The 144,179-nt window shown below is 37.1% G+C and overlaps 5 protein-coding genes across 16 annotated transcripts; 2 read left to right on the top strand and 3 right to left on the bottom strand.

Moving 5' to 3' along the window:
- Window positions 1–18,857: 18,857 nt before the first annotated feature.
- On the bottom strand, window positions 18,858–32,252 carry LOC114355107 (glycoprotein-N-acetylgalactosamine 3-beta-galactosyltransferase 1-like). Its single transcript, XM_028307785.1, has 6 exons — window positions 31,792–32,252; window positions 31,189–31,327; window positions 23,312–23,408; window positions 22,698–22,824; window positions 22,082–22,236; window positions 18,858–21,550 (listed from the first exon to the last, which is right to left on the bottom strand). Exons 1-6 carry the CDS (start codon window positions 31,886–31,888, stop codon window positions 21,380–21,382), a joined length of 786 nt encoding a protein of 261 aa, XP_028163586.1. The 5' UTR covers window positions 31,889–32,252; the 3' UTR covers window positions 18,858–21,379.
- LOC114355105 (glycoprotein-N-acetylgalactosamine 3-beta-galactosyltransferase 1-like) lies at window positions 26,447–45,027 on the bottom strand. Of its 3 annotated transcripts, none has more exons than XM_028307779.1 (8): window positions 44,800–45,027; window positions 39,952–40,082; window positions 34,414–34,646; window positions 33,811–33,949; window positions 29,018–29,114; window positions 28,173–28,299; window positions 27,553–27,707; window positions 26,447–26,645 (listed from the first exon to the last, which is right to left on the bottom strand). In XM_028307779.1, the coding sequence occupies exons 1-8, from the start codon at window positions 44,803–44,805 to the stop codon at window positions 26,475–26,477; spliced, it is 1,059 nt and encodes a 352-aa protein (XP_028163580.1). In that variant the 5' UTR covers window positions 44,806–45,027; the 3' UTR covers window positions 26,447–26,474. The 3 variants fall into 3 exon arrangements, with proteins under 3 accessions (XP_028163580.1, XP_028163581.1, XP_028163579.1); XM_028307780.1 differs by lacking the exon at window positions 44,800–45,027 and adding an exon at window positions 44,556–44,790; XM_028307778.1 differs by lacking the exon at window positions 44,800–45,027 and having other exon boundaries at window positions 39,952–41,614.
- A 1,423-nt stretch (window positions 45,028–46,450) lies between these two features.
- LOC114355104 (uncharacterized) lies at window positions 46,451–53,243 on the top strand. Its single transcript, XM_028307777.1, has 7 exons — window positions 46,451–46,776; window positions 47,352–47,559; window positions 47,730–47,963; window positions 48,125–48,339; window positions 48,635–48,764; window positions 49,730–49,861; window positions 51,016–53,243. The coding sequence occupies exons 1-7, from the start codon at window positions 46,648–46,650 to the stop codon at window positions 51,591–51,593; spliced, it is 1,626 nt and encodes a 541-aa protein (XP_028163578.1). The 5' UTR covers window positions 46,451–46,647; the 3' UTR covers window positions 51,594–53,243.
- Window positions 53,244–53,598: 355 nt separating this feature from the next.
- On the bottom strand, window positions 53,599–64,510 carry Pex14 (peroxisomal biogenesis factor 14). 3 transcript variants are annotated; one of them, XM_028307782.1, is made up of 6 exons: window positions 64,311–64,510; window positions 63,550–63,813; window positions 61,636–61,850; window positions 59,663–59,782; window positions 58,963–59,049; window positions 53,599–56,126 (listed from the first exon to the last, which is right to left on the bottom strand). In XM_028307782.1, exons 1-6 carry the CDS (start codon window positions 64,359–64,361, stop codon window positions 55,877–55,879), a joined length of 987 nt encoding a protein of 328 aa, XP_028163583.1. In that variant the 5' UTR covers window positions 64,362–64,510; the 3' UTR covers window positions 53,599–55,876. The 3 variants fall into 3 exon arrangements, with proteins under 3 accessions (XP_028163583.1, XP_028163584.1, XP_028163585.1); XM_028307783.1 differs by lacking the exon at window positions 53,599–56,126 and adding an exon at window positions 57,449–58,080; XM_028307784.1 differs by lacking the exon at window positions 53,599–56,126 and having other exon boundaries at window positions 58,959–59,049.
- A 2,063-nt stretch (window positions 64,511–66,573) lies between these two features.
- Window positions 66,574–89,629, top strand: LOC114355102 (calpain-7). Of its 8 annotated transcripts, none has more exons than XM_028307773.1 (14): window positions 66,574–66,904; window positions 67,924–68,066; window positions 68,512–68,638; window positions 69,546–69,871; window positions 71,797–71,973; window positions 72,213–72,359; window positions 72,811–73,038; window positions 83,680–83,924; window positions 84,598–84,800; window positions 85,452–85,549; window positions 86,078–86,185; window positions 87,139–87,255; window positions 87,451–87,566; window positions 88,259–89,629. In XM_028307773.1, exons 1-14 carry the CDS (start codon window positions 66,694–66,696, stop codon window positions 88,401–88,403), a joined length of 2,391 nt encoding a protein of 796 aa, XP_028163574.1. In that variant the 5' UTR covers window positions 66,574–66,693; the 3' UTR covers window positions 88,404–89,629. The 8 variants fall into 8 exon arrangements, with proteins under 8 accessions (XP_028163574.1, XP_028163572.1, XP_028163575.1 ...); XM_028307771.1 differs by lacking the exons at window positions 83,680–83,924; window positions 84,598–84,800; window positions 85,452–85,549; window positions 86,078–86,185 and adding exons at window positions 78,302–78,546; window positions 79,006–79,208; window positions 80,267–80,364; window positions 80,913–81,020 and having other exon boundaries at window positions 66,575–66,904; XM_028307769.1 differs by lacking the exons at window positions 83,680–83,924; window positions 84,598–84,800; window positions 85,452–85,549; ... (2 more) ...; window positions 87,451–87,566; window positions 88,259–89,629 and adding exons at window positions 78,302–78,546; window positions 79,006–79,208; window positions 80,267–80,364; ... (2 more) ...; window positions 82,388–82,539; window positions 83,271–83,606 and having other exon boundaries at window positions 66,577–66,904.
- The last annotated feature ends 54,550 nt before the right edge of the window (window positions 89,630–144,179 follow it).

Genomic DNA, 144,179 nt, shown 5'->3' on the forward strand with positions numbered 1-144,179 from the left:
AATGTAACAATCTTACGAATACAGGTAAAATGTACTATGTTTGGTTCGTGAAATGGTGGGTGACACTGATAATAGAAAATTTCATAGAGCGGCTCGTTGTTCTGTTACAAATACTCTAGCTATAGTCTGGTCCGTGAGCACGTAGAATTTTATCCAATGACCTCTAGCTACCCATCCTTATTGCTCGCGCGTAATTATGTTACTATCGCGCTCGCACATTCACTGCGGGTGCCAGTCGCGACAACAATATAATTACGCGCGAGCGATAAGGATGGGTAGCTAGGGGTCATTGGACAAAATTCTACGTGCTCACGGCCGGGCTTTAGTCTATACTCACCTTATGTGTGATTTTGAATTTCATTAGCCAAGTTTAAAGATCTGTACTTAATTACTATAGTTATTTTGAAAGAAAGAAAGAAAGAAAAAACATTTATTTGGTACCAAAAAATTAAACAATAAGTACAATCAACTTAAAAAGCAGAATACATTGTACCAAATTGGTCTCTGCTCAGTATGAGGTCATAACGTACTGAAGAGCACGTTACGGCCACTGGTATTCTGCAGAAACCATGAAAGAGGGGTGCGTGGCCCACAGCGAACGTTACAACTTACTACAAAATTTGACAAATAGAAGAAAATAAGTAAGTGTGCATTAATTTGTGCTATTGAGCATATTTCGTTTTGTTTATTTAATTAAACATTATTTAGTTGATAAGATTGTAGTAGCTATCTTTATTTTATTGTTATGTAACAAGTGTTTCACCAATCGGATGATATTTGAGTAAATTGACTAACGAAATGAACTTGCGTGTTTTAATGCTTAAAACATGATGCAAGAATTTATTTTTATCAATAGACACTTAATACCACCGAGATTAAGAAGGAAGGATAGTTGACACCATTAGCACATTATGCACTACATTTCTGAAAACACAAATCTATACTTTTTTTTACATTAAATTAGAGGTTTGTCACACTTTGAAAGCATGTCAGTTGAAAAGTGGTGTCAATTACAAATAAATAAGAATTAACTCCATTACCAAATANTGTCACACTGGATGCGGTCTGTGATCAGGGGTCGTAGTTTACGTCAAACGCATTCGATATCGAATATATGAAGATTTTAGTTCTTGCAAGGTTCTAAGTGCGCTGTACAATCCGTCATACATTCAATGTCACTTTTTACGCAATCGACATCGAATGCGTTTGACGTAAATTCACACTACGCCCCCAGGTCAAATGGACGCTCTTATTCAGCTTACCAAATTTCAATTTTACTACCCTTGAAAATTTTACGAAGCTATTTGGCACAGATGTTTACGCACAGTTAGAAAAGCACAAGACATACACAACATTGAGGTGCGTATGTAAGCCGAATACATTGACCTCTGGTGCTCTTACAAGGGAGAATAAATGTCCTAATTGTGTAATTTCAAAGATGCAGTTTCAGAATGTCAGTTGCATGAAGTCACAAACGCAGAATATTAGAAACGCAAAAAGATAGAAGTCAAGGCTCTCGCAAGGATTTCTTATAATAATTACTCCTATTTTTCTAGTAATAAGAGAGCTGAAATCTAATCTGAAAATTTTGGGATCAATACCTCATTCATTATTAGAATTCAGAAATGTTTACTTATGGATATCAACGTTCGTTCGTTCAATCATTCTTATTTAGATTTTCTAAATGTTTAATTGATTTATTTGATTGCACCTTTATCCTAAAATCTGAACCGTTCTCTGGTATAAATTGATATTAATTAAAAATTTTCGTTTTACAGTATATCGAGGAAGAAGAGAAACTATTTCCAGTGACATTGAGTAAGTTAACATTAAATAGATATTATAACTAATTTACGTGTTACTAATGTTAGAATTAATTTTCTTTTGGTTCAATCGGAACAGTTAAGTTAACCATTATATTTTTGTAGGTATATAACTTTGTATATTACATTACAACTTACACATACATTAAAAACAAATTTAATTTCTATAATTAATTACATACAGGAGAATGTCACTTTGGCACAAGTTTTGTTTTACAAAAGAAGGAATATCTTGTCCATGGCACATCCTGTTTATTATGTGTGTAAAGTTACTTAATTTATTAGTATATTGGATACAATAGGGCATAGTTAATACTCATTTAATTTTGCACTTTTCATTTTTCAAAATCAGTTGCAACTTTTGCCCTATAAATAACAAGCATTGTTGCACATCAGTTAATTAACACATTGTTCAACAATTCTTCTGAACTGTTGTGCATCAATAGTTGCGCGACATTTGTTTAAAAGGGAGTATAGACTACAGCATTTCTATGTAATGTAACAATCTTACGAATGATGGTACAATAGATACAGGTAAAATGTATGTTTGGTTCGTGAAATGGTGGGTGACACTGATAATAGAAAATTTCATAGAGCGGCTCGTTGTTCTGTTACAAATACTCTAGCTAGTCTATACTCACCTTATGTGTGATTTTGACTTTTTTTTCATTAGCCAAGTTTAAAGATCTGTACTTAATTACTATAGTTATTTCGTTTTGTTTATTTAATTAAACATTATTTAGTAGATTAAGATTCTTGTATCTTTATTTTATTGTTATGTAACAAGTGTTTCACCAATCGGATGATATTTGAGTAAATTGACTAACGAAATAAACTTGCGTGTTTTAATGCTTAAAACGTGATGCAAGAATTTATTTTTATCAATAGACACTTAATACCACCGAGATTAAGAAGGAAGGATAGTTGACATCATTAGCACATTATTGCATTACATTTATGAAAACACAAATCTATACTTTTTTTTACATTAAATTGGATTTATGTCGGTTGAAAAGTGGTGTCAATCACCTGATTATAATAAGTACTATAACTAAAGTCTATCACCAAATAAAATTGCAGCTACATTTTACATTATTATTACAAGTAACTAACACTTGTTTTTGCAGAGCCGAATGCTACTTTAAAAAATTCGTTTAAATATATGATAGCTAGGAGGTCCGTTACAGTGACGTCATATCGCCGCCTACGACGATGAATTGAACATAAAATAAAAACATATTATTTAGGGTTGTCGCACACCTATTGACACGGACATGCATGCCTTGTCTCTTTGCTGTCATGCATGAAGCGAAAAAGCGCTAAGACTTTTCGAGACGTCACGCTTTTCGAGGTTTCAGTCTTATAAAAAAACCGGTATAGCCGAAACGGTAATATGACGTCGAGTTAATATGTGTGAGATAACCCTTAAACAGTGCTCAGCACTTGAATTCGCTGGAAAGAGATGACATTCTGCAAGGATGTCCTCTCTTTCAACCATTCGCTTACTAAAATGCTAAGCACTACTTGTTAATATAAATTCAGTGGACGTCCTATGGCTGTAATTATGATGATGATGAGAATTTTATAACTGTTTTAAAAACTACATTGTTAAATAGTTAAAATATTGTTCCTAAAGCAATAAAACCAGCAATAAAACATTGATAATTTAAGTACTTTTTTTTTTTAAAGTATTCGAATATTCGAATAATATTCGAATATCACTGAAAAAATATTCGAATATTCGAAATAGAAATCTATCGAATATTTGCAATCTCTAGTCATTATACATATAATATCGAAATTAATTGTCAACTGATAGCCTTAACTAAAATAGTAAGACACGGGTCTTAACGCGACGTTTATTAATGAGTTACATTATGTACTCACGGCTTGACGTTTCATTAAAATCTTATATTAAACTAGCGGCCGCCCGCGACTTCGTACGCATGGATCCCGTTTTACCTCCCTTAGGGGTGGAGTTTCGTAAAATCCTTTCTTAGCGGATGCCTACGTCATAACATCTACCTGCATGCCAAATTTGAGCCCGATCCGTCCAGTGGTTTGGGCTGTGCGTTGATAGATCACTATGTCAGTCAGTCAGTGACCTTTGAGCTATACCTACTAATCTATATCTATACTTCTACTATACTAATATTATAAATGCGAAAGTAACTCTGTCTGTCTGTCTGTCTCGCTTTCACGCCTAAACCACTGAACCGATTTTGATGAAAGGCATAAGAGATAGTTTTTATCCCGGCTTTTGAAACAGTTAAAGTTTTTCAGTGACAGACAAAATTCCATGCGGGCGAAGCCGCGGGCGGAAAGCTAGTTTTATATATTTAGATGATAGCCATACCTTTTAATTAAGGCGTGCTTAATAACTTAATTTCCTAACCACAAAATCGCTAGGTGCATCACCATCAAATGGAAAGCCATCGAGCGCGGCGCATTTGGCCAAATCCTATTTCCTGATAGAATTTAGATTTTATTGGCGTAGATATGGCCTTTAATGGCCCATTCCGATGGCAAGTCTCATAATCGGGACGCGGATGATATTGTATACGTTGGCGGAATATATTTGGTGGTTTTGGTTGTTTTCATAGGAATGAGGTGGGCTGACAACGTGAAATTGGACATAATGGATTCAGGTGGGCTGAATTGGCGTTCTTAGAAAGAAGTGTTTGGCAAATTCATTTGTTTTATTTTTGTTCTTAGCCGAATATTAATATCAAACCCACAAGGTGCTCCGAAGAATTGATCCCTGCCGCCTATTTTCGCTATCTTTCTACGCGACAGCATTTGCATCCTTTAGATGGTTGGCAGTCTACAACTGTGCGTTCAAAAACTTCCTGTCTCGCACAATCTGTGGAATGGACTGTCGTATTTCAGCCACTGGACATCCACTGCTGAACATAGTCTTTCCTCAATGATTAGCTAATAGAAATGAGATATTTTGCACAATGTAGGTACATGCAATTAGATACTTCCAAAGGTGAATTAAATTATTCCTAAACCGCTTCACATCACAGTTTCGCTTCTACTTTGTTTGCAGCTGTATAAATGTGCCTCCAAAGTTTGTGTCTCGCACTGGGTAATACCCGGGCTTTATCAGATTCAGGTATCAGGTATAGGGGAATAGCATAGAGGCGGACCGACGACCTCATAAAGGTAGCAGGAAGGCGCTGGATGCAGGCCGCTACTAACCGGGTGATATGGAAATCATTGGGGGAGGCCTATGTTCAACAGTGGACGTCATGTGGCTGAAAGCATGATGATGATGAAGAGCATAGAAGTTTTAACTACTGTTGTAATTTACTTTGGTATATTGCACGAGATAATCTGGTTCAGTGATGAAAAAGAAACATAGTAGGTATATTTTTTTATTTAAAAAAAGGGATTATTTCCACCTCTCGTTCTCACCACTCCAACTTTTTTGTGTGGCCAGGATCTAAGCCTGACCGCCAATAAAAACTCAACCAGTGAAAGTCAAAACGTTCAGGGGATAAATTAATCTGTCATTGGACCCGCAACGAACGAAACGAAACGAAAATTATTTTTCTGAAAAATATAGGTACTATTACAATATACATAGCATTTAAGGGTATTTCTTCGGAGGCAAAATTTTCGATGTCTTTGGGTATAGTTCTGTAACCAACTAACAAAATGGCATGCAATATTTTTTTTCGTATAGCTTAGCTTTATCTCTATCTGGCGCAAATTACATTTTTGAAATAATTGCTGTCTTTATACAAAATAAAAATATTTGAAGTGTGATTCTCTGATTCATATGGTGTGTCCGTTAGCCATTTTCCGGAACAAAATGGTTGATGTAGAATTTTCCTTTTGATATATCAATATAAATTAAAATTATTTCGAAAGCCAATGAGTTGTCCTCCTATAAAAAAAATGTGTCATAATTTTAATTAAGTTAGTGCGTTCGCAAAAAAATAAATAAGCAGTGTCCGGCGTAAAATACTGATTCATATGGCGTGAGCTGTTCTTGACCATAACTGGTCAGGTTTTAATCATGAGAGTCTGGTTTCTGGCGTGGAGGCAAGCCCATCTTGCAACAGATGAACTAGAAGGCAGACGTGGAGCTGGTTGGCTTAGAACCCGGTGTGACGAAGGCAAATACTTGATTCATCTGTGCTTGGTTCAGGTAGCATGCTGATTACAATGCCTACTTTATAAAATTATATTATTGCATTAAAAATCTAATCTGTCTTTCATGTGATGCTTTTGGGTTACAGATTCATGTAGAAAAATAACAACACTGTAGTCTGTATGTATAACGAGTTTTGCTCGATTTTAGGCAAAAAACTGATTCATCTGTGCGTGATTCATATGGTTAGGGCCCTATATGAATCATAAAATAAATTAGTTTTTGATCTATCAAGCACCAAAAAAGTGTTTCTTAACTGAAAATATCATCCCAGACTGCATCTCACTTAAGACTAGGTGCGATTTCGGTCTTGTTATGAATAAAAAAAATCATCACCATCAACTATGAATAATGTATGTGCAGTGAATAAGTGGTATATTGTTAAGCTAGCAACCATAATACAAGCATATTTGTTGCTTATTATGTGACTAAATGGCGCTGTATGAAATTTCCCAACGATTATTTATTTTTATTCTTATTTTAGCTACACTTATGGCGTCCATAGCACATAATAATATACTGTTGAGCATAAGCCTCCAATGATTTCGAGATTAACTAACTAATTGCCATTGCCACAACCTCTATAAGCTCATCTCACCTTCTTCACCTTGTGGGTGGACGTCTTAACAACGATAGCTTGGATAAGTGATACAGCTGGGTAGAGTCATCTAAAATACCTTAGTGCCATAAGATGAAAGTCTACATCCAGTGTGTGTTATCAGTGATGACATATTGTACTGAAAAGCGGCCTCTCACTATAGGCTTACGAACCACAAAGTTGCATGGACTATGCTTGGTTTTTTTTATTCAATCGAATCTGAAATGAGGAGATCTTTGAACGATTAAAGTTTCATAGTGGCATAGTCCGATGTTTGTCCGAAGCTGAAGTGACAATGGACAGGACTCATAGTATGCAGAACTGATGGCCGATGGGATAGCAAGTTTCTGGAGTAGGAGCCACGTGCCGGAAAGCTCAGTGTACGTCCACCCACAGGAAGGCGCTGAATGCAGGGCGCTACCAACCGGTCATTATGGAAATCATTGGGGGAGGCTTATGTTCAGTAGTGGATCCTATGGTTGAAAAGATTATGATGATGACAAAATATTATGGATGTATACTAAAGTTTCAAAAAAATGTTTTTTACGAATTATTGTGATATTCGTTGCATTTTTTCTCGTAATATTTTTGATAACTGATATTGTTTTCATAATAACAGATCATTGTTTTTGTTATAATATGATTATTTTCTTAATATAGAGCTAATTGTACTTAAAGATTTTAAATTTTATTTCTATTTTTGATTAATATGTAACAAATTCTGATTCATATGGGCACCAAATATTTGAACGTCGATATCTTGAAAACTAATTTACAAAAACGAGTCCCTCGTCCAAATATATGTTAATTGGGTGTACCTATTTTCATATGAGTCTATGTTACAGACCTAAAATTGAATTTGAAATTTGTCCATATGAATCAGCCGAAGAATGCAATTTCGAAGAAGTGCCCTTAAATTACAAATGAAAATCTCGATTCTTGGTCCAGGGTGTGTCGCCAGTGTAACTAAAACTTTAATTCCCTAAAAATTTTAATTCATCCCAATTTAGGGTAAAATTCCAAGTGATAAACGGTAAGTTCGCACATTTCAAAACTCCCACTAGTTTTCCCTGCAACTTGCATAGCCCGGATCTGTAACTTGACCGCTAATACCCGACTGTAGCGAGTGAAAGCTAGCTGGTCCCGGGGGAAATTTAACTGAACGTGTGTACAGTTTACATTTTGGCTAGTCTAGTTATTGTTTTTTCAATGCACTCTTTGTTTAAGGGTACAATCCTAGTGGGTTAATTTAATTGTTATTTCTGGGGTTGCTTAGTATCAATTGAATAACTAATAAGTATTGTTTATCCGCGACTTTGTTGCCCGCGTGAAATTCTTTTTGTCAGAGTCAAAATTCTTATATTAAGGCTGAATTGCACCACCTAACTTTGACCGTAACTAAACGATAACCGGTGTTTTTTGTATGGATTTTGACAGATTTTTGACGTTTGTCAAAGTTAAAGTAAAATGGTGCAACCCAGCCTAAATGTTCATTAGCTTAGGTATGAAAGTACTCTTAATAAAAATCTCACAAACTTTTACATTAAATTGGTAGGATCAGTGAGAAGAAGGATAGGGTAGGACAGTAGGATGATCTATTTTTACCCTACTGCCCCAGAAGGAGAGTTATGTTTTTTAAACATGTTTTTTATTTTTTTATTTTATTTATTTATATGGCATCTTATGATTAACATTTATGAACATAACATTTCTGATATATACAGGGTGGAAACGTTAAGTGATCTCACTCGATTACTTCTAAACTATACAAGATATCGAAAAACTGATTACTGATTCAGAAAGTGCTTCACAAGCTCTTTCAAACGGTACCGATAATAGGTTACATAATAAACTGGATCTATCCGAAAATTAAATGTTTCCAGCTTCCATACATTTAGTAAAACCACATAATATTAAAAACTAAACAAGATATTCAAAAACTGGTTACTGATCCTAAAAGTGCTTCACGAGCTCTATCCAACGATACTAATAATAGGTTACAAAATTAACTGGATCTATCCTAAAATTCAATGTTTTCAGCTTCCATACATTTAGTATAGCCACAGTCATGGCATTCGTGTCTTGATAATATTATAACAAGTAAAGCCTAAAACCAATGTTTTCCATGAATAATTTTAAATAAGAATGCAATTTACGAGTTCATTTTAAGTGTTTATTGTTTAATTATAAAAAAAATACTTCTAATTTTGTTTGGCTGGCATACATTTAGTATGGAGGCTGAGAACATTTAATTTTTGGATAGATCCAGTTAATTCTGTAAGCTATTATTGGTACCGTTGGATAGAGCTCATGAAGCACTTTCAGGATCAGTAACCAGTTTTTCGATATCTTGTATAGTTTAGAAATAATCGAATGAGATCACTTATCGTTTCCACCCTGTATGTCACTTAAGGGTAAGCACAACATTCAGACGGAGATTTAAAAAGAATACAAAAGCGACTCGCTAAACCAAAAAAAAAAACTAATACTTAATAACAAGAAAAAAAGCGTGCCCTACATCGCAGAACTTAAGTGCTTATGCAATTTATCTTTAAATTTAGGGTGCTTATCGTAAAATACATCTAAATCCCGAACCTTGCTCTGTAGTGTCACAATGTGTTGTAGTCATTAAGGAGTCTGTACATAGGAAATGTTCTTCACGGTTTTGGACAAGCTTCTTCTACGCTTTTTTATTACGCAAGTTTCCTCGAAAACTGGAACAGATGTGCATTTTAGACAATTCCTGGATTGTGTACTGTAATATTACGTAGCTTTTACCAAATCTCATATCTCTCCTTCTATGGCTTTACTAGGTATTCAATACTGCTTGTGCCCGCGACTTCGTACGCCTGAAAATATTTTTTTAGCATGACAAGGCAGGTATTTGACCGCAATCGCACCTGGTATTAAGTGAGATTCTGTGAGATGCAGTCTAGGATGGTACATAATAATAACTGCCTTTTAAGTGCATATCCACTCTCACCTTGAAAAGGCCCGGATTATACTGTTCAGGAAAGACAGCAGCAGGCAGCGAATTTACAGAGTTTGAATAAAATTTCCCGTTTTTGCAACATTTTCGTCACTGCTCCGCCCCTGTTGGCTGTAGGGTGACGTTACATAGCCTAAAGCCTTCCTCGATAAATGGACTATCCATCACAAAAAGATTTTTGCAAATCAGACCGGTAGTCCCTGAGATTAGCGCGTACAAACAAACAACTCTTCAGATTCATAATACTTTATTACTTGCGGCCGCCCGCGACTTCATGCGCGTGGATCCCGTTTTACCCGCTTAGGGGTTGAGTTTCGTAAAATCCCGTCTTAGTGAGCGCCTACCTCAGGCACCTACGTTCTAGAAGGAACCCCCATGCAAAATTTGAGACTCCTCGCACTTGTAGTTTCTGAGATTTCGTGATGAGTGAATGAATCAGTCAGTCAGTGACGTTTCGCTTTTCTAAATATAGACAAGTAGATTAGTATTTTAGTATAGATTGTGGTATAAACAAGAAATACAGCTAATTGTGTTTGATTTTCATCCGCTTCCTAAGAATCGTTATTTGAAATGTATTCTGAAAGGGATCTAGTACCCTTTTCCAGGATTCCATTCGGAAATACAAATGGATAACTCAATTTACTAGCTTTACCACGGAGTGGCATTTGCTTGTTTAATTTTTGACTTGTTTTAACCTGGGACTTCTTCTGGATGGAAATTAATAGTTTTGGTGTCAAAATTACAATGTTGAGTTGTGTAACTTCTTTGTAAAAAAGGAAAACTATCGTAAGATTGGCTGGATTTAGTTGATTTCTGAAAAATCTTAGTTTAAACACGCTTATCTATGTTCATACGATCGCGACAGTCCAGTTTTGCGGGTTCCTGCATTACTGGATCCCACAAAACTACTTATCATCATTTACATTATCATTACAGCCACAGGACGTCCACTGCTGAAAATAGGCCTACAATGGTTTCCACATCGCCCGGTTGGTAGCGGCCTGCATCCATCCTACCTACTCATCATAGATCTAAATGTGTCACTTGCTTCATCATCATCATCATCATCATTTCAGCCATAGGACCTCCACTGCTGAACATAGGCCTCCCCCAATGATTTCCACATCGCACGGCTGGTAGTGGCCTGCATCCAGCGCCTTCCTGCTACCTTTATCAGGTCGTCGGTCACCTTGTGGGTGGACGTCCCACGCCGCGTTTTCCGGTACGCGGCCTCCACTCCAGAACCTTGCTACCCATCGGCCGTCAGTTCTGCGTATTATGTTCCCTGCCCATTACCACTTCAGCTTGCTAATCACTAGCTTACTGTATTTTTTTTATGCAAGACAAGGCAGGTATTTGACCGCAATCGCACCTGAGATGCAGAAATAACTTTTCCTACGGTTTCTATTTGACCAAATTCGTCGATAAATTTCCATACAATTCAATGGCATGCCTCTCTATTCTTCCCAATCCGTCAGCCGTTTCAATCCTTTAAAATATTTCAATTCTACGAAAATCAAGAGCGTCGCACCGCGTTAAAACGTTATTAATCAAAAAGTGTCGTTTCTCGGCGTTTTGGCGAAATAATTGAATTCCCACGAAATTAGGTCGAGGTTTCGTCGGATTAAAATTATTCACTTTATAAAACAACCCCGTATTTTCGATATGGACACATTTTTCGTACGCGTTCGGCGTATTTTCATTAAAGACACATTTGTTTCGTACGCATACGGCGTTTTCGACTAAGTGTCCAGAGGTTGGTAGAGTTATACTTAGTTAAAAATTAATGTTAACGAGTTAATTCAATAATAACTGTGGCGCGAAATAAGTGCACATTATTATTATTTTTGTAAAAAAAAACAGGGATGTTGTAGAGACAGGGATGTTGTGGTGAGGCATGGAAGAAAAAAGTTAATGTTAAAACAGTAAATAAAATATTGAATAAGTAGGGTGATATTATAATTATTACCCATAAGGCAGACCGACGACCTCATAATGGTAGCAGGAAGGCGCTGGATGCAGACAGCTACCAATCGTTCAATATGGAAATCATTGGGGGAGGCCTATGTTCAGCAGTGGACGTCCTACGGCTGAAATGATGATGATGATGAAAGTTTCATCAACGGTGGCAATATCAACAAAATACTTGTAAATAAGGAAAAATAATAATAATATTTAGGAAGTAAATCATGACTCATGTTGTTATGGCATACTTTAGACATGTTTTACAATATATTTCGTTGTTAGGACACGTAGAGGTCGTTAACATGGAATAGACTAGGAGACAGAACTGTATCTTTTTTTTCGACAATTTTTAGAGTATGACAGTGACGCATTTCGGTATACTAAATTATTCTTCTTCTTGTCGTGTCTACAACAAACCTACACAGTGTCAGCCCAAAACTCCGCTACAAGAGTGGCGTTGTCAACCTTCATTAAATTTTCCTGCGTGTAGTTGTTTGGGCACGGTGGGCACGACATCATATGCTTCATCGACTGTATTATTACATTTTTATATCTGTATTGACCAGGTTAAATTACATAAACAAAGTAGGTATGTGAAGAAATTGATTGAAAGATGAATATTTGTTACTTCTTGGTGTTAAATTAATTAACTAAGCAAATTAAAGCTAAGCGTCCACTTGTCGGTACCTATCGTACGCATCGGACGTATCGCACGCAACGGATCTCATTAGGAAACTCATATAAGTGCGTCCATCTGTCCGCATCGTACGCATCGCACATCGACAATGCCGACACCTATGCTCCGAGAGGCAACTTTTGCGATGCCTGCCGATGACGTCATCTGTTAATTTAATACTAACTTAAAAAAAAATCAATTGCCTACCAATTTTGTGAACAAACTCGGCTTAACACAATGTTCACCTTTATTTGTTGGATTAGACTTTCTTAATCCAAATTAGATTTTCACGTCTAGGTAAACTAAACTTTTCTAGATAGGCTTTGAAATAGTAATCAGATGATTACTTAAACAAAATAGAGGTGAAATTCGTTTTGTGGCGATTCATAAATTATTCTAACTTAATTGTAATAGTCTATTTAGTATCCTGTTAGACCTAAATAGTGCTACTTAGTTATTAATTTATTAGAACTTAGAGAAGAATACAAGTTGGGAGACTGTACACAAATAAATTACAGCATGTATCAAAAATAGAATAGGCGTTGAACTTGAATAATATTTTTAATCATCATCTGAAAATGTGTTAATTTTCATTAAAAAAATAGATGGAATAAAATGTACTTGTCTACCAGTAAGTAGAACAAAAATAGTTAAAAATACTTGTAATTTCATGTGATTGATGAACAATTCTAAATTACATCTAGTCAGAAATTTAGATTAAACAAATAAAACAAGCAATAAAATACCATTTTAATTCAATCAACAAAATTTTAAGCCGAACAATTTATTTAATTTAGCAGAATCGAACATACTAGTGAATAGCGTTCAAATATTCGCATACAAAGTGTAATTTAATTAACAAAACCTCAAATACTCGTAGTTTGAACAGAAGAGAGTTAAATCAATTGCACAACTTTTCAAAACAAATGTAGCAAAAAAAAGAGAAAACCAAATCGAAATATTTCATTATTGTAAATAATACTAAAGGCGGATTTTTTCTGACGTGATAAGACATTCGTGACGCATTAGAACGGTTTCATACATTAGTGTGCGATATGTCAGAAGGTATCATGACAATAATTATTACATCACTCTAGTTTAAACGTTACCATACTTAGGCTGGGTTGCACCATCTTACTTAAGCTTTGACAAACGTCAAAATTCTGTCAAAATCCATACAAAAAGCACCGGATATCATTATAGTTACCGTTAAAGTAAGGTGGTGCAACTCAGCCTAAATGTATGTAACCGTTTCTGTTCTGATGCGTCACGACACGATACGTCAGACAAATATAAATGGCCCTTAATACCGCGCTGTAACAGCACATACACTAATCTGTACCTACGACTAATTAAAATTAAGTAAACAATGAAATCCAATGTCATTAGATACTGAAAATGTATTCATAAATTCGTGTTGATGGTTTTAAGTCAAAATGTAATTTAAATTAATGAACTTAACCTTTTTACTTGCGTTGGATGTTTTAAGTAACTTCTTGACATAATGAAACTTAAAACTATTACTTGTTAATTTCGCCTACTCATCCTTCTCGAAGTTTTGTCTAATAACGTACAGCCTGAAGAAAAGTAGCTGATATAAAGCTGTTAATAGCTTTTAAAAGGTTTTGTTTGGTAAAAACCCGTCTGGCTAGTGTGAGGAGAGTGGCCCAAATCACAAAATATAACAGAAGGTAAACTCATGTATGTACTTCGCTTTGCATACCTGCGCTCGGCCGTCGCGCTAGGGTTGTCTTGTCATGTGTTGCGTTTATTTCGTTATGATAGAAAAATGAAACTTAATACTATGGAAGAAAGACAATAACAGATATCCACATTATCCACGTACTGTAATTATGTAGTTATGTTTAGTACGTTATTATTATAGTAATAGTTTGCAAACAAATACACGAGAAGGAAGTAGTATCACGTAGTAGGTATGTAGTAGGGTGGTTGACACTATTATCCAATAATTCCTAAAACCTCTTTAAAACACTTTGATATTCTTAATAATTGAGTTGGATTTCAATTTGTCAACGTTAAACGAACTATTGATATACAAATAATAAATACCTTACTTACCTCCCGGAATCAACTGGTAGTTTAGAAAACGAATATTTAGTTTTTAATGTTGAGTGTAAGCAACCATCTACCTACTCATTTTCGCACAAACAAAATAATTTCACAAACGCGTGAGCAGCGTCACTCAAGCGAACGCAGTCGCGCCTCGCATTCGTCCAAGACAGTCTTGATAACGCGTAGGTGAGCGGTGTCTATGTGTGCGTGGCTCGAGCGCGCTTAGTATGGAGTTTACCTCCTGTTATATTTTATGCCCAAATCCTCTAAGTGCCTGGTAAATTAGAGGGTTGTGCTCTTGCAGTGGAGACTAAATGGCCTGATGAAGAGGTATGCTCCAAGGTTGATAATGCTCATTGAGCGACTAAACAACTCACAAGGTAGAACACGTTATATCTATAGGTATCAATAAAAGCGAAAGGTTGATTGACTGACTCACTCATCAGGAAATCTCAGAAACTACAAGTGCTAGGAGTCTCAAATTTGGGGGTTCTTTTTAGAACGTAGGTGCTCACTGAGACGCGATTTTGTAAAATTAAATCCCTAAGGGGGTAATTTAATAGGTAACGGGATCCACGCGTACGAAGTCGCAGGCAGCCGCTAGTGTTCTTATAAAACTCCCACAATAACTGATACATTATAACTAGCCATCATTTTCTATCAGAGCTTCCGCGTGAAAAAAATGCGACAAAAAATTATATTGCATCTGTCTCCTGACTACGAAACCAATGTCGCAATATGCTCGGTGTTTTTCTTATTTTTTTTCTTATGTAATTTTATTTAAGCACCCTGTCCCCTAAACTACCCCTAGAATTTATACCGTTAGATGTCGATATCAGACTTGTGCACCGTAAATCCTGACGGTACAAAGCGAATATTCAGCTGACATTTTTGCGAGCCTTACACCTCGTTTCGCTGGGAATGCTTTTTTGCCAAAAGTCCGATATAAACTGCTTTTTATTAGACTTTAAAAACATTTTTTTGCATTTATAAAGCTCTTTAATAAGCTTTTATGGATTTATTGGAATTAAACGTTTAAATAGAATAGAATTATCCTTCTGTCTGATTAATAGATGTACTTTAATAACTGTCTTTAAGTTATTAATCCTACTAATATTACTCGTATAAATGTGAAAGTTTGTATGGGTGTCTGGATGTTTGTTACTCTTTCACGCAAAAACTACTGAACGGATTTTGATGAAACTGTACAGTATTATTGTTTATAACCCAGAATAGCATAATATAGGCTATAATTTATGACTATCTGTGGCAAACTGAATTTCACGCGGGTGAAGCCGCGGGCAACAGCTAGTTCCTAAATAAAATTAGTTTAGGCCAAAAAGTTCGTAGCACGTCTATGTTACATTACAATTGGAATAAGGTTGTTTTGTCAACTTTTTGACTACATTCGGTGTCACGAACTATAAATTGGCGCTGACTACGTCATAACTGGTGGATTTTTTGTTAAATGTACAGAACAAATTTTAATTCTGATATTATTAATGTGACGCGCCCCGCGACGCATCGACAGCCCTAGCACCGAGCACGGAGATTTTGACAACCCTACGGCTGCGCGGCCGCACGCCGCACGGACCGAGCTAATATATGAGACGGCGGCGACCGCGGGCGCCTAGCATTCGCTCGGGAGCCATTGCAACAGCCAGACGTTCGCGCGCGCGTCTATCGTTCCCTCGGCTGCATTGCACAGAGTCCCTAGCGAATAGCTATCCTCATTGTTCCCACTAACCCTAACTGTTCGACTCTGGCTTGATTCGGTATCTCGATAACTCGGTCGGTGATCTAATTGTCGATTCGAGACGTTTTACCGTTGATAGCCTACCGGTTCTAATCCTTACCGAGTAGTGCATGAGATACTCATCCCCGACCTGCGGTAGCAATCCTGCTGCCACCCTTCCTGAACTTCACACCCCCTCGCCACGTAGGTCCAACGCCTTTCCCCTGTGGTCGCGCTCACCTGAGGGCTTCGGCCTCTGGCTCGAGCTAATTGGGCCACATCCTACCCCCCTAGTTATAAGTATCCAGACTAACACTCGCTAAANCCCATTATAGACTAGCGGTCCCATATGGTACCACTTTTTTGTGTGTTTTAATTTGGCTCTATACATTAACACGTGAAAAGATGCAGTGCTCTGATTGATGCAAGTCGTAGCCAATAGATATGGTCTATGCTACCAGGAATAAAAATTGACAGTTATTCTTTTCAGTTGTGTGTAATTGATGATTGAAGTGAGCGCATCAAAATTTTCTCTTAAAAATTGACGCGCCATTGAAGTAAGTGATCATATTTTTTTTGTGTGATAGTGAAATACTGATTTTGTTACAATCTTGTATTCTCCATAAGTGCTCTTATTGTGAAATGGTGTAAAATTACGTCGATAGGTATTATTAATGGGAAATATTGTATGTCAAAATTACTGGTACCGTACGGTACCGCTAGCCGCTTACCGTGTCTTTTTAATAATTTTATGATTTTTAGTTTTTACTGTATTTATTGGGAAGTATGTGATATATTCAATGGTATATAAGGTATACAGGAAGATAAAGTAAAATAGTTTCCTATACTTTACAAAACCATGAGTTTTTATTTATTTTAGATGTAACTTACATGAAACATTGGCAGTTTTGGAGGACGATGAAGGTCCCAAGACGATGCAGATATTTATAGAACGAACTCAAGATAATTGCAACTCTCGAACAATATTAGAGTATAGAAAATGTAACGTGGGGCTATGTGCAGCGTGCAATGCCAAGCTCCATTCCAAAATTTTGAATATTCAAAGATAAAAATTAATATTGCTGACCCAATATACAGTTTTTTTTACATTTAATGTTACTCCTGTTATTTGCTTGTTTATTAATGCATATAATAATAATAATAAAATATATAATTTACCCTATTTTTATAAAGTCTATGATAAAGTTATATTTTAACCGACTGACACGGTAAGCGGCTAGCGGTACCATATGGTACCAGCATTTTTTTTCTAGATTACAGGTCGAATCATTTTTTTAATGCTTGAATAGCATTAAGTAGACCATAATTATGAACATATTTCATAAATACAAAAATCTGACACTTTAAGAAAACTCAGTCTATAATGGGTTAATATAAATTTTGCACTGTGAAATATTTTCTAGAGTATTTTGATTAGCTTTTCACTTTATTTCCATGTATACGTTCTGCGCAATATTCTTTGTTTGTTTGTATAATGTAGGAATATTGCGCGATATTTACTGTACAGGTGTGGGTTACTGTCAGAACTGTTGTATTTTTTCATATTATTAACATGACAATAAAAGCAAAAAAGATTTGTGTGTTTGCTTGCTAGTTATTGTTATTTTGTATGTTATTGTATATTTTACATAGACACGATTTAGTACAGATATTCCATAGCTTACTTTATAGGTACAGTAAGCGTCAAATAGTTGGTGACACCCAAAGTGGCCAATAAGTTCGCAACACGTCTTTGTTACATTGGAATAAGGTTGTGTTGTCAACTTTTTGGCCTCTATGGGTGTCAAGAACTAAAGCCCGGTCTGTGAGCACGTAAAATGTTGTCCAATGACCTCTAGCTACCCATCCTTATCGCTCGCGCGTAATTATATTGCTGTCGCGACTGTGCGACTGGCACCCGCAGTGAGTGTGCGAACGCGATAGCAACATAATTACGCGCGAGCGACAAGGATGGGTAGCTAGGGGTCATTGGACAAAATTCTACGTGCTCACAGACCAGCCTATATTTGACGCTGACTATATGATTATGATAATGTATGTAATAATGTTATCATTACATCCGGTATTAGGGGGACCAATGTTAACAATTTGTAGGCTAGCTTTCTACTATAAAATTATAAATATTTCTAAAGTTTTTCGTACAAGAATTTCATTAAGTACCTTTGTGCACTTCGTGGCACTGTTTATAATATAAATATACCTACATCACACACCTAGTCACGGACTAGTAGTTTAGTTTAATCACTAACCAGTGAGTTTATTTTTGTACCTTAGTAATTTGACTTTGTAAAATGAAATAAAATCATGTAACTGATTATATCTTTGTGTATGTTATTATTTTAATATCGATAAAATTGCCCTTAGCCGTGTCCCGAGTAGGCGATCTTTGAATGGCTCTCCCAATATCTTTGATGGAATATCTACTGTGCATAGTTATAGCGCGTATTTTACGCTATTATAAAATTATATTAAAAAGGTTGAGTACACAAAAATAAAACAATTTTCATCATGATCTTTTATTCGACTAAAACAAAATATAAATTGAGCAAATAAAATAAATAACAGATTTGAAAACATCACAGGTTTCGTGATATGATCTTATAAATTACACATTACAATATCTTTAGTAAATACAAACTGTTACGGCTCATATTTGAACGGATTTTCATAAGGAACACGTACAAAAAGTCTATGAAACTGAAAGTTATTCTGCAGGCTAATTTAGATCTTCGCGTGATTAAATACTGCTCTCGCCAATATCCGAGAATTATACTACTTCCAAGTGCACTTATTGATATATTCTGTTTTGTAAAATAAATATTTTTTCTAATAAATAAATAAATGCTTTCTTAGCATACTCGAGATTCATAAGTTACTAAAAGATCCATAAAAAAAACTCGATCGGCTTATTCCACTATTTCCTATTGACAATCCCCGTCAACGGGGATTAGTGAACTTTTTGTTCACTATTCCCCGTTAACGCCAATTGGAACTTATAAAATCAAAATAAAATCCTATTATAACGGGGATTAATGAACTTTTTGTTCACTGAAAAGGTAGAATTTGGAGCGTTTCTATTATTAAGCCATGTATCTGCTATTGTTTACCTAAATTCACATTCACAATAAAGTTCATTTCATTTCGTTGACGGGGTTTGTCAACGGGGAATAGTGAAATAAGCCCATCGATCTACAAAGTAAATTTTCAAAATATGCTTAATTTTAGATAAAAACTAATAGACTCCAGTTGGAATATTGCTTACTTATATCTAATTATTGTTGCATCACGAAAACCTTATTTTCTTTGACTAAATCTTCTATGGTAAGAAATTATATTTTTTCACTGGGCTTCTTGATGATTTTGTTAAGGTTTTAATATTTAGAATCTTCTTTTATAAATATAATATTCTGATAAATATATTTATACATTTAATTTACACCTTAAAAATATGATTCTTTGGTAATGCGATGAAATAATTAATAATTATTATCTTAACGACTAGTTACGTGACATTATATCTAATGAAATGACTAAAAGCATATAAAAATCGAATCTTCCAACTTTTTACACACTTCTTCACATATTGCTGAATCTCGTGTTTTTTATTCATTCCTAATATTTAACATTCTGTGACACAAAGTTAGATCACTGCATACTAAAAAATATGTTGGCTATAAAGTGATAGAAATTAATTAAAAGCAATTGATAATTCAAAATAAATGCTCAAAATGACCCTGACATTATTAATGGTATATCTATCTATGTTTAACACTATTTATTATCCCTATTATGCTATGACACTAAACTACATTATGGCAAGAGAACCTACAATATACGCATCAACGACTAAACAAAGGAACTACAGTTAAAATCACAATAATTTGCAAAAAAATATTGTTAGAACCAAAGAAATTTCACCGAGGCCTTTTCTCGACTAAAAACACCAAAATTATCATGAACTAAATTGATGATCATAGCAGTAAGATCTTTTTATACTTATTATTTACAGACACGTTTGCTATTGCCCGACTAAAGTAGGCTAATATCTCCCAAAATATACATATTGATTTCCAATCTGACAAATCACTTCTATTACTTATGTTACGTTATAATATTATACAATATAAAAACGCCTTGTAATATACAAAAAATAGAAGTCAGAAGTTTGAAGACGATGGCATTCGACAAAAGCATGGTAAGGTAAGGTAAGGTAATTAGCCAATGCAATATGCATCGTATTGTCATCGTGACAGTATGTCCCTCCATAGATAAAGTACTACGTTGTCTCTCTTTTTCTCTTTATAAAAGTGTAAAAGAGAAAGATACACTGTCACTGTAACAAAGTCACCCGTGCGCCCATAGCCTTAAAGCTCTTTCACATTTAGACGATTTAGCAGCGCGACAAACGCGCGACAGACGCGCTGCCGAAAATTTCATACTATGTGACAGCGGATACATGCCTTCACATTATAAAAACGCCGCTGTCTCGCTGCAGTCGCGCTACTAAGGCCCTAATGTGATAGCGCTCTTATACTCAAAAACTTGCACGTTATTCTGCCACTTCGAGCCGACGAAGAATGCACCTTATACCCATGTCATTTGAATCATAATTGCTTGCATACAGATACTACAAGTTAGCGTGCTTTTGCTGTCTGCCGTCGTCTTCAAATTCTTACTTTAAGCCTCTAAAAGCACATTTTAAATGCTCAGTACGAAATAAGTAACATTGATTTATTTAACGACTTTAAATGACTGTTGAGAACATCAGTTAGGCCGTATTAATGTTTCGTAAAGCCAAGAATTGGTACTTGGACAACAGTAAAAATAAATAATAGTTTGCCAAGGTTTCATAAGTTTTAGATTTCTCGTCTGGATTATAAAAACCGAAACGAGAGCTACGATGATGGGGCATTGTATTGACGTCATACAAAAAGCTACCTTATCTAGTTTATTTCAATGGCCTGTTCGGCAACCTTTACTAAAGGATCAACGTGTGTACGGTTTATGTACGACCTGCAACCATAGTCGACCATGTTGCGACAATGTTTATTTTTTTTACAATATAGGGCCACAATATGGTTAGCTTTTTAAATTATTTGACTGTTGCCGTAATGCTGATATGTTGCCAAGGCTCGAAACCGTTTTGAAAAATACCGTTATCATTATGTTCTTTAACGGTTTTTGCATAAATTTCTTTTCGAGCGAAACAAATATTCAATATTCATTTCGTTCTTTAACCGAAAAAAACCGGTTTACGCCGGTTTAGCCGCGCACCTACGTCTCTTAAGGTTTTTCAATGCCTACTTATTTACATATTTGTTACCTACACTTATCGTTCTAGTGAACCTCTGTATCTTTGGTGTCGTTTCTTAGTATACGGGGTAGGTCGCCGCCGCCGAAGCGAATGCCGTACGGCCTTAAGTGGTATACGAGGTAGTCTAATACATACATCTGTTGTGGACCTACGTAGTGGAAGGATATTGCGTGGTCCGAACAGCAGTCTAGGCCCTGTGAAAAGGAAAAAAGCATTACAAATGTTGGTTGGTTGTTACAAACGATTGTTTATAATAGGCAACATTATTATAAACAGGTTATGAAGATTTTCGTTCAGCCGAAAAGCGTCCACTGCTGGACAAAGGCCTCCCCCAAGGATTTCCACAAAGACCGGTCCTGCGCCGCTTGCATCCAGGCACCTCCCGCGAGCTTCACGAGATCGTCGGTCCACCTAGAGGGAGGCCTGCCCACGCTACGTCTTCCGGCTCGTGGTCGCCACTCAAGAACTTTCCTGCCCCAGCCGCCATCAGCTCTACGAGCTATATGCCCCGCCCACTGCCACTTGATTTTAGCGATTCTGCGGGCTATGTCAGTCACTTTGGTTCTCCTAGGGATCTCCTCATTTCTGATTCGATCACGCATGGAAACTCCTAGCATAACACGAAATAACGTACTAAACGTGCTTAAAGCAGTCAAACTTTGGTTGATGCAGAAAGTTTAGTAAAGGCGACAGTCGATGGCATAATAATTATAATGAATTCTTACCTCATCAGAAGGGTAGAAGATATACTGCCAGTACCAGAAGCGTTTGTCTTTGTTCGGGAACAGATGGTCCTGCGGGACGAACGGGAAAAACCGGCCGCGGTGCAGCGAGTCCCGGGAATCCATCGCTTTCACGCCCACCTTGTCTAGGCATTTGCCTGTAAATGCCATACAAAAACCTGTTGTATTTGTTTTTTTACATGCTGTATAGATTATTTATTTTATTGTACAGTCCCGACGTGTATTCTACACAGCGTACTGTAAAAATACATAAGTGATACATATTACACATATTTGGTACAGCTTTAGTTATGTTATGACGTAGCAGGCTTAAATCAACCTGTCTGAAACAGAAATAAATTACCAATAGTCTTATTGAAGTATTTTCCCGTCTTATCCACTGGCAAAACCTCTATTTTAGGTACGGAACAATTCCCACCTCTCGTTTCCACCGCTGCAACTCCTGTGTAGCCAGGATCTACAGCTTGACCGTCATTAAAAGCCCAACCAGTGAGAGTCAAGTTTGTCCCGGGAGAAAGTTAAACTGTCATTGGACCCGCAACGAAATTAATCAGAAGGACATAGGGTAGGTTAGTGGGAATACAGCAAATATGTTTACCAATTTCAACGTCTTCTGCGCCTCCGTCGCTCGCCTTGCAGAGGTGTGGCGAAGGCAGCGCCTTGTTCACGAACCGGTTTAGCGCCTCCCGGCTAAGCACGTAACCAGCGCCGCCGCTCATGTAACCCTGGAAATATTACTAGCTTTTTACCCGTAACTTTGTTGCCGTTTTAAGGCTCTTTCAAATTAGACGTATTGAGATGGACGGTTGTCGTCAGTTTGTAGGACCGCAGACGGAAAATTGTATGATAATGGCGTTTGAATAAAACTGACAAGTACCGGACTTGCGTACACACGACAACCGTCCGGTTTAAAAAGTCTAATTTGAAAGAGCTGTTAGATTTCTCATAGAAAGACTCCCCATTGGCAAACGTGGTCCACCTTTAGATCTCTCACTTAATGACTTTCCTCCCTTTTCAACAACCAGGATAAAAACTACCCTGTTTCCTCTGGAAATCAAACTAGAGTGTGAGTGTCTTTTAACATAGAATTGCTAAATTTTGATTGGTACACTTTTAATATTTAAACTTAAAAGAACATAATCTAAACTTAAAATTGTACGAGTTTCCAGCTTCGTTTTCCAGAATCATATTGTAAAGTAGAAAGTATCATACCTGTGGGGTATACGGCTTGAATCGGCACCCGAAGTATATTGGCTCGTTGGTGTCATAGTCGGCCAGCATGTATCTCAAGTTCTCCATTATAACATACCTGGAACAATAAAAATACATATTATTGAGTTAAAAACACAATTTATTAGTTACTACCTAAGCTTAAGGCACACCGAAGACTACAGACATTCGGTCGATAGTTGGGTTGGTTCGGCTTTCAATTTGTATGAGGAATCGGCCGATACCAAATCGGTGTAATGTGCGCACCGCCATACATGCCCATACTAATTAACTGTCCGACTAAACTATCGGCCGACAAAGTCTGTAGTCTATGGGACCGGACGCTAAGAGGCTATTCTGCTGTCTTATTATAATCGCTATTTAACTATGTTTTTTGGTTGGAAACTTGGATCACGGTTTAACACGTTATTCTTATTTAACAGTTAGAATCCTTGTCTTTTTATTTTATTTGTTTGAAAATTGCCTTCACGGTTTATCTATGAATTTTAATTTGTTTTCATTTCCAACAATACAAGCAGATTCACCGTGAAATTCCCCCTCACGACCGTTTATAAACTACATTATCTGCATTTCATATGTAAATACTATTTAGCAATCGGTAATAAGGAATGCAAAAATGTCCTTCAGTATTGTTCAACATACATAAACCATAACAACATTTTCTTCGAAGTTAGAATTACTGGAAATTCAAAATAAAACATTTAGGGTGATTGCTNAGTCTAATATTTTCTAATTATCTGTCTGACGGACTAAATAGAATTTCGATTTCATTACCCAGTCATCATCCCTATTGGAACGCATTAGTACCTAGTATTGTCTATGGCCTAAAAAAGCAAATGTTTCTGCTTTTGTCTATTGTCATTCTCTCTGTGTCACTTATGAAGAATGCCTTGCCTTTTAAGCATGCCTTGACGTCATGTGCCTCATCTTCTGAACTTTGGTGCGCTTCATCTCTTTAAATTTTCATAAGTTTAAAAATGTGAAAAATACATTTAGAGTTTGTTTTTGGTAAGTTCACCGACGGACTAATTCAAACTCTTGCTACTTTCTTGCTTTATCCACGAAACATCCCTATTCTTCGAAATTATTACGATCTACAAACGGAAAATTTCTGCTACTACGCCGCAGTAAATTCCCCATCATAAATAAAAAGATTTTTTTTAAAACAAGCTCTTGTATGCTAATAATTTAGGTTTCATGACATGCTCCTTTTTTTTTTTTTTTATTAGGTCTGCAAAACTGGTTTTACAAAGTTACATACATAAAATAAACTTAACTTAGTTGGCATTAATAATGTAAAACCTCCTAGATTAAAATTCATCACCTTATAAGAGGATTTCAGTTATTATCTGCGAAACTTTTTAATAATATAGGTAGGTACGTTTCATGGTTTGGTAANTGGGCAGGGCACATAGTACGCAGAACTGACGGACCATAGTCCAATTTTATTAATGATTAGAAGGGAGTTGAGATGTCGTTTTTCATTGCTAAGACCAAGTACGGCAAGTGCTAAAATTGTTTTAGAACATGTTATGGTTAATAATTATTTGCAGTGGGACAAAAAGTGATGTTGAAAGACATGAGAAAATCATTGGTCTTTTCCAATCATGTACTTTGAGCTTTGTAGCAGGTTATGGCGCTTTTAAACGCTTTGTTTAAAGTCTCAATTAAAACCTTTATCTGATTCCGATATTACGATATTGGGTCGCTCAATATCGGAATTGTAATATCGGATCTTGTCTTCCGAGATTCCGATATTACGAGATTCCGAGATTCCGATATTCATGCCCTAGTAGGGGGGTCTAGATGATGATTACGTCATCGTTAGTTATTTACGTTTTTTCGGGGATTCCCGCAAATAATACATATGCGTAGGCACTCGCCTTGAGAACTGATTAGGGGAATTACCGTACATTAGGGAAATTACCGTGCGCTATTCACTTGTCTAATAATTAACTCTCGTGCCGACATTGCCCATTGAAATTTGAGAGTCGTAGTCCGCATAAAATATTATTATACGTAAAAAATGGTAAGAAATCTGCTTACGTAATAGGTACTTGAACGGCCCCTATGTGACAGCGGATGCATGCCTTCACATTATAAAAACGCCGCTGCCTCGCTGCAGTCGCGCTACTAAGGCCCTAATGTGATAGCGCTCTTAGACTCAAAAACTTGCATGTTATTCTGTCACTTCGAGCCGACGAAGAATGCACCTTATGCCCATGTCATTTGGATCATACTTGCTTGCATACAGATATTACAAGTTAGCGTGCTTTTGCTGTCTGCCGTCGTCTTCAAATTCTTACTTTAAGCCTCTAAAAGCACATTTTAAATGCTCAGTACGAAATAAGTAACATTGATTTATTTAACGACTTTAAATGACTGTTGAGAACATCAGTTAGGCCGTATTAATGTCTCGTAAGCCAAGAATTGGTACTTGGACAACAGTAAAAATAAATAATAGTTTGCCAAGGTTTCATAAGTTTTAAATTTCTCGTCTGGATTATAAAAACCGAAACGAGCTACAATGATTGGGCATTGTATTGACGTCATACAAAAAGCTACCTTATCTAGTTTATTTCAATGACCTATTCGGCAACCTTTTATAAAAGATCAACGTGTGTACGGTTTATGTACGACCTGCAACCATAGTCGACCATGTTGCGACAATATGTTTATTTTTTTTACAATATATGTCATGTTGATGATATGTTGCCAAGGCTCGAAACCGTTTTGAAAAATACCGTTATCATTATGTTCTTTAACGGTTTTTGCATAAATTTCTTTTCGATCGAAACCAATATTCAATATTCATTTCGTTCTTCAACCGAAAAAAAACCGGTTTAAGCCGCGCACCTACGGTTGTCTAAGGCCCAGTTTTTTGATTCTTAGTTAAAATAACTAATTGTTAAATTTTGCTACTAATGGTTAAATATTAACAAAATGTAAACAAATAGTTAAAAAATGTACTAAAAGTCAAGCTAACCATTGTTCGAAAAACATTTTTCTCTGATATTTAACCACTTGTCATTTGACATCTGTCAAATTTGACCATTGGTTATTTTAACTATGAATCAAAAAACCGGGCCTTAGGTTTTTCAATGCCTACTTATTTACATATTTGTTTCCTAGTACACTTATCGTTCTAGTGAACCTCTGTATCTTTGGTGTCGTTTCTTAGTATACGGGGTAGGTCGCCGCCGCCGAAGCGAATGCCGTACGGCCTTAAGTGGTATACGAGGTAATCTAATACATACATCTGTTGAGGACCTACGTAGTGGAAGGATATTGCGTGGTCCGAACAGCAGTCTAGGCCCTGTGAAAAGGAAAAAGGTATTACATGTTGGTTGGTGTTACAATTTACATTATTTATTTATTATGGTTAAATTGCAGGATATTATAAAAAATGGCAATGCCAGATTTTGTATGGAAGGTGGCGTCTTTTTTTTAGCGCGGCCATCGACCAAACTTTTTTGGTTTATTACACTATTTTGTAATCAAAAAACAAGGTTTGGCCGATGGCCGCGCGAAAAAAAAAAGACGCCAATTTCCGGCATTGTCTTTTAGTGCGAAAATAATCTGTGCAAATCAAAACATATTAATCTTCAGTGTTTATTCGATAAGAAGAATCAAATCAAATAGGAAATGATTATGTGAACACAAATGAACAATAATTTTAGGTGTTAGAAATTATAGAACTAAAACTTCTTTAGGTCCAAAAAATCCTACCCAAGAATCGATGCTACTATAAATTCGAGAAGGTCTAATTTATCTCTATTCTATAATTCATCAAAATTGGTTCAGTAGTTCAATCGTGAAAATGTGACAGACAAAGTCACTTTCGCATTTATGTATAACTAGCTGACCCGGCGAACTTTGTTCCGCCTTAATGGCAATAAATAAGCAGACTTTTTTTTAATTTCGAACGGGATAAAAAGTATCCTATGTCCTTCTCCTGGCTCTAAACTACCTCCCTGACAATTTTCAGCTAAATCGGTTCAGCCGTTCTTGAGTTATAAGCGAAGTAACTAACACGACTTTCTTTTATATATATAGATATAGATATTTAGAAGAAGCTCAAAAAATATCCTTTGTCGTAGTGTAGTGTCGAAGTAAAGTCATATCGATATTCAGTAGTGTCGGAGTAACAACGTAATGTCGAAGTAACATTTGTCGAAGTTTATTTAGGTAGCCATTAGTATAGATAAATAATGAGTTCTTACCTCATCAGAAGGGTAAAAGATATACTGCCAGTACCAGAAGCGTTTGTCTTTGTTCGGGAACAGATGGTCCTGCGGCACGAACGGGAAAAACCGGCCGCGGTGCAGCGAGTCCCGGGAGTCCATCGCTTTCACGCCCACCTTGTCTAGGCATTTGCCTGTAATTGCCATACAAAAACCTGTTGTATTTGTTTTTTTACATGCTGTATAGATTATTTATTTTATTGTACAGTCCCGACGTGTATTCTACACAGCGTACTGTAAAAATACATAAGTGATACATATTACACATATTTGGTACAGCTTTAGTTATGTTATGACGTAGCACTCAGGCTTAAATCAACCTGTCTGAAACAGAAATAAATTACCAATAGTCTTATTGAAGTATTTTCCCGTCTTATCCACTGGCAAAACCTCTATTTTAGGTACGGAACAATTCCCACCTCTCGTTTCCACCGCTGCAACTCCTGTGTAGCCAGGATCTACAGCTTGACCGTCATTAAAAGCCCAACCAGTGAGAGTCAAGTTTGTCCCGGGGGAAAGTTAAACTGTCATTGGACCCGCAACGAAATTAATCAGAAGGACATAGGGTAGGTTAGTGGGAATACAGCAAATGTGTTTACCAATCTCAACGTCTTCTGCGCCTCCGTCGCTCGCCTTGCAGAGGTGTGGCGAAGGCAGCGCTTTGTTCACGAACCGATTCAGCGCCTCCCGGCTAAGCACGTAACCAGCACCGCCGCTCATATAGCCCTAGAATTATATTATTAACTTTTACCCGTGGAAAAGTTCTCGGGTGGCGACTGAGATCCGGAAAACGTAGCGTGGGCACATAGTTGGACCTAAGATCTGGCGAAGGTCGCGGGTTGTAGGGTAAACTGTCAGTCATTGGACACTTAAGAAAGTTATTGGACAGTTATTTACTGAATTAAAAATAGCATTTCTATTTCAACAACTGAGAGATTCCGACTGATGGAGATAAAAGGGCGTTTTTTTTAAGGAATATTCATTGTATTTGAAGGAATATTCATTTTAGGAAAATTTAAGGGTTGTTTGTCCAATGACTGGCAGCGTCCAATGACTGTCGGTTTACCCTATCTGGATGCGGGCAGCGCAGTAAAGGTCGTTATGAAAATCCTTGGAGAGGCCTTTGTCCAGCAGTGGACGTCATTTGGCTGAAACGAACCTGCGGTTTTAACCGCGTAAAGGGTCTCTACTTTTTGGAAGACTCCTCTTTTTTGCGATTGTGTCCCCCTTTTATAAACCTTGAGGTCAAACTATGTTGATACATTTAATTTAAATTAGTGATGTTCTAAACTGAGGGGGGGCCTTTTAACATAGAATTGCTAAATTTTGATTGGTACAATTTTAATATTTGAACTTATAATAGAACATAAGCTATTCTTAAAACTGAATCGAGTTTTCAACCTCGTTTTCCAATATCCACTGGCCGTAGTAAAAAATATCTAACCTGTGGGGTATACGGCTTGAATCGGCACCCGAAGTATATTGGCTCGTTGGTGTCATAATCGGCCAGCATGTATCTCAAGTTCTCCATTATAACATACCTGGAACAATAAAAATATATTGAGTTAAAAACACAATTAGTCGCAGACTACGGACTTTATGCCCGTTTTCACCATCAATCCCTAATTTTTATGTGACCTCTTTAAAAACAAAATTCTTGTTATGTGTTATCATATGGGTCACTTAAAAATTTGTGGATTGATGGTGAAAACGGGCATAAGAGGCTATTCTACTCTTCTTATTATAATCGTAAATGTTTTTTGTTTGATACTAGGATCACGGTTTAACACGTTATTCTTATTTAACAGCTAGAATCCTTGTCTTTTTATTTTATTTGTTTGAAAATTGCCTTCACGGTTTATCTATGCATTTAAATTTGTTTTCATTTCTAACAATACAAGCAGATTCACCGTGAAATTCCCCCTCACGACCGTTTATAAACTACATTATCTGCATTTCATATGTAAATACTATTTAGCAAACATTAAATATAATAATAAAGAAATCGCAGTAAGGAACCATAGACTTGGCACGACTTTGTCTAGATTTCATTACTTTTTAGAGATAAACAGGCAGCTCCGTCGAGACTTGGCTAGTTTTTTACAGAATGTTTTTGGTGGGATTTCACTTCTTTTTGTAGAAAGTGGCATAATTATTTAACGTTGGCGTCTTTTCTTTTAATATCATCGACATTTTCTTTACAATATTAAACACAAATAAACTAACTAACCTTTCAAATGGACAACGAATCAGAAATTGTTTTAATAACAAATGCCACGCCATCTAGCGGTGAGCGGTACAGGCGAACACCACGGTGCCGGTGTGGCGTTAGTAGTATTGTTATGAATGTGGTGTTACTCCAGATCTTCGATTTTCCTAGTTTTTATAGTTTTCCCTTGATGTAGTCATTAAACCCGAACTCTGTACCAAATTTCAGCTCTCTGAGTTAATGGGAAGTACTAGTTCTATTTTGATGATCATCAGTGAGTGAGTGTCGTAAATGCGAAACTTTGCTTTCGCTTAACTTCGGAACTAAATGACCTACAGACTTGAAATTTTGGATTTCAGGTATGTGATTATAGCTTACTAGATGACAAAAATTTCTGCGTTCTGGTCTTATCCAGAGGTTCTCAAATAGAGGCCTGAAAATGCGGCGAAGTGGTTCCAGTAAAGGATGGTACGGCAGTGTTTGCTTCGCGCTCGACTTGGCGGGGGCACTGCCGTGCCCCCAGATAACTAATTCTGAATCTATCGAATGGTATCCATCATTTTAGCGGAAATGTTAACTACGACCTTGTCCGCTATTATTTACAGTAAAAATATTCCTGGCACACAGCAAAGATAAATTAAACAACCGGGAATTCAAAAATATCCCAGGAAGCTCATTTACCACTAAACGCTATAAATATTGCGTACATCAGCACATGCAATTCCACAAACGAACTATTTCTACTATATCTCGTTCGTTATTTTTATTCAAATGACATCCACTGCTGGACAAAGGCCTCCCCCAAGGATTTCCACAATGACCGGTCCTGCGCTGCCCGCATTCAGGTACTTCCCGCGACCTTCACCAGATCGTCGATCTATTTAGGGGGATGTCTGCCCACACTACGTCATCTGACCCGTGGTCGCCACTTGAGAACTTCTACCCCAAGCTATTAGCTCTACGAGCTATGTGTCCCGTCCAACCCAGGAAATTTTTCATGGGATTATTTGTGATATACCTCCAATAATAAACCTTTTAGGATACATAACAGGTACCAGCGGTTGCCTTACGGCCGGTTCACACATGTCTCCGTTTTATCTTGTACCGCTTGTACGTTTTTTTTTCGTCGATGTATTACTGTATACAGAATACTGTGTCATGTGTGAAGTCGCTCATACAACTACATACGCCATCGACGAAAAAAAGGTACACGATAAAACGGAACAGTAAAACGGAGACATGTGTGAAACGGCCGTTAGACGTAATGAGGGCTGACATCACAATTAGAGTTGTAACTGGACTTCACTGTTTTAATAGAAGGAAGATACAACTCTTTGGAGCACAGTATCCTTGGTTCCTTTAAACATTTCTCGTTCTTATTGCTTCACCTCAAGGTTGAAACTTACGTGTCATCGTCAGCCTTGAGGAACCAGTCGGCGTCCCTCTTATGATGCTCGTAGACGTATCGGAAGGCTGCCTTCGTCTTCGCCCACAAGAAGTCCCGCCCTTCGTTAACCGGCAGCTTCACTGTTGGCAGCGAACTGTCTGGAAGTTAACACTTTAGTTAGTGAGCTGCACGTTTATTCATAAGATTGGGCATCCAGCCCCCTAGGTAAGGTCAGTTATGTGACAGATTTAACTCGGAAATCGCTACGTTCCAGCTTCTTTCTGCTCTCTTTCCTGAACACTATAATCTGGGCCTTTTCAAGGCAAGAGTAAATATGCACTTACAGGGCAGATATGTACCATCCTAGACTGCATCTCACTTAACACCAGGTGCGATTGCTGTCAAATACCTCCCATGTCATGCATAAAAGAAAACGTAAATAAGAACGGGTACGAGAAGCGAACGCGATATCGAATAATAATGTCACAAATGTCATTTTGACTAGGCCCTAGATTCAGACACGTAGCTTATCGATATAATGTTAGCCCCGCACCGCTCTACCACAGGAATCTAATCAATTATGGGCTACGCCTATAATTAAATTTATTTAAAACTATCTTACCTTCAACCGTACTCATAAACACCAGCTTATTGCATCGCTTCCCCCACGTGGCTTTGACATGCTGTGCTTTCTTCTGATGGTTATTCGGTTGTGTCATCACCCAGCACAGAACCCTGACTCTTTTGGCCAGCTCATCGGCCACCGTGCGGTCTTCATCTCTGTGCGCTGGCTCATCGGTTCCATGGTCAACTACTGACGATATAGGATGCTTCTCTAGATCTCTAACTGACTCTCTGGAAATTACATAGGATTTTAATTTTGAATGCCTTTGCTTGTTAGATTAAAAAAAATTGAGGTAAGCTGTTTGTAGTTTTATTCCTGAGCTCATATTTTTTTAAATATGAACGTTACATACTTCTTTATTCGCATCAACTTTAGAGCAAATCAATAAGGCTGAGTTGCACCATCTTACTTTGACCGTAGTAACTATAACGATAACCGGTGCTTTTTGTATGGAGTTTGACAGATTTTGGACGTTTGTCAACGTTAAAGTAAGACAAGAGAAAAGGTGCAACCCAGCTTAAGGTATCTAAAGCCGTCAGTGGCTGGAGAAAAAGCACAAGAAAACAACGAAATGTGCAATAAAATTAAAACAATTTGCACAAAAAAAAACTCTTCGTTCACATTCAAATATTCTACCAAATTAATAGCCAAAATACAGGTTCAGATAAATTGGTTCTAGGTCAAACACTACTTCATAGCTCACAACTAGCATATCGATCAAGTTTAAATTGATGAGGCTTCCGGCTACTGGGACCGCAATTAACTGGGACCGCAGTCCCAGNTGAGTTAGGATTACAAAGTGTGAAGTTTCAGTGATTTTTATGGGTTTTTTTCGGTGGCTAATAACTGCACTTCTAGGAGCCAATTACTGTGTTTTTGGGGCCAATAGCTAAATTTAATGTGATCTCTGATATTTTTAAAATTGTTATTGTAATTCTTATCGTATAACACCAAATAGGTACTAGCTTAAATAGCAGCAATATTGTTTTCTCATAATAAAATATAAAAAGTAAACAAAAGTCGAGTTTTTGTTACATTTTACACAAGTTAACTTACACAACGCTCTTAAAGGGCCAATAACTGTAGCAATCACCCTATTACTTGTAAAATAAACAGCACGTTATAAACAACATCGTGTAGGTGTCTATAAATTTTGTAAAGATTCGATCTAGCCGTGCGGGCACGAGCAAAGAACGTGAATCACACCGCTGACAGATGGCAAATCCTAAAGATAGATAACTAATTCTGAATCTATCGAATGTTATTCATCATTTTAGAGATGTTAACTACGACCTTGTCCGCTTTTACTTCAATTGTTTATTACCGGCATACAGCAAAGATAAATTAAACAACCGGGAATTCAAAAATACGGGTGTTCCAGGAAGTAATTATACTACTTCCTGAGGTCATTTACTGCTCAACGCTACAAATATTTCGCACATCAACGATATCTCGTTCGTTATTTTTATACAAATGACGTCCACTGCTGGACAGAGGCCTCCCCCAAGGATTTCCACGACGATAGGTCAGTCCTATCGTCGTGGAGGTCTAACCACACTACGTCTTCCGGCTGGGTTGCCACTCGAGTGGGCTGAGTGAGTTTACATCAAAAGCGCTCACCGTTTAAAAAATGTATGAAAATTTTAGTTTTTGAAAGTTTCCCGCTAGGGGCGCTTTACATTCCGTCATACATTTAATGTCATTTTTTGACGCGCTCCAGGAGCGCGCCGCTCCTAGTGAGCGCGTTTGAAAAAAACTCACACTCAGCCCTCTGTTCTGCTCCAAAGGCTATTAGATCTACGAGTTATGTACCCCATCCAGCCTAGGAAATTTTCTCATGGGATTACCTCAACCTTTTAGTATACAGGTGCCCTAGCCGTAATGAGGGCTGACATCACAATTTAGGGGTCTCTGGACTTCGCTGTTTTAATAGAAGGAAGATACAACTCTTTGAAGCACTCCTTAACATCTTAACATTGATCGCTCTTATTGCTTCACCTCAAGGTTGAAACTTACGTGTCATCGTCAGCCTTGAGGAACCAGTCGGCGTCCCTCTTATGATGCTCGTAGACATATCGGAAGGCTGCCTTCGTCTTCGCCCACAAGAAGTCCCGCCCTTCGTTAACCGGTAGTTTCACTGTTGGCAGCGAACTGTCTGGAAGGTAACACTTTAGTAAGTGAGCTGCACGTTTATTCATAAGATTGGGCATCCAGCCCCCTAGGTAAGGTCAGTTATGTGACAGATTTAACTCGGAAATCGCTACGTTCCAGCTTCTTTCTGCTCTCTTTCCTGAACACTATAATCTGGGCCTTTTCAAGGCAAGAGTAAATATGCACTTGCAGGGCAGATATGTACCATCCTAGACTGCATCTCACTTAACACCAGGTGCGATTGCGGTCAAATACCTCCCATGTCATGCATAAAAGAAAACGTAAATAAGAACGGGTACGAGAAGCGAACGCGATATCGAATAATAATGTCACAAATGTCATTTTGTCTAGGCCCTAGATTCAGACACGTAGCTTATCGATATAATGTTAGCCCCGCACCGCTCTACCACAGGAATCTACTCAATTATGGGCTACGCCTATAATTAAATTTATTTAAAACTATCTTACCTTCAACCGTACTCATAAACACCAGCTTATTGCATCGCTTCCCCCACGTGGCTTTGACATGCTGTGCTTTCTTCTGATGGTTATTCGGTTGTGTCATCACCCAGCACAGAACCCTGACTCTTTTGGCCAGCTCATCGGCCACCGTGCGATCTTCATCTCTATGCGCTGGCTCATCGGTTCCATGGTCAACTACTGACGATATAGGATGCTTCTCTAGATCTCTAACTGACTCTCTGGAAATTACATAGGATTTTAAGAATGCCTTTGCTTGTTAGATTAAAAAAAATTGAGGTAAGCTGTTTGTAGTTTTATTCCTGAGCTCATATTTTTTTAAATATGAACGTTACATACTTCTTTATTCGCATCAACTTTAGAGCAAATCAATAAGGCTGAGTTGCACCATCTCACTTTGACCGTAACTATAACGATAACCGGTGCTTTTTGTATGCAGTTTGACAGATTTTGGACGTTTGTCAACGTTAAAGTAAGATGGTGCAACCCAGCCTAACTAAAGCCGTCAGTGGCTCGAGAAAAAGCACAAGAAAACAACGAAATGTGCAATAAAATTAAAACAATTTGCACAAAAAAAAATCTTCGTTCACATTCAAATATTCTACCAAATTAATAGCCAAAATATAGGTTCAGATAAATTGGTTGTAGGTCAAACACTACTTCATAGCTCACAACTAGCATATCGATCAAGTTTAAATTGATGTCTAGTATACCAATTTAGGCTAGATCTAGGCTAAATTAAACAATTGGAATGCACTAGAACACTTGAATACTGTCTGCAAGCATACAATTACAAGCCGGTCGAGTTAACTGCGCACCTGGGAGCCATGACGTCACATCGACGCTCTGGAACAGACCGGGCAAACGCGGGCGTTTAGACGCGATTGGTCCAATTCGCAATTGGTCTAAACGTAAAAATTTAAAAATTCGCGATTAGTCCAATTCGCGATTGGTCCAATTCACGATTGGTCCATTTCGCTATTTGTCCAATTCGTAATTGATCCAAAATAAAAGGATATCCAAAATGAAAAAAATAAAGAGCTTATTCAACGTTTACTACTATTGCAGAAAAAAGCAAATTGGTCGAATTACGAATTGGACTAATAGCGAATAGGCTAGTTGCCTAAAAAAATTTTTTTAGTCCGTAATGTTTAATATCAAAAAATATTGGACACATATATTTTTATTTGTCAATCTAACAAATAATTACATAGTTATGGTGCGTTGAAGTTGCGAACGACGTCACAACGTGCGGCATTTTTAAGCAAGTGTTGACGTCACGGGCCTCTTGTTATGAACTTTGGGGCGCTTTATCTCTTTAAATTTTCATTAGTTTGAAAAAGTGAAAAATACGTGTTGAGTATTTTTTGATAAGTTAACTGACGGACTAATTAAAACTCTTGCTTTTTGACCCAGGCAACATCCCCATTGGCCCAATCGCGAATTGGACCAATCGCGCCTAAAAGAACGCTGGGAGGTATTCGGGAGAGTGGCATTCCAACGAGGTGAGCAGTTAGCTCGATCGGTTTGTAGTGAACTCCAACATTGTTTATCAGTTAGTGATAACCCGACAGTTACTAATTCGATAAGCTCTGGAAAGCTGTTATCATTTAAAGTTTAGGTTTCCCCAGTCAGTGTTGTCATTGCATTCGTAGGCTGTTAAGATAACATTATCATCTCATGGTCCACCAAAGCATAAAATACAAACCTTTTATTATTATGTACAACATAAATTGTAAAAAAAATGTAGTCAGAGGAACCGTACACACCCGTACGTACCTAATGCCTACTTATAAAATAAAAAAACAATATTATTATGTTATTTGCAGGATACAAACAAAACTGTATACTAACACTGCTTCACAAGATAACTTGAGTTACCTATTACACCAGAAATTATTTTCATGCAAAATAATAACATCTAAGCAATTTTTAAATGGGCACAAAAACATACGGTTCAATAAGTAAATACTTATTTTAATAATTCATCACATTTTGTATTGTGATTAAAAATATAAGGCGAAGTATAGAGAACCTCGAACCATTATATCATTGAATAAAATTGGAAAGCAAAATGTAGTTATCTAATAAAACTTATTTGTAACAACAACAATAATTTAGTATTTCAATAAAGTTAAAATGAACAGTTGACAGCACATCTGTGGCATCTATGTAGTTGTATTAAAGGCTATTTTGCAATAAAAATGCACTGTTGACTGCACGTTTATAAAGTTTATGGGATCTTTTGTCGCATAGGTGAAAATTGTGAAATTGTTCGTTAAATTAGCGTACGTTATCTACTGGTGTTCTACTTGACAATGCTACACAGCAACACCAAAATAACGGTTTTCAAGTGCGTCTAGAATTTAAATTTTTGATTGCTACGTTAGAAAAAGTCATAATTTGTTACAATACTCTTTTATGTAAAACTAGCTTTACATAAAAGAAGCGTAAAATTTATTTTATCACAGATCGTCATAAATTATAGCCTATATGTTATTCTGGGTTATTAACAATAATACTGTAAAGTTTCATCAAAATCCGTTCAGTAGTTTTTGCGTGAAAGAGTAACAAAGATCCAGACATCCCAACTTTCGCATTTATAATATTAGTGTAAAATTATACCTACCCTGTAAATATCTTTACGAGTGTTTCTAAGTAAGCAGTGAGTGTTCTTCTGGCATTTTATATGAAGGTCGAATCTATAAAATTTCGTTTTAATTTCACAATACATTTACAAAGTAGTATTTTCAAACTCAATGAAAAAATTTTATATGGTAAATTAATACTTACTTTAATTAAATTACGATTAGTTTTACAGCAGAAAAAGAAATTGCAATAAAGTGCAACTAATTTTTACATCTGATAACAGTTACCTACCTGCCCTACCTAAATTTAAAATCTCATGTTACACTCAATGCCTCTATTTTTTTGTGATTTCTAAAACTGAAACTAATCTGACTTGAGTTAAAATTAAAATGTAGTTTTGGACGTTACCGTTTTAATAAGTGCAAAGGGTCGGAACTCGGAACAAATGAGTCGTTTTTTTTCTCTTAGCTTGACCTGTGGTTGATTGGTAAAGAATGCCACCCGGCATTAACCCTCCGTGTACGAGGTGACTAAAAGTTACGTCCCGTACCAGGTGGGGTATGACATACCCCAATATACAAAGTGATAAAAAATTTATTGAACATTTCTTTAGGTGGAATTTTATATTTAATATTGATTATTTACGTATGCTAATTAGATGTAAGAAAAGCTCTGAGCTGAAAATGTGTATTATAACATTTTTATCATAAAATAACAAAAAGACACAATTTCCGTTGTTCTTGTAATTGACGAATCAGTTTCTTATGTATAATTTTTAATTAGTGCCTTTAATTATGACAACCGTTTTATTTAACAAAGTACAAGATATTTACTTATAATTTAAAAGTTAATTAAGAACTGGAAGGGTATAAATTTATTTTGATTATAGGTTTTCAATTTACTACAATAATTCTGATGAAAGAAAATGAGTATGCTCAATACATAAAATGGGAGTGTAACAATTTTATTTATTTATAAAATATGCTATTTCATTTCGGTAACCCATAAATTGTATCACCAAGTATAAATTGTAGCCCATAAGTGTATGTTCACATACATCTTCGGATCTCAGTACTAAACTTCGAGATTCGCACTAAAAGTCATCTCATTTGACTAAAAGTGCTTGAAATTTTCAGATTCCGTGAAAATCACGAAAAATATGAATTGTATTGAATTTTATTCAATTAACAAAGCTAAAAATATATAAATTATACCAAAACTGTTATATTATTTTTCAACTTTTTTAACAACGTCCCGTACCAGGTGGGGTGTGTGACACCCACACGCACTTTAAAGGCATGTAACTCAGTTGGTATTCACCGCTGGACTGATTTTGCAACGCTGATCGAAGCAGCAGCGCCATAATTCCAGCTACTGAGAATTTCAAATTCAGTACTTGCAAATTTTTAAAATTATGGCGAATTTTAAAGGACTGGGGTGTGTCACACCCCACCTCGTACAGCGAGGGTTAAGTCCGCCATTGTACAGTAATTTAGTACAACATTAATAACAGATTAAATAAATAAATCATACGTAGTTACTTATATTAGTGTCTGGTCTCGTGGTTCGTGAAACTGACTTAAGCCAGCCGTGGTTGTAGGTTCGAATTCTTAAGGGGGCAAATATCTTATCATTATCCAGAGACACAGTCGTTTAAATATGCATCTGTACCTATCTATTTGATATGTAATATGTTTATGTAGTATTTTTCTGTCAAACTGAATCATTCCCTAGAACTGTATTTATAGGATATATTGTATTACTGTATTTATAGGATATGTCTATCCCTCTCAGTTATAAATGAGCTAACTGAAATGAACGATAAGGACTTGATGACACAGAAATCGCAATTGGCGCGAAGCACGAATGGCACCACTCGCAAATGTATTTATTTTCATTAAAATAATAAATTACACATGTAGTAATTATGGTTTAACGAAATTGCCACTTTAATTTAATGTGTGTAACTAATTTGTTGATAATCATTACGGTAATCAGCGCGACGAATGAAATTATAACCCTGGCCTCGTGGATATACCAATTTTTGTATACTTGTACGTAATTATGTATTAATTAGTAGGCAAACATTTGATAGCATAAAATAGTTTAAATCTAAACTTCGCAATTAACTCAAAACCGCTAAAAACTGTTTTTACAACTAATAATTAAAGTCTTCTAGGGACGGGCGATCATTACCTTATGTATCATCCTTTTCTATAATTATGCTTTGTAAACCATTATACTTTTAAAATAATTTATTGCTTGTAACGCCGTAGCAACTTTAAGTTGGTTGTTTGTTGGTCTTTAGTTACGTTACTTTAAGAAAGTTTGCGTTAAGTTTTTTTGCATAATATGTTATTTACATACAAAAGATTTTCAGGTTTTTTTCCTAATTTTATTTTATAATACGCTAAGAGAACTCTTAACTCGTTTAGTTTTCGTCATTATTTAGTAATCTATTTTTTATTTTCAAACCACTCGAACACGATTTATTATCATAAACAGAAAGAGAGACTCTCAGGTACTTACATATTATTTGACATACCTAATTAATCTCCATAAACAGACATCGATCTCTACTAGGTAATTTTATAGATAGGTGTTTTGGCTGTAAAGTATGCGTTAAGGAAATCGAACGCTTCTAAAATACATCTCTGTACAATAAACTGTATACGCGCCAAAATACAACATTACTAGTTATTTCACAGAATTACAATACTGATTTAGTCATAAATACAAATTAGTCACAAATATTTCCGTATAAATATTTGTGTAATTGCCTAAGATAAACTTTTCATTAAACAAAAGCTTAGCATAAACGATAATAAAATAAAAGTAAATGCGACACAAAATTAGCTTTTAAGATAAGATTAGCATACAACAATCTCATGCAACATTAAAAATGCACATGCACATGCAATTAGAAATATTAATTACCTGTACGTAGAAAAGACCACTTCTTTTGGATATCCAGTGGAAGTTAATAGTATGTATGCGAAACTAAATCCGGCTGAGATCCCAATCACCAAAGTTAGCACAAATCGGCGACCCATCACCCGCGGTTCGGCCTGCACAGTGGGGCACATAGCAGACAAGGTTGGACAAAAATAATTTTTAGTCATCTTTCACAGCGCGTTAAAAGTGTGTTCTCGTTATGGGTGAACGCGAGCTATGCCGCGAGTGTGACGAATACGTACGCAACCACAGACATTTGTGACTCGTCTGGTATGAATGAAAACGTATTCCAGTGATAACAAATAAAACGCTAATTATGTGTAATTATTGGGTTAAATGGAATCATGATTGATAATTCTTCGTTTTGGGTCTGTTTTATTTAGTCAAATTTTTAGTTTTCAACGCGCCGATTGCAAAAGGAAGATTAGTCGGACCATTTTAAGAATGTTAAGTGTATTGCAGGTCTCATTAAGATAAGAAAACTTTTCTTCTGCAAAGACCGATACGATAGATTTTTTTTTCATAATACTAGTTGAAAGCAATATTAAAAGGATCAAACGTGTACTTATTTCATACGAAACTCTGTACTTTAATCAAACAGACGTAGGTGTACCTACGTATGGACCTATTACGTAAATTGCTTTTATTGTCGACCCAATTCGTGTGCCACAAAATATTTAAACAGCTTTAGGTTTGTATGAGAACAAACTATAGCACATCAAGCTGTACACTGTAACCTCTATTTACTTAGTTGTAACAGATGCTATTTTACAACGAAAATTTTGTTGTGTTATCGACTGTGTGAGACTTACAATCGTCATCATCAGATAGAACTAGGAATAGGTCATCATTCAAAGTTATGGTTAGGTTTTAAAGTTAAATGTATTATTTATTTTATTATGGGACAGTAATATTAATGTAGCAATATTCTAAAGTATTTATAGAGTTGTTAAGATTTATTTATAAGTTATAAATAGAAGTTAATTTGATAGTAGAAGTAGAACTGATGAAGTAATGTGTTACATACGCGAGCATATCATAAACTGAATATAAACTAAATATCTAATAGGTTAGTAGGTACATTATAAAATTATAATATTATTTACAAGAGGTAACTTAATGCGAATTAATTGCAACTTTTCATAAAGTTACAATAAATTCGCATACAGTTAAATAAATAAAAAGTTACGAGACGAGAACACACTATAACTCACTAAAGATGTATAACGCATCTTGAACATCACTTGTGTGCGGACAGTCTATCACTCATCTATGCAACAATATGACCAAATAGTGCGCACAGACAGAAGGAATGACTGGTGTTTACACATGAACACTAAGTTTGTTTGTTTACAAATATCGTGCTGTTTGTTTTTTACGTGCTGGGTGAAATTCCTAACACAGTGTTAGAAGTGTGTTCAGAAAGTTTCTGTTTAGAAAAATGTTCTAGTTTGAGTTATTTTCGAACATAATTACATATTTTATTAGTTAGTTTATTTATTTGTAACAAGTTTGTAACATGGTTTCATAAGTTTTAGACAGTAATAAAAGATGGAGTAAATTGTTTTAAAGTACGAATAAGTGTTAGGTACAGTAAGACTGTTAATAATTAGTTTAGTTATTTAAAACTTTATTAATAGTAGGTAATAAAAAGAATTGCATCTGCATAAGAATTAATTGATAGTCAAGTCATTTTTATGAATAATAGTGTTTATTTGACAAAGTTTATAATATTGTGTGCATTATGACTATGAGGCAGACAAACATTAATTGTTAAGTTGTAAACAATAAGGTATTTATTGACGTAATAATAAAATAAACATATTTTTAAATAATGTGCAATGACACTGTCACCTTGTTGTGTTTATAGAATATTATTGATTTATGGGCATTACACAGGTGGTATTTCAATTATTTTTATTGCAAACTTAATTTATTACCTAGTTAAAAAGTAAAAGGCTCTCTACTTGATAAGAAGAAAATAGGTAGACACTGTTAAATTCCTTGAATATTGTAAAAATATTATAATAATTGACTATCGATATATCGAAGTGTTGAGGGATTTGTACAAAAACGCCACAATGTCGGTCCGCCTCCAGGATCGGGATTCGAAACCTATCCAGTTGCAGCGAGGGGTAAGACAGGGAGACGTCATATCTCCAAAACTGTTTACCACCGCCCTGGAAGATGTCTTCAAGCTTCTGGACTGGAACGGATTTGGCATAAATATCAACGGCGAGTACATCACCCACCTTCGATTCGCGGACGATATCGTAGTCATGGCTGAGACCTTGGAGGATCTAGGCACAATGCTCGATGGCCTCAGTAGAGCCTCTCAACAAGTGGGCCTCAGAATGAACATGGACAAGACAAAAATCATGTCTAATGTCCGTGTTGCACCCACTCCTCTGAAGGTTGGAGACTCTACACTCGAAGTTGTCGACAATTATGTATACCTGGGACAAACAGTCCAGTTAGGTAGGTCCAACTTCGAGAAAGAGGTCAATCGTCGAATCCAACTCGGATGGGCAGCGTTCGGGAAGCTTCGCCATATACTCATGTCCGAAATACCGCAGTGTCTCAAGACGAAAGTCTTCGAGCAGTGTGTGTTGCCAGTGTTGACATATGGATCCGAAACGTGGTCGCTTACTATGGGCCTCATAAGAAGGCTCAAGGTCACCCAAAGGGCGATGGAGCGGGCTATGCTCGGAGTTTCCCTGCGTGATCGAATCAGAAATGAGGAGATCCGTAGGAGAACCAAAGTAACCGACATTGTAAAAAAAATATTATACCTAGATAAATGCTAAATGGACCTTTATTGCTAAAAATTACGATTATGAAACTTTCTTTGAATTATTTGTAAAATCGATCTTGAAACAATAAAAAATAGTGTTCAATTTATTATCTGTTAAGTTACAAAAATTATACATACAGTTTGCATGATTGTTTTGTTTTTTAATTATTTTCCTGAACAGAACTAACCACTAAGCACTAAACATAATACTGAACGCACAATAAAAAAAACAATTAAATGACAAACAATAAAACTGAAAATTCAAAACCAGTCGTTATTTTTATTATTATTTTCACATAATTTTTTGCCAGAAACTAAGATCGAATGCCCGTTTGAACAATTAAAACTGTTAAAAAATTACCATAAAATTGTATCACTGTGACCAATTAGTGTAGAAATTGGCTGGAAACTTCGATAACGTATTCCGATAACCACGCCTAGACGCCTACACATAGTATGATGGAAAATACAGGGTAGTTGGCTTTTCGTCAACTGGTAAACAGGTCCATAGGAATATATGCAAAGATTTCTATGTATAATTATGTATGTATTTACAAAAAAAAGTATTTAAGTATGTTTATATCCGTTGTCTAGTACCCATAGTACTAGCTTTGCTTAGTTTGAAACTAGAAGCGTAGTATAAAATGTCCAGGGATATTTTTTATTTTATTTCACATTTCAGTAGCCTTGGCATTTTCAAATCATACGTATTTCTTTAACAAACATTTAAAAAATATGTGTGTTCTAATTAGAACACGTTCCATAAAGTTAGATAGTGTGTGTCATGTGAAAAACATAATTTCTTCATTAAATATCTTTATCGTCTCCTTTCCTGTTTTAAAACTTATTTTACAGCAATTATATAATTTGACTAATGTGTTTATTTATGAACTTACAGATGCATATTCCTTATTGGCCATTCTGGTCAAAATGTGGCCAAACGATTATCACTTTATACGACACAATAATCTGTGATAGGCATAAATAGAATAAGTCTGCAAAATTTGCCCTCTTTGACAATCTAAATTTATACAGTAAAAAAACAGGTTAAAACGTAAGCTCCAGCAGGTGAAATTTTAACCAGACATACAATAGTTTTGGAAGCTTTGGGTAATACAAATAAGACAAAATTAAATTATTTTTTCACAACACAATACTCTAAATACTAACCCCCTCACTAATAAAACTTACACGCTTGTTGAACAGTGTTTTAAAGTTACGTTTAGTATGGAAATGTCATTTTAAAATAGTGTTCAACAACTGTGTAACTTTTTATTAGTAAGGGGGTATAATTTTAAGTATCTGTTACAGATTTCTTCTTTACATACCAAACTTGTTTTTCTATTTTTATTTCACTAAAGAGGTATATGGGAGGACAATAATTGTTAGCTTTTAGAATAGCGTCATGCTGTTTTGGTTTTGCTTAAATCTGTGAAATCCTTTCCTTTGGTCCTCTAAAATCCTTCATATTAGCAGTTTGTTTGCTTTTAAACATTCCTTGAATAGCTCGGCAAGTAAAAGGTCATAGGTTCAATTCCCACCTTAGGCAGTTCTTTCTTTTTTATCCGTACAGTAGTAGGTATTAACATTTTATCTTCACTATAAGGTCAAGTGTATTTTGATGTTATAGATCCCCTTTATTGTTATAATAATTAAATAAAAAACAAAAGATAAAATCAAACCCAATAAAAAGTAAATTATATTGAAACTAAATGTAAGCTGGTGATCAATATTTTGTCAAATATAAATAGGATAAAAACAGTGATTAAACAGTTAAGTAATAATAATTTACCTAATTATGCAAGGGAAAATTGCTGATATTCGCGTTAAAACCACTTCTATTACAAAATAAACACTTGGTCTCACCAACACAACATAATCAATTTATTTTCATTTTGATACAAAACGTACGCGCTTTATAGGATCAAATACAACGAGTGATCTATGAAAATATCATTGAAAGGATGTAGGCAACGAGATAACTAATATAAATGTTACAAAATACGATAACAACAGTAGGTGTCCACCAAACTTACCGTCATAATGTAGGATTTTTGTCCGCTTCTAGTAACGCTTGCACAAGTCCATCCCTAACTTTAATTTCTCCAGTTTTCAGTATTTATTTTTTATTTGTATTTTTACATTCTTCGAGGTTTTTACAACCACAAAAACATTTTCTCAATCGTTGAAATCGACCGCACAAATTATACGAGTTCGCGATCGCGAACGAATGAAAATACGAAATGTCAAGAAAAGAATGACATTTTGAAATGAACGAATGTGGCGATTTGTCACTTTCCGTCACTTTATTTCTTCTTTTTCTTTTTTGATGATGTTGGCAATACACGTCGAGGTCGACTTGATTTGTGCCATTTTCAAGTATTTACTTTATACAAAATGAGATCAATTTTAATGTTTTTATTTTTTTTTATAATGATAATAATGATTAAGGATGATTGATGATACCCCTTCCCACCCTTTGAGTCTCAGTAAAATTGTGGTGCTTTACTGAAAGACCTATGGACAACTTGAAAAAACCAGAAGAATCACGATGCACTGTTTTGCTTTACTCGCCCACACTCATGCACGTTCACGAACACTTAATGGTTAATAATCCAACATTATTACACATTAATAGTCGCCCAAACACGAATTTGAGGAAATAAAACAAAACCGCTAACATGACGCTTCAGATTCCCGCCAAGAAGTCCCACTTTATTTTTTATAATCGTTTCTATCGGGGCACTGAGCCCCGATTGCGCTAATTTTTAAACGTCTTCAATTCATGGGCGCTTCTTCTCCAGTTGCGCTTCGTTTTTCATTCCAGCTGAGGTGCAAATTCGGTATCGCGGTAAAATTCACGCGCAAACAAAGACAAAACAACGAATTTAATCACTTTCCATTATAAGTCCGAAAACCTTTTTTTTTTTCACTAAAACACAGCAAATGTTCGTGAAGGCGTTTGAGAAAAAGTAGCTTTCTTTCAGCTTTTACACAAAGAAAAAGAAGCAGTTGCGTTTTGTTTTCGTTTGAACTAGCTGTCAAAGCGACACGAATTTGTAATTTTCGTTCCTCGTCTAGTCGCGTTGTAGTTGAAAATATTTAGCGCAATCGGGGCACTGGCTATCTTACCTCTAACTGCCGAACGCCCAGAATACAATACATATTATAATGCTGTTAACATTGTTGTTATTATCTTGACAAGACTTACAACTCTTACAAGTAGGTACAATGGTAGTAGCTAGCCAGGCGGATTTAGAACAACAATAAAACCGAACAGAAAATCTACCTCCACTATAAATCGAACTCGGGACCTCAAATGCCTCAAGCTCTAGAGATTGTAGACCACAGAGGCGCGCATAGGCGTACAACCGCCTGTGTTGTTCATTGTTGATCCTTTCATGGAGTTCGGATGAAAGGATTTCGAAATTCAGACGCGCAACGAAAGATAAGGCGAATACGTAGGTAGGTCTCACAACGAAAAAGACAGAACATGAGAGACAGCTTTCACGTAAACCTTGGGTTAAAGATCCAACTAGGTTCAGTGATGCACCTTGTATGTATTACTTTGCTCTATGCTTGGACCCTTCTTGGACCCCATTTCCACCACAGATGACAATTTCCACCATCGAGTGACTTATGCCACATTATGCGGCAACACTGATATGATGTCTGTCTAAAAAAAGTAACTGTCAGTCAGCCATATTTTAAATTTTGCTGTGAAGTGTTTTTCAGCGTAGTAGATCATTTTGTTAATTTTTCTGTTCACCTTTTATGTTTATAAATGCTAGTCATCGAAATAAACATGTATTTTTAGTGTGGAAATGCAGTAGGATGATAGTTAGCCCCTCCTACTCGTAATCAGTCGTAGGAAGTCTATCAACATGTCGCGATCGGGTTTTTGTTGTGCTTTCATTTTGATAAGTTTGATTCAATATGTTTCCGCGCACCAGAAAGGATATGCAGAACTGTGTAAAGATAAGAAGACCCAGAGTTTAAGCTGCAGCACACAGGTATGTGAGTTGCCGAAGTAATGAAGCTTTATTTTTCTCGAGTGTTTTCACTTTTCTAGCTACGTCAAACTTATTGATTTTTGTAGCATTACGTGTTGTTTTTCAATTCTATTGGAATGAATTCCCTGAAAGACGATAAATATAATGCATTGATAACACACTTGGTATACCATAATAATATAGCTCTGAATCTAATGTTATTGATTTATTTTCCTTATGTGTTATCATTGGAATTTAAGTTCAAAAACAACCTACATTATTATTGTTAATATAATAATAGTAATGAATAATACAATTAAATAAGGAATATGCATCGATTCCAAAAGTTAATAAATTGTGTATAAATAGAATTTTGAAATTTTTGTTAAAGAAAAGCACAGATTGATTTGATAATGCCAAGGCTACTGATATGACTTACTTGACTTATGGTCCTATGTCCCCTAGATGGGGCAAGCTACTGATATGTGATACTAATAAACAAACCATGCATATTCCCTATTGCAAAAAATTTGTAACTATTAGTGTCATAGTATTTATTATTATGTTCAAATACTTTTTATAATTTACGGCTACAGTTGGCAGACCAGCAACGGACTGAAAGAGATGTCTGTACGGTTGAGCATTTCTCCTCGGAGAGCCCGGAATGCAAGAACATGGATTTTGGGCCGATCAAACCCAATGGGAATATCGGTGGAGTCAGTCTTAAACCGTATATTTTGACACAATACACATCATTTAATTTCACAGTACTTAACATTACGTTTACCAACATTAAATGGAAAGGTAAGCTTGAAAATATTTTAACTTTTTTAGTAATTAATTTATCTTATCTTTTGTATGTCAGTGAATAGTTGAGCACCTTCATCATAATCACTACCTACTCGTGTTATTACAATGTAAAAATTGAGATTTGGGAGAATTATTTATGTTTAAACACATTTTCTTATTTACAGAAATGAAGTTCCGTTTCCAACCGACGACTTTCCAAAACCGCCATTGCCGTAATATTGTATTATCGAACGATGTCACCATCGACGACCGCTCCATTCTTTACTATGATTGTTACTGGTCTCACACGGATGGAGACTATAATAACACAAGCCACATTCTTGATTTCGAGGCTACAAGTGACAAATCAGTCAGTAGGGGCCAATACTACTTCAATATTCCGAACATGCAGATGCTAAGTGAGTTTCGCTCATTTATCAAACTACTGTAAATTAATCCATGCACAAATAAATACATTGATTGAATTTCTCTGAAATTCCTCGAAAACAATAAATTTTATCTTAAATCAAGTTGTTATCTTATGATAAATAAATAACTTACCCACACTGTCAATTTCTAGGTCCTTTTATAAGTGAGAATGAATGGAAACCGTTCCTGTACATAGAGATCTTGCCAAGCGATCTAAGGCTCCATATAATGCCACCGCCAGCTCAGCTTCAGATATTAGGGTACAAGATCGAAGTTAGAAAGGGCTGTATGAAGGGCACGCCTGTATCTGACTGCAACGATGAGCTGGTCAAGCAAACAACGCTTACTTTGAAAAACAACACCCAGGTAAGCTATTTACTATTTGTATTTCTAACATGTTTGTGTATTTTTACCGACTAACTTAAAAACGTGTAGAAAGTTGCACTACAAAAGTTTCTTTTAGGCTGAGTTGGATCATATTATTTTAACCGTAACTATAACCATAAACGGTAATTTTTGTATAGTTTGACAGACTTATGTTACTTTTAACGTTTGTTAAAGTAGCATGGTATAACCCAGCCTTAACTTTTTTTTATTTTATGTAGATAAACATGTTCAAAATCAAATAATATCAAAAACACAATTTACACTTTATTTACAGGAGGTTACATACAACTACTACTTTCTGGGTCAGACCGGCTATTATTACTTCGTAGTCACACCCCTGCATAGCCAATGTTCTTATTCAGAGAACAAATGTACGGTGGTGGCAAGTCCTAAGATTGCAATAAGTGAGTATTCATGATTTTAGGTTACCTCATAATATGCCTCAATATTTTTTTGTGTATTGTTTAAAGTAAACAGTTATGTGATGGATTCTGTTTGTATGGATCTGTATGTTTATTACATTGATTATTTTTCTTCAAAACCTGTGTTATTTTAAATTGTTTAGAAATAAATGACTTATTCTTCTTCTTTGCCTGGTCCATTCCCATTTTATTACGGGTCGGCCCTCCGTATCATGCGGTTCCAGGAGGCTCGGTCCTGGGTCGTCTCGCTGTTTACTTGGGCCTCTAAGGTCTTTATTTACTATACTAGCGGCCGCCCGCGACTTCGTACGGGTGGATCCCGTTTTACCCCCTTCATTTATCTTACGCGGTTTAGATTTTTTCATACAAATGTTTTTTCCCGCTAATTCCCGTTCCCGTGGGAATTCCTAAGTATACTATAACCTGCCCAAAAGTATGAAGAATAATTGTACCAAGTTTCGTTAAAATCGGTCCAGTAGTTTTTGTTTCTATAAAATATAAATATAAATATCCTTAGACATTTTACACTGCGCTTCTAGTCCCAAACTAAGCAAAGCTTGTACTATGGGTACTAGACAACGGATATAAACATACTTAAATACTTTTTTTTGTAAATACATACTTATTATACATAGAAAACACCCAGTCCAATACAAACAGATATGTTCATGCACACAAATGTTTGTACTGTGCGGGAATCGAACCCGCTACCTCCGGAATGGTAGTCCGTTTCGAACCACTACACCAAACGGCCGACAAGGAACATACATACAGACAGACAGACAAAAATTTTATTGATTGCATTTTTGGCATCAGTATCGATCACTAATCACCCCCTGATAGTTATTTTGAAAATATATTTCATGTACAGAATTGACCTCTCTACAGATTTATTATAAGTATAGACTAGTATAAAATGATTTATTAAATATTTTTCATCATTACAGCTCACGAGCAGAAAACCTTGAACATCTGCATAGCGAGCGTGACGGCGCTGGTGGTGGCAACCCTATTCGGGTACTACATCGCGCTGCGGTTCATCCGCCGGTTCTGGTGCAAGGACTACAAGATGGCGTTAGGTACGTTCACTTTTATCATAGTTCTTGCAGTGCTAAAGCCTGGTCCGTGAGCACGTAGAATCCCGTCCAATGACCCCAAGCTACCCATCCCTATCGCTCGCGTGTAATTATGTTGCGCATATGGCGCACACTCACTGCGGGCGCCCGTCGCACAGTCGCGACAGCAACATAATTACGTGCGAGCGATAGGGATGGGTAGCTTGGAGTTAGTGTCCGACCGAAACTAGTTTTACGACCGAAACCGAAACCGAAACCGAAAACGAATTTCGGCAAAGGTGTCTATTTCGGCCGAAACCGAAACTTCCTTACAAGGCAAGGCTCATATTTTGAGGGAAAAATAAAGAAAAAGTTATTATAATCAGTCAGTCTTTATGGTTTTCTCTTTAAATTGCATTAAAATTGAACTTATAAAGTGCATTTTTACTCTAAAAGGTATCAAATTATGTATTAGGTATCAAAAAGATTTTTTTTAATTACTCGCAATATTCAGGACATCTACATAACCCGTCCCATGGTCGGGTTTTTTACCTTAATAATTTCTCAAAACAAAATCGGTTTCGGTCGTAGTTTCGGCAAGTTTGCCGCCGAAAACGAAACTAAACCGAAACTCGTGTTTTTACCGAAACTCAACCGAAAACGAAACCGAAACCGAACATTCGGTCGGACACTAGAAGCATTGCACGGGATTCTACGTGCTCACGGACCAGGCTTTAGTGTGAGTTTACGTCAAACGCATTCGATGTCGATTGCATAAAAAAGTGACATTCATAGTATGACGGATTGTACAGCGCCTCTAGCGGAAACTTTCAAGAACTAAAATCTTCATATATTTTTTTCGCGCTCGCTAGTGACAACGTTTGATGTAAACACACTCAGCCCTCTGTACTATACTTTTCAAGTATGTCTATTGAGTATCACTTTTCAATTTTATTTGTGGGAAGAAAAGTTGTTTTTTTTTTTACCTTTGGTAGAACAAGGGTGAGTTTAGGCCCTGGGCTAATACTACTTAGGGGCTCACCTCTTTCGCTTTATCGTCGTATTTTTTACTTTGATTTGACTTAGTTGGGGGCCCCTTGAAACGGGGCCAATGCCATATGGTAGACCGGCCCTGTATTTTACGTTATCTTGTAATAATGAGTAATATTTGACCGCAGACAACGAAATCCCGGCTCCAACGAAAGTTCTCGTGATATACTCGCCGGCCAGCCGCCTTCACGCGGAATGCGTGGCAACGTTCGTGGCCTACCTCAAGTCGGAATACGGTTTCGACGTGATGTTCGAAGGAGACATCGCCGCTACCAGCCACGGCGACCCTTATATCTGGGCCGAAGAAGCAATCCAACTTAGCACCCACGTCCTATACATCGTCGGACCGGCCGAAGAGAAAAACCTGTACAACAACATCTACGAAAAACCCATCGGAGCGCACAAGGATGTCGACGTCCTACTCCTTTCCATGGTCAAAGCGTTCAAAACGTCCCGGTGCCCCAAAGACGTTTCCAACGTCTTCTTCGAATACTCAACCGGGACCGTACCCATCGAAACGAAACACGGAAAAGTATTCTTTCTGCTCAAGGACTGGCAGAAACTCATATCGCATCTGTCGAAGAATCTGCTCCCGAAGAAAACCATCATGCGGACGGAGAAAGGCAGGTGCTTCTTGGATGAACTCACCAAAGCGAAGAAAATGCTCGGAGGGAAATGTGATAATGTGGGAAAGAGCTTGGTTTAAATGCGAAGGCGTTGTTATAGGAGTTAGTTTAACCTGGAGTTACCCGGGGATGTGAAGGAACAAAACGCATGCAAAGTTTGAAGACTGTCGGTGACGTGGCAAGTTGTTTAGTCTTATTTGAAATGTAAGATATCATTTGACATAAGGAGCATATTTTGTTAAATATAAATTATCATATTCAATATAATCAGAAACATTTAATTACAGATATTATAGTCATTAACTCATAACATTGTTAGCAATTAATTTTTCAAGTAATAGCAAAATGTGCTCCACAAAAAAAGGAAATAAAAATGTTATTTATCAATTTAATATTTTTGTGGATATTTATAATTGTTGTCAATGTGACATTTCCCCAGTCTTCAAAACTGTACTGTGCTTTAGTAATGTAAATAGACTTTTGTACCTACAAATTTCTTTATGTATTTTATGTTTTTCTATTCACCTCTTTCTGTGAATGAGGATATCTTTAAATAACACACAACCATGAATAAAAATAACTAGATGTGATGTTATTGAACTCAGTATTCATTGTATGAAAAAATGATAATAATGTCTCACATCTAATTATTATTGATGTAACGCACATTTAATTTTCTCTTGCACTTAACAATTTGCCAGCGCGAATCTAACGGGGCATAATTTATATCGACATTCCATATAAATGTTAAATTGGATGTGCCATAAGAATCTAAATGTGATCTTCTTACTAAATGTTGCAATCTTTCCGCACGCTGGCATGGTCTGGGGACGTAGACTGCCTTTTTCGTTATTACGTATTATTTTGTATTCTTAAATTTTTAGTCCCAGTTCTTTTTGTTATTTTAGGTTTAGAAGTATTCCTCGGTATTCTCCATGAGGTTTTTTTTGGTTGCATTTAAATAGTACACCAATTTAAAATGACTTCTAGACTTTAGCGGGGTTACTAAAAATATCCGAAGTTTCGAATGTTGCCATTCCTCTCACGCAAAGCGAGATGCCAGTGAATGACGGTGACGGCATGATGGAATGAATGAATTGGCGGATCAACTAAATGTGAATTCATCTTTATATGCACTTGAAATGCAGCCGCGGCTTATGTCTTTTCAAAGAGATTATATATTTTTTTTATAATTATGTTTTTTATTCTGTTTAGCCTAGGCGCAGACCACCGGCTTTTAGTTGGCCGATAGTTTGGGTCAGGCCGTGTCGACTTTGTAGGCAACACCGTGGATTTTCTTTTCTATGGAGTCGCCATTCTTCTCGTCAGAGTAAATATTTTCTTTGGTTTGGGTCGGGCGTTTAATCAGTAAGGACATTTGTATGAAAATTCTTCATACAAATTAAAATCGGGCCCAACTATCGGCGGCCGACTAAAAGTCGGTGGGCTTATTGTTAACCCAGATTCATGTACGTGCAATATTCATTGTTACACTTCGCCTATACCTTGGCTTGACCAACTTTATAAAAACCGTCAAAATCTTTAGGTGTCTCACAATTTTGAAAATGTAATGGAACAACCAATGAATTAGTATAGTCTCTAATATTTAACTTGTTGATCTCAACTGAAAACTGTTAAACGTGTGTTCTATCATTAATACAGGACTTTCAATTATTAAGCTCAATATATACCTTGTGATGTATTTTTATAGTAAAGTCGTACATATTACATTTCTGACTTTTATTTCAGAACTCCCTATGCCGGCCCACTTTGTTCTTATGGCGCAGGTACACTATTCGGGAAATTGATCGAACAGAAGCGCGAACACTAATATCGAAGTATGGGCGCGCATAATAGCAATATGAAATCACGGTGTAATTACACTGTCACACACACATTATCTGTCTCGGTAAAATATCATCCCTGCTGAAAATCATTGAGGGATGCATAGCCCCACCATAGTATTTAATCATCAGTCAGGCTAATGTCAGTTTACTGCTGGTTATAAAATAATGCCGTTGCCACTTGTCTCTTCTTGTATGTCTTGCTTTTTACCAAGTACTTACAGGTTAAAAAAATAACGAATATATTTTCATTGGTTTATTATCACGATAATATATCATTATAACTTTGGAATGTTGTACCCGATTAGAGTTGAAAATTACGGAATGTTGTTTCGTTTCGGTAAGAAAATAAGTTTTCAAGGTAACTTTCCGGAAACATTCCTGAAATGTACCAAATTACGGTAATTTAAGTAATTTTCCAAAACGATCATACAACGAAAAGGAAAATACTTTTTCCAGCCAAACTATTAGTAATAGGAAAACATTTAATGACGTTTTATTCATCAGATGGACGAAACCTATCGATAGTTGTTTAAAAAAAATAGAAATTGTGAAAAAAAAAAATTAAAACTTCCTAAATTGGAAACTTTCAGGTAACTTTCAGAAAACTTTCATTCAAAATGGAAACTTTCCAGGTAATTTTCAACTCTATACGCGATCATACAACTCACATCTTTTATACTAAAATAGCAGTTCATTACAACCAATGTACCATCCAATTTTACATCAAGAAAAAATATGTTACATGTTGAAAATTAAAGTTATCATAAAATCTTACACCGAATGGCAAACAATTAGAAATAACAAAAGAAAAACCAAAACTACTTACTTTATAAACATAATAAAGGAACAATGACATTAAACCATGATTACAAATTAATGTTAAATGGACAAACGATGCTTTTTTACTTTGGGCAGGACTTTCCAAACCGTGCGAATAAAATTTGGATTAAAATTATTAATAATAATCGTTTAGCAAAGAAAAAAGCATCGGATGCTTTCAAAAACGAAACTATTTACAATATTAATTGTTACTATTGCACTAAGACTATTTGGTATATTACGCCGAAATGTATTTTAAAATGTTAATGAAGGGCTCACATACAGCCTCGTGCACATAATATACAGTGAATAATTATTAACATAACACAGAAGGCAAAAATGTAAGTCCACTTTGCGAAAAATCATATAACCAAACACGTCAAAAAGAATCATCATCATCAAATTATTTATTAATTTATGTATGTTTATAACGCAATAAACATAGATAAATTAATAAATGATTTTCGTTAGAAGAGTTTTCGTATCAAATAACATAGTTAATTAAATATTATCATAATAATTATAAAAATCCTTAGCAATTACTGATTATACGGCGAGATCTATACAACTACAGTGTAAACTATACATATAACGACATTCAAGATATCAGGCAAATTTCGACGTTTTAAAGAGTGGTCGTTAAATGGAGTGACACGGTAAAGGGGATAGAAAACAAGGTAAACCAACAAAGTCAAGAAACGACGTTCTAAGGGGTTTGTCGTTATATTGAGTAAAGTTATAAAAAAATGAGTTACGTTATAAAGCAGGGGTGGCCAACCGGTCGATTCGACTATTAGTCCAGTCGATCGTGGCAAGGCAATAAATACTATATGATTGTGTACTGTAAAACTATGTTGTTTCATTAAAATATTTAAGAAGTAAATGTAAGTGGTAGATAGCACAGGGTTTCGTTAGTAAACAGTAGATTTTAGGACTAATCAAGTTCGCCACCCCAGTTATAAAGAGTTTTTTTTTCTTGGCTTTCGCGGTTTGCGTTTAGCCACAACGGTTTATAAAGAGTTTACACTGTGTTTGTGTTATGTCACACGCATAATTTATCAATTTGATGTTTCCTAAAATCACACCCCGCCTGGATTTCAAATAACTTGATTCGTTGAAAATTCAGAGCCCGGCAAGCGAAAGGCGTGGGTTTTAATTTCTCACATGTGAGCTGTAGCAATTTTTTTCATTGTTATATGTAGTTTATTTCATCAAAAAGTCGAAAAAAAAAGTTCTTTCTATGTTTTACTGAGCCATTTGTAAATATAGTCAGCGTCAAATAGTTCGCTACACTCAAATTAGACAAAAAATTCGCAACACGTCTTTGTTACAATTAATAATAAGGTTGTGTCACGTTGTCTTGTCAACTTTTTGGCCATTGGGTGTCACGACGAATTTCATGCTGACTGTACCATTTTCTGACTGCGATCAAAATTTCTTAAATGTCATAGTCGTGCCTCTACAATATGACCATCGCCCGTACCCACAAACGATGCTTGCTTAAGTGAAGCAGCAAATCAAACACACAGCGTTGAATAGAGCTCTGTGATTGGTTCGTGTGTCACCCTGTGCGTCCACGCGCACTGTGAGACCTCAAAGTAATGTTTGTGAATACGGGCGCATATCTCGCAGTGTGGTAGAAAATGTATTTCTTTCTCCTTATGCGCAGGAAGATCATCTGTCATTTTGCGCCTCAATCACCACCCTCCATCATTTTTATAATTATTATAATCCTCTAAATGTTTTTCGTACTGATCCTTGGCTTGCGCCGCTTTTTCCTCCCAAACACTTTTGTCTTCCATTGCTTTCCAAATTTCTCCTCCTTTCCGAGCGATTTCGGTCACTTTTAAGCCAGGATTATCGGCTTTTATTTGTTGCCTTGCAGACTCTAACCATAGCATATAGGCTGACATTGGGCGCTTTGGTTTTGTTAGGTTAATTTTTTCCCTGAAGACAAAAACATTGAAATAATATTGGTAAAGATACTCACACCAAAAGAATATTAATTAAAGTTAGAGTAGGAGTTTAATTATAATGTAATATTTAGATTTTTTGTTGAAACTTGCAAAGGCTACTGAACAATTAAAATACATAATTTATACGACAATAATGTCAGAATATAAAACAGATAGGTATAAGTCATTTTTTTATACTAAGCGAGTGTAGTTGATCACAATATCATAAAAATAGTGAAGTTATGTGTTATAATATGCAAAATGGAAGCCATTATATTATTATGCATACAAAAATAACTGTTAGGAGGGTAATCGATGTTGTAAGACTTGTAAGGTTATCCATTGTTTATGGGACACCCTGTATTTAGGGGAGAAGTTATATTTACACAATTGGTTTTAATTTGAAGAAAGAAAGTCAAAATACATGTAATTTTTCACATGGTATATGTACTGGAGCATAAACGGTGAAAGTTTATCAGTTATATTTTAATCGCAAATGGTATTCTGTTTATTAATTTATATGTATACCAATAAATAGTATTGTCACATTTTCTTAATAATATGAGAAAATACCATTATATTTTAGTTTAGTCAACATCCCAAAAACAGAAATAAGGTTATTGCGTTTTATATCTTTTGTAGTAACATCAAAGAGAGAGATATCACTAAACAATAATTATAAATAATTATAAAATGTTACATATAAAAATAAATAAATCTATACACATTTTATACGTTATAAATTAGATAATTGCCTTTAGAACACATTTTTTTTTTGAACTTTTAAAATAAATATTATAAAAAATTACATTTTTTTCACGTGCATTCGAGTTGGACTTAGATGATGGGATATTATGCAATGCATGCAACAATATGCAGTTTCTTTAACGTTAATTAAAATAATAATGTATAATTAGAGTCATTCACATTAATGCAATTTCAGAAGAACGGTTGTCCCTCAATTAAAATATAGATGAATTCATATGTCAATCAATTTTTGCTGAATAATTGTACATTTTATGATTGCCATGTGAACACATTCGTTCAGAGAATAATACAAAAAATTGTTATACGCGAAAACTCGCGCGAACATACGCAAGCGTGTTTTAGCGTAGGGCCCACAAGTGCGCTTTCAGATTTAGGCTAGGCGCAGACCACCGATTTTTAGTTAGCCGATAATTGGGTCGGGCTGTTGATCAGTATGGAGATGTATGAAAGTGCGCACATTACACAGATTTGGTATCGGCCGATTCTTCAAACAAATTAGAATCGGGCCCAAATATAAGCCAACTAAAAGTCGGTAGTCTGCGCCTAGGCTTAGGCGAATTTAGCAGATGCGCTGCCGATAATTTTGTATTATATGACAGCGAATGCCTTCACATTATACAATAGCTGCTATCGCGCTTCTGACGCCCTAAAGTGAAAGCAGTTTAAGGGTATATGACACCATCAACCAATTGACGTATTTATGAGCTGTTCAAATGCGGGGTTCCAATAGATTTTGTAGGGCAAATGACGTCACTATTTGTATTGCCATGTCTTTATTAATTTCAAAGCAACTAAAAATCTAAAACAGTTGATTTGATTCCAGAATAATGTGGTATTTAAGAAAAGTTGTGGAATTAAAAATCAATAGATCACACATTATTGTACACCACAGAACACAAGAAAGAAAGAGAAAAAAATATACAAAAGATACGGCACAATTTACGCGCTCTTATCGCCATAAATCGATGTATTCCAGACAACCTAGAAGTATTTTTACCCAAATGATGTCAAATACCCAAATGTTATATGGATGCAAAAAACCTGGGGTAATTAATTACTACTACTTATGTTAACACAAAGTATACTATTTGCACTACATCAACACTGAAACTGTCATGACACACCACTACACAAGTATTAGGCGATCGCGGTCGGTACCACGCGGTACTCTTCATGTACTGTGAAAAGAAAAATTATACGTTACTATAGTCTGGTCCGTGAGCACGTAGAATTTTGTCCAATGACCCCTAGCTACTCATCCTTATCGCTCGCGCGTAATTATGTTGCTATCGCGCTCGCACACTCACTGCGGGTGCCAGTCGCACAGTCGCGACAGCAATATAATTACGCGCGAGCGATAAGGATGGGTAGCTAGGGGTCATTGGACAAAATTCTACGTGCTCACAGACCGGGCTTTAGCTTCCTACGTTTCAGTAGCAAAAACTGTGCGTCAGATCGGTTGTGATTATTAGTAACTTAATTCTTAACTGAAGACATGTCAAGTGTTTGTCTATCCTTGGACTTTGCCACCTTATTATAAAAAGTTAAACTCGTATTGATCACTATAACGTAAACGAACTTAAGAGGCTGTCATAGCCCGACGGATTAGCAAGCTGAAGTGGCAATGGGCAGGGCATAGTACGCAGAACTGATTGCCGATGGGGCAGCAAGGTTCTGAAGTGGATCACTAATTCATTATCGTTCGTTCGTTTCAGCCAAACGACGTCCACTGCTGGACAAAGGCCTCCCCCAAGGATTTTCACAACGACCTTCACCAGATCGTCGGTCCACCTAGTGAGCCTGCCCACTCTACGTCTTCCGATCCGTGGTCGCCATTCGAGAACTTTTCTACTCCATCGGCCATCAGTTCTGCGGACTTCTACGAGCTGTGCCCCGCCCACTGCCACTTGATTTTAGCAATTCTGCGGGCTATGTCTTCATTTGGTTCTCCTGCGGATCCCTCTGATAATTCACTATAGTTTTATTTTAAACGGAAATGTAATTTTCAACTAGTGTTCGTTGCGCGTTTAACTTTGTAACTTTTGTAAGTGTAGACTCACATGATCTCCAAACTGCTGTCGCTATTTTTGGTGGCCTGTTCACCCTCGCTAGAGTTTGATCCTGACTCGGAGCGCTGGCTGCGGCTCCTGTGAGTAAGGATGAAACGATACGAGTAAAATACAAGTACATACTGGATATTTTTCTCCGATACCAAGTAAAGTCCGGTCGCCGAGCGCATAAAATTTCGATCAATGACCCCAAGCTACCCGTCCTTATTTCTCGCGCGTAATTATTTGCAGTCGCAATCGCACACTCATTGCGGCCGCCCGTCACAGTCGCGACAGCAATATAATAACGCGCGAGCAATAAGGATGGGTAGCTTGGGATCATTGGACGAACTTCTATGCTCGGCGAGGTTGTTTCATAAACTCTTACTTTTTTTTTAAAGATTATTAGCAATTTGTATTACACAAATTACTAATAGTCCCGTTAGCTTCTCGTGTTAAGCTAAATAAGCTTGTGTTACGAGTGGGCTCACCACAATAGTCGAGCGGCGGTAGGATTCGAACCCGCGTTCCTCGGATCTCGAGTCGGCCAGTCCGACCACTGCACCGTTGGGCTATCGTGGCTATAATCGTGGCTACTTATTAATAAATAATACCAATACTTGTTACGGTTAGTTTTCCAAGAATAGATGCTTACTCGTAAGTTACTTGACGACGGTACTGTATAAAAGTATCAATACATCAATGGTGTTACCTGTGAGGTTTCTTCTTCTCTTCGGGCGCTGCTTCTGTAGAGGTGGCCTCTTCGGACTGCCGCTGCCACGCCGGTATGGACGGCGGATCGGGACGCGTGTTCAGAGAGGGGAACTGGTTTCTGGTGGATGGAAATTTTTGATTGTTTTATTTTTTTTAGGGAAACTTACAGCTAAGTAAATTCGGCGTATACAAGTTGCTAATAGATATTCATGGACGAGAGGTGGGAGTTTTTATAAAAACTCGTCTTCTTGCACATACAAAAGTCTTAAAAATCCCCTTACTATAGATCTAGCTCGTAACTGAGCATATTGACATTGATACTATGCCGAGAGGTCCCTGTTTCGAGTCAGCCCGTTTGGTGTAGTGGTTCGAAACGGACTAATATGCCGAGTGGTCCCGTGTTCGATTACCGGTCGAACAGAAATTTTAATTATGTATTTATGACGTAACGAGATTAAAAATCTAAAGCACATCTGAAGTCTCGATGACGATTGCCGTCTCAAAAACACGCTCCCGTGCCGTTCCAATACCTCAGGCAGTAATTAAAAATACACTCATGTTTTCTTTTCAACCGACTTCAAAAAAAGGAGGAGGTTCTCAATTCGACCCGTATGTTTTTTTTCTATGTTTGTTACGCGATAACTCCGCCAATTATGAACCGATTTGAACAAATCTTTTTTAAGCGTATAGGTAATACCTCAAGGGTGGTCCCATTTAAATTTAATAATAAAAAAAACAACCCCCAAGGGTGGAAAATTGGGGATGAACTTTTTTATACGCAATATCTCCGCCGATTATAAACCAATTTGAACGATTGTTTTTTTGTTGAATAGGTATTATTAAAAGGGTGGTTTCATGCGAATTTGAAGAAAATATTTCACCCCCAAGGGTGGAAAATTGGGGATGAACTTTTTTATACGCAATATCTCCGCCGATTATGAACCAATTTGAACGATTATTTTTTTGTTGAATAGGTATTATTTGTGTTCACGCATTTAAAGTCGGTGTTATTTTTTTATAAAAGTTATGAAAATTTTGAAAATGATGAATTTTATCAACGAGACAAAAACGGTGCTAACGTTTTTGTGGATTCCCAGTTAACTATCAATTCTTAAATGGTTTAACCCTGAAGACCCTTTCATAATAATATTCAGCTTGCAACATGTAAAAGTAATTTACGTACAAATAAGTATTAGAATTGAATGACACAAGTTTGTTTTACAATATTTTTCGAAGTAGGCACGAATATAACTAGAAAATTGGGGGTCATTGTTTCATTAAAACAATGGATTTTTCTGTACTTTTGTCGCAGTAAAAAGCATTATGTCGTAACCGCAACACGAGATAATTATATCTTTTTAGGTTCCATAGCATTTGAAAGCATAAAAATAAGTATGGCCTTTTTTGGTATAAAGAACATGGTCGAACCATATTTAAAATAGTATAAAAATAGATATGACGAAAAGCCATTTGGTTCCGACAGAGAAACGACTAAGGGGGAAATATGAGATAAGAAAATCAGTCTTCAGCAACGCCAGATGGGATGGCCAGCAAATAGGCCATTTCCCATTTTTCTAGTACCGTACAGTTGGGACTAGAGGTCGCAAACTAAGTAAAGCTTGTACTATGAATGAATACGGCGCAGTGTAAAATTATTTACTTTGTTGTCTACAACAATACACTCTAGTCGTCTCTAGTGTAGTCCAAATCCACCATTTGCCTCTGGTGAATAGGACAGGGTCTCTTGCAATAGCGATTAAATGACTTAGGCCTGGGATGCGGCGCGCCAACTAAACTTTTATCATTTTATCGATATTGCATGATAAGCCGATACATTTATCGTTAAAATCATCGATAAGATTTTAGATGGCGCGCTTTCTAGCCCAGCTGTTGATATAGACACTACAATACTTTCGTCTTTATGAACAGCTGGGCTAGAATGATATTTAGGTATAATATTTAGGTACGTACCTATGAAGCAATATTCCTTTAACCGAAGCGATGTCAGACTTGATGTTGTCAAGTTGTGAGCGCATAGCGCTCTGCTGCGCGGAAGCTTGCATGTCGTTGCGCAGTGACGTCACGCTCGCGTTCAAGATGTCCAGACTCTTGCGCAACTCGTCTATGCACTCCGCTGTGGACTTACGCTTCGGCTCTTCGACGAAAAGTAGCTGGCGGATGCAGTTCTGGAATTTTTTTAAATTTTGTTTTTAAACCCTTAAAATCTGCGTCGAATAAGTGACACTTTAAGTGGCAAAAAAGTTGACATACAACCATACGAACTTTTTGGCTACTTTGGGTGTCACGAACTATTTGACGCTGACTGTACCAGGGACACCAGGATGTTGGTTGGGTTAAGGAGATAGGTGACAATGTAACTTCTAAACTTCTTACTTCTATGGTCCTGAGATGTGAACTGTCACAATAAGGTTAGTTTATCAGTAGCCTAGTGCGCTATGGAAAGGGTAGGGTAGTAGGTATAATATTTGTGCTCATCACTAAATTGAACACAGCAGGCATTGAACATGCTGTCGCGGAAGGCTAAAGCTACGGCCGGATACTCGCGACTCCCCCACTCGGGCGATGACGGAACGCCGCGGAGGTTTTAATGGGTATACCCCGTCCTTGTCAGGACGGAGCAGCGCCCTTTTTAAGGGCGCCGGGAGTCCACACACCACCTTGTCCCCCGGCAGTGGTGAAGGTGCGCAAAGAATTTCCTCCGCGACACAAAAAAAAGGCATTGAACATGCCATTTTAGAAATCTGGTGTCACGAATCTTCGAGCATATTTACAAAAAATGTATTGAAAATTTCTAAAGACGAATCGTCTTTGAGACATACTATCAGTGAAGTCTAGCATTTCGATAATTACACTGATACCTTATCTATAACCTGGGTTACCAAGTTAATGAGGTACTTATCTAAGTGGAGTATATTGGTCATTCAATATAAGAATAAACTAGTTCAAGCCACAAAGTTGTAAATCATTAGTCAAAACCTCTATTTTACAAATAAAAAATACATTTTATGTACAACTAAAATGACACTGTGACCTAGCACTTTGCTGTGACCTCTTTAACAAAGGCAACTCATAGAGGAATGGATGTCTGTTACTATATGATGCTTTATACAAAAACTACCTAATGAATTTTGATGAAACTTAATCTAAAAATCCTCAGAATAATGTTTGAGCCAGTAGTAATTTCTATAGAAATCTAAGCGGATCTGTAAATCTAGCCAGATGTCACAGCTACAGTCAACAGCACATCAGTCAGACTATACATCTTTATTGCATAATAGCCTGTATTTCAATGACATAAGACTCCAGCTTGTTTAGCTTAATGTGCTATTGTCTGTACATTTAGAACAATACCTAAAAAAGTTGAGAGCACTCTTGATTTCTTTTATCTAGGTATTTGTTGTGTAAATAAAGACTTTTGTTTATGTTGTGTAATGTATTTATAAACAAGTTTTATTGATAAATGCAATGGTGGCAAGGTACTATTCACTTTCTATTCTATTCATAGATAATTAATAATCATAGTTCAACAAAATTGGAGACTTGGATTCTTCTAAAGCTTACAAGTGTGATTATTGGACTTATTATTTAACAATTTATAAAAGCGAAAGGTCACTGATTTACTGACTGAATGACTCACTAAATCTCAGAAACTACAAGTGCTAGGAGTCTCAAATTTTGCATGGGGGTTCCTTTTAGAACGTAGATGCTCACTAAGAACGGAATTTACGAAACTCCACCCCTAAGAGGGTAAAACAGGATCCACGCGTACGAAGTCACAGGCGGCTGCTAGTTTAACAATAAAATGCTCCACTTCACACAGAATAGTTTTCTGTTATAAAATAATTAAAAACATTAAAAACATACCTTATAAAACCAGTAGCATCCATACGCTAGCCCACCATAGACAAGTATTGGTAACACATTATCTCTGAACCAGGATCTCCGTGGGTGATGGAAGAACATAAGTTCGGATGTTATTGACGGCATGTCTACAAGTTCGGCGCACTTTTCTATGGCTTTCTGTATTTCAATGTCCGTTAGCCCTTTGTTACGGAGAAACCTCTCTTTGCTCTCCATAGTACAACGTTGAACACTCGGATTGGTGAGGAATTTAACTGCAGTTGTGACCTGGCAACAAAATTATCTGATAATTGAGAAATACACTTGCAAACTAAATGCATTAAAGTTTATTTATTACTTTGCTAAGATCATTATGAAGTATTATGAACATTCATTACTCTTATTTTAGAAAAAGAAGCATTGATGAATTTTCTAAACTTTTGCACTATTAACATTAATTATTGTGAACCCATGTGTCTCATCTGTGCTCAAATTATTCCAAGTAAACTTGTCTGACTGTAAAACTCGAATGCAAAGGCATTCTACTGGAATGCCTACCTTACAATTATCGGTTAAGCTTGTTTTAAAAGTAAACACAAAGAAAAAGAATCGTAAAGTATCAAGTGCGAAGGTCAAATACTAATAGGCTAGGAAGGTTTGTCGACTCTAGTCAATTATTCATGGAGTATTCTATACATTATTCAAATCGCATATTTAGTAAGAACGCTGATTAATACAGTTAATAAGGAATTATGTTGAAATAAGGCATATAATTCGATAATTACCAGATTTTCACGAATTTCATTTCCAGCGGTCACTACAGCTTCCGAACTCATTTTGAGTGTCCACAATTTAAATTTAAACGTATATTTATTAAGTACCGTATATTATTAAATATAATTTAGATCAGCAAACTGATTATTTCTAGAAATCGTGCGAGAAGAAAGAAAAAATGAGTCCAGCAATATTTGATGCCGATTGACAGTTGACAGAAGAACACTGGGGAGGGCCACAGATATGGATAGATGCAGCATGTGTCAAAAATTGTATGAAGCCGAGCGTGCCACTTTTTAAACGTCATTAGTGTCATTTTAGCGAATTTTAGTGATTGCCGCAACGTAAAAATAATCGTATCATCGTACTGCATTCGCATAGTCATCGAAAGATATCGTGTGACTCGATTCGAAAATTAATTAATTCCGATAAAACTGATAATTTGTTAAATACAAAATCAAAAACATCTTTATTTACCTTTTTAAATAAATTAATTCTTACAAATCGTCAAATCTCGTTATTTTTTTTTACCCTACCAGCGTTTCAAGATTAAAATTTGTCAAGTGCATGAATACATGGATCAGTGTGTGTCTTATTGTTATGAGTAAGTACGGTTCCTTGGGATCGATATGAGTGCACCACATACAGGGACCATGGTTTTAACTCTTAAGAGTACATCGCAGGATATGTTTTTAAAAAATGCTACTTTATACTTCTTCTACTGCTACTTTATTCTAATTAATTATTTGTTACTTGTGCTGGTAATTACAATTCTCAATCCGTAAATAATTTCTTCATTCTACCGTGTTCGAACTACTGTCCTCGTAAAATCATCGTAACCGATTGTTGTAATCGGATTACATGAACATCACTCGACCATGTATGTCCATTTGGACATATCGGAATGGCACGCTTTGACGATCAACTTGCTGTATCTACTCTAATCCATATCTGTGGGGGAGGGCACAGATATGGATTAGAGTAGATACAGCAAGTTGCTAGTCAAAGCGTGCCATTCCGATATGTCCAAATGGACATACATGGTCGAGTGATGTTCATGTAATCCGATTACAATAATCGGATACGATGATTTTACGAGGACAGTAGTACGTGTTAGGATATAGAATTTTAACATGAGATGATTTGTTGGTATAATGTTGCTGGCAGTTTTTATTTAAAAGAAAACAGCAATAGAATCAATTTTGAAAATATGACAGGTGAAGAAAAGCAAGAAAATGTGACATTGTATTATTGTATTTCGATAGACTCAGTTGAAAAATGTTTTAATATGTAATAGATTTTGATAATGTTTTAAGCAATAATAAAGTGTGAGTATTGAAGTGTTGTTATGATTGAAGAATAACCTCCTAGGGTTGGGGCAAGAGTTCCCAGGAGTTATGTAAAGAGAGGCACACTCTCGAACAGTACGAACACGGTAGAGAGAAGAAATTATTTACAGATTGAGAATTGTAATTAACAGCAACGAGTAACAAATATGTAATTAATTAGAATAAAGTAGCAGTAGAAGAATTATAAAACAAGTTAGATCAGTGATCGCGGAAGACAGAGTGCACTGTATAACGTCGAAATATACAAATCAAGAAGTTAGGTCAGTGATCGCAGTATACACTATTACTAGTCTATGTATACGACGCCGGCCGAGATTTTGTCGTTTAGAAATATCTTCAAAACTAGGTACCTGACTTAGCTTTATGAAAGAAAACGTATTGGCAAAACTACGCATTTTTACATTTATTAAAAATAAAAAGCTTGAGTAAATAGTATTTATTTTATGAAACTAGGTCATTTACTTATTAGGATATTTAAAAGTATGGAATTAAGTATGAATTACTAGTAGTACTATTTAACATAATGGAATAACGATCATTACTTTCATAAACATTAGGCACAACAAAAATATTAATATTAATTATTTATTTGTTTAAGTTTTGATTTGGTAAGTGAATTGGCTATTTCGAAGAATTTACAAGGAGATTTAAATCAGAAGATAGCAATACTACAGTTCACACTAAAAAGAGAGGTAGGGCCGCAGAGAGCGAGATAGATATAAGTAGGTATTTGACTCAAGTTTTTGTTCCAACTCTGCCCTCCATTTTTATCTTTAGCTTCATGACGACTACCGAACCGACACGCTAGGGTAAGGGATGTGAATTGGAAAAGTAAAAAAAAACATTTACTATTCGTTCTGAAATCTAATCTACAATAAATTATTTTCCTGTCAAAAATTTCAGAACGATTGTTAACTGTCAAAAGTGACCAAATGAAATGAAATGTCATTTCTCCGATTTGCGAATCGCGATTTCGCGATACTTTTTATTGAAAATTATTGTAAATGAATTTTTTGTGTGTACTCTGAGGCGATAATCAAATAAAATGAGTGATTTAATAAACGCCAGGGAGGCGGCGTCCCTGGCTATTCAGTTCGATCAGATGGGAGAAACGGACAAAGCTGTGGAATGTTATAGGACTGCTGCTCGTATTTTGGATAGAGCTAGGGACTCTGTGTCTCTAGAACGAAGATCTGAGATCCGGGAGAAAGTACAGGAGTACCTTAAAAGAGCCAATGCGCTACAGGAGCAGAAGGGTTAGTAGATTTTTAAGAAAACTGGTCATCTCTAATTGGTTTTGAAAAGATAATTTTTGTAAACAAAACTGGTTAGCTCATTGTGCTGCGGTCCCTATGACTCATTGAGCAAGTAGCGTGACGGCAGCGTTTTTAGCGCAATATAATACAAGCGCTAATCATTAACTGTATCTGCATTTATACATTTCTTTTATAAATGGACAATGCAGTGCTTTATTACAGTTGAAGTTTTTATAAGTAAGAAAATTAATGATCAAAACGTTACCTATTGCTCTAATTTAATAAAAGCAATTACAAAAAATAATAATTTTAGAACTAATAAATCTGTCCCCTGGTTTCTGCATTGAGATTTTTATCTTATAATAATCTTGATTAAATGGAAGCACTCATCTCCTATTTAACTAGAAGATGAGCAAATAATATTGTTATAAGAATTCTTATTTGTAATAAAAAGTGAGGTATAATAATCATCAGAACTAAAGTTTTTTTTAAAGTTGTAAATTATACATTTATCCTACTAGTCCTACTAATATTATAAATGCGAAAGTTTGGATGTCTGGATGTTTGTTACACTTTTACGCAAAAACTTCTGAACGGATTTTGATGAAACTTTACAGTATTATTGTTTATAACCCAGATTAACATATAGGCTATAGTTTATGACAATCTGTGAAAAACTAAATTTCACGCGGGTGAAGCCGCAGGCAAAAGATAGTTGTATTATACATAGGGAACTCTGGTCCAGTGTTTTCGAGATGTATTTGAAATAGCTATAAACAGAGAAGCATGGAGATCATTGGAGGAGGCCTATGTCCAAGGACACTGATGAGTGCACCTAAATTGTAAAATGAAATGGTTAATTAATGTTGTAAAACACCTTGTAATCCAGTAATAAAGGCTTATTTTATTATTATTATATTATACATAGAGTTCAGAGTAACTAATTGGACTGTATATTATAAAACCTGTTACATACTTGTTTAATTAATTGTTATTGTTATGTATGTTACATCATTCAGATGTTGCACAGCAGGCGGAAGTGGAACGAAGTTTGCAGCAATGCTACTTCTTGATGCAGCAGGCTTTGGATGCTGATGAAGCTGATTTGAAGGACATAGCCCTGCAGCTCTACACTCAAGCTGTGGAGTTGGCTGTCACCATTGTGAGTGCACTTTCATATTATTAGTTTTTGTAACAGAATGCTACAATGTAACCTTGTTGATGATCAATTTTAACAAAAATAAAAAAATAAGTAAGTGAATGTTAGTAAATAGAAAGAAACTACCTATTTTAGTTTCTACAGACTTATTCTGAACTTGAATATTAAGGTCCTTTTTTTGACCCTTAAGACTTCTTTCCTTTGTGCTACATTTGAAAATGCCTTCATGACATCATCTTTTGATACTTTTCCTTTCTTTATTTGCCTCTTAAAAATTATTTATAATGCTACTGGAGCAACTTTCTTTTAAATTTTGGTGTACCTAATTTTTTCGTATCATCCTTATTATGGTAGATTTAGCTATTTTTCTATCAGAACCTTACCTTGTTAATAAAAATAAATGCACTAACTCATTTTTATCTTTGAATTGAACTCAAGTATGTTTTAGAAATCAAGTGATCCCGAGATAAAAGAAAAAGTAAAAGGATTGGCCTCCCAAGCGTTAGATAGAGCAGAGGACTTAAAAGGGATCAACAAGTTTTCTACATTGTCTATTGGTGGCCAGCCAAGACCCGGTAAGAATTCACTTATCTATAACTAGGTTTTGGCTGCGGCTTCGCCCGCGTTCAATTTTGTCTGTCACAGAAAAACTTTGTTTTTGGTATGTGGTAAATTTTCGAATTTTTTTCGAAAATCTTTGAATGCAGTTCTCTTACTTTTAAAAAAAGGAATGTTTTCTTTGACCCTGTATACCTGTTTCCACCCTGTATATCGAAAACATGTGAGTCAACTTTTTATGATCTGTTAAATGGTGTCACATTTGATTGTCCTTATTGATATCTTTAGGTATTTTATAGAAGTAGTAACTTATGAATCTTGTGATATGACTAATTTTCTTGTGCAATAGGGAATATGCAAGTTTTATTTTTATTGTTTACATTTCTTTAGCTTAAGCATAATTAAATGATTGTCATCCTCACATCTAACAGCATTTGAGGATGGAATAAAACAGTTCTGTATTTTAATAAACATCTTAAATTTACTGGTCATCACAAAAGTCGGCCCACCTACGTTTTACAGGAAAACTCGTTTCTACTGACACAATCATGCTGCCCCAACAATATTGGTGTTATTTGAAAGCCCAATAAATATCCTTAAAGAAAAACATATTTAATTTCTTATTAAAAACATATTTAGTTTTTCTTATTTCAAGTCAAGTTTCTTTTTTCAAGTCTCACTTTGGGCTCACCTCTGGGATCAATTAGACCAATTTTTATGGTTATAAAACCAAATAATGATCTTACGTGTCCTCTTTAACATTTTTGGGGTAAAAACCTTTCCTTTAATGAAATGAAGTTTAGAACTAAGCTTTTAAATGGTGCCAATATTGGTGAGAAGTGGGGATGCATACGTTTGAAAGTGCTTGTCGCGGGAGGGTCGATTTTTGTGATGACCAGTGTACTTAAAGTTTTATATTTGCAGTGGTTTCACCGAACAGACCTCCTCTACAAAGAGAGCAAAGTGTCCATTTACAAGTAAGCGGCGGAAAACACACATACACAGAAGAAGAAAAGGATGTACTCAGAACAACTTCAAATATCAACAACAACTGGTTCCTACCATTTATGGACGTGGATTTGTCGGAGAAGTTCCAATACGCAATACCGTTTGAAGAGAAAGCCAGCGAATTGAAGCTGTCTTCGAAGCAACAGAAGGAATTTGACTGTTGGATTCGGCCTCACGAGATTTGTAGTGATCCAAAGTTGATAATCAACGAGCATGTGGATTGTTTCAGTATTAAACAAACAGTAAGTCTAATGATATATGATATAACCTTGGGGGAGGCCTTTGTCCAGCAGTGGACGTCATTTGGCTGAAACGACGACGACGAAGTCTAATGATATAGTTAAAGTCTGGTCCGTGAGCACGTAGAATCCCGTCCAATGACCCCAAGCTGCCCATCCTTGTCGCTCGCACGTAATTATGTTGCGGTCGCGCTCGCACACTCACTGCGGGCGCGCGTCGCACAGTCGCGACAGCAATATAATTACGCGCGAGCGATAAGGATGGGCAGCTTGGGGTCATTGGACGGGATTCTACGTGCTCACGGACCAGGCTTTAGGTGTTTTATGCCTGGGCCGCACTCATCGCGATAACCCGAAGATTCGCGCTATCACGATGTATACTTCGGTGCTTTTTTGCATAGATACAAGACTTCGTTCCGCTGTCGCCCGAATGTTATCGCGATGAGTGCGGCCCAGGCATTCAAGTATTTATTATTTCTTCAGCCAAATTATGCATTTTTGATAGCCGAACGGTGAAGGGGTCGGACTGGCCGACTCGTGATCCGGGGAACGCGGGTTCGGTCCCCGCCGCCGCTCGACTATTGTGGTGAGCTCACTCGTGACACAAGCATATTTAGCTTAGTACGAGGGGCTAACGGGAATATTAGGAATTTGTGTAATAACAAATTACTAATAATCTTTTTAAAAACAAAAAAAAAAATTTTTGGTGCAGTGTACTGGCTTACTATACTAAAAAAAAGTACATGAGTATGTCCATCTCCTTTGTATGGGATCCATAGTACTACCCGATCGAGCTAACTGCTCATCTCGCTGGAATGCGACTCTCCACACCTCCCCGCGTTCGCCCTGTCCGTACGAGAGCGACGTTGTGACGTCACGGCTAGAGATGGGTTATACTAGGTAAATTTGATACTAGGTGCACCTATTCCTAGTATTTATTAATACTCGATCCAAATACCCATTCCACCTAGTACGTAGTAATTTAGCATACTTGACGCGACTAGTGCGGACTAATCTACGTAATATGACTTTAAAATACAATTTTCTTTGAAAAGATACAACCGTAGTATGAATAATGCAATTTGAAATTGAATAATACCTAATTCCTTCCTTCATACTTCAACAGGCTTAGGACTGTCAACTTAAAAGTTGGCGTATTTAAAAGATATCAATTTCATAAAAATATTTACATATTTTTTCTTAAAACTCATTAAAACTCATTTATTTCTGTAAATAGGTTTAAAAAAAGCACTTTTACTTTTATTTACATGAATATGGTTTGACTACGTTTGTGTGCGTTTGCTTCGTCGCGCTCAAATTTGTTTGGTCAGACAGAGACGGAGTGAATCTCTACGTTCGCACATAAGCTTATCGAGAAATACTAGGTGCGTGTAATACACGACTACGGATTACGCAATAATAACCTCTATTACTTTGATGGTAGGGTCGGAAATCGTGTAATTTATAAAATACTAGGTGGATCAAGTATTTCAAAAATTGGAATAGGTGCCGCCTAGTACTGTAAAATACCTAGTGTGTGGATCTGTTCTAGTAAATACGTCTCATCTCTAGTCACGGCTGCCAGGTACGCAGTTAAATCGATCGGGTTGTACAAGCTTTGCTTAGTTTGGGACTAAAGCCCGGTCTGTGAGCATGTAGAATTTTGTCCAATGACCCCAAGCTACCCATCTTTATCACTCGCGCGTAATTATATTGCTGTCGGGACTGTGCGACGGGCGCCCGCAGTGAGTGTGCGAGCGGGACAGCAACATAAAACATAATTAATTACGCGCGAGCGATAAGGATGGGTAGCTTGGGGTCATTGGACAAAATTCTACGTGCTCACAGACCAGACTATAGATGGCGCAGAGTCAAATGTCCATAAAAAAAGCTTGTTTTTCTTTAACCTAAATCAATGGTGTTTTCAGATAGTATCAGATTGTTCGTTCGTCGCCTCCCTCGCCGTGAGTGCCTTATACGAAAGGAGGTTCAATAAGAAAATAATCACATCCATAATCTACCCAAAGAACAAAAACAAACAACCTGTGTACAACCCTTTTGGCAAGTACATGGTGAAGCTACACCTTAACGGAGTAAGAAGGAAGGTAAATATACTTCATATACTTACTTTCTATGTTTTATAATGTACCATTTACAATCAAAAAGTTATTTTAATCCATTGCCTGGTACCCATACGTAGTACAAGCTACTAAATGAAAAAATAACGGTATGTCTGTCTGTTTACTGAACCGTTTCAGAAAAATTTTTGTATAACAATAATTGGTCCAACTATTCTCATGTTTTGCTCTGAGCAAGGAATTTATCTGAAATATTTTTATTATAGGTAATCATAGACGACAGACTTCCGTACAGCAAATATGGCCGACTTCTATGTTCGTATTCGAGCAATAAGAACGAATTTTGGGTCTCCATGTTGGAAAAGGCGTACATGAAAGTCATGGGTGGTTATGATTTCCCTGGCTCGAATAGTGTAAGTATTACATAACATTAACATTAGCCTTAGGTAATTAAAGTTCACAAATATTTCATTCCGCAAATAATTTAAATGAATGATTTCACCTCCTAGTGTTTTAATCTAGAATGTGTTAAATTTTCGTGGGTTTAAGAAATAAATTATGATATTTGGTTGCATTGTCATTGAAAAAAGTAGTTTGAGTTGACAAAATAGTGACGTCATAGGCTAGTTCGTTCGTTCGTTTCAGCCAAATGACGTCCACTGCTGGACATAGGCTAGTATTGCCATTCAAAATCTATTCTAATTCAAATTCAAATAGTTCATTCAGTACATACAGGGCACTTATGCACGTTCCAAATATAGCTTGCCCTATCCACTTCGGGAAACACCTATGGGAGAGTTTTATTTTGTCAGTTTTAAAAAGTCTTTCAATTGATTAGTGGTGTACTTCAATTGTTTTTTCCAGAACATAGATCTCCACGCGTTAACTGGTTGGATACCGGAGCGATGCGCGATTCGCAAGGACGAGCCCGATTTCAACGCGGACGCATTGTACGAGACCATTAGGTCTCGGATGGAAAGGGGCGACGTTTTGGTGACAGTCGCCACCGGTCCCCTGTCCGATCCGGACGCAGAGAGAACCGGACTGGTTGCTACACACGCTTATGCTGTGCTGGACGTGAAGATTGCTAATGTAAGTAAGATAACCTGGCTCCATCATCAGATCAGCTCGGCTTGATACTGGAAGGTGTTGGTGACAGTCGCAACTGGTCCCCTGTCCGATCCGGACGCAGAGAGAACCGGACTGGTCGCTACACACACTTACGCTGTGTTGGGTGAAGATTGCTAATGTAAGTAAGATAGCCTGGCTCCATCATCAGATCAGCTTAATAAAGAGGGGAGAGGGAGGTTTTGGTGATAGTCGCCACCGATCCCCTGTCCGATCCGGACGCGGAGAGATCCGGACTGGTCGCTACACACGCTTACGCTGTGCTGGATGTGAAGATTGCTAATGTAAGTAAGATAGCCTATAATATAACCTCGTAGCTTTGACTCGATACTCCAGGGCAGGACACCTCCCGTGTTTGTGACAATAGACAATTCGACACCATTCCCCAATAATACGAAATCACAAATTTTCTAAAAAGACACTTTATTCTGGTCTTAAAAACTTAATTAATTTTAAATTACCTGTAAATTACGATTTTTGTTCGCATTGTAATTGAAAAAAGAAGTTTAATTGAGTTGACAAAATAGTGACGTCACTTGCTTGTAGTGCCATACAAAATCTATGGGAGAGTTTCGTTTTGACAGTTTTAAAAAATACGTCAGTTGATTGGTGTTGTCAACATGTCTATTGCCACGCGTCCCCTGTCAGACTGGGACGCAGAAAGAACTGGGACCGTCACTACTCACTACACACGCGTCGCTAATGTAAGTAAGATAACCTGGCTCCATCATCAGATTAGCTCAGTTTGATACTGGAAGGGGGAGGTATTGGTGACAGTCGCCACTGGTCCCCTGTCCGATCCGGACGCAGAGAGAACCGGACTGGTCGCTACACACGCTTACGCTGTGCTGGACGTTAAGATCGCTAATGTAAGTAAGATCAGATTATCTACGGGCCGGACCGTGAGTTTAGGGGGCCCTGGGCTAATACTACTTAGGGGCCCACCCAACTCTTTCGCATTATCGTCTATTTTTGACTTTGACTTGACTAAGCTGGGGGGGCCCCTTGAATCCACGGGGCTCTGGGCTGAAGCCCAAAAAGTCACATGGTAGATCCGGCCCTGAACCTGGCTCCATCATCAGATCAGCTCGGCTTGATACTTGGAAGGAGGTGTTAGTGATAATCGGACCTAGTCCGTTCCGTAGTATCGGACTGGGACATAGAAAGAACTGGGCTTGTCGGTAAACACGCGTCTATAAATAAGATATCTTCCTGACTCCAACATCAGATCAGCTCGACTTGATATTTGGAATGGGAGGTGTTGGTGACAGTCGCCACTGGTCCTTCTTGTGTCGACAACAAACCTATGCAGTGTCAGCCAAAAATCCGCTACAAGAGTGGCGTTGTCAGTAGCATTCATTAATAGGCTAGATGACAAAATTTCAATTATTTGTCCGTCAGACAGATAATTAGAAAATATTGGACTCATATTTTTTATTTTCTTTCATAATTAAATAATAACAGTGCTACATCGAGTTGAAATGCGCGATACGTCACGCTTGAATAGAATTTTTACTCAAAAGTGACGTCACGCGACATTTCAAGTCAAATACTGTAATTATTCGATTATGAAAAAAATTAAAAAATATGAGTCTAATATTTTCTAATTATCTGTCTGACGGACTAAATAGAATTTCGATTTCATTACCCAGTCATCATCCCTATTCTTCCTACGTGCAGTTGTTTGTTCCCTTGTTCAACCGAAAGAGGGTTGTTGTACGAGTACGACATACAAACACTTTGTTGTAAGACAAGTCAAAACATGCCTGTTTGTTTATGAGTCACCTTTTCAATGAAACACCAGCACAGAAAGACAAACAAGATAATCAAAACTTATCTTGTTAATATTGGGACCGATAATATGATAATGTTATCCAAAGTCTTCAGTTAATTGATTAATCAAATACTCACACGATTAAATATTGATTACACGATAAACGATTCCAATCGCGTATCGCGTTTCATCCCATTTTTTGAACAATCAATTTTTCAACGATTTTGAAGGTCACATTTTGATTTACGACACTATTTTATAAATTGTATTTTTTTTTTAAAGATTATTTAGCAATTTGTTACAAATTACTAATAGTGCCGTTAGCCGTGAGCTCACCACAATAGTTGAGCGGCGGGGACCGAACCCGCGTTCCCCGGATCACGAGTCGGCCAGTCCGACCCCTTCACCGTTCTTCTATCGTAGCTTCTACATTATAAGGCTTGATTTCCTCCTACGCTGACGTCGGTCGCGTACATCGGTCGAGCGTACGAATAAACACAATGTTCTATGAAGCACCTCACTGCAACGCCGTCGCCAACGGCAGATGATTCATAATCATAATCATAATATCTTTATTGCTTCATGTGGTACAAACAAGGTATTAAAAATAAAATAGTCCCAGAACATGAGCCCTGTGAGGGCATTTCAACATTANCGGCTTGATACTTGGAAGGTGTTGGTGACAGTCGCAACTGGTCCCCTGTCCGATCCGGACGCAGAGAGAACAGGACTGGTTGCTACACACGCTTACGCTGTGCTGGATGTAAAGATTGCTAATGTAAGTAAGATAACCTGGCTCCATCATCAGATCAGCTCGGCTTGATACTTGGAAGGTGTTGGTGACAGTCGCCACTGGTCCCCTGTCCGATCCGGACGCAGAGAGAACCAGACTAGTCACTACACATGCTTACGCTGTGTTGGGTGAAGATTGCTAATGTAAGTAAGATAACCTGGCTCCATCATCAGATCAACTTAATACCAGAGAGGTGTTGGTGGCAGTCACCACCGGTCCCCTGTCCGATCCGGACGCAGAGAGAACCGGACTGGTCGCTACACATGCTTACGCTGTGCTGGACGTGAAGATTGCTAATGTAAGTAAGATAACCTGGCTCCATCATCGTTCGTTCGTTCGTTCGTTTCAGCCAAATGACGTCCACTGCTGGACAAAGGCCTCCCCCAAGGTTTTCCACAATGAACGGTCCTGCGCTGCCCACATCCAGGCTCTTCCCGCGACCTTTACCAGATCGTCGGTCTACCTAGTAGGAGGCCTGCCCACGCTACGTCTTCCAGCCCGTGGTCGCCACTCGAGAACTTTCCTGCCCCAACGGCCGCTCCATCATCAGATCAGCTATTACTAAAGGGGGGAGGGAGGTTTTGGTGACAGTCGCAACTGGTCCCCTGTCTGATTTGGACGCGAAAAGAACCGGACTGGTCGCTACACACGCTTACGCTGTGCTAGACGTGAAGATTGCTAATGTAAGTAAGATCAGATTATCTACGGGCCGGACCGTGAGTTTAGGGGGCCCTGGGCTAATACTACTTAGGGGCCCACCCAACTCTTTCGCATTATCGTCTATTTTTGACTTTGACTTGACTAAGCTGGGGGGGGCCCTTGAATCCACGGGGCTCTGGGCTGAAGCCCAAAAAGTCACATGGTAGATCCGGCCCTGAACCTGGCTCCATCATTAGATCAGCTCGGCTTGATACTTGGAAGGAGGTGTTAGTGATAATCGGACCTAGTCCGTTCCGTAGTATCGGACTGGGACATAGAAAGAACTGGGCTTGTCGGTAAACACGCGTCTATAAATAAGATATCTTCCTGACTCCAACATCAGATCAGCTCGACTTGATACTTGGAATGGGAGGTGTTGGTGACATTCGCCACTGGTCCCTTCTTCTTCTTGTGTCGACAACAAACCTATGCAGTGTCAGCCAAAAATCCGCTACAAGAGTGGCGTTGTCAGTAGCATTCATTAATAGGCTAGATGACAAAATTTCAATTATTTGTCCGTCAGACAGATAATTAGAAAATATTGGACTCATATTTTTTATTTGCTTTCATAATTAAATAATAACAGTGCTACATCGAGTTGAAATGGCGCGATACGTCACGCTTGAGTAGAATTTTTACTCAAAAGTGACGTTACGCGACATTTCTAATATTTTCTAATTATCTGTCTGACGGACTAAATAGAATTTCGATTTCATTACCCAGTCATCATCCCTATTCTTCCTGCGTGCAGTTGTTTGTTCCCTTGTTCAACCGAAAGAGGGTTGTTGTCTTGTTGTACGACATACCAACACTTTGTTGTAAGACAAGTCAAAACATGCCTGTTTGTTTATGAGTCACCATTTCAATGAAACACCAGCACAGAAAGACAAACAAGATAATCAAAACTTATCTTGTTAATATCAGGACCGATAATATGATAATGTTACCCAGAGTCTTCAGTTAATTGATTAATCAAATACTCATACGATTAAATATTAATTACACGATAAACGAGTCAAATCGCGTATCGCGTTTCATCCCATTATTAAGTTTTTTGAACAATCAATTTTTCAACGATTTTGAAGGTCACATTTTGAGTTACGACACTATTTTATAAATTGGTTTTTTTTTTAAAGATTATTTAGTAATTTGTTACAAATTAGTAATAGTGCCGTTAGCCCCTCGTACTAAGCTAAATATGCTTGTATCACGAGTGAGCTCACCACAATAGTCGAGCGGCGGGGACCGAACGCGCGTTCTCCGGGTCACGAGTCGGCCAGTCCGACCCCTTCACCGTTCTTCTATCGTAGCTTCTACATTATAAGGCTTGATTTCCTCCTACGCTGACGTCGGTCGTGTACATCGGTCGACCGTACGAATTAACACAATGTTCTATGAAGCACCGCACTGCAACGCCGTCGCCAGCGGCAGATGATTCATAATTATAATCATAATATCTTTATTGCTTCATGTGGTACAAACAAGGTATTAAAAATAAAATAGTCCCAGAACATGAACCCTGTGAGGGCATTGCAACATTATACATAATATTAATTAAGCTTAATCTAAATTATTTTAATAAATGTAAGTACAAATTCTAATTAATTTTTGAGATCATACAATTCTTTCAAAGAGTAAAAACATTTCTTTAATAACCATTCCTTCAATTCTTTACCAAATAAATTATCATTTTCAATATTCTTTATATTCGTAGGTATCTTATTATATAATTTTATTGACATATGGTAAGTGCCTGAGCTAACTAGATGCAATTTAGTAAAAGGTTGTACTAGTCTATTTCTATGTCTTACATACAACTACATAGAATAGATTACATAGAACTAGTGTGTAATCGTGCGCGCCGCTGACGTCGGTCACCGATGTCAGCCTAAAAGGAAATCAAGCCTAAATGCGATTGTGTTATCAGAGCGTGAAACTCCTCAAGCTGAAGANTTTATCAGGGCGTGAAACTCCTCAAGCTGAAGAACCCTTGGTCTCACTTACGTTGGCGCGGTAACTACTCCGAGTTGGACACTGTGCATTGGACGCCAAACCTTAGAGGTCTTCTCAACTACGACCCAGAAAGCGCGGCGCAGTACGACAACGGCGTATTCTGGATTGACTACACGAGTATTCTGGAGTTTTTCGATGTATTCTACTTGAATTGGAACCCGGAGCTGTTTAAATTCACCTATTGTATTCACCAGTGAGTATACGTATGTTACTTTACTTGCAAATTCTGCAATCTATCGCCCGTATTCACAAACATTACTATGAGGTCTCACAGTGCGCGTGAACGCACAGGGTGACACGTGAACCAATCACAGAGCTCTATTCACTTTCTCCTTCACTTAAGCAAGTGTTTGTGAATACGGGTGTTTGGTAGATTTAAATAACAAATGACAATCTAAAAAATATTTGTAAAAACCACGAAATGCCCTTTTATTCTGTAACTTTAACAAATGCTCATAATATGTCATACTTATTAACAAGGGTGCTCGAACCACTCGAAATGAGCATGCTTATTATTAATTAGCAATGTTTCATTTATTAGCATCATCATCATCTCAGCCATAGGAGAGCCACTGCTGAACATAGGCCTCCCCCAATGCTCTCCATATTGCCCAAATGTCATATTGCAGTTTAAATATGCATGTTCTTTCAGGAAATGGGACGCCGGTAACGGTCCCGCCAAAGACGCGTACATTATTGGCGAAAACCCCCAGTTCTCATTGCACGTGCAAGGAAAAGGCGCTGTCTGGTTGCTGCTAACGAGACACATCACGCAGATAGACGACTTCCGTGACAATAAGGAGTATATCACGCTGCTCGTCTACAAGAACAACGGGAAGAGAGTGTACTACCCTTGTAAGTGACGTCATATTACAGTTCTTTTAGTCTCTATCAGCAAGTGTGTTGTTTGGTTGCTGCTTACAAGACACATCACGCAGACCGACGAGTTGCGTGACAATAAGGAGTATATCACGCTACTCGTCTACAAGAACAACGGGAAGAGAGTGTACTACCCTTGTGAGTGACGTCATTTCCAGTTCTTTTAGTCTCTAACAGCAAGTGCGTTGTTTGGTTGCTGCTTACAAAACACATCACGCAGATCGACGACTTCCGTGACAATAAGGAGTATATCACGCTGCTCGTCTACAAGAACAACGGGAAGAGAGTCTACTACCCCTGTAAGTGTCAACATTTGGCCTACACTCCCCACGTCTTTTGCCTCTGGCAATACAAATAAATTATACGATTTGTTACACTGGATGCGTTCTGTGGACTGTGGTCAAGTCAAAACGAACGCAGTTTGCGTTCTTTGCTCGTACCCGCCCTCACGATAAAATCGCATTGATACAAATTTTGTAGAGACCGATAATTTTGTTTATACATGATTCTGACTGCGTACAATTTTCCCTGAGTGCTGACCGCAGAACGCATCTAGTGTAGCAAATGCCTTAGGCTTCAGCTCTCCACTGCAGGCGGAACACCCTCTATACCAGGGTTTCCCATTTTTTTTTGCCAAGGAACCCTAATTGATTATACTTTTCCTAGCGGAACCCTACTTTGATAAATGGAAAACTTGAATGAAAAATTTAAATGAAAAACAAGAAAGTTTTTATGCAATTATTTGTAAACAAGTCGGTGCGCGCGAACAACGTCGGTCACGAAACGTGGGATAATATTTTTTACGGAACCCTTGCGGCATTTCCACGGAACCCCAGGGTTCCGCGGACCACCTTTCGGGAACCGCTGCTCTATACTATAGGGTAAATCGCGGATGGTTGGACCGACAAAGTTGTTCATACATGATGCGGACTGCATTCATTCACTTTGACCTGACTGCAGAACGCATCCAGTGTCAAAAAACCTTAAATTACCTGATTATGCGTTTATAATGATGATAATTTATGTTATTTTAGGCGAGCCGCCTCCATACATCGACGGCATCCGTATCAACAGCCCGCACTATCTGTGCAAGGTGATAGTTGGAGAGGGAAGCAGTGATCGATACACGCTGGTCAGTATTTTGGGAATATCGAATGAGAAACATTCGGCAATATTGCGTGAATATGGCAATATTGCGTGAATATGGTAATATTGCGTGAATATGGCAATATTCCCAATATTGTTATTTGAGAAAATTGTTGCCAAATATGAAATATAAAATAATAATTAATATAACAATAATAATTGCATGTTGTCGATTTATTAGGGTCTTAAACAAGTCGTATTTTTTGCACAGTGGCGTCTTATCTTGTTGTACAGTCAGCGTCAAATAGTTCGTAAACAACCAAAGTAGCCAAAAAGTTCACAACACGTCTTCGTCACAATTAGAATAATAAGGTTGTGTTATCAACGTTATTGTCACTTTGAGTGCCACGATTATTGTATTATTTTGAAATAAAAATAAATTGTCTGTCTCGACTGTACAGTTAGAATATTAAAGAAAACCTCAAAAAATTACATTTCCAATTAAGGTTTTCAGCCTTTTTATTTGTATTTAAATAATGAATAGCAAATCTCATACTATGTATTGTTAACTGCAATTTTTACCGTTTCATACAGGTGGTCTCACAGTACGAGAAAACCCGCACGATATTCTACACGTTGCGAGCGTACGCTACGTGTCCTTTCTCGCTCAACAAGATGGAGCCCTATCGCCATTTCAAGTCGGTGAGTTAACCCTTAATATACCCTTAAGCTTTTGCACGCGGCTTTACCCGCGTGATTTTTTTTTGTCACAGATCGTCATAAATTACAGCCTATATGTTATTCTGGGTTATAAACAATAATACTGTAAAGTTTCATCAAATTTCGTTCAGTAGTTTTTGCGTGAAAGAGTAACAAACATCCAGACAAACGTTCGCATTTATAACAAGTAGGATTAGTAGGATAAGCTAGCGACTCACTCTATCTTTTTCTGAAAACCGTGTTAAAATCCGTTGCGTAGTTTAACAGTCAAGATCTCGCTGACGTTCAGAAGTCGTCACATTAAAAACAGTTCTAAATCTGTATTTACAGGGTCATTTTTGATATAACGAAACGATTACTCGATAGGATCGCAACTCAGCGATTTGTTGTCATAGAAGTTTTGTTACGTTGTCCCATTGAAAAACAGTTCTAAATCCGTATTCACAAGGGTTATTTTCATAGAACGATTACTCGATAGGACCGCAACTCAGTGTTTTGTTGTCGTTGAAGTTTTGTTACGTGAATAAGACTACTGATCGCAGGAATGGATACTTGAATATTATTGTTTATTCATCTGCCGGGATAGGATGCGCGCCGTGATAAAATCGTATCGATGATATTTGACGACAAATGTATGGGCTTATCGCGTGAAATCTGTAAAATGGTGCTATAAAAACTTATCGCGGCGCGCATTGTAACTCTAAAAAATATCATCTAAGCTATTAATATAACGTTAGGGAGTTAAAAATGAACTTAACGCGGGCATAGCCGCAGGCAAAAACTGTTACATAAATGGACCTTGTTATGTTGTCTTTGTATTTGTTTTGAATTGTGTTCTGTGGTTGTATCTTTAGATAAAGAAATAAATTGTATTTCAACAGCTAAAAGGAGACTGGACGGCTCGCACAGCAGGCGGCTGCGAAAACAACAGACAAACTTACCCCAACAACCCCAAGTTTGTGGTCACAGTGCCCGATACCAGGGTCCCGTGTCACGTGGTCATTGAGTTGAGAGGACCCAAGCAGTACCAGATGGGAATGGACGTTAGGGTCGAATCGCTGGATGACCCTAACGTTACTGCGCCGTTCTTCAAGGAAACTTCTGGACCGTACAGGTGAGTTTGTTACCAAAAACTCATTCTAGCCAAGTTTGTGGTCACAGTGCCCGATACCAGGGTCCCGTGTCACGTGGTCATTGAGCTAAGGGGACCCAAGCAGTACCAGATGGGAATGGACGTTAGGGTCGAATCGCTGGATGACCCTAACGTTACTGCGCCGTTCTTCAAGGAAACTTCTGGACCGTACAGGTGAGTTTGTTACTAAGAACTCGTTCTATCTCCCAAGTACAAAGTCACAGTGCCCGATACCAGGGTCCCGTGTCACGTGGTCATTGAGTTGAGGGGACCCAAGCAGTACCAGATGGGAATGGACGTTAGGGTCGAATCGCTGGATGACCCTAACGTTACTGCGCCGTTCTTCAAGGAAACTTCTGGACCGTACAGGTGAGTTTGTTACCAAGAACTCGTTCTAGTCACCACGTTTGTGGTCACAGTGCCGACACCAGGATCCCGTGTCACGTGGTTCAAGCAATACCAGTGAACGTTCTGTCAAATTACTTGACAGCCATAGTTACTGCAAAAAAAAAAATCTTTAAAGAACGTTTAAAGAATTTTCTAGACCCTACCATAGTGACATAGTTTATTTTTATAGCTTTTCTTAACGGGACTATTCCCACTCCTCGTTCCCACCGCTGCAACTCCTGTGTAGCCAAGATCTACAGCTTGACCGCCATAAAAACCCAACCAGTGAAGGTCAAGTTTGTCCCGGGGGAAAGTTAATCTGTCATTGGACCCGCAATGAAATTAATCAGAAGATAATATTTTTGTAGGCTTAAGTTCATACTTATGTAGAAAATAATCACGCTCAAGCTAAAAATCTCAATTCATAAACCGGGAGCTGGCATCCTCTTCTTGATGTTCTAAAGCCCGGTCTCCGAGCACGTAGAATTTTGTCCAATGACCCCAAGCTACCCATCTTTATCGCTCGCGCGTAATTATGTTGCTGTCGCGCTCGCACACTCACTGCGGGCGCCCGTCGCACAGTCGCGTCAGCAATATAATAACGCGTGACCGATAAGGATGGGTAGCTTGGGGTCATTGGACGAAATTCTATGTGCTCGGCGACCAGACTATACAGAACAATATAAAGACTTAGTTAACTTTTTTTTTCGCAGATCGGGCTTCGTAGTCCTGGAATTGAACAATTTGCCTGCAGGCCGGTACATTGTCACACCATCCACTTTCTACGCGGGTCAAGAGGGCCCATTCTTTTTGCAATTCCGGTCCACTTGCGAGTTACACTGCGAGGCGCGCAACTAGCGACCTATGGGCAGGAGGAGGGAACACGCTTGTCATTTGAGACAAAATAACGGGTAACGTTACTGGGTAACGGATAACGTTGTAGAATAACGGTAAATGCAGGCTTAGGCCACGGTAACTTAGGCAGCGCCTTATCAAGGACACCATGAAGATTATTAATGAAGTTATTATTTTTGAATTTAATAGTTGACCAATATTATTTGCTACTAGCGGCCGCCCGCGACTTCGTACGCGTGGATCCCGTTTTACCCCCTTNGTTATCAGAGCGTGAAACTCCTCAAGCTGAAGAACCCTTGGTCCCACTTACGTTGGCGCGGGAACTACTCCGAGTTGGACACAGTGCATTGGACGCCAAACCTTAGAGGTCTTCTCAACTACGACCCAGAAAGCGCGGCGCAGTACGACAACGGCGTATTCTGGATTGATTACACGAGTATTCTGGAGTTTTTCGATGTATTCTACTTGAATTGGAACCCGGAGCTGTTTAAATTCACCTATTGTATTCACCAGTGAGTATACGTTTTTACTTTATTTTAAAACTAGCTGACCCGGCGAACTTTGTTCCGCCTTAATGGCAATAAATAAGCTGACTTTTTTTTTATTTCGAACGGGATAAAAAGTATCGTATGTCCTTCTCCTGGCTCTAAACTACCTCCCTGACAATTTTCAGCTAAATCGGTTTAGCCGTTCTTGAGTTATAAGTGAAGTAACTAACACGACTTTCTTTTATATATATAGATTCTGCAATCTGTCGCCCGTATTCACAAACATTACTATGAGGTCTCACAGTGCGCGTGAACGCACAGGGTGACACGTGAACCAATCACAGAGCTCTATTCACTTTCTGCTTCACTTAAGCAAGTGTTTGTGAATACGGGCGTATATCTTTGGTAGATTTAAATAACAAATAGTGACAATCTAAAAAATATTATGTAAAAAAATACGAAATGCCCTTTTATTCTGTAACTTTAACTCATGCTCATTATGTCATACTTATTAACAAGGGTGCTCGAACCACTCGAAATGAGCATGCTTATTATTAATTAGCAATGTTTCATTTATATAGCATAGCATCATCATCATCTCAGCCATAGGACGTCCACTGCTGAACATAGGCCTCCCCCAATGCTCTCCATATTGCCCAAATGTCATATTGCAGTTTAAATATGCATGTTCTTTCAGGAAATGGGACGCCGGTAATGGTCCCGCCAAAGACGCGTACATTATTGGCGAAAACCCTCAGTTCTCGTTGCACGTGCAAGGAAAAGGCGCTGTCTGGTTACTGCTTACGAGACACATCACGCAGATAGACGACTTCCGTGACAATAAGGAGTATATCACGCTGCTCGTCTACAAGAACAACGGGAAGAGAGTGTACTACCCTTGTAAGTGAAGTCATATTCACACTCTACATGTATAGGGTAAATCGTGATTGGATGAGATATTTATTTTCGCCGTGAGCATACTGCCTGCAGTCGAGATTAAAGGATTTGACATACTAAATGCGGTCTGCGGTTAGGTCAAAGTGAATGCAGCTCGCATCCATGTATGAAAAACATTATCGATCAGGGCAATCTGTCAGTGGTTGTGACAAAACAATCTGTCAGCGGTGCGGTTTGCGTTCTTTGCTCTTGAGGTCAGATAGCATTGATGCAAAATGTATAGAGACAAAGTTGTTCATACATGATGCGAAAACTTCAACGACATGCAAGTGATTTGGTAGCTGGATTCTCGCGATTTGATAGAATCGCAATTCAGCAAATTGTCATTTTTGACGTTTTCACTGGCATCCGATTAAACCAAATTTCAAAATATAGGTGAATCCCGCGGAGGCACGATCGAATACGCATAAAAACGAAATCGAAACAAAATCGGGAGATTGATACGTAAATACAAAAAGTGACACCTGTGATCAAATCGCTTACATGTCGTTGAAGTTTTGATACGTGAATTAGGCTACAGAACGCATCTAGTGTGAGAAAACCTTAAATTACCTGATTATGCGTTTATAATGATGATAATTTATGTTATTTTAGGCGAGCCGCCTCCATACATCGACGGCATCCGTATCAACAGCCCGCACTATCTGTGCAAGGTGATAGTTGGAGAGGGAAGCAGTGATCGATACACGCTGGTCAGTATTTTGGGAATATCGAATGAGAAACATTCGGCAATATCGCTTGAATATGGCGATATTGCGTGAATATGGTAATATTGCGTGAATATGGCAATATTCCCAATATTGTTATTTGAGAAAATTGTTGCCAAATATGAAATATAAAATAATAATTAATATAACAATAATAATTGCATGTTGTCGATTTATTAGGGTCTTAAACAAGTCGTATTTTTTGCACAGTGGCGTCTTATCTTGTTGTACAGTCAGCGTCAAATAGTTCGTAAACAACCAAAGTAGCCAAAAAGTTCACAACACGTCTTCGTCACAATTAGAATAAGGTTGTGTTATCAACGTTTTGGTCACTTTGAGTGCCACGATTATTGTATTATTTTGAAATAAAAATAAATTGTCTGTCTCGACTGTACAGTTAGAATATTAAAGAAAACTCAATTAAGGTTTTCACCCTTTTTATTTGTATTTAAATAATGAATAGCAAATCTCATACTATGTATTGTTAACTGCAATTTTTACCGTTTGATACAGGTGGTCTCACAGTACGAGAAAACCCGCACGATATTCTACACGTTGCGAGCGTACGCTACGTGTCCTTTCTCGCTTAACAAGATGGAGCCCTATCGCCATTTCAAATCTGTGAGTTAATCCTTAATATTGTATTACTAGCTTTTGCCCGCGGCTTTACCCGCGTGAATTTTTTTGTCACAGATCGTCATAATTTACAGCCTATATGTTATTCTGGGTTATAAACAATAATACTGTAAAGTTTCATCAAAATCCGTTCAGTACTTTCTGCGTGAAAGAGTAACAAACACCCAGACAAACTTTCGCATTTATAACAAGTAGGATTAGTAGGATAAACTAGCGACTCACTCTACCTTTTTCTCAAAACCGTGTTAAAATCCGTTGCGTAGTTTAACAGTCAAGATCTCGCTGACGCGGACGTTCAGAAGTCGTCACATTAAAAACAGTTCTAAATCTGTATTTACAGGGTCATTTTTGATATAACGAAACGATTACTCGATAGGATCGCAACTCAGCGATTTGTTGTCATAGAAGTTTTGTTACGTTGTCCCATTGAAAAACAGTTCTAAATCCGTATTCACAAGGGTCATTTTGATAGAACGATTACTCGATAGGACCGCAACTCAGTGTTTTGTTGTCGTTGAAGTTTTGTTACGTGAATAAGACTGATCGCAGGGAAGGATACTTGAATATAATTGTTTATTCATCTGCCGGGATAGGATGCGCGCCGTGATAAAATCGTATCGATGATATTTGACGACAAATGTATGGGCTTATCGCGTGAAATCTGTAAAATGGTGCTATAAAAACTTATCGCGGCACGCATTGTAACCCTAAAAAATATCATCTAAGCTATAATATACCGTTAGGGAGTTCAAACTGAACTTAACGCGGGCAAAGCCGCAGGCAAAAACTGTTACATAAATGGTAATCCAAGGGCATATTAACTAGTATAACAATGATATTATTTAAATGTGAAACCTTGTTATGTTATCTTTGTATTTGTTTTGAATTGTATTCTATGGTTGTGCCTTTACATAAAGAATTAAATTGTATTTCAACAGCTAAAAGGAGATTGGACGGCTCGCACAGCAGGCGGCTGCGAAAACAACAGACAAACTTACCCCAACAACCCCAAGTTTGTGGTCACAGTGCCCGATACCAGGGTCCCGTGTCACGTGGTCATTGAGTTGAGGGGACCCAAGCAGTATCAGATGGGAATGGACGTTAGAGTCGAATCGCTGGATGACCCTAACGTTACCGCGCCGTTCTTCAAGGAAACTTCTGGCCCGTATAGGTGAGTTTGTTACTAAGAACTCGTTCTATCTCCCAAGTACAAAGTCACAGTGCCCGATACCAGGGTCCCGTGTCACGTGGTCATTGAGCTGAGGGGACCCAAGCAGTATCAGATGGGAATGGACGTTAGGGTCGAATCGCTGGATGACCCTAACGTTACTGCGCCGTTCTTCAAGGAAACTTCTGGCCCGTATAGGTTAGTTTGTTACTAAGAACTCGTTCTAGCCAAGTTTGTGGTCACAGTCCTTGACACTACGGTCCCGTGTCACGTGGTCCAAGCAATACAAGTGGACGTTCTGTCAAATTACTTGATAACTCTAGTTACTGCAAAAAAATCTTTAAAGAACGTTTAAAGAATTTCCTAGACCCTACCATAGTGACATATAGTTTATTTTTATTGCTTTTCTTAACGGGACTATTCCTACCTCTCGTTCCCATTGCTGCAACTCCTGTGTAGCCAGGATCTACAGCTTGACCGCCCCAAAAACCCAACCAGTGAAGGTCAAGTTTGTCCCGGGGATAGTTAAGCTGTCATTGCACCCGCAATGAAATTAATCAGAAGAACATATTTTTATAGGCTTAAGTCCATACTTATGTAGAAGATAATCACGCTAGCATCCTTTTCTTGATGTTCTAAAGTCCAGTCTTAGAGCACGTAGAATTTTGTCCAATGACCCCAAGCTACCCATCTTTATCGCTCGCGCGTAATTATGTTGCTGTCGCGCTCGCACACTCACTTCGGGCGCCCGTCGCACAGTCGCGACAGCAATATAATAACGCGTGAGCGATAAGGATGGGTAGCTTGGGGTCATTGGACGAAATTCTATGTGCTCGGCGACCAGACTAATACAGAACAATATAAAGACTTAGTTTACCTTTTTTTCGCAGATCGGGCTTTGTAGTCCTAGAATTGAACAATTTGCCTGCAGGCCGGTACATTGTCACACCATCCACTTTCTACGCGGGTCAAGAGGGCCCCTTCTTTTTGCAATTCCGGTCCACTTGCGAGTTACAATGCGAGGCGCGCAACTAGCGACCTGTGGGCAGGAGGAGGGAACACGCTTGTCATTTGAGACAAAATAACGGGTAACGTTACTGGGTAACGGATACCGTTGTAGTATAACGGTAAATGCAGGCTTAGGCAGCGCCTTATCAAGGACACCATGAAGATTATTAATGAAGTTATTATTTTTGAATTTAATAGTTGACCAATATTATTTGCTATAATTGAATTTTGTTTACACTAAGTTTTTGGCTTTTGTTTATCATATCTGTATATGGATAAATCAGTTAAATTTTTAAACCAATGTTTTTTTAATAATTATGGTCTGACATGAAATGAGACACTAAAGATATGAATAATGATCTCTTTCTGATTTTACCATAGATCTGTAATTTTATTAATTATTGTAATAATCACATGTTATGTTAATAACTCAAAATTAAATTTTTGCTATTCTCTGTTGTTAGTTAAGGAAATTAATTATGTAAAGCTTGTAAATCAGATTTGAGGGACCCATTTTATTAATTAAAAATTAAGTTTTTGTTTAATTTAAAGATATTATGACTCGTTATGTATAATAAATATAAATATATTGTTCTCATGAATTAACACGCTTCCGCATTTGTTTCCATTTGACTAATTTGAAAATGTTAGAATTAGATTTGTTTTTTTTTTTATTTTCAGCAATAAATCTTGTAATTTTATGGCACTGCTTGTATACATTATTTGCACTATAATACTGGCATAAAACTAAAAATAAGGTCACAAATAATAGTTGCCTTTTAAAAAGAAAAACTATTCGATCATTCCATATTCAAACAGGGGTTTTTCCTTTGCTCTGATTGGTTCAGAAACAAAACACGTCTATGCATGCATGCAAATCTATCTAATTGCATAAATGCAGATTTATTCGGTTTCTTGTGTCGTGCACGACTGTACTAAAGTTGCGTCCTGTCTTATAGCGGATTTGTTAAGAAATGCCCGGGAAAAATGACGAAATTTTATGTGACAGTAAAGACGATATTGCTTTAACAAAATATTTTAATGTTTTCATACTAAACTCACTAAACCGTCTTTAACGAACATGTAACTTTTATTGGTAAAACTGTTCAGAAAAAGTACGTATTTATTTAATAATGGGTTGCACCATAGCCAATGGTAAACACTATGGCACCTTAGTACTTGTAATAGGCATCTATTTGTTTTGCAAGCAAAATGTAGTGCAGTCTAATGTATCGCTATACAAAATATTTAAACATACACTCGACATCAAATAAATCGCACCTCCCGCGACAAGCATTTTCAAAAGTATGCATCCCCACTTCCCACCAATATTGGCACCATTTAAAAGCCTAGTTCTAAACTTCATTTCTTCAACGGAATGGTTTTTACCCCAAAAATGTGTCTTTAGAAGGATCCAGAGTCACTTCTTTAAAAAATAGGTAGTTACGCTTGAGCCAACTTTTATGGCTATAAAACTGTTAAGTTGGGATTAAACGCTATCCATCTGTTAAAAAGGACACGTGAGTTCATTATTTGGTTTTATAACCATAAAAATTGGTCTAATTGATCCCAGAGGGGAGCCCAAAGTGAGGTCTTTTTTCAAGTCACATTTATAGGTATATGTTAATCATTTATTAATAAATTAAATGTGTTTTTCTTTAAGGATATTTATTGGGCTTTCAAATAACACCAATATTGTTGGGGCACCATGATTGTGTCAGAAGAAAATCTGTAAAGTTCGCGTCGCGGAAGGTGCGGTTTATTTGATGTTGAGTATATTTACCGCCTTTACCATTTATTTGTTGTTGACTTTATTTTTTATAGTTTTTTAATAGTTTTTGTAATTGGTAAAAGTAACCGCTGTAAGTGAGGACCCACCCTTTTCTGCCCTGGGCTTTCAGTTGTGTGTTTCGCAGGTTTTCTCGTCGCACTGCGCTGTGATAGTTAGTTGTAAGCTCACAGTTTGGATGTTGTTGAATCGAATTTTTATAGAAGGATAATATATTTTTGGTAAAGTATTTATGTGGTTTAATTTTTTTTATCAATTCAGGACAGTTGTTAAGTAGTTAATTAAATTTTGACTTAAGTGATTAATTGCCTTAGACACCCCGCAGAATATGCTTTTAGTCGTCCGACAGTTTGGTCGGCTTCCCATTTGTTAAGGAACCGGCTGACACCAAATCGGTGTAAAGTGCTCACTTCCATACATTTTCATACTGATCAACAGCCCGAACAAACTATTGGCCAACTTTTTAGTGCTAAATTACGGATTTTATGATTGAAAGTACTAAATAGGTAGTTTTTGCTTTCACATGTAATAAATTGAATCAATATTCAATCAATATCATCATCATCATTTCAGCCATAGGACGTCCACTGCAGAACATAGGCCTCCCCCGTTGATTTTCACAATGGCCGGTTGGTGGCGGCCTGCATCCAGCGCCTTCCCGCTACCTTTATGAGGTCGTCGGTCCAATATTCAATATTAAGTAGAAATTATTATGAGAATTCATACCGTGATCTCAATAAACTATGCAATGTCACATTCAATAAAGTATTTGGTGGGCTCGGCTGGAACAAATGCCAGCAATTTGCTGTACACACATCCGAAGATCAAATACTCGTTAAGCATGCAGTGGATGAGGAATGTCGACTCTATGACTTGGTGATAAGAAGCTAAGTTACTCGCGCGATCTTGGCCCTTTATTCTGTCATTATGTGGTGGAAGGTATAGGCGAAGAGCGATTTTTTTATATGCATAAACATCGCTTATGTCTAGAGTTGGAATTACGTAATTTTTGTATCTCGTCTTGAATTTGAGTGGATATTGGCAAATCCCATTAATTAATTATGTAGGTAGTCAATTAAATGAATCGACCATTATAGATAGATTCGATTTCGTGGTCGCTTTGCTATTTAGATTATCTACAGGTAAACAACAGTGTTGTTATTGCAAGCCAATTCAATCACCGTTAGGTTCTTCATTTCATGAATCGTTAACAACTTTGAAAACCCAAACTCGATAAAAGTTGTCCGGGTCTACTTTGAAAACGATGTCCATACGTCGACTATCTGCGTCTCTCATACACTTCAGTGTCCCATGATGAGTGACAACGACGGATAGATTTGAAATGGAAATCTATTTGTGGATACGAGTACGTCAACTAAGTATCTGGCTCTCTCTCACACTCCAGTAACCCATGATGAGTGACAGTGACGGATAGATATGAATGGAAATCGATTTTATGTGGGGTAGGTAAGTAATCACTCATGACTTGTGCGCCGCGTGAATGTTTTATAAGGGTGTGCTTCAAAATTTAATTTTGCTCGCTGTGTGCGATTGCGTTCGTTGTTTTTTAGAGCCTAATTCCGGAAATGTGTCAAGGTTTCACGCATGTCTATTCACAATAGGTAGGTACTTCTTATAGGTCATATCCTGGTACTTTTGTTACAGTTGGTAAAGTAAAATGATTTTTTATTTTTTTAAAGATTATTAGTTAAATTGGTAAAGTAAAATGATTTTTTATTTTTTAAATATTATTAGTTAATTTGTATTGTACAAAATACTAATTGTCCCGTTAGCCCCTCGTGGTAAGCTAAATAGGTATGTTTGTGTTACGAGTGGCCACAAACAATAGTCGAGCGGCGCGTGGGATTCGAACCCGCGTTCCTCGGATCTCGAGTCGGCCAGTCTGACCTCTTCACCGTTCGGCTATTGCAAAATAAGATAGGTCAGCCGGCCTAAGACACATTCGTTGTTCTTACGAAAGGGCAGGCTTCTAGAAAAACCAAAAGCTATTCCCGCTAAAAAGGTGTTATCGCGAAACAGACTGAATGTAAAGTTGCCAGAGAATTAAATTTTTAACGGCACTGTTCGTCTAAATTAGGTAAACATTAAAAAATCGCTAATCTAATTCTTTAGACTTTGACAAATCACGCCAAAAAAGAGGGCGGGTTGTTTATAAAAACCTAATTGCGTGTAAAAGCTTCCCCAAAACAAATTTGTCTTCTCGTATTTTCGCTATGCAGATTTAATTAATTTTGATGGATATGCGCCGCCCTCCGCTGCCGAAAATGGTTTAGAACTTACCTATCGACCAGGCAAGATGGTTATTATAGCACCTAGGTATACCTAGGTAGAGTTAAGAATGTCAAAGGATCTAGTACGAAACGACGATCTAGTACGAGCTAGTACGAAAAACTTTCGAGTTCGAATCGTTTGCGAATTCGAATTGCCATCAAAAGATTTAGTACGAAAACTACAACAGCGCCCTTGTGAACGTGTTGTAAAGTGAACTTAGTATGAGAAAAGGTTGCACGAAACTTATTTTGAGAATCAAAATTGTCACGTTATCGTTTAATTCGAAGGTTGAGTATCGAATTTTGTCGAATACACAAACGATTCGAAGACGAAAGTTGTTCATGCTAGAGGTATTGGTGAAGGTCGCGGGAAGCACCTGGATGCGGGCAGCCCAGGAGCGGTCGTTGTGGAAATCGAAGGTCCTGTACTAATAAATGTAATATGTCGGCCGTTTGGTGTAGTGGTTCAGAACCAGCGTTGCCAGTTTTTTTTTTCGCCAAGTCGGGACATTGGTACTTTTTGAGTGAAAATAGCGGGATTCTTCCGTCAAAAGCGGGACATAGTAAAAAAACGTATACAATCAAAGGTTTTCAAATATTTATCTTTTTATTTGACTTAAAATTACGTTTACGTGACAATAGATAGCAAAAGTAGCCATAGAAAATGTATTTTAACAAAAAAAATAATATTATATTTTAAATCAGATTTACTCTATCGTTAAATTCGTCTTTAGAATAAAAAAAGGAAAATAAACCAAAATCGAAATAAAAAAATATTATTCTTTAGAATAATATGGCGTTTCAAACAATAGTCTGGTGAACTGAATGTCTCTCTCCGAAAAGCGGGACCGAGCCTGTCCCGCGCGGGACATTTAAATTTTATTTAAAAATCGGGACGTCCCGCCAAAATCGGGACGTCTGGCAACGCTGTTCAGAACGGACTACTATGCCGAGAGGTCCCGGGTTCGATTCCCGGTCGAGCAGAAATTGAAATGATGAATTTTAATTTCTGTGACGGGTCTGGGTGTTTTCTATGTATAATATGTATGTATTAAAAAAAAAAAGTATGTTTATATCCGTTGTCTAGTACCCATAGTAGGTACAAGCTTTGCTTAGTTTGGGGCTAGCGGCGCAGTGTAAAATGTCCAAGGATATTTATTATTATTATTCCTTTATTCATCTTACTTTCTTATTTTTAATTTTTTCTTTTTACAATGTAATTATTATCAAAAAAATAAAAATACATTGTAAAAACAAAAATCTTAAAAATATGTAGTTAACCCGCTGGCAGCGGAGCAGGGCCNCCTTATTTGTATCAAGTACCTTATAAGGAACATACAGACAGACAGACAGACAAAAATTTTACTGATTGCATTTTTGGCATCAGTATCGATCACTAATCACCTAGATAGTTATTTTGAAAATATATTTAATGTACAGAATTGACCTCTCTACAGATTTATTATAAGTACCTATAGATAAATGATGATTCTGATTCTGATTCTGATTCTGATTAGTTACGATACGAAAGGGCAGACTTCTAGAAAAACAAAAGACTACTCCGGATAAAAAGGTGATATCGCTAAACAGACTGACTGTACAGTTGCCTGGAAAATAAATTTTTAACGGCACTGTTCGTCTAAATTAGGTAAACATTAAAAAATCGCTAATCTAATTCTTTAGACTTTGACAAATCACGCCAAAAAAGAGGGCGGGTTGTTTATAAAAACCTAATTGCGTGTAAAAGCTTCCCCAAAACAAATTTGTCTTCTCGTATTTTCGCTATGCAGATTTAATTAATTTTGATGGATATGCGCCGCCCTCGGCTGCCGAAAATGGTTTAGAACTTACCTATCGACCAGGCAAGATGGTTATTATAGCACCTAGGTATACCTAGGTAGAGTTAAGAATGTCAAAGGATCGTTGGGATCTGTACGGCTAGCACGAAAAACTTTCGAGTTCGAATCGTTTGCGAATTCGAATTGCCATCAAAAGATTTAGTACGAAAACTACAACAGCGCCCTTGTGAACGTGTTGTAAAGTGAACTTAGTATGAGAAAAGGTTGCACGAAACTTATTTTGAGAATCAAAATTGTCACGTTATCGTTTAATTCGAAGGTTGAGTATCGAATTTTGTCGAATACACAAACGATTCGAAGACGAAAGTTGTTCATGCTAGAGGTATTGGTGAAGGTCGCGGGAAGCACCTGGATGCGGGCAGCGCAGGACCGGTCATTGTGGAAATTGAAGGTCCTGTACTAATAAATGTAATATGTCGGCCGTTTGGTGTAGTGGTTCAGAACGGACTACTACGCTGAGAGGTCCCGGGTTCGATTCCCGGCCGAGCAGAAATTGAAATGATGAATTTTAATTTCTGTGACGGGTCTGGGTGTTTCTATGTATAATATGTATGTATTACAAAAAAAAGTATTTAAGTATGTTTATATCCGTTGTCTAGTACCCATAGTAGGTACAAGCTTTGCTTAGTTTGGGGCTAGCGGCGCAGTGTAAAATGTCCAAGGATATTTATTATTATTATCTCTTTATTCATTTTCCTTCTTATTTTTAATATTTTTTAAAAAATGTAAATTATTATTATTATTATTTATATGCCAATTTTATTATCATGCATTTGGGTATCATATGTGCGGGGCATGACTTTGTTCTTGTGCTTGGGCAACGCTAGGGTCGGCCTTGGTAGGTACTGGGTATACCAAAGAAGGGTTCGTACTAGTATGTTGTCGCTCTTCTTCTTTCTTCTTCTGCGTATGCTGAATAAAACTGAAGGACTTAATAAGCTACTTCTGTGCTTTTCGTACGTCAGATGCCTCTCAGCTTTTTTCGCCGATTTTATTGTTGGTGTCGTTTAATTTCTCTAAACGTGACCCGTTTCGAGGCAAAGCAACATTCGGTATATGTTTGAAAGTACGCGACCTATTTATTTTTTATGTTGCAAGAGGCACAATTTAAGTTAAGCACATAAAAGAGATTTTGTAATTTAATAGTAAATGCACTCAAAGGCACAGATAGATACAGGTGAAAATATTGTTCGTCTAATAAAATCACAAACACATAGAAATTATCGCGAGCAGAAGCTACTTCTCAATACAATTAAACGCTACAAGGGGTGAAGTTAATTAGGTTTTCAGGTGAGTCATATGCTCGCCTGCCAACTGCAATATTACAATGGAATAGGTACTATTTGGTGGTCTACCCAAGTAACAATTATTATTATCTAAAGTTCAGGATTATTACTAGACTAATAGAGCACAGGGACATTTAGTGGTGTAGAGAGGACAGTGAAGTGTCAATTTGTGACAATGAGTACCAATTTCAGCACGGAGGTAATCCGTGCGGCAAATCGCTCGCTCACACCGATATAATTCATAATGGACGACACACCATCGGTCGGTTAAGCATTGAATAGCTCCATTTACCCAGATGATATATCACAGTGATAGTCTGTCACTGCTCCGCGTCGTTTATCACTGTTATAAATACTACGTTGTAACTTCATTGGCGTGGGGATCAGTCTCACGCTAAAAATGTTCTAGGATATCGATCGTTATGACAGTCACTTACTTTTCATGTTTTTAACGTCTTTCTTTATCGTCCTTCTATCTTGTCGTCTTCCTCAATGAGGTTTTTGTAAGTGTTTTCTGACATTTTTAGGTTTATATCAGAAGAAATACTCTTTATAGAGATTACAGCTTTGGGATTATCTGCCTATCTACTTTCTACTTCTTACTTGCATGAACTATCGATTTAATAATATTTACATTTTGTAATCCATTATAATGCCACATTCATGCATTTTGGCTTTTCCCAATCTTGAGGAGGGCAGCCATTTCCTGGAGCTTTTTTTTACCCGACTGCGCGACGCAAAGGAATGGTAATGTGCAAATAAATATTTGAATTTGAATTTTGAATTTGTGTTTATTTACAACCAGGGACCATTTTAATTCCGAGATAGGAGCGGTGTTTTATTTTCAACACTAGAACACCGTGTACTTTTTCGTATTTCATCAGGTCAGCATTTTTAATGCCAGTGCTTTATACGAGTACCTACCTAGATAACTAATATTCTATGTTTACTTATGTGGTAAACGTTTGACATCGCATAGCAACGCGTTACAAGTAATTTCCGCAACTCATCTCGCAATAACTAACTTAGGGACGTTTGTAATACCCTGACAGCCCACATAGATTTAATTCGTCATCACAATCCCAGATCTGACGAGCGGCCGCGCGTGCCCGATCGCGGTGACACACATTTATGGAATTCTCGATATTTTCAGGGAGGGATTAAGGGTATTTTACCTTGTAAAAGTATGAACTGGTTGATCAAAAAGTATCACAGTGAATATCAGCTTGATTATAATAAAAATGGTACCTATTTTAAAAGGCAACAAGTCAAGTATCTATGCTTTTTAATAATGAGGAATATTTTGTTTTCGTAAATGCCTTTAATTAAAAACCCAACTCAATAGTCATGATGACACTCATGACTAGATTTAGGCAATATGATTTAGGCATTAACAAAGACAGCACGAGAGCTTCTAAATACAAGAGACAAAACACATGAATAACTTACTTACTACGCAAAATTTGGGAAGATACACCCCTTCTTTATGACTAGAAGCCACATCTTAATCGCCAAATAATATTATATAGTCAAGATAACTTAGGTATACTTAGTGGCTCAAACTTGACAGGCAGGAATTTTGGCATTCCAGGCTATAATTTCCCTTCAAAATCATATAACCACCGTATAACCATTAAATTCAATACAGGTACTATCTAATTTCAATTCCCAGATCCGTGCCTGTCCATCAATAATTTGAAATACTCAAACAATGGACCGATTATAGGGTCTGCTACACGTGTAGGGGGTTGACTTGGGAGCCACAACAATGTGCTTGAAAGGTTCCCTTTGATGTGCGCTGATTACTTTAATCCTCGGATAATATCGTTAAAACAGGTTTGTTTGAGAGATTCCGTTCGGGAGCTTATATCTGAGCTGAAATGTTATTTTTGGAGCAATTTAGTTGCTGGCGGCATACGAAGAGTTCACTTATAATAAGAAAAGAAAAAAACAGTAAATGGAAATAAAATGACTGAAAATCAATTTTAATGTGCATGCGATAAACCTACACAATGGCGGGCTTTCATTGAAGAAAGTGATTTTCATGGTAGAGTAGGTAAGTAACTTACTCTCTACGTCAAAATGTGGTCAAATAATGGTCTAGGACTGATCTAAATAAAGAAAACATTCAATTGGTACCTTAAAAACGAAAAATCGAGAAAACTTGATATTTTCTAGAAAATGCAATCTAAAAAGCATGTAGCAAAATGTTTGTAATAAATTGTTAACTCTTCCGTACTGAAACTAAACAACAACATTTTTGTTCGATTTACCCATTAACTTACCTTGGAAGTTGCGGCGAACTTGGATTGCAGTGGGTGAAAATAAACCTGATTATTATACGTGGATGTATAGAGAAAATTAAAAAGAAAACTCACCAAAGTAAAAAGGAAAAGATACCTTTGTTCGGCAGCGTAAGACCCCTTTCACATTAGAGCGTCAGAAGCGCGGCAGCGGCGTTTTTATAAAGTGAACGCAGGTATCCGCTGTCATAATTACAGGATGATAGGTAAATGGTATATAAAGCCGACATACTACAGCCTGTAGTCTACAGGGAGAATGAAATTATCGCAGCGCGTCTGTCACGCGTTTGTCGCGCTGCTAAAGTCGCCTTTTGAAAGAGCTCTAAATTGGCCGGCGATTCACGAAGATCGATTGTATTTTTCTTAAATTTTCCTCTCTCACGATTTTCACGTCTCGCCTTGAAAATAATGATTTTAAATAAATGTAAATGAAGATTGAACAGTAAGAGGAAAATCTCGATGTCGATTACAAACCAATAATGAACTCACTCATGCAAATTTTCCAATAGGGAAAAAATTTCGGCTGATGTCGATTTCATGGCAGCCTTTTTAAAAATTAATTATTTTGAACGAAACAAGTCAGACGGGGAAAAGTCATTTAGGTACCGCCTTTCTTATAATCATGGTTTTAAATCCGGTTCAATAAAATTGTATTTTGTATTGGTACCTAAGGTCAGGTAATTCATGAACGCCTTTTAAGAATTGAAGCACTATTTCCAAAGATAAAAATTAAATGTTACGAAAACATTTTTATGAGGAAGCATGGAACAGTTATACATCAGAACAGTACAAAGGTTACAAGAGAAGCTGTAAAACAGGGCAGGCATTTGACCACAATCACACCTAATGTTGGTAGGTGGACCGAACCATCATAAAGGTAGCAGATAAGCGCTGTACGCAGGCCGCTACCATTCGATCAACATGGAAAGCATTGGGGGAGGCCTATGTTCAGCAGTGGACGTCCTATGACTGAAATGATGATGATGATGACACCTAATGTTAAGTGAGATGTAGAATGAGGGCTATCGTTTTTATACTTAACAGTTGGCACCCTTGGCGATTGACAGGACCTTACTCTACAGTGGCGCCATCTTGATGAGTGCAATTGCGATAGTCCTCCTACCACTTTAGCGCTCACCAGTTGGTGCCACTGTCTTCGCTACTAGCAAGTGACAGGACCTTACTCTACAGTGGCGCTAACTGGTGAGCGCTAAAACGATAGCCCTCATTGGATGGTACATAGGTAGGTACTAGCCCAGTAAATGTCTAATTCATTCTCGAAGAAGAGGCCCGGATTATAGTGTTCGGGAAAGATATCAGCAGAAGTTGGGGCTGTTCTCGTTTCCCTGTGGCGAAGGTTAACAATACAGTCGCGTGTGAGGCTGCACAGCCGATCCGAAGGCCGCGGACTGTCCAACTTCTGATGGGTGGTTGGGCTATAAAACTGGCGTTAGCTCTGGGCTAAATAATTATTCAGGGAGCTCCTAAAGCAGGGAGCAGGATGCTCAAGCATCATCATCATCATCATCATCATTTCAGCCATAAGACGCCCACTGCTAAATATATAGGTCTCCCCCAATAATTGCCACGTTGACCGGTTGATAGCGGCTTGCATCCAGCGCCTCCCTGTTACCTTTAAATATGTACAATGCAAGCACAATAATAAAAATAAATCCTATTTATACGAAGTCTATTTCTTACATTCCACAGATTAGATTGCGAGTAAATCATGTCTATCTTATCTATGGACAATAAAGTTTAGAAGATCGTTACATTAATTTCATGAAAAGTAATTCCCATGATTTCCCGATACAAATCACGGTCAGACCTTACTGTAAAATTTTAGTCAACTTGTCCTTTGCATTACACTGTTTTGATGTATGGAGTTATGAAGAACTTTTCTCATGAAGAGTCAAATTAACCTTAAAATCCTAGCGGCCAGAGAAATTAAAATTAATTATTAAACAAGAGCGTAACTAATGTGGCCACCCGCGGGTCTATTAGTGTTGGAAAATTGCCATTTGACTAACAAATTTGAGTGTTATTACCTGAAGAGGCACACTGAATAACATTACTTTAGTTTTGGAGATGAGACTTTGTGTAGAAGTTTTTTTAAATACTCTAGTTTCCTAGTAATTTTAATACAGTAGTATTTTCTTTTATCTAAACATTAATTTATTCAGAATTACATTGGGTCTAATCGTTTTTTTTTGTTACTTCTTTGGTTTTCAGATTTATTTAGCAGTTGACTCGCTTTGGCCACATCTAAGAACAGCTGTATTTTTCGAATAAAATATTGTCTTTTTACAAAACTTTGAATAGTCTTAAAATTGTATGACTGTAATGTTATTTACTATTAGAAATTTTATAACGTTAATTTAACAGTTTGACAGAGACCGATTGAGTTAAAACCAGAGTTACTGGTCAATCTGGCTGGTTAGAACCAGAATGGGAAGCTGTTTTTGACAATACTAAAAATACTTATATTTATATTATAGATTTAAAGTTTTGATCGCCAATTTAGTGGCCACACTAGGAAGCTTAGGTAAAGTAATGCAAAGGCCGGGGCGGACGCAAGAGCGAAGGCGATTATGGCTTACTGTCTGGCGAAGTCAGAACAAACTAAGAGTAGGCGCACACCGTTGATTTTTAGTTGGCCGATAGTTGTGCCCGATTTCAAATTGTATGAAGAATCGGCCAAATCGAATCGGCGTAGTGTGCGCACTCCCATCCATACATGGCCATACTGATCAACTGCCCGACTAAACTATCGGCCGACGAAAAATCAACGGTGTGCGCCTACTCTAATAAGTAGAAGTCTAGCAAGTTGTATGAAGTGGTTTTAGGTAAAAAGTAGTTTGGGAGCTTAATTCGATATAAGACCGTATTCTTAAAGGAAGTAGAGAGATCTTAAACCAAAAGGGATTAGTGGAATTACGAAGTTGGTTAACAGAATTGCGAAACTGAAAGACTGAATAAACGTTACTTCGACACCATTGTGTAAGCCTACTTATATAATTCNAATTGAATACCTATCGACATGACTTTAGTCCGACTACGCAAAGTACTTGGACAAAAGTAAAACACCTTTGTGAAATTATCAGGTAAAAGATTTGATAATGGTTGCAGGAAGGCGCTAGATGCAGGCCGTTGACTTACTTTTGACTTAAGGTCCTATGTCCCCTAGATGGGGCAGAGGGCGTCCACAACTGTCCTCCATCGCGTTCGGTCTTGAGCTTCGCGTTTAATCTCGCTCCAAGTCTTCCCGATCTTCTTTGCCTCGTCTGCCACAGTGCGCCGCCATGTTTGCTTGGGGTTGCAGGCTGTTACCTCCCCAAATGTAGAGCAGTGGACGTCCTGTGACTGGCTAATTATCATGATGATAAAAGTAGGAATGTGTGTGATGTACCATTGTGTTTTTTCTGTCTTTAGTAAAATCAAAGTGCAATTAGTGCATACCACCTTTTGTAGCATTATGGATGAAATAAATTATTGAGTATTGAGTGCCAACTGGGCCGAGTGCATCCGATTCTTCAACCACAAGACTGAAAGCTTCCTCAAATCTAAACACGATAAAAACTAGAATCGTTCTAATAATACCCAATTATCACAATCGGGACTGTCAGAGATTACCTCAACCAAGGGTTAAGTTAAACCGGAACAGTCGTATATAATTGAACCGTCCAAAGGCCCGACAGATCCGCCATGAATTGCAAATTGATGTTAACCGTCCACTTTTCCGGACGAATTAGCTTTTAAACTATGGTAATAGGGTAGTTGTGTGTTTTGGCCGACGGTTTGATTCGGACTGCGAGTAGAGTCAGCAGTCAGCTCGTCGACTACCGGAACGACATTTTCTGATTGATTTGGAACCTTCTACCAAAGACTTAGTCAAAATTAATAATTGGAAAATTCGAATTTTTATTGTGGTCACTATTGCTACTTGGTATGACACATTAGAGTTCGATATTATTAAGCAATCCGGCAATCTGCTACATAATGACGAATTCAAACAAAATCAATTGAAGTTTTGTGAAAGGCACATGGATATACCTACCTAGTAATTCCTGACGCTGGACGCAGGCCGCTATCAACCGGGCAACATGGAAAGCATTGGGGGAGGCCTATGTTCAGCAGTGGACGTCCTATCGCTGAGGTAATGATGATGATGATGACTGATGCATGCGATTACTTAAACTTTATTGCACAATGCACATACAATAAGATGATATTGACTCAGTCAACCTTTAGGTCAAATACTCTTAAGAGCGTTTACGTCTAGCGTGGCATGTCAAGTTTAGGTAATTTCGATGCTAGTTTTATTCACACTAAAATAATTATGACTGTGTGCGTGTTCTCACGCTCTATAGTCAAACCAAAATACTTTGATCCACCATAGTAAAAGTGTGCCAGGCTGTCAAGTGACAGCTTAAGGAAACTATAAAATCTTCAAATCTTCCAACATCGACTCCATAATTATAAATAATAGCTTTCCGCCCGCGGCTTCTTAAAAGAAAACTTATATTCAATCGGTTGTAGTAAACGTACTTACTCGTATTTTATCTATGCACCCATGAAAGAAAGTTTCAAGGTCCAAAAAGCTTTTTAATTCCTACCTAACATCGAAAAAGCGTAGATGGTCTGAACATAAAACATTGCATCAATATTTTTAGGAAAAAAAAAACAGATGAATATCGTTAAGGAAGGAGGCTGGAGACCGTTTTTATAATGTAAATAGGCGTGAGGAAAAATACGGGCGTCCTCCAAGACTACTTAAGTTATTATTTTTGCTAAGAAGCTTTGTGGGGAGGAAAATAATAGACAGCCCAGATGGCCAGTTTGGGCGGTGGTGTTAGAATAAAAAGGGGAAATTCATTCATGCCCTGTTCGTTCGTTTTAGCCGAAAGACGTCCACTGCTGGACAAAGGCATCCTCCAAGGATTTCCACAAAGATCGGTCCTGCGCCTCTCGCATCCAGGAGATCGTCNCACCTCCCGAGACCTTCACCAGATCGTCGGTCCACCTAGTGGACGTCATGACCTGTGTTTCACTTCATTTACCTCCCCATATCATATCCGTTAACCTAGCACCCATAACACAAGCATTAAGTTGCTTACTTTGGGGCTAGCTGGCGCTGTGTGAAATTGTCCAAAGATTTATTTATTTATTATTATTTTATTTATTTCAGCCGAACGACGTCCAATGCTGGACAAACGCCAATGCTGAACTATTTTTAAGAACGTAGCACATCAACCCAGAAATGGAAAGTAACCGTATCAACTCGAGGCGGTCAGTATTCTTTGTATGAAACTCCATACTGCAAGTCCCACACAATTATCCGAACCGTAACGTAAACACCTCGCCTCGCGATTCACAGCGCGCGAAAAGCGATGACAGCTCGCGAAAGGCTGGTGTTGATCCCATTCCGGATTTGATCAGTCTAACGCTGCCCGCAACCAACTGGAATAACTGGAGCCAGCAGGTGCTACCCTTCACCAGATGGTCGGTGGGAGACCTGCGAGACGTTCGTGTTCCGATCCGCATTACTACCACTCTACTGATGCGCGTTGGGGCAGAAAAGTTTTCAACGGCTATCAGTACAGCCTGAAGGATAATCCTGAAGGATGTTCTATCATCATCATCATCATTTCAGCCACAGGACGTCCACTGCTGAACATAGGCCTCCCCTAATGACTTCCACATCGCACGGTTGGTAGCGGCCTGCATCCAGCGCCTTCCTGCTACCTTTATCAGGTCGTCGGTCCACCTTGTGGGTGGACGTCCCACGCTGCGTTTTCCAGTACACGGCGTCCATTCCAGAACCTTGCTGCCCCATTGGCCGTCAGTTCTGCGTACTATGTGCCCTGCCCACTGTCACTTCAGGTTGCTAATCCGTCGGGCTATGTCAGCGACTTTAGTTCGTTTACGGATGTTCTATGCTTTTTGTCTATTGGGAGACAATGAAATATTTACAAACTCATCACGTATAAGCTGTTGTTAGCAGTTCAACCCCTTCTTTATCGAGTCCCGTATATAGAGATATTCGCTATCCCGCTTGCTCGCAAGGTATTGTTGGAATCCTGCTTAATTTATCCTGTGCCACAGACTAAAGGTAAACAGTATGATAAACATCATGTAAGTAAGTATAATAAATTAAAGAGAAATTAACATCAATGTAAAATAATTGCTTGTCGTTCGTATGCGAGAATTCAGTCAGTAAAAGAAATTCTACGGAAAATACTACATTTCTGGTTAAGTTGTAACTAGAGTTACAACCTTTTTTAAGGCAGGCAACAAGATATTTCCATTGCAGGACTCCGTCAGGTCCGAGCTCTACAGCCACATTATTACAAAGTACTTCTTAAATGATGTAACATCATAATTTAAAATGTGTTAGTACTTTTTTAAGAAAAAGTTCTCGAGTGACGACCACTGGCCGGAAGGTGTGGTATAGGCAGGCTTCCCACTAGGTGGACCGACGATCTGGTGAATGTCATGCGGTTAGCGCAGGACCGTTCGTTATGGAAATCCTTGGGGGAGGCCTTTTACCAGCAGTGGACGTAATTTAGCTAAGACGAACGGACGAACGAGTACTTTTACATAGCAAGTCTTTGTATAAATAAAACAAAAGTTACTTCTCACAAAAAAAGAAATGCAGCGCTAGCATAACTTTAACCATGACATAATATTCACACAAGAGAAGGTGTACCTACCTAACCCATTGATTTCGCTGCTCTGCGTGTAGTGCGTCCATTAATGTGATTGCCAATCTTATTTCTCGTGAAACGTTTTTGTCTAAGTAATTTCCTTCGGACAGATGTCTTTTCGGAGTCGGAAGTTGCTATCCGATTGGTTTTTATTGACTGATGAAATAAATCGATTTGAATACAACTTTTATTTGTATGAAGAATACGTACATTTTGGTAAGAGACAAAAAAATGTAGCCGTTAAAAAAAATTGACATCAAGTCAATAAAGCACAAGGAATTATTATTTAATGATCAGATAAGATGAATATGAATTGTTAATCACGAAAGTCGCTTTTCATGTACCAAAAACGACACAATAAAATAAATGAACCAAAAATTTTGCTTTTCGCAGTTAAAATGGAAAAACGTGTTATTCAACTGTAAAGTTCAGTTTTAATAAGAACAAAAATGTTTAAATGTTATTAAATTTTAAGTTATGATTATAGGGGAGAGAGATTTATATTAGAGAGAAAAAAGAACCATAAATTAGTGTAGGTATAGCCTGACCAGGAACATAAAAACCCTGGCATAGAGGCGCTTCAATTGCATTTGATAGTGCAACATGAGTACAGTCGTACCTGTGTTAAATTAATAGGCTAACTTTATGTTTCAGGATTCAGGATTACGGGCTAATTTGATATTTTCATAAATTAACGAAAAAATATTATTATAGGTAACCTGGTTTAAATAAATTAAATGAAACCATCAATCGAACTAGTAGGATTTATTTTATTATTCATCAATAATCAAATTCAGAACTTGAATATTCAACTGCAATGTCTGCTCATGAACGCTTCAAACTCGGTACTTCTTTCCCAATTCCATAAAATTTAACTTTTAGAAAGTGACAAAAAACTTTAAAATAGGTAGTTGAAACAAACCACAGCTAATTTTCATAGTGGACTGTACTATACGATAAACATGTCAGTCAATTTGACAACCTTTATTGGAAACATTTTCAATGAAAATATTGTCCGAACCCTTGGTATTTCTCTTCGACAAATACTTTAACACATTGTGAACCACTTTTCTTTCACGACTATAAAAAGATTTTAGCAATTTCATTCACAAAATCTAAAGTTAAAGCTAAAGTTTGTTTACACTTTGACAACAATAGACTGACATGCAAGGTGACATGTCAATGAATGGTTTTTACTTACTGTTGCCATTAAAAGAAATTAGTACCATTAGTTTTCCGCAATATGGCGAGAGTTTTTATGTTCCTGGTCAGGCTATATATGTACTTATTGTAGAAGAGGATTCATTCGAACATAATTGAGGCTTTTTGTTTGGTCGAATTTCAATGACTGTGATTGATAGATTCTTAGTTTTTAGGGTTGTTTTGTAGTATGGACCATAGAGTTCAACTCTTAAAGGTTTTTAATGGGTCCATATTGGCTCACCTAAAGTTATTTACCCGAAATTGTTCTTCCTAACGATTTTAAATCCGAATAATCACTCTTCCTAAAATTTTTCATCCTAAAGTTTTCATTCATACTATTTGCCGTGCTACCNGGTTTTTAATGCCATCGTTTGCCACCGAACAGCACTGAATAGACAAATAAAGTCTATTGTCAGAAAAAGCTGGAACACTACCATTACAAACTTTAAAGCTCGCCCCAACGCGGGTCGACGATAATGATAATAGCGAAAGTTCGCGCGAACTTTCGCAAAATCCGCGAACAGCTATTGCGACCGCAATACAATTCTCTTCGAAACAATTCCCAGCAGTTTAAGACTTTCAATACACCACTGTGTACTTTCAAGAAAAAAAAAGGCGGCGTGCACACCCTACTTTTACTCGTGAACACTGTTCTTTAGGCGTTTGATAGCTAGATTGAAACAAAAGACAATCTGACAAGATAACAACATTTGAATGGAGTGAGATAGCACTATATTGTGAACGGTATAAAAAATTGAAGCACGCGTAAATTCGAAATGAAAACAAAAGACAATTGCAAAAAAGAAAAAAGAATTCAAGTGGCCAGGTGGTTTAAATACACTTACCATTAGAAAGCATTATGGCCTCGAAAGAGCAGACGAAATACAAATGTAGAAAAATAATCTGTATTTCAAATTTAATAATTCCTTTAGGAATATTATAATATTAAACTATTTCTTTTTCAATTCCATTATTTTGTTGTTTAGATTACGTTCATAAATACCTCTAGACTATAATATTAAAATTTGTATAAGTAAAACAACGTCAACAAGCCTAGAGTTATTAACTTCTATTAAAATACAAGGAAAATAAACTATGTTTGCGGATAGCCTAACTTTTCAATACTCTGCTTACTTCTCACAAAATAATTATTTTCGTTACCCGATAGGGTTGTCAGAGCTGAGTTTCAACTGACACGTCAGGAAAGTTTCCCCTAGCGAAAAGTTTCGCTGGTGTCAGGAATTCCAATCTCAACTTTACCTTTAAAAAAGGTTTCCTACTTGCGGACAACATCATTATGTGTTGCGTACTTTAAGTTTTGTTTAAAAGTAATGGCACATTAAAATTTAACAGTTGAAGTAAAGGAAATGGGAAATTAATAATCGTTTCTTAAATACTTTGGATAAATTTATCATTAAAATTATGAGGATCGAACGAAAGAACTTGTGTCACTTCGTTCTTCCTAGGATTCATCAAGCTTAGAACGAGCACTACACAGCCATAACTGACCATATAATTATAATCAGAAAATACGTATGAATTAACATCAAGACATATTTGACGGCAAACTTTATTACAAAATGTTGTAATTTTATTAGTTAGCAGCATTTTAAAAAAGGATCTTATTTTTATTGTTTATGGTAAATAATGTTTTTTTCCGAAAATGGGAAAATATTTCCCACTCGCTTGCCAACCCTAATAACTGTGGTTTACCGGTTCCCGCTTTGAGTCCTACGGCTGTTCGTATTTAATTTTATTCGTAAATACAGGGGTATTTCACATTTACGAATGTAAACTTTCTAAGGTCAGAATAGTATTATGTTCGCTTTGAGTTGCCGACCCTCAAAAGGAAAATATAGACTTTTGATGCTAAGAGGATTTTTAGGTGTGCGGGATTATTGCGAGAATAAACGTTGTTTATTTCGACCATAATTTATTTTTATAACCGCGACCGTAATCGTGCTTCTGTCTCAGAAATAAAGGTCTTTTTAACATTTAAAAGGTTCGTATAATAAAATCACGTGTACAAATTATTCGTGTATTTGTACCGTACATGATTTATTTGCGAGGCGATAATTTGATCAAAGAGGGACGCTATTGAGCCCCATACGCTTTTCAGCGTAAAACAGACGTTTTAAGAACGTAGCACAATGACATCATCCTTTCCAGGGAAAGGGATCGTAACCGTATCAACTCGAAGCGGTCAGTATTCTTTGTATGAAACTCCATACTTCTTCTTCTTTTCGTGTCGACAACAAACCACAGTGTCAGCCCAAAACTCCGCCACAAGGGTGGCGTTATCAGCAGCACTCATCAAATCCTCCTGAGTGCAGTTGCTTGGGAACTCAGGGCACGACATCAAGTGCTTCATCGACTGGGGAACAAAACCGCACCTGCACTCCATGTTTAAGCCATCCAAGAATCCCCACCTGACCAGATTGTCCTTACTATGGCCAACCTGCGTCCGAAGTCTATTTAAAGACTTCCAGGTAAGCCAGGGTAAACTCCATACTGCAACGCACATTTATCCGCACCGTAACGTAAACGCCTCGCCTCAAACGCGGAGTTGATCTCTTTCCGAGTTGATAAGTCTGCTACTTATTATTACCTTTAGAGTTTTTCCGTGAATCAATGAATCGGAAGGCTCCATATTTCGCTCGCACAATAAATGTCCTTTCGTCACTGATGGGTTATGTTAATTCGCTGTGTTTACACCAACACCAACTGCGATGCCGCGTCCATTAAGCGATGTTTTTGCAGATCCTCAAGCTGTGTGCACACTGGAGTCGAAGAATACATATTTTTGAGGCAGCTCTAACAGCATTCTGAATATAACGCCAGGTGGGATTCGTCGCTGTTTAGGAGCTGGATGTGGCTACATGTTATGGCATAAGGCACAGGCACTTGGTGAAAGGAGTTGCAGTGCTGGAAAATTGGGTACTTGATTTGTCTTTTCTATGAAAAGTAGGACGTAAAATAGAGTAGTAGTTTTTGTGTTTCAAAGATACTATTCATGTCTATTAAGCTATGCCCTAAGTGGAAATTGGACCCACGACCGCTAACTGACGATGTACGCTCATGATGTACACTTGAAGATTACGACAACAATGTCAAATTCAAATTCAAATTTTTTACTGCATATTAAGTGTTTACAATTGGGTCTTAATCTAAACAATGAGCTTATAACTTAATAACCCATTAATGGGTATTGCAATATTCTTCGTAATTTAGCGGTTAGAGTACTTGCATCGGAAACAAAAGGTTACCAGCGATATAATTTTTTCACTTTTCAACGAGCCCGTTGCACGAAGCTCAAATGTGACCGCACCTTTATACAAACACGAGCACATCGAGCTCAGTCAATTAACAGAACTACGCGTGAGTGACTATAGACCTTAACCGCTCCAATTAAGGTTGATTTTCGCTTAAAACTGACCCAAGGAAGAGGTCTACAGTCGTATTAGACATTCCGTGTGACAAGTCTTAGAAAGGGATCAGACGGTACCATAGTACAGTCAGCATCAAATAGTTCGTGTATCCAAAGTAGCCAATAAGATCGCGACACGTCTTTGTTGCAATTGGAATAAGGTTGTTATCAATTTTATGGTCACTCTGGGTATCACGAATTATTTGACGCTGACTGTACACTTGTACAGCGAGTGTAATTTGGAGACATCGGAAATTGTGACAAGTTGTAGCCAAAGGCTTTTGATGACGTTTAAATAGGTAGGTTCTAATGAAACGTGTATTGTGGCTTAATGCTCTCAATCTGGAGTCCTAGATTCACCTCCTAGACAAGTAGTGCTAGCTAGTTGCAAAGATCACTGTATTATTAGGCCTAAAAAGGTCTAATCTGTCAATAATTTCCATAATATTGAGTTTACAGCGTACTAAATAGGTACATTTAGGTACTCTTGAATGCGAATACTTAAAAAACCAGTAATATTTACAAATAAACTCGCGCATAAACTTGCAGTTTTGTTTTGAGCTGTAATAGAACAATTAACACAGGTATGCCTTTTTTAAGTCGGTCAAAAAACATTTTTCAGCTCCACTCACCTATTGTCCGGTTAAGCTGAGAAAGCCAAGGAAAAACGAAAGAAAAAAGTGGTTTCACGTTCTACTTTGCACTCTGTATTAGCATGAACTTCCCTGAGATCTGAATTTTAAAGTTTTAAAGCTATGCTATTGGGATATTTCTTTGATATTGGTAGCGTCTTTAACCTATTGGGAGCCTAGCATTTAAGAATTCATTTTCTAATTCCTTTCCTAAAATAAAAATGGAATATAACTTTTCAGCGATTATATCAACTATTACATGTACTCCCAGGTTACTTTTATATGACTGTAGTGTATACTAGTTTTCCGACCGCGGCTTCGCCCGCGTGGAATTTTGTCTGTCACAGAAAAACTTTATCGCGCGCGTCCCTGTTTCAAAAACCGGGATAAAACTATCCCATACAATTTCCCGGGACAAACTATGTCTATGCCAAATTTCATCAAAATCAGTTCAGTGGTTTAGGCGTCAAAGCGTGACAGACAGAGTTACTTTCGCATTTTATTAGTGGGGAGTAGGGATTTTGGGATTCCAAGTTTCCAGACACCTGTCTAGAGTACGCTGTGTGAAAAAGAGTTAGGGTTTTTAAAGTAATTTGATTGTGATTTATTCAAATTCATGCATTGAATTACTAAATACTTAATACCCCCAATCGTATGCATCGTGACAATTGATAAATCTTAGTTCTAACTCGCCAGAAATAGAAATTTCCAACTGGAAAATTGAAATCAGATCCCCAAATCTCATAACGATTGGTTTGTCGGTAATTCGGATTCGATTTTTAGGGTTCCTTTGCTCTAACGGGAGGAAATGGAACCCTAAATTGAGTTTTTTGTGAAACTAATCTAACGATGTGAAATAAGGCCTAGTTACAGAATCTAAAGCTGCAAACACAATTATTCTAAATTTAGAAATCAATTCCACAACTATTGAATACCTACCAAAAAATACAAAAACTTATATCTCATATACCAACCGAATTGAGAACCTCCTCCTTTTGTTAAAGTTGGTTAAAATATACACGTGTTATTCAAATGGGACCATTCATATTCCGCATATGCCTCCAAAGTGTAGGTACTTTTTATTCTGTGCCATAAGTGAATTGTAAGTTACATTATCGCGGATACCGCGTACCCACGACGCGTACGCGCCAACTTTTTCTTAATATAACTTGCGCTATTATTTATTGCGATAACTCGTAAAGTTGAACCTACCCTCGTCACCGCGAGTCAAGCCGAGGGAAATTTATTTGTTCATTGTGCGTGAGATAAACGGTTGGTTATATAAAATTAATTGCCTTTATGAAGTATGGGCTATAAGAACAACGCAAGGTGATTTAATAGACCGTTTACATGAGAAGATTTTGCAGTTGTTATCTCGTAAAATGATGTGGAGTGGATAATAAATATTAGCTCTGGTTAAACATGTAATTCTTTTCTGTCATATAGGTAGTTTTCTTTTTTTTCTAAAAGAGTTAAGTCATCTTTGAGAATCAATTGAATTCGCGTATAAAATCACTGAAAGGATTCCAAACTTTTGTTACTAAATCGTTCCTATTCTTACAGCTTTACTGTGTTTGGACTTTGGAGCCAGATAATTTAACGTAAAGGAATTCTGAGCTATTGTTATATTATTTAATTTATTATTTTGTTTTTTAATCTTGATCCAAAAGTTAATTGCCAAACTTCCTTGCATGAATACACCCTTTACATCCTGTCTCTACATTTGAGTTCATTGTAACACGCGTCAAAGTAAAACAAACAGCAACTTTTATCGCTTCCGTCTCTTAAAAAGTAAATTTCCCATTTCGCAAAACCTCTTGAAAACACTAAACTGTTAACGGCTTTCATCTGTAAAATAGAAAACAGAAAACACTGTAACTGAAGCTTACTATCGACAATGAAACCTTTTGTGTTCCCTTTGATTTCCTAAAAGGAAAATATTTTCCTTTCACGGGCAAAATATATGGATATATTCTATTGAAATAGAGTTGCTTATGGCGCGAAAGGTGCGATAGTATTCCAGATGGTCGCCATTGGGAAATATAATGGAGTCTACACACCATATTCACCGACCCGCCGACATGGGTTGTCGGTTTTTTCGTCGCGAGTTAGTCGGCGAGTTCACAGGTTGTTTAAGTTGGAAATCTTTGTCGGTGGTATTTGCAACTTTTTTGGCAGTTGCGCAACTATCAACGGTCACGCGACATTTCAACTCAATATGATACTGTAATTATTCGATTATAGAAAAAAAATATGAGTCTAATATTTTCTAATTATCTGTCTGACGGACTAAATAGAATTTCGATTTCATTACCCAGTCATCATCCCTATTGCTTGTAGGCAGGAGACATGAATGTTGTATTTCTAGAGTTTTGGACAAATGACCACGTAAATCGCAGTCATACCGCCTATATGTTACCACAAGTCGCCGGACGATAGGCGCGGGTACAAGTCGTTGATGGTACTTTTAAAATAGTGCGGCCGACATTACGCCGGCAGGCTGTCGGCATCTTAGTGTGTACGCTCCTTAAAGAAAACTTTGCGTTCTCGTGCTCTTTTCAAATGGTAAGTGCATTATTATGGTGAAATACCTATTGTGATGATGCGTATCAGTTACAAAGGCGTCAATTGATTATATCGGTTTGAATTGTAGTTTGTGGTTTGGGACTTAGTATTTGGCAAATTCCTTGCTATTTATTTGCCTTAAAATTAAGGTTAAGGCAAACTACTTCAGTGCCATTTATTGCCTAGTACCTAGCACAAGCTTTACTTAGTTTGGGACTAGAGGTGCAGTGTAAAATGTCCAAGGATATTAATTTATTTATTAAAAGTCTTTATTTTTGTAAACGTGATAAACTCATGATATTATTATCTTTCCTAAGATAATTTATTGGTTGAAGCTATTGTGAGGTCATATTTTATGAATTTGACACACACGTTTGTCTGGTTTATGTACCAAGTTACCTTTTGACTACGTATTTCTACTTAAGTGAATATTTTTGTAGATTTTTTAAATACAAAATATAATGTAGGTATGTCCTTAATAATATTATGTTCAATTAATTAATTAATTGCCTAGTAGGCTCGAAATACCTCTTAGCAATCTAAGATGGTTTCTAGAATCCAATCAAAAACCTATTATTAATGTGTTTTCACTTTTAGAGACGGATGGCAAAAACAATTATGTACTTATTTGTAAAACTTGCTAAAATATAAAATCAGTACATCGAATTTCTATTTCAAATAACCTTTGATGTGAGAGTTTCTTTGTTGTTTTAGTCTTTGAAGTTAACAAAACCATTTTCACTTAAGCTAATAAGTAGGTGGATAGGTACTTAACTTTTGATTTTAGTGTTGTGATCATTATTAAAAAACTCTATGGATATAAATTCTTAAACAGTTAGGTTGCATTTTTATTATTTCGGTCACACTTTTCAGACTATGTTCTTTGTGGTAATTTAGTAATTTTATTTCGCATGCCTTTCATATGAATGGACACTTTATAACGATAATGATAAAGAGGAAATATTCGATTGTATTGAACAGGCTCCGAAACCATTAAAACCTACATTTTGGATGATCGGTACGAAGTTCGCTTAGCAAGACTCTAACTTCGTGTATCATCTCATATTTTAGCATTTATTAAACATTATTCATGTTAATATAAACTTTTAACATAAAATAATCTTGTATACATAAACTTTCGTTTAACAACAATACATATAAGTGAGGTTTTATTTCAAATTCAATATTTTAACTATAACTCGGTAACAGACATTTAAACTAACAACTCTACCTGGAATTTTAGTAGAATTATTTTTGCGTACCCATGAAGTTCACTAAGAGCTTTTAAGCTCAAGTTACGCAAATTAGATTCGTCATGACGAGCTTTACGTTAAACCTTCGTAAACTTTTGGGACAGATTTCCAGGCCAATGTGTTTCTAGTTTTTAAACTAAGGCTGAGTTGCATCATCTTATTTTAACCATAACCGGTGTTTTTTGTATGGAGTTTGACAGACTTTTGACGTTTGTTAAAGTTAAAGTAAGATGGTGCAACCCAGCCTAATTTTCTGGTCAACTACTTATTACAGAAGTTTACTAATTCAATATAAATTCCAGTATTGGGACTAGAGGAGCCAGTGCTAAATATCCAAGGACATTTATTTCTGTTCTTATTTATTTATGACATTAGGTATTGATATAAAAAGCTCATAGAATTGCAACATTGAAAAATTTTTACGTATTCTACGTTTTATCAAAACAATGAAAACATGTTAAGGCCTCTACACACCAAGCCCGCTGACAGCCCCGGTGGCTTGGTGTCGGTTTCAAAAGAATCATGTACAGTCGCAGAATGAAAAGGTTCGTCACCTTAGTGTCGGTTTTCGCTTGCACTAGGTACTGTAAGAGTCAAACCTGCCAACATAACAGTGCAAGAAACAGTGCTGCTAACATTTAAATAAATATGACGTTTGCTAACGAATAAGGTTTTGCTTGTTTATTTTTCTATCCCATCAGTGCAATGCAATGATGACATTGACCAATTGACAATAGTTTTTTTTATTTAATAGAAATAATAATGGCAGGTTGAACCAACAAGAAGGTTTTAGTTTATCAATCATAATAATCTTCTGGACAAGATAAATCGTCAAACAACTTTGATCTGAATAATTTTGAACTTTACTGACGAACAGTTAAAGATTATTTTCTCTAAGTCGAGATTATTCTGTAACATAGTTTCAAAAGGTAATATGTGCTCGCGATTCGTTGAAGGAATCAATTTGAAAACTGACGAACCTTTTCATTCCGTGACTGTACATGATTGGTGTACTTTCTATGACTTTTGAGAACATGTCGCATACTCAAGTCGGCGGGTCGGCGAGTTTGGTTTATAGACCACATTTTAAACTAAGACTCTACTCATCGACCAGACCTATAATGTACAGTTAGTATGCAAATAAACAATTATTGCAATTAAATATAGTTAAATTTTTAATTTGAATTTGAATCGTACATAGTACATTCCCTGAATATGAGACAAATCCAATGAGTTACAATTTCAATATTTAAAATGTTGTACAGACGACAGCACATCAAACTTAACACTGGCATCTTATTTCGATGTAGTAAGTGTTATTTTGCAACAAAATGTATAGGCTGATGTGCTGTTACTGTACAATCGTGTTAAAGTCTAAGAGCACACTAAATACAAATAAATTAAAATTAAGACAAAAAACTCATTGGATTTGTCTCATACCTATTTAGGGAATGTAGGTACATGAGTAGAGTCTTAGTTTAAAATGATGCCAACGATTTCAAAGTTACCCTGTAGAAGTGTTTGGATATAGTACACTCAACAGCATATGTAACTATACATTTTCAATGCCAAATCTATTACAACTACTTAGTATGTTGACATAAATTCTTTCGTAATATTTCCCCTTAGTTATTTTGTGCCCTACAAATTGGGGGTTGCTTACACACGGGACAGAGCATTATTTCACCTGTTGTGACACACGCTCGGTCGCTTACTTGTGGCATCCAATTACTTTGGGATAGTGGTAGCTTATGCTTGCAGGGCTGCAGTTTCAATAACCTAGACATATAGCAAGCAAATTTTAAGATAATGTTGTTATAAAGACTAACGCCCGCATTAATAAACATTACTATGAGACCTCACAGTGCGAGTGGATGCACAGGATGATACACGAACCAATCAGAGAGCTCTATTCAACGCTGTGCGTTCGATTTGCTGCTTCACTTAAGCAAGTATCGTTTGTGAATACGGGCGTAAGAGTAGGCGCACACCGTTGACTTTTCGTCGGCCGATAGTTTAGTCGGGCAGTTGATCAGTATGAGCATGTATGGGAGTGCGCACACTACGCCGATTCGATTTGGCCGATTCGTCATACAATTTAAAATCGGGCACAACTATCGGCCAACCAAAAATCCACGGTTCTTAGTGTTAATTTAAAAGTGTGCTAGTAATATTGATGAATTATAAACACTAGTCATGGCACGTGGCTTCGCCTTTCATCGTAATTCCTCGTTCAAAACACAGTCGTAAAATATAAGTCTTGAAACACTCTTAACTTCTTACCATAACCATAAATCTGAATTTTAAGATCCTTTACCTTCTTGAAAAATAACAGATTCCTCATACATAATTTCATATCTTATTTCTTTTGTCTCTCTCATTACTTTTGCGTTAAACGTTGTAAATATTGATTGTCTTCTAGTGTATGTCTTGTTGGTTGTCCTATTAAATAACCTTGTTATGCATTAAAAAAAAAATTAGGGCTCAAATTGGCATCTACAAAAACACAAAAAAAAAATAACTATATTATCTGGGTAATATAAATTAGCGTTATGTTTCGAAGAATACGTTTTTAATACTCTCTTAAAAATGCTCTTGAATGTTTCAAAATTATGCAGATGGAACTCTCTTGACGCAGACCGCTTAAAATCTAAAAAAGATTCGTTCCATGCAGTTAAAGTTTTTTGTTTAACACGCAATGCACCAGCCCAGCCAAATTATCAATCCCCGCAGCGCACATTTTTAATTGTGTCATTCCAAATTCGCTTTAGACCAGAAAATTCGTTCTACATTTTAACTGACACAGATAAGTTGGTCACACAATAGGAATTCCAGAGTGCATAGATCAGGGATGGCGAACCTTTTTTATGAATCAACGTGCCACTTTTCTAAAAAACTGTTTGATGAGTCATAGGTTGGGTTGCTATATTCAATCCCACTCTAAATCCGTCTTTCAACTGTCAAATTTCAATCTGTTTTCGATCAAATATCCATAACTTTCGATGATTTTACACTTTCATATTGCTTAAATAGTACCAAATGCTATCAATGAGGGGTATCGTACAAGTGGCGCCACTGGCCAGTGACGGACTTAACTCTACAGTGGCACCAACTGATGAGGGCAAGTACGATAGTTATTCAAAACACATTATTTACTATTTTATTTCGTAATTATTATTTTTCGGAGTTTCCCTGCGTGATCGAATCAGAAATGAGGAGATCCGTAGGAGAACCAGAGTGACTGACATAGCCCGCAGAATTGCTAAAATCAAGTGGCAGTGGGCAGGGCACATAGCTCGTAGAGCTAACGGCCGTTGGGGCAGGAAAGTTCTTGAGTGGCGACTAGGTGGACCGACGATCTGGTGAAGGTCTCGGGAGGCGCCTGGATGCGAGCGGCGCAGGACCGGTCTTGTAAAAATCCTTGGGGGAGGCTTTTGTCCAGCAGTGGACGTCTTTCGGCTAAAACGAACGAATGATTATTTTTGCGTGCCCCTAAATATTGTGGCGCGTGCCATCAATGGCACACATGCCATCGGTTCGCCATCCCTGGCATAGATGATGGCGGAGTGCATAATTTATCAAAACTGATTTATGGCAGCCAGTTGACCCACTTGGAGATCTTTTCATGATGGTAGTTGCTTTATTTGCTTTGGTTTCGATTAGATTCGCTGTAACTGGAGGAAAATATGAGGAGACTGGAATCTGTATTCGCTTTGGTTTATGTCAGATGCAACGAATTTTCACGTGCCTAGTTCGCTCTTATTAAATATCTTGTAAATGATAAATGTACTGCAGTAAATAAGAGGCTGACAAAGTAACTGAGTTTCTTCCGCCACTAATTATTATTACATAACTAAATAGACCTGGAATTTGAATGAGTTAAGCTTTTGCTAGGCTAGGTTAAGTTAGGCTTTTGCAACAGTTAGTAGTAGTGTAGTATAAAGAAAGATTTATTTAGCACTATGTTTAATAACACTAAAGTGTTCACAAAATGTGGTTTCATCTACCACTGACAAAAATGTTTGTAACACCTTCGTCACACCGGGTTCTAAGCCAACCAGCTCCACGTCTGCCTTCTAGCTCATCCGTTGCAAGATGGGCTTGCCTCCACGCCAGAAACCAGACTCTCATGATTAAAACCTGACCAGTTATGGTCAAGGATAGCTCACACCATATGAATCAGTATTTTACGCCGGACACTGCTTATTTATTTTTTTGCGAACACACTAACTTAATTAAAATTATGACACATTTTTTTTGTAGAAGGACAACTCATTAGCTTTCGAAATAATTTTAATTTATATTGATATATCAAAAGGAAAATGCTACATCAACCATTTTGTTCCGGAAAATGGCTAACGGACACACCATATGAATCAGAGAATCACACTTCAAATATTTTTATTATGTAAAAAGACAGCAATTATTTCAAAAATGTAATTTGCGCCAGATAGGGATAAACCTAAGCTACACTAAAAAAAATATTGCATGACATTTTGTTAGTTGGTTACAGAACTATACCCAAAGACATCGAAAATTTTGCCTCCGAAGAAATACCCATTATACAGGATGGCTTTGAAATCGTTGGCATCCTTTTAAACTAAGACTCTACTCATCGACCAGACCTATAATGTACACTTAGTATGCAAATAAACAATTATTGCAATTAAATATAGTTTTTTTAATTTGAATTTGAATCGTACATAGTACATTCCCTAAATATGAGGCAAATCCAATGAGTTAAAATTTCAATATTTAAAATCTTGTACAGACGACAGCACATCAAACTTAACTCTGGCATCTTATTTCGATGTACTAAGTGTTATTTTGCAACAAAATGTATAGGCTGATGTGCTGTTACTGTACAGTCGTTTTAAACTCTAAGAGCACACTAAATACAAATAAATAGTAAAATTAAGACAAAAAAACTCATTGGATTTGTTTCATATTCAGGGAATGTACATGTATCATGAGTAAAGTCTTAGTTTAAAAGGATGCCAACGATTTCAAAGTCATCCTGTAAAAGTCTTTGGATATAGTACAGTCGAAAGCACGTGTATCTATACATTTTCGATGCAAAATCTATTACAACTACTTAGGCCCAGTTTTTTGATTCATAGTTAAAATAACTAATAGTCAAATTTGACAGATGTCAAATGACAAGTGATTAAATATATGAAAAAACTTTTAGTAAATTTTTTAACTATTAGTTTACATTTTGTTAATATTTAACCATGAGTAGCAAAATTTTACAATAGGGATGTGTCCTGGGTCAAAAAGCAAGAGTTTTAATTAGTCCGTCAATTAACTTATCAAAAAATACTCTACACGTATTTTTCACTTTTTCAAACTAATGAAAATTTAAAGAGATAAAGCGCGCCAAAGTTCATAAGAAGAGGCCCGTGACGTCAATGCGTGCATAAAAGTGCCGCACGTTGTGACGTCGTGCGGAACTTCAACGCACCATAACTATGTAATTATTTGTTAGATTGACAAATAAAAATATACTTATGTGTCCAATATTTTTTGATATTAAACAATACGGACTAAAAAAATTTTTTAGGAAACTAGCCTATTAGTATTTTAACTATGAATCAAAAAACTGGGCCTTAGTATAATGACATAAATTCTTTCGTAATATTTCCCCTTACTTATTCTGTGCCCTACAAATTGGGGGTTACTTACACACGGGACAGAGCATTATTTCACCTGTTGTGACACACGCTCGGTCGGTTACTTGTGGCATCCAATTACTTTGGGATAGTGGTAGCTTATGCTTGCAGGTCTACAGTTTCAATAAACTGGTCATATAGCAAGCAATTTTAAGAGAATGTTGATAAAAAGATTAACGCCCGTATTCACAAACATTACTATGAGGTCTCACAGTGCGCGTGGATGCACGTGGTGACACACGAACCAATCAGAGAGCTCTATTCAACGCTTTGCGTTCGATTTGCTGCTTCATTTAAGCAAGCATCATTTGTGAACACGGGCGTAAGAGTAGGCGCACCCCGTTGACTTTTCGTCGGCCGATAGTTTAGTCGGGCAGTTGATCAGTATAAGCATGTATGGGAGTGCGCACACTACGCCGATTCAATTTGGCCGATTCTTCATACAAATTAAAATCGGGCACAACTATCGGCCAACCAAAAATCGGTTCTTAGTGTTAATTTAAAAGTGTGCTAGTAATATTGATGAATTATAAACACTAGTCATGGCACGTGGCTTCGCCTTTCATCGTAATTCCTCGTTTAAAAAACAGTCGTGAAATATAAGTCTTGAAACACTTAACTTCTTACCATAGGTAACCATAAATTTGAATTTTAAGATCCATTACCTGCTTGAAAAATAACAGATTCCTCATACATAATTTCATATCTTATTTTTTTTGTCTCTCTCATTACTTTTGCGTTAAACGTTGTAAATATTGATTGTCTTCTAGTGTACCTATGTCTTGTTGGTTGTCCTATTAAATAAATAAATAAAAATTAGGGCTCAAATTGGCATCTACAAAAACACAAAAAAAAAATTAACTATATTATCTGGGTAATATAAATAAGCGTTATGTTTCGAAGAATACGTTTTTAATACTCTCTTAAAAATGCTCTTGAATGTTTCAAAATTATGCAGATGGAACTCTCTTGACGCAGACCGCTTAAAATCTAAAAAAGATTCGTTGCATGCAGTTAAAGTTTTTTGTTTAACACGCAATGCACCAGCCCAGCCAAATTATCAATCCCCGCAGCGCACATTTTTAATTGTGTCATTCCAAATTCGCTTTAGACCAGAAAATTCGTTCTACATTTTAACTGACACAGATAAGTTGGTCACACAATAGGAATTCCAGAGTGCATAGACCAGGAATGGCGAACCTTTTTTATGAATCAACGTGCCACTTTTCTAAAAAACTGATGCAGTTTTAGGCCGGGTAATAATATAGTTAGTTAAATACTAACTATATTCAATCCCAATCTAAATCTATCCTTCAATTTGTCAAATTTCAATCTGTTTTCGGTCAAACTTTCGATGTTTTTCAATTTCATATATTGCTTAAATAGTATCAAATGCTATCAATGAGGGGTATCGAACAAGTGGCGCCAGTGTACAGTGGCACCAACTGATAAGGGAAAATACGATAGCGCTTCGTTCGTTCGTTCGTTTCAGCCAAATGACGTCCACTGCTGGACAAAGGCCTCCTCCAAGGTTTTCCACAATGCACGGTCCTGCGCTGCCCGCATCCAGGCTCTTCCCGCGACCTTTACGAGATCGTCGGTCCACCTAGTAGGAGGCCTGCCCACGCTACGTCTTCCAGCCCGTGGTCGCCACTCGAGAACTTTTCTGCCCCAACGGCCATCGTCTCTACGAGCTATGTGCCCCGCCCACTGCCACTTGGTTTTAGCAATTCTGCGAGCTATGTCGGTCACTTTGGTTCTCCTGCGGATCTCCTCATTTCTGCTTATATATTATATATGATAGCGCTTATTCAAAACAAATAATTTACTATTTTATTTCGTAATGATTATTTTTATTAGTGGCGTGCCCCTAAATATTGTGGCGCCTGCCATCAATGGCACACATGCCATTGGTTCGCCATCCCTGGCATAGATGATGGCGGAGTGCATAATTTATCAAAACTGATTTATGGCAGCCAGTTGACCTACTTGGAGATATTTTCATGATGGTAGTTGCGTTATTTGCTTTGGTTTCGATTAGATTCGCTGTAACTGGAGGAAAATATGAAGAGACTGGAATCTGTATTCGCTTTGGTTTAGGTCAGATGCAATGAATTTTCACGTGCCTAGTTCGCTCTTATTAAATATCTTGTAAATGATAAATGTACTGCAGTAAATAAGAGGCTGACAAAGTTAACTGAAAAAAGTTAATTTAAAATATTATAAAGTTAACTGAGTTTCTTCCGCCACTAATTATTATTACATAACTAAAATAGAACTTGATTTTGAATGAGTTAAGCTTTTGCTAGGCTAGGTTAAGTTAGGCTTTTGCAACAGTTAGTAGTAGTGTAGTATAAAGAAATATTTAACTAAAGTGGTCACAAAATGTGGTTTCATCTACCACTGACAAAAATGTTTGTAACAATCTTTTTTGATAGCCAGGCCAGGAACACCTGTGAAACAACCTGTCTAGCGTAATCTAGGCGCTCTAAGCCCAGCTGAATGGTTAATGGCCGGCGTTTAGCAGCCGTCCTCCGACGGTACATTTGCGCGTGTCAATTTGTCACCTGTAGTAGACGGGACTTTACGGCACACTGCAGACGAGCGTAGACGAATTATATGTCACAATGTGGCACAGACGTCACGATGTGGGACAGACAGACTGGCTGAGGGGTAGTGCAGTTTTAATAATACTGAATTATTTGGCACCCACAAAATAAGGCAAATATTGTGCCATAAAAGTTCCTACTTTCGTTAGTTTTGTCAGTACTAGTGTCCTGACAGAGTATGCCACGATTTAAAGTCTGTACCTCGAGTTTTCCACCATAAATTACGAGCAAAAAGTGATCATAGAGCCTGCTGCTATGGAAAATATATTTAATATTTCCAAAAACGAGCTAAAATTGTATTTTCTCCATTTAGAAAGATCTAACACAAGCATGAAATATTTTCTAAGACGCTGAAAGTCACGTCATTGCCAGTTCAGATAAAACTAACATAAATAACCTTAGTTTTGTGTTTTTAAAAGGCGTTAATAAATAGCTAGTATATTTCTAAGAATTTATTAGTCTATAGAAGTATCCTACTAGGCACAACACGACACCGCACTGGGAATTTTGGTGAGCCTATGCAATCACTCACGTGATTCTCTGTGTAGTTTATAGCTTATTGTACGTGAGTATCTTACGGTTAATCTATTTGCTAAGAGTTAACTGGTATTAGATGGGTAACCAGGATTTCCATTAGGTAGCTGAAACGACATGCGATATAAAGGTAGCGTAGGTACTTTGGTTTTCTATGATAGGTTTAGTTTAAATACCTACAATATGTACCTAGATCTAAAAATATCTAAAATAACTGTCCTCTAGGCTGTTTAGAGGAGATTGCTTCACAGCGTTAAAACCGCGTATATTGTGCCGTCTCTTTTGTGTAGAAAACAAAAAATTCTCTTCTTTTCTTGTTTTGTGTGGTAGGTATACAATAAAGTATTATAATTTTCTTACACTGATGGATGACTGGACACAATGCTTAATAATCCTAACTTACATTCGGCTAACCACAAATGTTTGAAAATAACGCCCGTATTCACTAATGATACTTGCTTAAGTGTAGCAGCAAATCGAACGCACAGCGTAGGAGCTCTGTGATTGGTTCGTGTGTCACCCTGTGTGTCCTCACAATAATGTTTGTGATAGCGGGCGTAAAACATTACTTTTGTTTACTTTCCCGCTCCAACTTCTTACGCGTCTTCATTCATATAAAATGTATGTAGCAGATAACAATATATACTTATCTACACGTGTTCTGAAAGGAGTTATACTTATCCGAGCTTACAGGCTTATACTTGACAAGCTCGAGAGCTTAATCAAGGCGGAAAACGCGCGAAAATGCTCGCTCATCGACTCTGAAAAATGACGGTTATATAAAAGAACACATAATATCTCGACGTGTGAATGAAAATCTATTTTAAGAATGCCATAACGATGTTCATTTTTCAATGTTAGCTTTATCGTGACGATTTTTGTTAGTTCTTTGATTACTTATCATCTCTACCTACGAGTATTTCTTATATACTTTACTTAAACTAGTTGGGTTTGTAGGGTACGGGATTATTTCCACCGCTGCAACTCCTGTGTAGCCAGAATCTACAGCTTGATCGCTAGTAAAAACCCAGCCAGTGAAGGTCAAGTTTGTCCCGGGGGAAAGTTAGTGTCACTGTCCTTGGGTTTATAGGGTGTCAAAATAAAGATCTTGGCTACACAGAGTACTTATTTATAGAGCTTATTTCGATATTAAAATAAAATAAAATCATCAACAATGATCGATCTCGCATTTAATTTAGTTTAACGATTTAATACACCTATTTTTTCATAAAAATACCTCGAAACACACTTAAATCATCCGATGTACTCCACGCCTTACGGACTACAAGTGGTTGCTAGCCGGTGTGTAACGGGCCTTATGCCGCAGAAATGTTCGCGAAGCCCGATAAGGCGGTGCATTGTCGACAAAATTGAGTCGCTGCTCGCGCCAAAGCTACGTTATCAATAGCTCTGGATGCCGCTGATTCAATATCAATAAATTGAAATCGGAGAATGATTCAGGTTTCGTATAGACCAGCGGTTTCAACGTCTTGGCGAGAGAATCTTTTAAGTAGGTACAAGAAGTTTAGGTAGCTAATCTTTATGAATCAAATATTGAACGGCATTAACAGTTAAAAGTACCTAATATCTTCTTGCAAATTTCATCTATTTCTACTAAATGGTGCTTCAGTATTCAGCCTGATATACGGTCCTTTTTCAATAACTTTATAACATCGAACCATAACACCATAGGTTGTCTGGAAGAGATCGCTTCATAGCGATAAGACCGCCTAGTTGTACCTTGTGTGTTCCTTTTCTTTCTGTTCTTATCTTTGGTGTGCAATAAAGTGTATTTATTATTATTATTATCGAACTGCCTAAGGTGGGAATCGAACTCACGACCTTTCGCATGCCGGGCGACAGCTGTTCTATTAATTCCAAGTTTTATCAAATAAATTTAGATCGAGAGGCGATTCTTTACGCTAGAAAAAATTTCATAACTGATAAATACAGTCGTCTTTCATTCTTTTCATCATCATCATCTAAACATACCTCATTCATTCTTTATCTTATTCCATCTGCTCTGAATGTAAAGTCTTTAAGGTTACTTGTACTGTGTCTCCTCAGGGTTATACATACGTCGATCGTAGGTTATCTTGGCCAGGATGACGTTGAGGTCACCGCGGGATTTCGAGGGTAGGCTTAGCGCTGTCACTTGCTGAGAGAGTCCCACGTAACCTCTTTGCCCTTTGTAGGGCAAAAGGGTATGTGCATCAGCCTATCTCTTGGCAAATTTATTTCTACAGGTATGTAAGTATTTTGACTACAAATACATTAGACAAATTGGTCTGGCTGTCAATTTGTATTTTCTAGTAGCACTACTGATAAACGAAAGTTTTATGCGACATTTGTCAAAATGTTAAAGATTGAAACGATGTTTTAACTACGTTTTCTCGTCATGGTTATTTTAGTCTAGGCTGTAGCCCAATTATATTTTACATTAAAATGCTATAGATCTTTTGACAAATCATAAATGTGAATACATTTTCTGCTTAGCATTGATTTCATTGATTGCCGTTTAGAAGAATGAAATCGATTCGTAAATTGGTTTCCCCATAACAATAAGGTTGATTTTAGTAATGCCGATCCAATCTCACTAATGCACATCAAGAAAGGTCAAGATTTAGACCTTCGGCGACCAATCTGTTCACGGCCTCTTCAATAATTGAGCCGGCCCCATGACGACGCCTTGCCTAATATTGCATTACTCGTATACAGTCAGCGTCGAATAATTCGTGACACCCAAAGTGGCCAAAAAGATGACAACCTTATTTTAATTATAACAAGGCGTGTTGCGAACTTTTTTGCAACTTTGGGTGAATGAATTATTTGACGCTGACTGTACTTGTATGGGCACTATGGGCAGTACCTCAAGCTTTAAACTGCAGTTGTTATGTATCTGTGATAAGTTTGATATTGCAACACATATGTTTATTGTTTAAGACGTGCTTTCGCCTGTACCTTGAGGACACTTTCTAGGCCTATGGCATAGACTACTTAATAGTGATAATAACAGAAGAATCGATTTGAAAATACATTTAGAGTGGATTCGACCAATAATTCGTTTACGGATCTCGCCAATCACCGATGCAAAAATAGCATCTGTACTGTGGCTCTAATAACAAAAGATGACTCACTCAACAGTGCCTCTACCATGAGTTGCCATCGAAAACTTGTATTCGTATACTACAGTCGATAGAGTTTAAACGTGGATCGATGAAGTTTGCACTAAAATCATACCATGAGTTCAATTACCGTATACTTTACTCGCCAACGATAATTCGATGGTTTTGTGATGTCATGTTGGTGAACATGTTAACGTATCCAACTTCACACTCTATGAATGGATGAATGAAAGAACGAATGCCGTTCCTTTCTAACTATATAGAAAAGATAGAGTAGGAAAAAACAAAAATGTCAAAAATAACACTGCAAAATTTAAGTGTCCTAGAACAGTGCTTAAAGCTGAATTAACATGATGATTTTATATCTGTATTGTTTATTTCTTGTCATTGCGACTTTGACGCAGCTGTTGTCATGACAACAGATAACAAAACATGTTTTGTTGAAGGATTATTGATGAATAATTTTTCACAAAAAATTGGATTTTAACCACGATAGGAAAATGAGAACCTGCGCCTATCCGTTTAAACCGATTGTATAATTTATGGAAAGGTAAGTTNAAAATATATTTCATGTACAGAATTGACCTCTCTACAGATTTATTATAAGTATAGATTAAAGGTGCTTCATTATTCAGCCTAATAACTTGAAAACATCGAACTTCCTTAGGTGGGAATCGAACCCACGATCTTTCGCAAGCCGGGCGACTGCAGATAATTTTAATAAATGATATACAGTCGTCGGCACTTTCATTCTTTTCATAATTATTATCATCATCTGAACATACCTCATACATTATTTTATCTGATCTTAATGTAAAGTCCTTAAGGTTGATATTATTTTATCTGACTTTGCTTGTACTGTGTCTCCTCAGGGTTATACATACGTCGATCGTAGGTTATCTTGGCCAGGATGACGTTGAGGTCACCGCGGGATTTCGAGGGTAGGCTTAGCGCTGTCACTTGCTGAGAGAGTCCCACGTAACCTCTTTGCCCTTTGTAGGGCAAAAGGGTATGTGCAACAGCCTATATCTTGGCAAATTTATTTCTATAGGTATGTAAGTATTTTGACTACAAATACATTAGACAAATTGGTCTGGCTGTCAATTTGTATTTTCTAGTAGCATTACTGATAAACGAAAGTTTTATGCGACATTTGTCAAAATGTTTAAGATTGAAAATATGTTTTAACTACGTTTTCTCGTCATGGTTATTTTAGTCTAGGTACAGCCCAATTATACTTTACATTAAAATGCTATAGATCTTTTGACAAATCATAAATGTGAATACATTTTCTGCTTAGCATTGATTTCATTGATTGTCGTTTAGAAGAATGAAATCGATTCGTAAATTGGTTGTCATGCACCCATAACAATAAGGTTGATTTTAGTAATGCCGATCCAATCTCACTAATGCACATCAAGAAAGGTCAAGATTTAGACCTTCGGCGACCAATCTGTTCACGGCCTCTTCAATAATTGAGCCGGCCCCATGACGACGCCATGCTGAATATTGCATTACTCGTATACAGTCAGCGTTGAATAATTCGTGACACCCAAAGTGGCCAAAAAGTTGACAACCTTATTCTAATAATAACCAAGGCGTGTTGCGAACTTTTTGGCAACTTTCGGTGTCAAGAACTATTTGACGCTGACTGTACATGTGTAGGCAGTACATCAAGTTGTGCACTGTAGTTCTTAGTAGCTGTGAAAAGTGTGATATTGCCACAAAAATGTTAAGTCTGATTTGCTTTCAGCTGTACCTTGAGGACACGTTATAGGCCTATGGCATAGACCAGTGTTTTTCAACCTTTTCCATGACGCGACCCCCCTAGTATGAAAAAATATTTGGCGACCCCCCGACTGTTCGCTTTTTTTTTCATGCATTTTATAATGTTACAAAGATGTTTCTAGGGACCGAATACTTCAATCCATACAACATTTTTTATGCATTTGCATAATTAGATTTCGGATAAAGATAATGTTTTTTTACTGAGGTAGTTTTTACGACATCTCACGACCCCCATATAGAGGCCCCTGTGGGGTCGCGACCCACAGGTTGAAAAACACTGGCATAGACTAATTTATTGATAACAGAAGGATCGATTTGAAAATACATTTAGGGTGGATTCGACCAATAGTTCGTTTACGGATCTCGCCAATCACCGATGCTAAAAATAGCATCTGTACTGTGACTCTAATAACAAAAGATGGGTCACTCAACAGATCATAACTTATTTGTATTCGTGAATAATTTCGACGCAATAAAAGCAAGCAGACCGTCAACATACTATCCCAACGATTTAAGACGCAGTAAAAACAAATGAATCCGTAGAAAGGAAGAATTTACGTTTTTTATTGTCCATAAACATAGCAAATGACAAATAAGCTTATCTGCCTTATTAATGGTAGAAAGGAAGGAGAAAAATAAAACTGGCAATAAATATGAGGGGACACGTAGAAACAAAAGATCCTTAGAGGTTGCGTTTACGTGGAAATGTTTAGAAAAGTCCGCAAAGAGGACGGAGGGTCAAGATTTTGGGGTCCCGCTACGTTTTGATAAGGGTTGAGACATAAAAACTCATGTATATTCGTATGTGAAGTTATAGACTGATGGTGAGTTGCACCATCTTACTTTACATATAACAAACGTCAAAGTTATGTCAAACTATACAAAAACACCGGTTAAGGTTATAGTTACGGTTAAAGTAAGGTGGTGCCATTCACTCATTAGATATCACGCATCACGGCTTCGAATCTGTAACCGGAATAACGTTGTACGCGAATCCAGCCCACGCGGCCGTCAATTATTTTACGAGTAGTCCGTCTTAATTAATAATAATTGACTCACAGAATAGTATTAGTAGATCTAAAATAACCTTAGTTTGTGAAACTTAAGAGAAGATTGTTTTCGCTTTCACAAATAGGTATTTAATTATAAAATTAATGAGATTGGGTTTATTAAAAATTTTCATCAAAATAATTAATATTGAGAGCCTTAATTTTAAAGTTCGCGCAATAGATTAAAGAAATATTGCGTACAAATTCTTTAGACTTTCAGTAAAGATGAACATTTGTGTTATTTGAATCTGTCAAAAACATTTTACACAGAACTTGAAACAAAGTTGCGACCTAAACTTGACTTTTTCATTTCACCAACCAGCACTTACTTCCAATCCCGGGAGATAAGGGTGCCATAGAAAAAAGCCCTCAAATTGTTTTTCGTTTCATTAAAAATCGTGAAAACCCAGCAATCAGAAACTTGACAACTTTCGTATAATTTGACCAGCTGTTGAGCTCACTTAGCTAACAATGCACACGATTACACCGCCCTTAAGTGTTTGTGATAAAGTTGACAATTGCTCTATCTAATTTTTTGCGACGGCAAATATAAAATTGCTGAATTGTCACTCATTATTTTCCTGTCATGCCAAAATGACAAATCCAGCAGTAATTCTTGCTGTGAGTAGGTATATTTATACAAGTCGTATAATTGTTATAATAATTAGTACATAATTAGCAGTATTAATTCTGAATTTAAACTCAAGCCATAGATATACATATTTATGAGCCAAGACTCGGTTTTCTATTTTTAATTCGCAATTAATAATGATTATGCTTTCTTAATGCCTCGTTAATTGCTCTAAATAATTTTCTTTAGTTTTGCTCTATTTAAAATTTTCACAAATTTTAAAGTAGGTAATGCATAATTTCTTCCTTGAATATTAATTATTACTTGTACATCATCACAATGCTATGCAACTTAACAATTTTAGTTTAAGCATTATGATGAAANACTCAAGCCATGGATATACATACATATTTATGAGCCGAGACTCGGTTTTCTATTTTTAATTCGCAATTAATAACGATTCTGTTTTCTTAATGCCTCGCTATTTGCCGTAAAGAGTTTTCTTTAGTTTTGCTCTATTTAAAATTTTCACATATTTTAAGTAGGTAATGCATAATTTCTTCATTGAATATTAATTATTACTTGTACATCATCACAATGCTATGAAGTATTTTTTATTTTGTAAATAGTTTTTATCATTAGTAATTTTTAAATTTTAGTTTTTAAGTCATTTTAAGTATAATGCTATGCAACTTAACAATTTTAGTTTAAGCATTATCCCAACTAATATTATAAATGCGAAAGTAACTCTGTCTGTCTGTCTGTCTGTCTGTCTGTTACGCTTTCCCGCTTAAACCTCGCAACCGATTTTGATGAAATTTGGCATAGAGATAGTTTGAGTCCCGGGAAAGAACATAGGATAGTTTTTATCCCGGTTTTTGAAACAGGGACGCGCGCGATAAAGTTTTTCTGTGACAGACAAAATTCCACGCGGGCGAAGCCGCGGGCGGAAAGCTAGNAAGCATTATGATGAAATAATATCAAAATTATCTCTTTCGAAATTAAAAAAAAACCTAAAATTTAAAAAAATATCGTCATTAATTTCATTTTTATGCCGTAGTGTTTTCAAACATTTATTGTATCGCTTTATAAAAGCAATATACAAATCATTCCAAACATTGAAAAACTTTTAAGAGTAAAAATCAATCTTCAAAAATAGGATTCAATAAAATGAAAAATCACTAATATCCCGGTTCCAGGAATTGCGTTTATATTCTATGTTTTTCATTCAATCAATTTTTATGACGTACACTGTGTGGACACACACTACACCCAGTCCACACTGCGGCGCACATCAAACACGGCAAAGCTAACATACATTATGAAAGGCTTGTTTGCCGAGGCCCTAACAAAACCGGTATTGGCTCTTCAAAAATTTCCCCTTGGTTTGCGGAAAAACATCAGAGGAATACCGAATAGGCAGTAGTGGTACTCGTACTCTGAATGTAGTTTGGTATACTTTTTATGTAGTTAGCAAAAGTTTTGGAATTTGCCAGCTTCGTATGCTGTTTTATTGGTTTGCTCTTTCGAATATAGTATTTGAGGTCTGTGACATAATTAACCCCTTCATATACGCAAAATATGCATGTTTTAAATAGAAAACTTGGCGGCGCACTGCAGCGGACGAGGCGAAGAAGATCGGCAAGACCTGGAGCGAGATCAAGCGAGAAGCTCAAGACCGAACGAGATGGAGGACTGTTGTGGACGCCCTCTGCCCCATCTAGGGGACATAGGACCATAAGTCAAGTAAGTCAAATAGAAAACATTTCATATTTTACATGAAAAATACTGCTGAATCAACCTACAAATAGTAGAGTCCGTGAAACTAGACTGATATTGTGACTTGATGATTAGTTAAAATAGCGTGTTGGCCTAGTTTTATCCTTCTACTGACTGCCTTATTATAACATACAGTACCCGGCAATAAATATTGCACACCGACCTTTGGAAAGAGACAATCGGTTAATTTCGGCTCGTAGAGCGTTATCTCTGTCGCACACTACCTATACGATTGACAAAACGTCATTGACAAAACATTATTCAATGAAAATATTGTCCGAACCCTTAGTATTTCTCTTCGACAAATACTTTAACATATTGTGAACCACTTTTCTTTCACGACTATAAAAAGTTTTAGCAATTTAATTCACAAAATCCATTGCACACAGTCATTTAAAATAAAGTTTGTTTACACTTTGACTAAACGTCATTGTCAGTCGTGCGACAGAGATAACGCTCTACGAAACCGAAATTAGCCGATTTCTCTTTCTTAAAGGTCGATGTGCAATATTTATCGCCGGGTATTGTAACTCGTAGAACGGATGGCTTTGGGATAGAAAAGTTCTAGAGTATCGACCACCGGACCATTAGACGTCTTCAATCGACGGACCGAAGATCTAGTGAAGGGCTTAGAAACTTCTAGGTACGGACAGCGCAGGACCGGTCATTGTAGAAATCCTTGGGGAGGCCTTGGCCCTTGGTCTAGTAGCAAAGTCCTTCTTTAGTTGAAAAGAACGAACCTTCTGCGTGCTTTTATTGAATATGAGCCAATTATTTAGATACATAGAAACGATTTGCAATCAATTCGTACGCCCAATTGATTCTCAATCAATCACGAGAGTAACCTAATTTTACGATGTTTTTTTGACAAACATCCGGGCATTGTTTGAATATGAGATAACAATATTGGAAATTGAAAATAATTGAGTCTTTAACGAGATTAAAATTATCTTTACCACGATGTTTCAGGGTTTTAGGTGAGGTAATTAACTGTACTATTGTACTAATTTTGAACTATCTAGTGTCCGACATAAGAAGACTTTTTGGCGGAAAAGTGAAGACAGTTGGTGTAATTGTTATCCCNCTTTGGGGTAGAAAAGTTCTAGAGTGGCGACCACCGGACCAGTAGACGTCTTCAATCGACGGACCAAAGATCTAGTGAAGGGTTTAGAAACTTCTAAGTGCGGACAGCGCAGGACCGGTCATTGTAGAAATCCTTGGGGGAGGCCTTGGCCCTTGCTCTAGTAGCCAAGTCCTTTTTTAGTTGAAAAGAACGAACCTTCTGCGTGCTGTATTGAATATGAGCCAATTATTTAGATACATAGAAACGATTTGCAATCAATTCGTACGCCCAATTGATTCTCAATCAATCACGAGAGTAACCTAATGTTACGATGTTTTTTTGACAAACATCCGGGCATTGTTTGAATATGAGATACCTAACAATATGGGAAATGAAAAATTTTGAGTCTTAACGAGATGAAAATTATCTTTACGTCGATGTTTCAGGGTTTTAGGTGAGGTAATTAACTGTACTATTGTACTAATTTTGAACTATTTAGTGTCCGACATGAGAAGACTTTTTGGCGGAAAAGTGAAGACAGTTGGTGTAATTGTTATTTGGTTTTATAAATACAAAAATTGGTGAATACTGGTCCCAGAGGTGAGCCCCAAGTAAGACTGTTTTCAAGTCACATTTATGGTACCCGTTAATTGTTCATAAAAAAATAGATGTGTTTTTCTTTAAGTTTATTTATTAATCTTTCAAATAACACCAATATTGGTGGGGAATCAGATTGTGAAGAGAATCTTTAAAGTTGTTGTCGCGGGAGAAGCGACTCTGATGCCGAGTGTAGTTTAGTAAATATCTCATAAAACTAATTTATTTATGAAAGTAGGCTTTTATAAAGCACTTTTACACGTCCCAGTATTAACCCTACCACTACTTCAGGATAATAAATGGGCCAGTGCTGAGAAGAAGCAGCAAAAGAAACTCAGTCACTATTAGTATTTTGTTTGTCTCAGTATTTTGTTTCCCAATACACATAAATGTGTAGTAGGTACCTCGTTCGTACAAGTGAACTTGGTTAGGGCCATTCACGTTTGACTTATTGTCAATTTCGTAGCTTAACAAAAACGTGTAGTAGAACTTTTTCACGTCTACATTTCGGGGATTCCACATCAATATCCGACGAAGCAAGAACCTATAAAGCTGTGAAATATTTTTGTAAATTTATATTTTGGACTAACTTCGTTTTCCATATTCCCTCGCGCTGTCACACCACTTTCGCTTTTAAGTCAAATGGGGAGGGGATATATTCGTTCGGATTGCAAGCCAATCTAGGCTCACGGATCCAATTCAGTGTGGCCGATTTGTTAGCTTGACAAATTGCGTACTGTAGATAGGGATGTGGTAATCGACGTCGAAATCGATCGATTTCAATCGATAAATTTGACTTAAGTGTTAATATATTAAAATAATGTAATTTTTTGCTTATGTTTTCTGTATTTAATAATTTTTCTTTTCTTACTTGATTTGACAGATTAAAGTTTATAAATTATTTTTGCTAATTTTAATCTAAATATCGACCGAAAATTGAATCATAGTAGGGCCTGTGGTTTCTATCCGGTTCACATGCACTTGCTAGCACCGACCCGGTGCCGGATCGGATATAAAACGACTCATCAATATTATTGCTTAAAGTTTAAGCAATCTAAATACAATATTATAACTCAAAGGTGACTGATTGACATTATGTCTATGATAGTAATCTATCAACGCACAGCCCAAACCACTAGACGGATCGGGCTGAAATTTGGCATGCAGGTAGATGTTATGACGTAGGCATTCGCTAAGAAAGGATTTTACGAAACTCCATCCCTAAGGGGGTTAAACGGGATCCAGGCGTACGAAGTCGCAGGTGGCGGCTAGTATTGTATAAAAGCCAAGAATCTGTAGACATTTATCGATATTTTATGTGCACAAAAATATATTAAAAAATCACTTTCTTAAAATGATTTATTGTTAAGAAATATCGATAATCGACATTTCGACAGCCCTAGTCGTAGCCAGGACCAATTTGTACCTACTTGATGTATCGGCTCGAATTAATGGTGTAGGTACCTCGCGTTTAGCTGTTGTTAGGGAGCGGTAGTATTAAATATCAAGTTACAGCGGTAGCGTACTGGAACTTGATATTTCATACTAGGTGCCTGTACTGAACAGATGAATGTAATTTATACCCTACAGCACTAAAGTGTGAAAGGACCTTTTTTTGGAACTGAAATAAGACCAATTTTTTTTCTATCTTTACTTGCTTTTAAAGCACTATACCAAGGTGGCGTGAGTTCAAGTTATTATTATTATTAATGTACCCAAAAAAGGTAAAACGCAAGAAAATCTGGCACATTTTATTCTGATCTTATAATGAAAACCTTGAGATGTATCAGAAGACAAATACTATCCAAACCTACTTTAAATACCAGTAGTCGGCAACTTCCATAAATGTAGTTCGTAGCAGCTACGCCGTAGTACAGTACCGACTACGAGATGAACGGGCGCGTAGTATGGCGCGTAGTGTTATACTACGAGTTCTGACGGTACTCGCTACGGCGTAGCAGCTATGAGCCGTAGAAGTGGTTTCAACATAAACCCACATAAATTCTCAAAGTCGACTTTGTACAATATTTTACAGCACTTTTTATGCTTAGCATCATACGAGTGTGACGTCATTGATGCGTATGGATATTGTTATTTAAACAAACTTTGAAGGTGCGGCAAACAATAAGTTATAATAAACATGAGTGCATAATATTCTCTTCTTCTAAATATTATAAGTTCTTCTGAAATCGGCTGTAAATAACATTTTCTGGATACTTTTAAAACAGGTTTGGAGTGCAAAGTTGCGTTCCCATTTTTATAACTCTGACCACAATGCAAAGAGAAAAGACAGTAATTCCATTGCTCGTAGGAATTGCCTAAGTAATATTCATATATGACTTGGGTAACAATAATAAATGCCAGTGTACCAATACACATAATAAAATTTCCGTCCCGAAAGTGCTAAAGTAAAATCTAAATACTATATTTTTCTTTTTCTTGCCAATGATTATGATTAGAATCTATTGCTGAAGTATTTTAGGTGCTGATTTTCTTTTTCTTACCAATAATTAGAACATATTGCTGAAGTTTAAAGTAGACCATTGTTTTCTTATATCCTATAAATAAGTATTTTTCTTACTTTAAAATTCAAACCAGAGCGACCACAAGCCGTGTAGGGGTGCCAGAATGTTAGATAGCAATTTATTTGAAAACCTGGTAAATATTGAATTTCTCCGCTTGCCAGGGTGAAACTTTATCAAAGTTTACAGTCGGATGAACTAAACGAAGTGCAGAAAGAGCCGATACTAACCAGACTCGTACAGTCCGACGTAAAAATATGCGCTGCTAAGTTGACTTTAAAAAACTACGTTCGATTCCGAGATAATGGACGGTGATTATTTTTGCTGTTAACGAAATTATGTTTAACTTTTAAACACTTTTCTTTGCTGCCGTCACTCAACTACTTACTACTAAATGACGACTAACCCAGCTTTAGTTTCCCTTAGTTCCCTAGTTAGTTTTAACTTTATTCCCAGATTTATAAATACATATTTCTACTAGCCGACCCGGCAAACTTCGTACCGCGAATGAAAAGTTGTCTTAACTTATAAAATATTGCGTTTCATTATATGTTTTTTCTGTTTAAAAGTAGACTGTCTCAGGAGGGATTTGTACGACTATTGTATATTGTTGAGTTCGATGGTAATAAGTTCGAGATATATTTACCTAGCCATTATGTAATGATATAAATAAAATTTTAAAATATTGTGGTTGGTGCAACTTACAAAGTTTTCTCGTATTAATTTTTAAAAATATATAAATTAATTATTTAAAAATATATAAATATAAAATATATAATAAAATCCCAGAAAACTTAAAACAATTACATAATGTTATGTTTAAAAAGAAACTTAAACATTTTCTAATTAACAAGGCCTATTATACTGTACAAGACTTCTTGAGTGACAAAATTTGACTAATTTTAATTTTAATTTTACTCTTATTATCAATTATCAGATGTACCTATTGTTATTATGAATTTTAATGTATTATTTGACATTCTTACTTGACATATCATTTACATGCCAATATCTTGGTAAAACATGTTGTACCTATCACCTGTTAAAACTGTAAGACCAAATCATGTTGCTTTGTAATATGTTTTCACACATGTTTATGTAAATAAATATCTTTATCTTTATCTTTATCTTTATTATTGCATTCCACTGTACCAATGTCATTCCTGTAGTGCTTGATAAATATTTCATGCCGAGAACATCTGCATTTGCCTTTTATGATGTAATGCATTTTAATAAGCATTCTGCTGTTATTTTGCAAGTAAAAGGATACTTATGAACCTTGTTAATAAACATTTGAACGTTTATTTATTTATACATTTCTATGAAAGGAAATGTTATTGTTAGCTTACACCAAAATAAGTATTAAGTCGAAAAACTTTGTATTTTTATGTGCTTAGGTTGAACTTGTAGGTTTTGGTATTCGTAGATCAGCGGTCGAGGATGGGGGTATGTAAAAATTATGTGACTAGCTAAAGTAGTCAAATAGTTATGTATTTATTTATTTACAATTCTACTCAAAATATTTTCATATTCTCTTTCTTTTTTTTTTTAATAAAATGAAGCTACTGATTACAAAGCGTTAAATATTTACCACGCGACTTCTACCGCCGTCCAAAGTACAGATAGCGCCATCTCTCGGTGACAACAGTCACCCCAAATTCCCAATTTCTCGCTATTTAAACATTCAAGTCCTTCTGTTCATGAATGTACCCGCGTTTCTCGATACAAAGGTGGAGTCACACTGGAGTTAGGCGATTATCCCACTGCACCGCGCTCCGCCGCAGTACGCGGGACGACAGATTTAATCATTCCGTGCGCAGATGCGTTGTCAGTGTGTTGTGACGCGTGTGTTTTCTATACAACTGAGGTCATCATCATCATCATCATCATTTCAGCCATAGGACGTCCACTGCCTCCCCCAATGCTTTCCATGTTGATCGATTGGTAGCGGCCTGCGTCCAGCGCTGCCCTGCTACCTTTACGATGTCGTCGGTCCACCTTGTAGGTGGTCGTCCCACACTGCGTTTTCCGGTACGCGGCCTCCATTCCAGAACCTTTACAACTGAGGTACTTGCATTATAATGATTAAATCGGTCGTCCCGCGTACTGCGGTGGAGCGCGGTGCAGTGGGATAATCGCCTTAATAGCACGAATATGGACACGAGCAAATCTCACTAACGGAACAACAAAATTCTAATATTCAGCGACAGCAACTTTATGTCGCAGCGTAGGCAGCGTTTATGACTCGGATGACTCGGGTGACCATATAAGTGGATTTGGAGACTTGTGGACTAGGTTTGGAAGTAGGAGTTAGTGTTAGGACTATCTTTTGTACGTATAAGAAAAGCCTGGAATGTTTTATTTGTTCAGTCAGTAAAATAAGGAAATACTGTGAGGTGTGTACTATGGACATGACGGAAGTCACAAAATTATTTTCATTATAAAGAAAGAAAATAAATGATGAAATAAACGGCTGCCTAATGCTATTCAAGTTTGTATTTTGTTATAAAGCGGATGTCAGACAACAAAAGAATAACTAAACTTTATAAGCAACTTGCGGCCGCCCGCGACTTCGTACGCGTGGATCCCGTTTTACCCCCTTAGGGGTGGAGTTTCTTAAAATCCTTTCTTAGCGGATGCCTACGTCATAACATCTACCTGCATGCCAAATTTCAGCCCGATCCGTCCAGTGGTTTGGGCTGTGCGTTGATAGATCACTATGTCAGTCAGTCACCTTTGAGTTATATTATTTAGATAAGATAAAAAATATAGTGGAGTCCGTAACGCGTGGTTACCCTGGCTGACACAGTGGCGCCACCAATCGACAAGTTTTACGTCCGCTTAGAATATATCACCGGCCAATAAACCTTCGGACAAACGTAATAATCCTGTAGGTGCTTGTCTTGTGACATTGAATTTGGATCCAACATAGTTTGGCAAACACTGACCAACTTTTTCCGAGAGAAATATTGGGCTTATGTTTGTAAGTAGGTGCCGAAAGTCGTAGGAAAGTTTTGGATTAGATTTTTGTGGTTTTGACTTCAACAAGATGTTATTATTTTCCAGGGTTTGTAACTTTGTTTGCCAAATAAAGGGCGTAAAGGAGTGGTTGGGTCTGAGTACGTAAATTATTGTTCCTGAACTGGAAGCTTTAGTTGTTAAAAAACGTTTGTTAGTCGAACGTTTTTTAATAACTAATTTTTTTTTGTATTTTTTTAACTGAAAATTTTTTATTGAAAGTTTCAAAATATAAATACGTCATATCATATTGAATGCACACCCAACTTTGAAGGGCTATAAAATAAATTGAAAGTAATAATAATATGAAATTTTTGCGAATACATAATTACCTATGTAACTTACATAAAAATGACGCGTTGAGACCCGTGTTTCTCTATTTTAGGGCTGATTTTTCAATCGTCAGATATTTTTTAACTGAAGAATTACATTGTCATTTTGACATGTTTCCCGTACTAAAACTGTCAATGTGCCAAACTTATTCTTCAGTTAAAAGATATCCGATGGTTGAAAAATCAGCCCTTAGTTGAATTCAAAATAAAGTTATCAAAATAGCAGTTCACAAATTGCACTCCTTCCCTCCCCTGAAAGTCCAGAGGGATATGAGTACTTCCTTTAGACTTTGTTTATCTGTATTTAAATATGAAAATTCTTACGAACTGAGCTCTGTCACATCATGCTTGTAATTTGCAGGCCCAAGGGAGCGGAATTCGGCTGACATGCAGCCTCGCCACGGATTGGCGCCCCGCCAGGCTCACGTGTTGCGCTTGCCCGCTTTATTCTGAGGGTATACGAAATAATAGAGATGTTACAAGAAGATAGAAATAGGAAAACTTTATTGACACAGTATTTATATTTATAAAAGCGAAAGGTCACTGACTGACTCACTCACTCATCACGAAATCTCAGAAACTACAAGCGCTAGGAGTCTTTTGGAACGTACTTAGGTGCTCATTAGGAAAGGATTTTACAAAAACTACTCCCCTAAGGGGGCTAAACAGGATCCACGCATACGAAGTCGCGGGCGGCCGCTAGTATACATACAACAACAATACAACAAGAATAAAAAGCAAATAAAAACAAAAATCAATTACTGAGCCATTGCGTCAACAGGCTCAGTAATTTATCTTGACATGCCCTTACGAGCATGTCAAAAAGCTGGTCGCGGATGCCCTTGCTACTGGCATTGCACATCTAAGATAGGTCTGATATTGTAGATGGAACGGTATGGTAACTTTAGTTGACCAATCGCTATTGATTTGTTGATTTATTTTTCAAAACAAGTGCCATCATATAGTTAGCATGTGTTTTGGTCAGAGACCGATTGAAATGGTTTGTTGAATGTGTCGATAACTCGAAGAAAAGTGCTGTAATGATTCATTTCCTGACAATTCTAAGTTCTTTTTGCTTCACGAAGCCTTAACATTGTGACAATGACTTCATTTATTTGCTTCCGGTCTTGGACCGACCTTTTGATGTACCTTCTTTACGTAAATAATATCTATTATCCCTACTAATATTATAAATCCGACAGTAACTCTGTCTGTCTGTGTCGCTTTCACGCCTAAACCACTGAACCGGTTTTAATGAAATTTGGCATCGAGATAGTTTGAATCCCGGGAAAGGACATAGGATAATTTTTATCCCAGTTTTTGAAACAGGGACGCGCGCTATATAGTTTTTCTGTGACAGACAAAATTTCACGCGGGCGAAGCCGCGGGAGGAAAGCTAATAGTACCCACATATTTTCTGGATTTGAGATTTTTTGTCTATGACAAGAAGGCATAGATGTTTCCGATACAGCAGAAATGTTCTACTATGGTACCTACATGCTTAACTACGGTCATCATTCCGCACACTTGCTACTACCAATCCAATTATACCTATTCACAAAGCGCAATTACAAAGGCTAATCAACAAATCTGCTCACACTTCTACCGACCACTATCCGACCTTTGATCGGTAATCTGTGCTCATGCGATTTTAATCGATTCATTTCACTCGCTCCCGATTGCTCTCGATATCTCGGATAGCCCCCGGCTGTGCCCAAATGGGACGGTGAGTGTAAATCGATTTTGTATCGGAGTCACTGCGTGCGGTTAGGGACGGGCTACAATGTTATGGCGATGCGATTTTGTTTCGAGGGTATATTGAAATTGATTTTTGGTGAAATTTCCTCAGCTGGTAGAGTTACTTAAGCATACATTCTTTACCTGACTGTGAAAAAGAGTGTTCAAAACTCGATTTATGTTTAAGCATAGGTTCAAGATTAATGGTTGAATTTCAATTTCAATTAAACCAATCTCAGGCTTTTTTTATTTCAGACTAGCTTACCGCCCGCGGCTTCGCCCGCGTGGAATTTTGTCTGTCACAGAAAAACAATATCGCGCGCGTATTTGCTCACCGTTTAGACCTACCCTGGACTATGACAAACATTTTAAAACCAAAATCAGCTCAATCGGCCCAGCCGTTCTCGAGTTTTAATGAGACTAACGAACATCAATTCATTTTTATTTATATAGATAGATTGAGCCGACTTTAAGATTCATTACATGATACACGTTCAAGTTTCACTTTATCTAAGTTCTTTGCTAGCAATTTTAAAATTCCTACCAAAATGTTAAATTTACTTGTTATTCAATGATTCAATAAATAACTGAATTTCACCATCAGTAAGATTTTCAGCAGCGTTGCAATAGTAAGCTTTTCAGTAGCTTTATCAATGTATATTATGCTAAAACGTAACCAACATATTATGTTCTTCCAATATCACATATTGCGCCTAAGCCTTTAGAATGTAAGGGAGCTTTTCTCCGGCTTTTTCCGCATTGTCGCGATAGTTTGCCTTCAGAACCACTTTGATCGCGTTTCAGTGATTTTGATAAGAAATGGCTACGAAAACGTTTTTCCAAAGGGTGGATATGAAAATAAAGGGAAGAATAGTGTTTTAGATGTGTTTGTTTGGCGAAGTGATGCAGTGCGTTGTTGTGCTCGAAGTTATCACAAACAAAATTACATAAAATGAATATTACTGTTTATTTAGTAAATTGGAAACTCAGAATTAGCAAAAGTTACATAGTCGTAAATGAGTTTTAGGAATGATTCCAAATAGGTTATAAATAATCCCATCTAGTGAAGGCCGAGAGGAGGCACCTGGATGCCTGCAGCACAGAACTGATCTTTGTGGAAACTATTGAGATAGGTCTTTGTCCATCAGTTGACGTTATTTGGTAGAAACGAAATAATGTTAATATCCCGTATGTCAATGATTCTCCATTCCCTTTATTAATAGAAACCATGCTTTTGTAGGCGTTATACTAATTTGACCTTTAAAGATAACTACTTTTTTATTTCATTTATTTATTCAAATTACAAAATACATTGGTGCATTTACTTATGCCTTAAAACTGAGTGAATTAAATTACAAATCTTGTCATTTGATTACAAATCGTCCAAATCTAATAACACAAACCCTTCGGAGCTTTTGACTCAATAGAGGAAATCGGGCAAGCGTGAACCTGGCTGGTTGCTGTTTGACCAAACTATTGAGTTAGGATGCGATCGAATGCAAACACCAATCTTGTGATTCGATGTGAAGGGACCAGAATCGATTCTCAATTGAATCGATTGTATTATTTGGACTTCCACTCTAATACCTCTAAGTAATGTTTGGGTGTTGATTGTTGCTTTAAAAAAATGAACTTATTTATTTTATTTAATAGGACATTCAAGAATAATTTCTAATAATACATTATTTTGTTTTCCCTGCGTTTGTAAACTGGTGTTCTTATTCTTATCTTATCTTAGTATACATACTCGTATACGGTATACCTACCAACATTTTTATGTATTTTTTTATTTCTTTGATTAATTGTATAATGATAATAATTTAGCTTTGAGATATACGAGGACAAACATTTATATTTTGGATGCACAATAAAATCAATAAAGGTCGATACGAGTACACATAGGCATTCAATGTTATTTTACGTAAGAGTTCATATAACATAAGGTAACGTGTGAACCAGTTCTACGCTTCATATTGTGTTGACATGGCAGCATTCTCATTACTTAGACGAAAAACGAATTTGCGCCATTTCTTATTGACAGGGCGCACCCTTCTGCAATACCGTTCGTTCATCGTCGTCGTTTTTAATGTTCTTACATCGGCAATAGCAATACTCATTCTATGATTTCTTGTCTACATTTAATTAGGTAGACATGCAGACAGTGTAGTATGGTCAAAAGAGTTTCAAATTTTGGGTACGGAACGCTAAAAAAATTATTTTAAAGGATTACAACAACAGATCAGCTGTGGCGAGGTTCGAATCCACGTTCTTCGGATCTCAAGTCAGCCAGTCCGACATGACACCGTTCAGCTACTGTCACCTAAGTACGCGTAAGTAATGCCCGTTTTCACCTTCAACCCTAATTTTTAAGTGACCCCTGTGAAAACAAAATGCCTGTTATGTGTTACCAAAGGGGTCACTTAAAAATTAGGCATTGATGGTGAAAACGGGCTAAGAGTAGCGTGGTAATAGAAAGGTATACTGGAAGAGTTACTATTTATCTCACCGTTTAAACATTTTAAATGTCACATTGGTTTCCAAATTAACTCAAAGGTCAAGGCAATAACTTGTTTTCAAAAGGTCAAGATTCAAAGTATTTTCGGACGAATTCTCCAGTAATCAATGCAGGGTTTGCACAGGTCCGTCTTTTTAAGCCACACCCTTTGTGGAAAATATCTTATCCCATGTAAAGTTACTCGTATGTACCTACGTGGGGCAAAGTCAATATTGAAGGGCTATTATAATACCGAAATTGAGAATAAATGGGGTAAATATTTGCTTGAAAACGAGTCGACAAGTTAATGTCCACTTTATAATTCAGCCCTGTCAAGTTGGTAAACGATTCTTCTTCTATGGTGTACCTAGAAGCATTGAATTACCTGAGATGATNTAAGTAATGCCCGTTTTCACCTTCAACCCTAATTTTTAAGTGACCCCTGTGAAAACAAAATGCCTGTTAAGTGTTACCAAAGGGGCCACTTAAAAATTAGGCATTGATGGTGAAAACGGGCTAAGAGTAGCGTGGTAATAGAAAAGTAGGTATACTGAAAGAGTTACTATTTACCTCACCGTTTAAACATTTTAAAAGTCACATTGGTTTCCAAATTAACTCAAAGGTCAAGGCAATAACTTGTTTTCAAAAGGCCAAGATTCAAAGTATTTTCGGACGAATTCTCCAGTAGTCAATGCAGGGTTTGCACAGGTCCGTCTTTTTAAGCCACACCCTTTGTGGAAAATATCTTATCCCATGTAAAGTTACTCGTATGTACGTGGGGCAAAGTCAATATTGAAGGGCTATTATAATACCGAAATTGAGAATAAATGGGGTAAATATTTGCTTGAAAACGAGTCGACAAGTTAATGTCCACTTTATAATTCAGCCCTGTCAAGTTGGTAAACGAATCTTCTTCTATGGTGTACCTAGAAGCATTGAATTACCTGAGATGATCCTTGTGTCGGAGGTTATAAGGATGATAGTTGTATGACATGGCTTATTCGACACGATGGACATTCTGGGCTTTTCGATGCAAGGAATGTTTTGTATTTCTTTAGAGAAATTCAGTATAAATACGCTTTCTCTAAAAATGACAATGTAGGTATCTCCTATATCCTAATTCCTATGTCTTACATCTAAAGGTGTGTACAAACTAGAGCATACAATATACATGTACCAGAACATCGAGCCACTAAGTAGTTTACTTTTTTGGTACCTTTTGGTGTATTAATGTAGTCATAAATATTACAGTGCAGGATTGAATTTGTTTTAGTTAAATTATTTAAAATTAAAAACCTAATTTAAATAAAATAGTAATTTTAGCTTTTTAAAACGTAACGACTTGCAAAAAAAATTTAAAGATTTTTCAATAAAGAATCAAATATATTAATCATGCTCTGTTAAGAAATATTTCATCTCACTTTCATTTGGGTTAAAATTTAATTAATCCTCCATTTGTCCTCTCGGCTAAGGGCACAGGTTTAGTGCTTGGACGAGGTTATCGCTGACAAAGATGTGTATCTTTATAGAAAGATATACAGGGTGTCACTTTAGACTTATGAAGACAGCGACAGAAAATCATTCGGCCATTAGTTTAA

Source organism: Ostrinia furnacalis, unplaced genomic scaffold (assembly GCF_004193835.3).
Source record: "Ostrinia furnacalis isolate ACB-3 unplaced genomic scaffold, ASM419383v2 OfSCF2341, whole genome shotgun sequence".
NCBI lineage: Eukaryota > Metazoa > Arthropoda > Insecta > Lepidoptera > Crambidae > Ostrinia > Ostrinia furnacalis.

Excerpts from the sequence above, each read along its gene's own strand:
- LOC114355107 (XM_028307785.1), bottom strand. The coding sequence starts at position 31,888 with ATGACACAACCGAATAACCATCAGAAGAAAGCACAGCATGTCAAAGCC. Across the intron at positions 22,237-22,697 it reads CGCAGAAGACGTTGAAATTG|GCAAATGCCTAGACAAGGTG; the intron begins GTAAACATATTT and ends TGGCATTTACAG. Across the intron at positions 21,551-22,081 it reads TCTTCTACCCTTCTGATGAG|GGCCTAGACTGCTGTTCGGA; the intron begins GTAAGAATTCAT and ends TCCTTTTCACAG.
- LOC114355105 (XM_028307778.1), bottom strand. The coding sequence starts at position 40,136 with ATGACTAAAAATTATTTTTGTCCAACCTTGTCTGCTATGTGCCCCACT. Across the intron at positions 29,115-33,810 it reads CTCAAGGCTGACGATGACAC|GTATGTTATAATGGAGAACT; the intron begins GTAAGTTTCAAC and ends TTATTGTTCCAG. Across the intron at positions 26,646-27,552 it reads TCTTTTACCCTTCTGATGAG|GGCCTAGACTGCTGTTCGGA; the intron begins GTAAGAACTCAT and ends TCCTTTTCACAG.
- LOC114355104 (XM_028307777.1), top strand. The coding sequence starts at position 46,648 with ATGTCGCGATCGGGTTTTTGTTGTGCTTTCATTTTGATAAGTTTGATT. Across the intron at positions 47,560-47,729 it reads TACCAACATTAAATGGAAAG|AAATGAAGTTCCGTTTCCAA; the intron begins GTAAGCTTGAAA and ends TCTTATTTACAG. Across the intron at positions 49,862-51,015 it reads GGACTACAAGATGGCGTTAG|ACAACGAAATCCCGGCTCCA; the intron begins GTACGTTCACTT and ends ATTTGACCGCAG.
- Pex14 (XM_028307782.1), bottom strand. The coding sequence starts at position 64,361 with ATGAGTTCGGAAGCTGTAGTGACCGCTGGAAATGAAATTCGTGAAAAT. Across the intron at positions 63,814-64,310 it reads ATGAAATTCGTGAAAATCTG|GTCACAACTGCAGTTAAATT; the intron begins GTAATTATCGAA and ends TTTTGTTGCCAG. Across the intron at positions 61,851-63,549 it reads GATGCTACTGGTTTTATAAG|AACTGCATCCGCCAGCTACT; the intron begins GTATGTTTTTAA and ends AAAAAATTCCAG.
- LOC114355102 (XM_028307773.1), top strand. The coding sequence starts at position 66,694 with ATGAGTGATTTAATAAACGCCAGGGAGGCGGCGTCCCTGGCTATTCAG. Across the intron at positions 66,905-67,923 it reads TGCGCTACAGGAGCAGAAGG|ATGTTGCACAGCAGGCGGAA; the intron begins GTTAGTAGATTT and ends TACATCATTCAG. Across the intron at positions 71,974-72,212 it reads TTAACGGAGTAAGAAGGAAG|GTAATCATAGACGACAGACT; the intron begins GTAAATATACTT and ends TTTTTATTATAG.